General features: G+C 36.1%; 3 protein-coding genes across 3 annotated transcripts; all 3 read right to left on the bottom strand.

The window, feature by feature from the left end:
• Positions 1–21,303: 21,303 nt before the first annotated feature.
• Positions 21,304–83,053, bottom strand: LOC144371214 (uncharacterized). Its single transcript, XM_078033638.1, has 6 exons — positions 82,826–83,053; positions 46,529–46,655; positions 41,372–41,450; positions 22,621–22,755; positions 22,172–22,267; positions 21,304–21,456 (listed from the first exon to the last, which is right to left on the bottom strand). Exons 1-6 carry the CDS (start codon positions 83,051–83,053, stop codon positions 21,327–21,329), a joined length of 795 nt encoding a protein of 264 aa, XP_077889764.1. The 3' UTR covers positions 21,304–21,326.
• Positions 29,934–40,296, bottom strand: LOC144371394 (uncharacterized). Its single transcript, XM_078033726.1, is given in 3 exon segments — positions 29,934–36,414; positions 36,501–38,422; positions 40,223–40,296. Coding segments are annotated over 3 exon segments (2,523 nt in total). The 3' UTR covers positions 29,934–35,887.
• A 33,608-nt stretch (positions 83,054–116,661) lies between the features above and the next one.
• LOC144371473 (uncharacterized) lies at positions 116,662–121,268 on the bottom strand. Its single transcript, XM_078033780.1, is given in 2 exon segments — positions 116,662–119,001; positions 119,004–121,268. Coding segments are annotated over 2 exon segments (2,880 nt in total). The 5' UTR covers positions 121,146–121,268; the 3' UTR covers positions 116,662–118,263.
• Positions 121,269–140,439: the final 19,171 nt, after the last annotated feature.

Here is a 140,439-nt window from a genome sequence, read left to right as displayed (position 1 = left end):
ATCTCAAGCACTTCAAATCTGATTCTTTCATTTTTTCTGAAATATATTTATGTAAACAAGATAACACATATATGTTATTAAATTACATTCTTTTTTTGTATTAAAACTTAATTCTTTCTGTCAAACCTATTTGAATGCAGCACTTTCTTTATAAAATTTAGATTTGTTCTGTGATTTTTTTTAGGTCAACAATCCAAATAAGTGATTAAGGTTGAGGCCATATTTAAAATAGACATGCATGGCTTCACTGTGTTTTATAAAGACCATCAAAATGCCATGGAAGCAGGGTGTGCTATTGATCACCTGTAATCCCAGTGGCTGAAGAGGCTGATACAGGAGGATCTTGAGTTCATGCCAGCCTTAGCAACTGTGGGGCTCTAAGTAACTCAGTGAGACCCTGTCTCTAAATAAACACAAAATAGTTCTGGGAATATGGCTTAGAGGTCAAGTGCCCCTGAATTCAATCCCTGGTACCAAAACAAACAAACACACAACATCAAAAACATCATGGAAACTCTAAATGAAGAAGCCATAAAATGGGTATTATAACAATAATAACACACAATGAAAGCAAGAGGCTTTTATTTTTTATTTTCAAACAGATATTTTATTATTGTAATATTTGTCCTGATTAAAAAATGATTAAATATTATGGAAGTATCTTGAAATGGGTTCAACATAATTGAACATTGTTTTTCTTGTCAGCTTTTAAAAAAATAGCCCATCATTGTTGATATAAGATTTGACATCCCCACATGAAATCTTAAAATCAAGACAATCCCATAGATATACTGAAGGGCTTCTGTTAAAAAATGCAACCCTAACTCTAACCCTAATCCTTACTCCAAACCAACCCAGAAATTTGGGGAAAGAACTCAATGTTGAATAGTGGAATGAATCTAATAATTTTTTTCTTTTTATGCATATGAACATACAACACTGAATTTCATCTTCATGTATATCGATAATCCACTAAAAATGCAAATATCTATAGGATAGATCAGAAGAAGAAAGAGATAGAGAAAAAGAAAGAGAACACATGGGAAGCAGGGACGATAAAGTGGAAGTACTGGTCATTGAATTAGAGCACTTTATAGTTTTTGCTTGTTAAATTATGTCAAAATTAACCTCAATATTATGTGTATCTAAATACACTATTAAAATTTTCATCAAAAAAAGAATAATTTAAAAGTTGCCAGAAGAGTTAGTGAAAGTATTGTGGTGCAGTTTTAGAGTACATGCCTAAACCTGTGAGGCATTGGATTCAATCCTAGCACCACATAAAATAAATAATCAAAATAAAAGTATTGTGTTTATTTACAACTAAATAAAATATCTTTAAAAAAAGCAGGTGGAGGGATTCCAACATGGTGGTGGGCATGGAGAGATCAAGTCTCTGACCTCTTCAGCTGTGCAGGCATAGGGAGTCGTAAACAGCCTAAATCTGTTTGCTCAAGATCACTAGGCAATGCTGAGCTGACGTGGATCTGGGGCGAGCAGTCTAGGCCTCTCAGAACACACACTGAACCCGGATCAGCTGAATTCAAGCTCCCGATTGCCTGCTTCCCGCAGACAAACAGCTGTGACTCAGCACTAATCCATCCAGCTGAAACAACCGGTCAGCCCTTCTGATCCTACGGAGGTAAATGCCAACCGAGCCTTCATAGGTAGTGGCCACAGGTTTGAAACGGGGCTTGGGAGAGACAGTACGGACCCACCTGTTGCATTGGTCACCCGGCAAAGAGAAACAAACTGTCGCCATTTGCAAGAGATACCACCATGGCAGAGAACTGACGTCATCAGAATGCGGCTGAGGAGATAACTTCATTAAAACCTGTGGCTACAGGTGTGTAATTCCCTAGCCTTCCCTCTCCACACATCGGGGAAACCTTAAGGGCCAATTCCAGCTCTCCCGTAAGGGCCCCTCCCAGTTTTCCCATGAGCACGGTAGCCAGACCGAGGGAATTAGAGGTGGCGCGGGACCCGCGGCTCGGAACTACCACTCCCACCAGTGCTGATAGCTGAGGTCTCTTGCACCAGCTACCGGGGGTGTGGCTACCGGAGGGGCAGTAAAATTCGCTGAGGATTCTCAGCCCCAAGCTCTACAAACTTAGGGTCTGAGGGAATGGCAAACTGGAAGAGTGTGCCCAGTCATTTATGACAACAGGGCTCCCGGGAGCAACAGACCTGGCGTGTAGCCAGTATTGTGGTGAGCAGCACCGGTGAGAGGGGCCTGGCTGGAGGAAAAGTGGGGAAGTGACTACACACAAGAGGAGGCCCTACGCACCCAGGATTGGAGACTCGCCCAGTCTGGAAGGAGGAGCTGCTGCACAGTGATTGGTTCCCACGTATTGATAGGAGAAACTTGGCCTGGTGGGCATAGAGCCACCTACTGAAAGAGAAGTTAATCAAACTCTAAGACTGCATTTATTAGTTTTTTTTTTTTGTTGTTGTTGTTGTTGTTTTAATTTTGATTTGGGGTTTTCTTTCATTTTTATTTTTCTTTTTTGTTTTTTAAATTTTTTTAAATTTTTTTTCTTCCAATTTTAATTTTAATTTTTTTTTAATTATTTAAAAATTTTTTTTCTTTTTCTATTTCCTATTTTTTTTCTTCTTTTGTCTTTTCATTTCTTTTCAATTATCTTATCCCCCCTTCCTTGAATTCTACCTGCTTACTCTCATACTCTTTAGTGACTTCTTCCCTTCCCTTCTAATACCTTTCCTCCCAAGCATCAAATAAATTTATAGGAGTAAACAGTAACTCAGAAGTCAAACAGAACAGGAAGTAACATGAGCAGCTTTAAAAACCAATGAAGAAAAGGAGTACAAAGAATGCAGGACAGCCTAAATATTCAGGAAAACCTAGAGTCATCAGAAAAATGGTCATATAAAGAACTCAAGGAACACCTTAGACAGATGGAATGGAACCTTAAAGAGGATACGAGACAGCAAATTCAAGCAGCAAAAGAGAACATTGAGAATGAATTACATAAACAGATAAAAGAAGAAGTTAAGCATCTTTATCAGGAGATAGAGATTATAAAAAATAATCAAACAATAATTCTAGAAATGAATGAAATGATAAACCAAATTAAAAACTCAATTGAGAGTATCACTAACAGAGTGAAGCAAGTAGAAGCCAGAACGTAAGATAATGAAGACAAAATATATCATCTTAAAAGAGTCTAGCCAACTCAGAAAGGCTGGTAAAAAATCACGAGAAAAACATCCAAGAGTTATGGGATAACATAAAAAAAAACAAACTTATGAGTCATCGGGATAGAAGAAGGTACAGAAATTCAAACCAAGGGAATGAGTAACCTGCTGAATGAAATAATTACAGAAAACATTCCAGAAATATAAAAGGAAACAGATATACAAATTGAAGATGCATACAGGACACCGAGCACACAAAATCACAGTAGACCAACGCCAAGACACATTGTTATGAAGATATCCAATATACAGAACAAAGAGAAAATATTAAAAGCTAAAAGAGAAAGGAGACAGATTACATTCAGGGGTAAACCAATAAGGTTAACAACGGATTTTTCATCACAGACACTGAAAGCAAGAAGGTCATGGAACAATGTATTTCAAACACTGAAAGACAATGGATGCCAACCAAGAATTCTGTATCCAGCAAAATTAAGCTTCAGGTATGACAACAAAATAAAAATCTTTCATGATAAACAAAAGTTAAAAGAATTTGCAGCCAGAAAACCAGCATTGCAAAGCATTTTGAGCAAAACACTACACGAGGAAGAAATGAAAAACAATAACCAAAACCATCAGAGGGAAGTGCCTCGGTAAAGACAGAGAGTGAGGGGAAAGATAATCATGGAGAAACAAACTAAATTTTTTAAAGAAATAATAAATAATCAAACATGCATGGAAGTACAAACCATATATCAATAGTAACTCTGAATGTTAATGGCTTAAACTCTCCAATAAAGTGACATAGGCTGGTATCATGGATTAAAAAAACAAATCCAACAATATGTTGCCTCCAGGAGACACATCTGATTGGAAAAGACATACACAGGCTGAAGGTTAAAAGATGGGAAAAAATATACCACGCACATGGTCGTCGTAAGCAAGCAGGGGTGGCCATCCTCATATCGAATAAAATTGACTTCAAGAATAAGTTAATCAAAAGGGATAAAAAAGGACATTATATACTGTTAAAAGAAACCATTCACCAACAAGACATAACAATTATCAATATTTATTCACCAAATAATGGCGCTGCGACATTCATAAAACAAATTCCCCTCAAGCTCAAGAATCAAATAGACCACAACACAATAATTATGGGTTACTTCAACACACCTCTCTCACCATTGGACATATCCTCCAAACAAAAGTTGAATAAAGAAACTATAGAACTCAATACCACAATCAATAACCTAGACTTAACTGACATATATAGAATATATCAACCATCATCAAATGAATATACTTTTTCCTCAGCAGCACATGGATCCTTCTCAAAAATAGACCATATATTATGCCATAGGGCAACCCTCAGTAAATATAAATGGGTGGAGATAATACCATGCATTTTATCTGATCATAATGGAATGAAACTGGAAATCAATGATAAAAAAAGGAAGGAAAAATCCTACATCACATGTAAAATGAACAATATGTTACTTAATGATCAATGGGTTACAGAAGACATAAAAAAGAAAATAAAAAATTCTTAGAGACAAATGAAAATACAGACACAACATATCGGAATCTATGGGATACAATGAAAGCAGTTTTAAAAGAAAAATTCATTGCCTGGTGGTCATTCCTCAATAAAAGAAAAAACCAACAAATAAATGAGCTCACACTTAATCTCAAAGCCCTAGAAAAGGAAGAGCAAAACAACAGCAAATGTAGCAGAAGGCAAGAAATAATTAAAATCAGAGCGGAAATCAATGAAATTGAAACAAAAGAAACTATTGAAAAAATTAACAAAACTAAAAGTTGGTTCTTCGAAAAAATAAATATGATCAACAGACCTTTAGCCATGCTAACGAAGAGAAGAAGAGAGAGAACTCAAATTACTAACATACGGGATGAAAAAGGCAATATCACAACAGATGCTACAGAAATACAGAAGACAATTAGAAATTATTTTGAAAACCTATATTCCAATTAAATAGAAGATAGTGAAGACATCGATAAATTTCTTAAGTCATATGATTTGCCCAGACTGAGTCAGGAGGATACACACAATTTGAACAGACCAATATCAATGGATAAAATTGAAGAAGCCATCAAAAACTACCAACCAAGAAAAGCCCAGGACCAGGTGGGTATACAGCGGAGTTTTACAAAACCTTTAAAGAAGAATTAATACCAATACTTTTTAAGTTATTTCAGGAAATAGAAAAAGAGGGAGCTCTTCCAAATTCATTCTATGAGGCCAACATCACCCTGATTCCGAAACCAGACAAAGACACCTCAAAGAAAGAAAAGTACAGACCAATATCTCTAATGAACCTAGATGCAAAAATTCTCAATAATCTTCTGGCGAATCAAATAAAAAAACCTATCAAAAAAATTGTGCACCATGATCAAGTAGGATTCATCCCTGGGATGCAAGGATGGTTCAATATACGGAAATCAATAAATGTTATTAACTACATCAATAGACTTAAAGATAAGAACCATATGATTATCTCAATAGACACAGAGAAAGCATTCGACAAAGTACAGCATCCCTTAATGTTCAAAACACTTGAAAAACTTGGGATAATAGGAAGTACCTTGACATTGTAAAAGGTTTTTATGCTAAGCCTCAGGCTAGCATCATTCTGAATGGACAAAAGTTGAAGGGATTCCCTCTAAAATCTGGAACAAGACAGGGATGCCCTCTATCACAACTTCTATTCAATATAGTTCTCGAAACACTGGCCAGAGCAATTAGACAGACGAAAGAAATTAAAGGCATAAAAATAGGAAAAGAAGAACTTAAATTATCACTATTTGCAGATGACATGATTCTATACCTAGCAGACCCAAAAGGGTCTACAAAAAAACTACTAGAACTAATAAATGAATTCAGCAAAGTGGCAGGATATAAAATCAACACGCATAAATCAAAGGCATTTCTGTATATCAGCGACAAATCTTCTGAAACGGAAATGAGGAAAAACACTCCATTCACAATATCCTCCAAAAAAATAAAATACTTGGGAATCAACCTAACAAAAGAGGTGAAAGATTTATACAATGAAAACTAAAGAACCCTAAAGAGAGAAGTAGAAGAAGATCTTAGAAGATGGAAAAATATACCCTGTTCATGGATAGGCAGAACTAACTTTATCAAAATGGCGATATTACCAAAAGTTCTCTATAGGTTTAATGCAATGCCAATCAAAATCCCAATGGCATTTCTTGTAGAAATAGATAAAGCAACCATGAAATTCATATGGAAAAATAAAAGACCCAGAATAGCAAAAGCAATTCTAAGCAGGAAGTGTGAATCAGGTGGTATAGCGATACCAGATTTCAAACTATATTACAGAGCAATAGTGACAAAAACAGCATGGTTCTGGTACCAAAACAGGCGGGTGGACCAATGGTATAGAATAGAGGACATAGAGACTAATCCACAAAGTTACAACTATCTTATATTTGATAAAGGGGCTAAAAGCATGCAATGGAGGAAGGATAGCATCTTCAACAAATGGTGTTGGGAAAACTGGAAATCCATATGCAACAAAATGAAACTGAATCCCTTCCTCTCGCCATGCACAAAAGTTAACTCTAAATGGATCAAGGAACTTGATATCAAATCAGAGACTCTGCGTCTGATAGAAGAAAAAGTTGGCTCTGATCTATACATTGTAGGGTCGGGCTCCAAATTCCTTAATAGGACACCCATAGCGCAAGAGTTAATAACAAGAATCAACAAATGGGATTTACTTAAACTAAAAAGGTTTTTCTCAGCAAGAGAAACAATAAGAGAGGTAAATAGGGAGCCTACATCCTGGGAACAAATTTTTACTCCTCACACTTCAGATAGAGCCCTAATATTCAGAGTATACAAAGAACACAAAAAATTAGACAATAAGATAACAAATAACCCAATCAACAAATGGCCCAAGGACCTGAACAGACACTTCTCAGAGGAGGATATACAATCAATCAACAAGTACATGAAAAAATGCTCACCATCTCTAGCAGTCAGAGAAATGCAAATCAAAACCACCCTAAGATACCATCTCACTCCAGTAAGATTGGCAGCCACTATGAAGTCAAACAACAACAAGTGCTGGCGAGGATGTGGAGAAAAGGGTACTCTTGTACATTGCTGGTTGGACTGCAAATTGGTGCGGCCAATTTGGAAAGCAGTTTGGAGATTCCTGGGAAAGCTAGGAATGGAACCACCATTTAACCCTGCTATTGCCCTTCTCAGACTATTCCCTGAAGACCTTAAAAGAGCATGCTACAGAGATGCTGCCATATCGATGTTTATAGCAGAACAATTCACAATAGCTAGACTATGGAACCAACCCAGATGCCCTTCAATAAATGAATGGATAAAAAAAATGTGGCATCTATACACAATGGAGTACTATGCAGCAATAAAAAATGACAAAATAATAGAATTTGCAGGGAAATGGATGGCACTAGAGCAGATTATGCTTAGTGAAGCCAGTCAATCCCTAAAAAACAAATACCAAATGTCTTCTTTGATATAATGAGAGCAACTATGAACAGAGCAGGGAGGAAGAGCAGGAAGAAAAGACTAACATTAAACAGAGACATGAGATGGGAGGGAAAGGGAGAGAAAAGGGAAATTGCATGGAAATGAAGGGAGACCCTCATTGCTAAACAAAATTACATATAAGAGGTTGTGAGGGGAATGGGAAAATAAACAAGGAGAGTAATGAATTACAGTAGATGGGGTAGAGAGAGAAGATGGGAGGGGAGGGGAGGGGGGATAGTAGGGGATAGGAAAGGTAGTAGAATACAACAATTACTAATTGGGCATTATGTAAAATTGTGGATGTGTAACCGACGTGATTCTGCAATCTGCATTTGGGGTAAAATTGGGAGTTCATAACCCACTTCAATCTAATGTATGAAATATGATATATCAAGAGCTTTGTAATGTTGTGAACAACCAATAAAAAAATAAGAATAAATTAAAAAAAAGAGCAGGTGGAAATTCTAAGTAGACACTGAGATTACAGTAAGGTTACACACAATATAAAGAGTGAGAGAAGAGGTAATGCATGCAATTATATGTTTTTACTTACTCAAAAGAATTGTACATAATTCTAGGAAGGCTTCAAACTTGTAAGTAAAGCAATGTAGGTGGATGAGAGACAGCAATCAGAGATGTATGATTTTGCAAGTAACAATACTGCCTCCTTGAAAGACTCTCTTTGGAAGATTCTTGAGGATGCCATTAGAAATAATGGTATTTTAAAGATAAATAGAGCAGATGATCTATACCATAGTTTATTTGAATACCAAAGCCATTTTAATATGTTGAAAGTGTATTAAATTATCATGGTTTTCTTAAAAATATGCAACCAGAAAATTTTAGTAAAGCTAGAAACTTCATATTTAGAGAAACAGTTCAAGGACTTAAAGATGTTTTTAAGCATTTACTACTGCCATATGTACATTCTACCCATTACCTAGATAAATTAAGCATTTGGCACTGAGCCAATTCAGAGCAACAATCACTGGTGCAGAACAAGATAGTTGGGTTGGTGATCAAGATAGATTAAAGCTGCTGCCAAGAAAGTAGGCTCAGGAATTTGTTACCAGGGGTTTAAGAGACTCCTGCCTATTTATTCTGTAATTTACAAGACCCAAAACTGACTATGAGAATATTTTTAACCACTTTTTAATTTATATTTCCCTTTATCCTGTGATTATCTTTCCCTTTTTCACCAGTATGACAATGTAGAGAGGAAAAAACTATATAGAATATTTTGTTTCTAGGTATCATCTAAGGATAATATCAAAGATTAAAATAAAAGCAGTAAATCGATCAGGTGTCAGAATTTGCACAGAGTGTAGTTATAGCCACACTGGAAACTAAGGGTTTATGTTATAATCATTTTAAAATCATTAAACTTGTTCATGTTTCCATGTAATGGAATAATTAAAAAAATTTTGGTCAAAATATAACCATCTGAATTAGAAAACTTCAAAAAGTAGACCAGATTTCACATAGGAGAAAACTAAGGAAAAAAGGTTGATAGTTCACTTAAAAATGTAAAATGCAAAGTGGGGTGAGAGATAAACTTTCTACACAAATATTTCAAAAATACACTCATTTCCTAACATTGCTTCAACAAATTATATGGTCTAGTTAGCTTTTGTATGCTATTGATCTCAGGAACCTGTCTCAAAGTTATGCACTAGAGACAAATTAATGAGATTAGGTTGCTATCTTTTATTCTAGGTTTTGAGATACTTATAAAATTTGGATTTTTCTATACAAATGTGCCTATATTCTTTCAGTTGTATTTCTTAGAATTTTCCTTCAGATTCCAGATTGCTAATTCTGATGTGCATCTAACTTTTTATTGAAGCAAAATTAGTCTTTCTTAACTACTCTGTAACTTCTGCAGCTGCTGCTTGTGTCTATAGAAAATAAAAATAATATATTTTAAAATCAATTAGAATCCAAATAATTATTATGTGTTTGTTTCATTTAGTTCTGAGTCAAAAATTCAGACAGCAATTTTAAATGTGAAGAAAAAAACATGCTAGACTTTAAACTTCTGTCATCAGTATCAATTACACTAAATCTGAACTAATAATAATTGAGTTCTTCCTCTCCTCCTTTTCTTCTTTAACCCCTGCCCCCCTCCTCCTCCCCATCCTCCCTCCCCCTCTTGTCTTCTCCACCTCCCTTCTATTGTGAATGGAACCCAAGGCCTGGCAGAGGCTAGGCTAGGTATCTACCATGAAGTGTGCTCTCAGTCATGAATCATTCTCATGTAAGTACTGAGATCATCTGACAATTTAAAAAATAATAGAATTATTTCAAAATATAAAAGTTGAAAAATTTAATCTAACAATTTAAAAGTATATTATATTTCTATATCACATTTTTTCTTTTCTCATCATAGTCTTATTTATGCCCACTATTATCTAATATCACATGATTATTTTAAGAAAATCATTACTCAGTTAAAATTAGCTATAAGAATAATGTAAACTGAGATATTAGAAGGGGGCATCAAATGTATTCTTCCTTTTAGAAATCTACAAAACATCTTTCCTCAAGAGGTATAGAGTATATATATATAATGTATATATCCAAAATACAATTTAAAGTGAAATGAATTAAAGCACACATTACAGATAAATAAGATAGCCTGTAAAACCGGAAGTACTCATTTTGGCTTCTCCTCTAAATTCCACCTCACTTGTTTTAAAAATCACATATGCATGGTACTCTGACATCATTCTACTATTCTGCTCCCTTTGTGCCTTGGGAAGTTTCCGACATTTTCTTTCAACTTGTTTTGATTTCTGTCTATCTTTTTCAAACATATGTTGTATATTTTAAAAAATTCAAAATCAGAAATATATGATTTTTTTTCTACATGAGGTGGGGTCTGTGGCCTGTAGGTGCCTTAGTTTTTTCCTCTTCCTGAGTTTTCTTATTCTTTTGGGGAGATCATGGTATTGTATATTGAATCCAGATTACCTTTACCACTTAGCTACACTCCTGGTACTTTTTGATTTTTTTTTTTATCTTGAGACTATTGATGAGTGTGATATTGAATTTGTGCCCCAGTCTCCTGAGTTTCTGGTGCTATAGGTTTGTGTCACAATGCTTGCATACTCTTGAATGTTCTAAATTGATGAGAAGCAAAATTTCAAATCTAGAACACTGTCTTCCAGACTAAATATTGTGTGTGTGTGTTTGTGTGTGTGTGTGTGTGTGTGTGTGTGTGTGTGTGTGTGTATGCGTGTGCCCACATTCCCAATGACAACTTCACATTTTCCTGGTATTATCAATTACTTTTTACATATTAAATACAAAATGAGCCCAGTATTTTTATTTGTTTTTACTAAAAGCTGCATGAAATGTTTTATTTTATTTTTTTTAAGAGAGAGTGAGAGACAGAGGGGGACAGAGAGAGAGAGAGAGAGAATTTTAACATTTATTCATTTTTTTTCTTAGTTCTTGGCGGACACAACATCTTTGTTGGTATGTGGTGCTGCTGAGGATTGAACCCGGGCCGCACGCATGCTAGGCGAGCGCGCTACCGCTTGAGCCACATCCCCAGCCCCTGCATGAAATGTTTTAAAAAAATATATGGCTACTTTTGTATTAAAGTCCTCCCAGTCAAAAGCAGTAATTGTGAATTCTTTATCATAGGAATACTAAGGAACACATCTCTTGAATTTTGTACTTTCAAAATAGCCATCATTACATGGCATTGCCATTAACAAGTTTTATGGATTAAGTACCATGAAATAAATATCTAAAACAATGTTATATTTAGATCTCAGATCCTGCCCAAATTAGTATCCATCATTTTTTTTATTATTAATATCATTTATTTTTTAAAAGAAAAAAATTTTGATATTGTTTTCTGTTATAAATTGTAAACATTACATAATAGCATAAATGACATTTGAATGCTTGCTTGAGACAATATTCTAAAAAATGGATGCATATGTTTTCTAAAACATTCAGCAAAAATATTTGTAGCTCAACTCAAATACAAAACATTTATTTTCACAGAGATGATCAAATTAACTACATCTACAGAGGAGATATTTTCTTGTTTGCAGCTAAAATACATGTTCTGGTTGTCAAATCATTTCTAAATAAAGGTACTTAATTTGGTGAATATATGCCCACATAGACACAGACTCAAAGAAATTTAAAATAATGTATAGACTTATTAGGAAATAAAAATAATAACTTCCAATTACTTGCTTACTTCACAAAAAATAACTGAGACAAAGCTTTATATTGATAACCTATCATCATAATTATTATATAGAGGTAGAACTGTAGGAGTAATTGTGACTTTTCTGATCTCGTGCTACATTTAAGAATCAATGCCAAAAACCATAACTGATTTGCCAAAGATTATACTACCCAGAGGAAATAGAGCTAAGGCATGAACCCTGGTGTGGTGTCTGAGCCCAGGCTCTGCACCACCAGACTGTACTGACCACAGATTCCTTTTCACTCCACTGCTCTTTGGGGCAATGAGACAGCATATCACATTTCTAAGAAATACTTAGAAGCCTCTACATTTTGAAAGAGTACTAATATGCTAAACATGGTATGTACAGCATCAAACAAAAAATTAAGCAGTAGCTGTGCTATCACCACAATGAGTATCCATGGTCTCAAAGTTCTTAATACACTGCCTGTCAAGGAACAGCTATAAAGAATTTCTAAAGGAGTTTCCTTATGGAAACCATCCAGACTTTGGTAATGAAACATTTTCCTTATTTTTTTGTAGTTTTAGATGGACAGAATGCCTTTATTTTATTGCTTATTCATGTATTTGGTGCTAAGGATCAAACCCAGTGCCCCACACATATTAGGCAAGCTATTTTGCCACTAAGCCACTGACCAAACCTGGAAATAAAACCTTGCATAATACTGATAGCAGGTTTAATATTTCTCTTCCCATTCCCTGTGTCTAAGCTCTTGACATAATGACAGATTCACAGGTTTTTTAAGAAATAATAATTCACAGATGATGCATCCCCTTTACCAAATTTCCTGAAATGCGAACATCCTGAAAAATAATAACCAGACACCTGACCAGAATGCTGCTGTGAAACAGTCAATGCAGAGTATTTCCATGGCCATAAGGCTCCATTGGGCTCTTCTTCTCTAGTCCACTAACCTTTGGCTCTCCCCTACCTCACTAACCCCCAACAGCCTGTCATCTTCTAATTTTAATAATGTTATATAAGTGGAATTTATAGTAAGTTCTACTGTAGGGATAATGGTACATTACTGAGAATAATACTTTGGAAATAAATTCAGTTTTATTCACAAAATATTTCAGCCTTGCTTAGCATTGAACTTTCTATAGTTCCTTGGAAATATAGAAACTTTGACAGTAGTAAATAAAAGACAAATACAATAGGGCAAGTTATATAACCCAAGAAACAGTGAACAAGAAGTGTGGCCAACCACCTTGACATTCCCAGGGACTAAAAAAATATTAACCACTGAAACAGGGACAATGTAGGGCAAAATAAATTGATCCGGTTACCCTACACTCACATGTACAACTTCTAGACATATGGTCTAAATGGTCTCTCTCTCTTCAAGATATCCTTTGTGGTAATATAACAATGCTCAATATCAGCAGAAACTTCTAAGAGAACAGCTTCAAAGAAAGTAGAGCAACAAACCGTGAGACCAAAGAAATATATTCTGAACCTAAATCCTACTTCCATGAACGTTTTTAGTTAAAAATGTTAATAGGATGATCGGTATGTATGAAACAAGATTCTGCTTTTATTCTTCAACTGAAACTACCACACTTGGAAAAAAAACATGTATGTTCACTTTTCTGATGTGAGATATTTTATTTTAATTACAAATCTTTCTCTAGCTGGGGATATAGCTCAGTTGGTAGAGTGCTTGCCTTGCATGCAAAAGGCCTTGTGTTCAATCCCCAGCACCAAAATAATAATAATAATAATAAAAATCTTAGTCTAAAAATTAATATAATGATTTTACTTGAAACATGGACAAGAATCAAAGCTTTTTACCCTGTAATAAGTTAAATATATGGAAATGAAATAATCTGATTATTTAATCATCAAATTGAAATTATCAAGTCTAATTATCAAAGTTCAGAATGAAATAAAATGGATATACTGGCTGTCTGATACACATATGCACATCTGTGCAAACACACACACACACTTGAAGATACATTACATAGTTTTACCATGTAAAATGAGATGCATTTGGAGGATGCAGAGGGCAAAATATCTGTCATTGTTACTGTGCACCTCCTTCTCTGACCTAGACTGTGAGGGCGGGACCCTCCCTTCAGCAGGCATTTTAAGCAACATTTTTTTTTCCTCAGAATAACAAGAAATAAGGTCTGGATCACCAGCACCTTCTCTGTCTGCTAAAACAGGGTCTTGAATGATGGACAGCACCTTTGAAGGGTTGTCCACAGAATGGGTTTTACTTTCAGGGTTAATGTGTAAGGTGAGAAAAGGAAGCAAAGAGAAGATGTGCTTTTCACTTCCAGTTTCATACGAAGAATCAAGCCAAGAATTTTCTGTAACCAAGAACAATGTCGTTTGAAAAGCACTGTGAGAAATTTGGATAGTAACTTTAAAACCTGCATAACTAGTGAGCAGGGAGGTATGCACCGCCTGGTAGAATCCCAGCTGCAGCCACACATCTCTCTACAGCCCAAGTAGCTTAGCATCCATGCCAGGGTACCCAGTCGCTCACTGCCAGCTCCTCTCTCTGCCACTCCTCTGGGCCCAGACCATGCGCTCCTTTGGGCGCCTCTGGAACAGCTCGCTCCCTGCTTCCCAGGGGCATGGACTGTTTGACAGACACAAAGGCCCTTGGGCTGGGATGGCGGGCCGGAAAGGCCGGGGAGGCTCTGCTCCTGGCACTCCTGCTGACCCTGATGGTGCCCCATGCAGGCAGAGGGGGCGCTGCAGGAACCACCTCACTGCAGCACGCTGGAGGCGGAGCTGGAGCACCTCTGGGAGAGCCTGCTGGTGCGCTTGTTGGTTGCCTCACAGCACATAGAGGCTGCCATCCAGAGTGGCACCAGCAATTACCTGCTAGGCATCAAGCGGCTACATCAGCTATACTACAACGTGGGAATTGGCTTCCACATACAGGTGCTCCCAGACGGTCCCATAGGTGGCTTGCATGCAAACACCAGCAACAATCTGCTGGAGCTCTCCACAGTGAATCAGGGCATTATGAGCATCTTCAGAGTGGCCAGCAGATTATTCCTCAATGGGAAGGATCAATATTTCATCACTATACTCAGAATAGCACATATTTAAAACTCATGAATTCTTTATTTCTGGAATTTTCCATGCAACAACTTAGACCTGCAGCTGACCTAGTAACTAAAATTATGGAAAGGAAACTGAATAAGAGGGACCTCCTGTGATAAGAAAAAAAAAGAAAAAGAAAGAAAGAAAGAAAAGTTATGATGGTCTTTTCTATGACCTACTTAAGGCCCAAAGATTTACATATTTCTACACATTTTTCAACAGGTATCCTACAGCAATCCTGACACAGGCATTATTATTATGCCATCTTTACAGAAAAGGAAAGAAAAATCCTGAGATGTTGAGTAGTGTGCCCAGGCTACGTGGCTGTGCCATGGCAGAGCCAGAATTTGAGCCCAGGCAGTCAGTCAGATTTCTAAGTTCACATTCTTACCTAACATTTTGCATTACCTCTTTTCAATTTGTAACTATTATATATTCCTAAAGACGTTAATAGTAACAACACAAAATTGTATTAAATAAAGGATGTTTTCAATGAAGAATTCAGAATTCTTTTATATTTTAATTACTAAATGCTTTTCAAAATTACCTGACAGCGAATATTCTTTATTTCATCACAAAATCAGATAAATTATTAATTTGTATCCATGGCATTTACAATTTTTCAAATTCATAAACAGTCTGGTAGCTGAAGGCCAAGCTCTAAATAACTAGATAGTCCACTCACAAACAAGGATCAGAGATCAGCCAAAGGCAGGTTGCCAATATCTTTTTTCACTTCAAATTGAATTGACACAAGTACATTTCAAATTCATTTCTACAAAATTCTTAAATTTAGCTATAATTTCACTAAGTAACTTTAGTCCAAATATGGCAGCTTCTATCCAGACTGAAATTAAGAAAAAAAATGTTAATAAATGTATCAGGAGTGAATTACTTTTCCAAAGTTCTTGGAATGATGTAGATTTCAAAATTTGCAAAATTCTAAAAAGCACTGGTAAATGATAATTTAGAGTACTAAATTAGGCAATAATGGGATGTCAATGATTTTTATAGAATCAAAAAACCAAAACCAACACTGTGACTCCAAGATAAGAGCTTGCCTAATGCAATGGGAGTCTCTGAGCTGGACCTATTGCCTCACATGTTTTAAAGGTTTGTAAAAAAACTTTAAATTTTATTAACATGCCAAAATTAACCTAGATACCTTTGCTTACTTTGGATTCAATACATACAACTCTCTAAACATTCACTAAGAAATATATATTTCAAATTTCAAATGTCCAAAATAAACTGCATACACAACCATCAATACACACACACACACACACACACACACACACACACACACACAACTTGCATCTCAAAATAATTAAACAAACAAACAAGCAAACAAATAAATAAATAAATATAAAAAGGGTCTCATCATTTCAGAAAAAGATCTATCCTATCAGTTGATCAGGCCAGAAATCCTAAGTGTTATCCATGGCTGCTTGCCAATACCATATCAAAAAATATTATTGATTATAGTTTTGAATTACAGAAATAACTGACACTGCTAAACAAAGTGAGGTTAGTCTAAATAAAACCTACATAACAAGCATAAAATTGTTTTATTTTGCACAATGAACTTTTGGTCAAATGTTTCAGAGTTTTTAAAAAAAATATCTAGTGGTGCAGAACACAGCTGAAGCCATCTGATTTTTGCCTGCAAACCATTTGGGCAACAGTAAAAGTAAAATGCCTTTCCATCTTTAGCCAAAAGTGAAATTTTTTTTTTCAAATTGAAAGCCAATCTTCTACACAAAAGAAGAAAAAGAAAAACAATATGAGAAAAAATTATCAAGAGCATGAAAAAAGTTCAGCGAGAAAATTGTAAAGAAGAATTAGGCTGATGCAGAAGAGAGCATGGTGTGTAGACCTGGGTTGGAATCCTAGCTCATCCTTTGTGCTCTTGGGTAAGTTATCAGCTCTAATCTGCAGTTGTGAGGATTCTAAGTGAAACTAATTATACTTGCCTCAGAATCCAATTGGAGGAAGTAAAAAAGATGTTTCAAGAGGTCCTCAATATATAATAGCCACTAAAACTATTAGTAGGCTATATAAGTAATTTTTCAAGTTGGAAAATAAGACTTATGGTTTCTCTTTAAACTGAAAAAAAATTACATGTAAGCATACAAGCTCAACATGAGATAACATTAACAAGTAGTAGGAGTGGAGAAGAGGTTCCTCTTTCTCGATAAAAATCTCTCACTCTTGTTGTGTCTGCAAACTGAGGAAATTTAAAGCTGATGCAATCTTTTAATGTGTAGGATGCTTCCAGACAAATATTCCTATTGCCATGCAATGGAGCTGGTGACGTATGCTGTGTTCACAACTCTGACTATTTCAAAAAGTAAGAAAATGGTAAAAGAAGCACATAAGACAAAAAAAGGTACCATTATACACTTTGGGATGGCTCTTCAACCTTTAGTTTCCATGGAAAGAGAAAGAGCCACTTGAAATTTTTATTCTTTTATAGGGGACACACAAGGGGAAGTTCCATGGAGCATTTTATCCCAAAAAGTGCAAAGGGATAGGATTCCTAAGGAACAGGAGTGTGTAACTCAACCTCACTGAGTGATTTCCAAAATTGGAACCACACCTTATTATTGGAGTGAGGGTAAAAATCAAATATATTGTGGGGTGCAATAATCATTCAGTACCCCTTACTCAGAACTTAAATGTGTGTACTGTCCAGAGAGGTTCCCAACATCTTTCAGGCTAAAAAGCACCTCTGCTGGTACAGAACACATCTGATGACATATGATTTTTCCTGTCAACAATATGGGCAGGAGCAATGCAGGACTGTCTTTCCATCTTCAACTAAAAGTAGAATTTCATTAGAAACAAAAAACTATACATCTTTGAGTAACACATAAACTTGTAAAAAATGTCTTGCATATGCTGATTTATAATATCTTACACAGCTAGCCATGTGGAGCATGCCTTTAATCCCAGTGGCTCAGGAGGCTTAGATAGGAGGATCACAATTTCAATGTCACCCTCAGGAATTACAAGGCACTGAGCTACTCAGTGAGACCCTATTTCTATATAAAATATAAAAATGGGGTTGGTTGTAACTCAGTGATTAAGTGCCCCTGAGATCAATCTTCAGTAACTCTGAGTGATATTTGCTAGAATATTTCTATAAAACTCTGCACTGCCATTTGCTCAGCCTAACAATTTTCTAAGGCAATGAGATATTGAGTCTTCCTTCCTTCCTTCCTTCCTTCCTTCCTTCCTTCCTTCCTTCCTTCCTTCCTTCCTTCCTTCCTTCCTTTCTTTCTTCTTTCTTTCTTTCTTTCTTTCTTTCTTCTTTCTTTCTTTCTTCTTTCTTTCTTTCTTTTTTTCTTCTTTCTTTCTTTCTTTCTTTCTTTCTTTCTTTCTTTCTTTCTTCTTTCTTTCTTTCTTTCTTTCTTTCTTCTTTCTTCCTTCCTTTCTTTCTTTCTTCCTTCCTTTCTTTCTTTCTTTCTTTCTTTCTTTCTTTCTTTCTTTCTTTCTTTCTTTCTTTCTTTCTTTCTTTCTTTCTTTCTTTCTTTCTTTCTTTCTTTCTTTCTTTCTTTCTTTCTTTCTTTCTTTCTTTCTTTCTTTCTTTCTTTCTTTCTTTCTTCCTTCCTTCCTTTCTTTCTTTCTTTCTTTCTTTCTTTCTTTCTTTCTTTCTTTCTTTCTTTCTTTCTTTCTTTCTTTCTTCCTTCCTTCCTTCCTTCCTTCCTTCCTTGCTTCCTTTCTTCTTTCTTTCTTTCTTTCTTTCTTTCTTTCTTTCTTTCTTTCTTCCTTCCTTCCTTCCTTCCTTCCTTCCTTCCTTGCTTCCTTTCTTCTTTCTTTCTTTCTTTCTTTCTTTCTTTCTTTCTTTCTTTCTTTCTTTCTTTCTTTCTTTCTTTTTTGTTTCACCCAAACAAAAAAGGCATCTCTTATGATTGAATTTGATATAAAGTTTATATCTAAATTACTTTTCATAAAAAATAAAAATGATAGCAGTTACCACATTTTCTAAGGTAATTAATACTTTTAGAATTTTTAAATATGACTTTTACATATATTTCAGGATTGTTTTCCTGTTTCAATAACCAAAATGGAAATATTTGCTAAATAAGCTTAAAAATACTATAGATTCAAACAGTCTTTGGAGGCAAAGGTGGACAAATGACCAAACTGGGCTTAAAGAGAAGATTTCATTGGTGATTCATTATGGGAGAATAAAAGTTTATACCACAGTTACTTTTATAATTTTAATAAAATCTATTCAGAAATTTGTCTTAGGAATATCTGCTTTCAACAATAAAGCACAACAAAATCTTTTTACACTTACATAAAATTTCTTCATTTAAGTGAAGCCACTTGGCTGCATAAATATATTTTAATCCAAGCTTTCATGATTCTTTTGAAAATTATTATATTTTAAAACCTTTATAGTCAGAATATTGTCTTTAGATTAAAAATACAATCTTTTAAAATGTATACCAAATATTGTTGTTAACAACTTAAATCTCAAAATAAAAAAAAACCTGTCTGGCATTATAAAAATATCTTGAATTAGAGATAGGAAAGAAAACCTTGAAATAATGCTTAACCAATCACAAAGAGACTATTCTGTAATAGATTGCCTTTAATTAGACAAAAGTAAATAAAATTGATAAGATAAAATTGATAAGATTGATAAGATAGAGGAAGTGATATCAAATGCAGCTCAATAAAAAAAAAAAAACAAGGGAAAGTCCACAGCTGTACAAGTAAACAATAGGCCTGGCCAAATTAATACTAGAAGCTGGACACAATTCAGGGGTAAGAGTGACACCTAAACATCTATTGAAGAACAGAACTATGAGCTGCAAAGAATAATGTTACATGGGCACTGGCTGAAAAATAACAAAGCTATTCTCAAAATAGCTGTTCAATAAAGACTGAGTTACGACTCTTAAATGAGGATATTCTTTTCAAATTATTGGTAATTTATTTGGTTCACTTAATATGCAAATGGTGCCAGGAGGTATGATCAATTGTATTTGAAGCTTTAATGTTTAGAGCAACCTACTTTCTAAGGACACAGAGAAGCCCAGAAAAATGTCTTGCAAACATGGAGACAGAAGATGGCAATCTACATCTCAAAAAGTTGGTCTCAAAGGAAATCATTCCAGCAAGTATCTTGATATAAAAATTCAAGAATTAGGACAAATAAATATTTGTGTAACTCAATCTATTCATTGTCTAATGAGATCCCTGTGACACTGATGCAGCCCATTAGGATACACATATACTGTCCCTGCCCCCTTGGTTGAATGAATGTACAATTGGATCAAATCACATTCCAACAGCATTGAAAGGCTGACCTGCTGCAAAAATAAATAAATAAATAAATTTCTTACTAGAATATTCTAAAGGCATTCAAGGACATAGCTTCTTACCGGATGGGGCTATAGAGACTTGTTTTCTGGTATGGCACATCCATAAAACAATATAGACTACATTTACCTCCTTTGTTTGTGTAACTCCCACTTCTCTTTGTGTCAAAACTTTCCTAGTAAGGATGTTCATATATAAGTTTCATAAAGGATTAGAAGGTGAGTGGAGTTGACTGGTACATGGGCTACCTGGGGCAGGTAGTTAAAACAAAAACAGTAGCAACAGAAAAGAAATATAAGTGCCCAATAAACACTGACAACAAAGTGAAAATGATTTCTCTGTTATTTCTCCACGTATATAATCTGAAGATTTACATGTATTATGTTGTAAGGGAGAATAATACAATCTAGAATTCTTTTGAAATGGGCATGTAGACTATTCAAGTGGAAAAATTCTTAGAGTTTAGGAGATTCCTCATCATGGGTATTTGTTCTGCATATTCTGGCCATCTCCAGTTTTTTTTTTTTCTCTTGAAGAGAAAATTCTCCAGAAGGCTTAGCTAACCTTGCAACACAGATATCACTGTGAGTTTTCTGGTGCACTTCCTCTTTCCTCAGGAGACAGAATTAACAAGTAGCTTCATTATGGTCTACAAGGAGCTTGGCAAAAATTTTGTTCTACATGTAGGACAATAATTAATACTGGCTGTTTCCAAAGATGACATTCCTACCGAAAAATTTTTTAGACAGATTATAAATAGATGAATATATGCATAGACCTCCACACATTGGATTACAGAATAAGGTCTTTGAATAGTAATTTCAGTAAAAAAAAAAAAAAAACTAGGACCCAATATTTATATATCCACCTTATCACCCATGTCCTGATATAACCTAATTCTTCCCTCAATTACTCCCCCCCCACACACAAGGGGAATGTCAAAAAACTTACCAGCTGTGATCCCAGATGAGGACTTATCTGGATTGGTCTTCTCTGAACTTCTCTCTTTTACCCATAAATGCCTTCTGATAAATAGTCATAGGTCCTGCTGTGACGGCTGAGCCAACGTGCAAATGTGGTTTGGACATATTTCTGCCTAGAACCCTGAAAGGTTTGAATACATCATGAAAACATCTCTTTATCTTGTTCATCTCCCTTTACATGAGATAAATAATGCACCCTCTATGGAATGTGTGTGCCTGGTTACCAGAGTTCTAAGTTCTATTTGGTTCTAATGCTAAAAAATTGAGGTTGATTTGAAAGCTTCATTACCTGGGCCACTTCCTATAATAAGACTATCACAAAGCATTCTTTGGAGTGCTGACGTTTCATCTTTTATATATTTAAACATATGTAAATGAATATGGCCTTTCATTTTGTTGGAAAGTTGTCAGTACATCTTGTAAAATTACTGGAAGGCCAGTAGAATTGACTGATACATGGGCTACCAGGGGCAGGTAGCTAAAACAAAAACAGTAGAAACAGAAAAGAAATATTCAGTGCCAAATAAACACATTGCCTTTTGCCCACATTGGTGAGTGCTTCCAGCAGCCTTTACAGGTGCCGTGTAGTAGACTTGGATGTGGATGTCAGAATTAGAGCCTGGTTTTTCTCTAAGTGGTTTATTCTGGAGGCAGAATAAGAAGATTAGCGAAGAAGAGACATCGGAAAGCACAGACGTGTAAAATCCAGCTGTCCCTGGGCTCCCTTGGTCACTGGTGAGACATTTTTTGAAAGAAATACCTATGGTGGCCACATGATGGCAGCTTTCCACAGAACAAGGCAAACCTGGGCAATCTTTCTGCCTCCCACCACTCACCTTGATTCTGGGACCTGGGTGCTCACCTGCCTTCTTACAACAGTCAAAAAAGCCCTGCCAAGGGGTGCATCCTTAATTGCATCTGGACACTCTGTACTTTACAAAGAAAAAAAAAAAACAGCATTACTTACTTCTCACCTCTGCCTGCTTGTTTTGATAAGATTCAAAAAAGAGATCTGTATCTTTCTCCCCAAACATCAGGGGTGCAAAAAGTCATATAATACAGACGAGACTTAGTGTTAAAAGAGGGTCAAGGATCTCTTTTTTCAAGGAAAAAACATTTGGCTTTCATTTGTAAATCCAGGAAAACTAATTTCAGATTTTTATAATTCTATATATATCTCCATGTATGTGCCATTAAATAAACATATAATCAAGCACCTTGCTCCTCTCTGCCCTAGTTAAACATGGGGGACCTTGAGATTATCTTCTCATTTGGATGCCTTCACCTGTATATCAATGCAGCAGGGGTGCAGTCCCTTCTTCTTCTCTTTGCAGCATCCTGAACTTCTACCTTTCTTTCAGTCCTGAATACCTTTGGCAGACTCCACATAGGGAGAGATTCAGAAAATTCTGAAATGAACCTAAAGACATTTAATCATCAGACTTTTATTCTATCAATTTTGTTTCATGTTCCTATTTCCTAGTTTTAAATTTATTTTAGTTGTTATTCATAAGTTTACATGGCACAGAATCCATTTTGATAAAATTATACAAGCATAGAAACTCTCATTTATAATTCATAATTTTTTCGACCTGGGAATATAGTACATTGGTAAAGTGCTTGCCTCACAGTAAAGATCTGGTTCAATCCTCAGCACCATAAAAATAAATAATGATATCTTGTCCAGTTAAAAAAATACTTCATAATTATTTTAATTATTCATTTTAATGTCTTTCCTATTTCTATCTGTTCTATCTTTCTTGAAGGTTTCTTTGGATAATTTACTGAACTTCTCCCATTTTCCTCTCTCATTTATTGTGGTTTAGCCTCCAATTATCAGCAAAAACATTCCACCTATGTTTTTTTTTTCTTCTTTTGCTCACAATGAGTCTCCATATCCATTTAATTACTGGGATATGTAATAGAGTCATTCTTCTTTATGGGTGAGTGATATTTTATTGTTTATATATACAACAATGTTTCTATCCATTTATTAGTTGATGAGCATCTAGCTTTGTCCCATAGCTCAACTCTTGTTAATTGTTTTGCTATAAATATTGATGTGACTTTGTAACACTGTATTATGCTGATACCAAGTCATATATATATATATATATATATATATATATATATATATATATATATATATATATATATATATAAATGTGATATTTGGCTCAAAGTCGGGGGGTTAAATACTAGATATTTGTTTTTTTGAATCTCCACAATGCATTCCAGAGAGTTTACACAAATTTGCAGTCTCACCACAATGTTTGAGTGTTTCCTTTTGTTTTCCATATCCTCACCAAAATCTGCTTTTACTTATATTCCTGATAATTGGCATTATAATTGGAATGAGATGGTAGCTCAGTGTAGTTTTAATTTGCATTTCTCTAAATGCTAGAGGTGCTGCCTTCTCAGTGTTTTTGACTTTTGTTTCTTGGTAGCAGCATCTATGGCATTTTGGGAACCAGTTTTGCTTTATTTATGAAGTGTGAACAAGATTTCACTTGAAGGAATGACTCTGAAGCTTAATACACATGACCATGAGTCCATGGATGACTTTTACACTGTTGTCATGACCATGATTATGAAAAAAATGAATATAGGGTGAGAAGAGGGAAAAAAGTAGGGAGCAAGAAAGAGTTTAAACATATTGGGGACAAAGAAATATATCTTCCTCAATTAAGTGTAAGTGAATCCAAACCAGGCCTGGTCCTCAGATGTATAGGAGAGGGATGGGCCATTTCTCCAAAGACCAGTTGCTTAGCTAAGCCAACCTGAGATTGGTAGCAATGTTCCCAAGATGCTCCCAGCTATGGTGTGCCATGTATCTCTGGAAGTTACAACTTGAGGTAACTATCCTCTTGAATTTTCAAGGTTTAATTAATGCAGACACCCCTTTTGGGCACACTGGTCCAAGAGCTGAGATTAATGCTGGCACAGACTCTTGGTAATGGCAGACATGACCCACACTCCCCTTGTATTTTCTGACCAGTAGAGGTAGTAGCCCCAACAAGGAAGCTCTAGTTTCATCCCAGTGTTAACAAGAAACATGCCAAATATGGCTTTACATAGTGCTGATGAAGAAACTTCCTGTGGGATCCTGTTGAAAAAAATGGGCAGCAAGAAGAGACAGAGAAACAGACATGGAGAACTGTGGTCATTGTACTTGACAGGTACTAGTGACCTTGAGTTCTCTTACAATACTGGAGAATGAGCAAGACCTGTGAATAGTCATTTTGAATTGTAAACCCCCTGAGTTAAGGGTCAGGGCTCAACCCCCAAGCAACACTGACACAAACATTCTCATAGGAATGTCCATTCCAAGCCTTAAATTAAAAAAAAAATTCCTCAATACCACATGCACTCTGCAAAATACAGTGTCATGCTTCTTTGTGTGGCACCTCCTATGAAGCAGGACAGGTTTGGTACCTGGATGAGCTTCCTAGCATAAATTCTAAGGGACAGCTGTACAGGGCATGCAGGCCAGAGTTGGGTATCCCAGGTCACTCTGAGGCACTGAGTGGAAACAGGGATTATACTTCAGTCATGTATTTCTATATTTGTATGCACTAGCACGAAGTTCACTAGGACCACTATAGTTGTATATGGGTTGAAATAATTTGCTCAAGAAATGCAGCGTCAACTAGCACAGTAGTAATCTCATCACACACACAATTAACTATTTGTTTTTACATATGAACATTATCTGAAATAAATCATCCATACTTTTAAACCATCATTCTTAGGTCTGCATAAGAGCTTGTAGAATAGTTGCACCATAGATACCCAGCCATATTACTATTTGGGTGATTGGGTTTCTTATAGTTTTTAGCCATTCTAAAAATAATCATAATAAACATCTTATGCCAAATAATAAAACAAGAAGTGAGTGTAGAGAAAATATTCTTGGTTATGGAATTATTTCTTTCCTCTCCCTTCCCTTTTTAACAAGACCAGACTTTCTTGGAAGTCTAGGCTTTTGGGATAATATCTGTCCTTAAATTGTTTGGACCTCTATTCCTTAGACTCTTTGTGTCTCTTACCCATACTCATCTTTCTTTCTGGTTTAGTTGTACTGATTTTGAGCAGATGGGATGTATTGACCTCCTAAGGATGACCCTTACCAGCACTGAGAGAGTAGCCAGACTGAAACCCAGTTGTGAAACATGGCTGAGCAGAAGGGAGCTGAGTGGCCAACTGTGAGAGAAAAGAGTTCAAGCTACAATGACTTCATATTGCTTTCTGAGACAGAGGAAATGTACTTTATGTGCAGCCTTCTGGTTTATGCAATCACATGAAGCCTTCTCCATACACAGGATAAAATGTCTTGGAGTCTTCAGGATGAGGGCAAGGTGTGGTGGGGCTCTCTATATCCTTTTGTTTTTCCAAGTTTTTTTTTTAATTTCTATTTCTATAGGATCATTAGCTTCTAGGAGGTCACATGGTTCATCTCCTAAGTGAGAGAAAGTCATTATGACTACATGGCTGTTCCACAGAGACTAGTCAATTTTAAAATGAGAAGTTTGCACACTCTGTTCTCAGAGAAAGGAGATCAATGTCATTCATGATAGAAATAATGTCAGTTGAATAAAAGAAATCCTTGTGCAAGGAATCAGGGGATATTGATCAAATACAGCTCTGTCCTAGTGGTTTGTGCAAGATTGTTAGACCAGGTCCCTGAGGACTGACTTTTTTTCTCTTCACATTGACTGGTATTTGTTCTTACTCTCAAAGGCTCTTCTTTATTCTGAGGTAGGTAGCCTCTCTGTCTTCTCCTGAAAATTCGTCTAAGACAGACATTTGTGCAACAGATAGGCAGAAAAAAAGTGGAAAAAGATGTGCAAGGCCTAGCACGGCCTGGCTTCCTGGATACACAATGCAATCCTGTTGACATCTTCCAAGGGCACTTAAGCAATAATCACACTAAAGGTAAAATGGGAGTTACAACATGATAGTATTCACAGAAAATAATGCTGGAAGAAACCAAGGCCCCTGAATAAAATTATTAACCTATAAACTATGTGTTGAGAAACTAGGGAGTGCAGTGGTCAGGATCTAGTGCCTGAGGAAATGTGTGGAGACTTGGCCACATTTGGAGTAGGGTAACCTGGAATCTTGGTTTAGAGGACCTGGTCCTTCCTTAGACTTGCTCTTAAGAGTGCAGAGGATAATACAGGAATGGAAAACTGCATGTGGAGGAGAAGCATAGTGGTCATTTGTGTTCTGGTGTGACCTGGTAGCTCTAATTATTCAAATTGATTCAGAAGACCCTACCTCAGTTGTGGGATGATATTAAAAGGTGAACAGATGGCTAGCCTTTTATTTAATTCTTTCATGGAATTTTAATGTAATTTTTATTTGAGGCAAGCATTACTCATTTTGATTTAAAACTGCCACAAACACTTAAGGTTTTGAGGACATTTCTGTAAGTATACCAGACAAGTTGACTTAAGAAAAATAAGTGAACAAAAAAACAATATGAATGCCAAAATTGGAAAGGTGATGTGGAAATATATATGTTTATCAACCACTACAAGATATTAGTAGGCAGAAAACCTCCCAAACTCAAGAACAAACTTACCAGTACAGGGTCTATGTGAAGTTCTATCAGGGGATCTTTATCTTTCCTGCCTCCCCTCTTCCTCCTCTATGTCAATGATAATCATCTTGTACTTGATGGAGAGTACAGCCTTGAGCAGGGATTTCAACACTGATTCAAAACAGTCTGGATTTGTCTTCATATTCAGGTCTACAACTTTCAAGGCCAGTGGCATTTGACAGAAAGTTTAAACTCCCTGTGAGCTCTAGTCTCCTCATCTATAAAATAGAGATGTTCTGAGCCCTGAGTGCTTAAACAGTGTCATGAACTAAAATAGATTCTCAGCTTTACAGTATAGACAATGGCTTTCCTGGAGATCATAAGGGAGTCTGATTTGTTATTTATCACCAGTGACTCTTTTCTCTTCTTCCAGAAGTTGCTTGTGTTTTTTTTCTGGGAATCCCCATTCTGCTGTCCACTCCATGTGGGGTGAGTCAGACAGGTTACTCATACCAGGAAGTCATAGCATGAAGCCCCCTGAACAAGATGCTCTTAACCTGCAAAGTGGGTTTGAGCTGGACTGAACATACTCATCCAGAGGGCCACAAATAAAAATAGAAAGTGAGCATGGAAAGCTTATTGCCAACTATGACTACAGGGCCAGAAAATAAAATGGGAAGTGAGAGATGAAAAGACACAGATTCCTGATGTCAGCTGTGCCTCAGTCAGAACTACCCACAGATATTTTACGTGTAAAAGAAAACAAATTTGTGGCCAGGTGCAGTAGCACATGCCTGTAATCCGAGTGGCTCTGGAGGCTGAGGAAGGAGCATCCTGAGTTCAAGGCCAGCCTCAGCAATAACAAGGTATTAAGCAACTCTGTCTCTAAATAAAATACAAAATAGGGTTGGGGATGTTGCTCAGTGAATAAACTAACTCTGAAAGTGTTGTTTTTTTATTTTACTGTATATATATATACATACATACATTCATAACCAATAATTTGTTTCTAGTTTCAGGTACATTATTTTTTTTACTAGTTCTGCAATGCATATTAAAACCATATCAACTGAGATACATTTCTTGAGTGAGTAGAACAGGTAGAGCCATGTTATGGATTCCAGTTTCTTGAGTGTCCCTTGAGCAGGGATAACTTCTGATTGGCTACATGTACTAGTGGTTTGAATAGGCTGAGAAGAATTTGTGGGTGGAGATCAGACTATTGCTTATTTCTAAACTAAGAGTGGTTTATTGAGCCAAGCATTTACCAGAGCCCTTTATGCTGGAGATACAGGATGGAACTGATCCTCTGATGAAATTCTTCTGGTTCCCCAGTGCACAGGCTTACCATTTGTTTTGGTGAGTTTCTAGCATAAAACACCTCACGTGCAAATCTTTATTTGAAAGTAATGAAAATGCACATGTATCTTGTGAAAACATCTCATATCTGGCCTCACATACTGTGAATGATGACCATTCTAACCTCATTGGTAATTTGGATGCAGAAGTGGGAAACAAAGGTCTTTGTTGCACAGGAACTGGGCTCAACCTTATCTCCTGGTGGTCCTAACCACTAGAGTGTGAGGAAAAAGACAGTCACACCATTTAAAAATGGTAAAAGAAAGAGCTGGAGACTACAACTTTGTAAATCTTGAAAATGTAGCTGGAGCAAGCTTAATGTATATCATGAGAACTTTGTAAATGTTTAATTATACAAGGTTCGTGACTTCAAATAAACTGAGAGAGTAAGAAGGCCCCCTTTCAAACTCTAATTCTTGTAACTAAGTCAGAAAGATTTCAGACATTTCACTCAGAATAACAGGCATGCGTTTATTAAATAGATAAACAAGGAAAGGGAACACTGTCATAGTAGATCATGGGTCCTCTGAGAGGGGAGAGAGACAGTGTGCCTTTCATGCAATCCAATTTTGTTGGGTATCCCAGAGAAGTTTCCAAAGAGTCCCACACAGGCCTACTACTTAACTTTGAACTGACTGCTGGATGGCATCTCACTGTCAAGTCCCCACTGCTAAGATAACGTTAAGTCACCTTGGCCAATGCAAGTGATTCGAATTGGATTCTTAACTATAAATTCTTGTAGATTTTAGAGCTAGAAAAAATATTTTTATCTCTCTGAGTTTCAGAAGCTGGTATGTGGAAAGAATCAGAAAAGTTTCCTTCTTAAAGGTAACATGGCTTCCTATTATGGACATTTATTTTATACCTGTCTTTCTCCTGCAGATAACAGACAGTTTACTGATAAATGTGATATACCCTGTCCACTTAAGGCAGGCAGGGTAGCAGGTTAATTTCTTCATGAAAAGAAAAGCATGGGGGGGGGGTGAGCACAGTGACCCCCACTTTATAGAATTATTCTCTGAACCTCATGCTCTCACCACTAACATCTGTCCCCTATCATTTGGCAAGAAGTAGTTTTGCCTAACTCATACTGTTGTTGATCCTACATCACAAAGATTGGGCCCCAGACAAACATCAGTTTTATCAGAGTACTGGATAGAAATGTGGGTTCTCAGGTTGCAGCTCAGCTTTATTATATGAGACTCACAGTGGCTCACAAATCTTAATTTTTATGATCTATTCAGTTGCCTGGTTGGGGCTTACAATCTATGCCCTGATTTGGTCTCTCTTCCAAGAACAATTTTTTTTTCTCCACTTTACAAAAAAAAGTTATTCTGACCTCACTAACTTATACCTTAATGACATGAATCCAAAATTGTATAGTTTCAGCCCTGGTGGAGCGACCCTGAGATGCAAGGGCCTGGGTGCATGGATCTCTACTGCTGAGATGTTCACAGAATACTGTTGCAATAACCTTATTAAGACCTTCAACCACAACACCCAGAGCTAAGAGTCATTCCCTGTAAACATTTTAACCTTTAATTCTCTTCCAGAGATTAAAGTGATACCTAATCTCGTGTTTAAAAACTAAAGGGGGCTGGACTCAGTGGAAGAGTGTTCTCATAGCATGCATGAGGCACTAGATTTGATCCCCAGCACCACATAAAATAAAATTAAAAAAAAATACATCCACCTCAAACTAAAAACAATTTTTTAATTGGTTGTTCAAAACATTACAAAGCTCTTGACATATCATATTTCATACATTAGATTCAAGTGGGTTATGAACTCCCCTTTTTACCCCATATACAGATTGCAGAATCACTTCAGTTACACATCCACATTTTTGCATAATGCCATATTAGTAACTGCTGTATTCTTCTACCTTTCCTATCCTCTACTATCCCCCCTCCCCTTGCCTCCCATCTTCTCTCTCTACCCCATCTACTGTAATTCATTTCTCTCCTTGTTTTTTCCCATTCCCCTCACAACCTCTTATATGTAATTTTGTATAACAATGAGGGTCTCCTTTCATTTCCTTGAAATTTCCCTTTTTTCTCCCTTTCCCTCCCATCTCATGTCTCTGTTTAATGTTAATTTTTTCCTCCTGCTCTTCCTCCCTGCTCTGTTCTTAGTTGCTCTCATTATATCAAAGAAGACATTTGGCATTTGTTTTTTAGAAATTGGCTAGCTTCACTTAGCATTGTCTGCTCTAATGCCATCCATTTCCCTTCACATTCCATGACTTTGTCATTTTTTAGTGCTGTGTAATACTCCATTGTGTATAAATGCCACACTTTTTATCCATTCATCTATTGAAGGGCAGCTGGGTTGGTTCCACAGTATAGCTATTGTGAATTGTGCTGCTATGAACATCAATGTGGCAGTATCCCTGTAGTAAACTCTTTAAGGTCTTCAGGAAATAGTCAGAGTAGGGCAATAGCTGGGTCAAATGGTGGTTCCATTCCCAGCTTTTTCAGGAATCTCCATACTGCTTTCAAAATTGGCCGCACCAATTTATAGTCCCACCAACAATGTACAAGAGTACCCTTTTCCCCACATCCTCACCAACACTTGTTGTTGTTTGACTTTATAATGCCTGCCAATCTTACTGGAGTGAGATGGTATCTTAGGGTGGTTTTGATTTGCATTTTTCTGACTGCTAGAGATGGTGAGCATTTTTTCATGTACTTGTTGACTGATTGTATGTCCTCCTCTGAGAAGTGTCTGTTCAGGTCCTTGACCCATTTGTTGATTGAGTTATTTGTTATCTTATTGTTTAATTTTTTGAGTTCTTTGTATACTCTGGATATTAGGGCTCTATCTGAAGTGTGAGGAGTAAAAATTTGTTCCCAGGATGTAGGCTCCCTATCTACCTCTCTTATTGTTTCTCTTGCTGAGAGAAAACTTTTTAGTTTAAGTAAGTCCCGTTTGTTGATTCTTGTTATTGACTCTTGTGCTATGGGTGTTCTATTAAAAAATTTGGAGCCCGACCCCACAATATGTAGATCTGAGCTTTAGGTATGACAAGAAAATAAAAATCTTTCATGATAAAAAAAGTTAAAAGAAATTTCAGCCAGAAAACCAGCATTGCAAAGCATCTTGAACAAAACACTACATGAGGAAGAATTGAAAAACAACAACCAAAACCAACAGTGGGAAATACCTCAATAAAGACAGAGGGTGGGGAGAAAGATAATCATGGAGAAGCAAATTAAATTAAAAAAAAAGATAAATAATCAAACATGGCTGGAAGTACAAACCATATATCAATAGAAACTCTAAACGTTAATGGCTTAAACTCTCCAATAAAGTGACATAGGCTGGTCACATGGATTAAAGACACAAATCCAATAATATGCTGCCTCCAGGAGACACATCTGATTGGAAAAGAGATACACAGGCTGAAGGTAAAAGATTGGGAAAAAAATATACCACAAACACGCTCCTTGTAAACAAGCAGGGGTGGCCATCCTCATATCAAATAAAATCGACTTCAAGACTAAGTTAATCAAAAAGAATAAAGAAGGACATTATATACTGTTAAAAGGAACCATTCACCAACAAGACAGAACAATTATCATTATTTATGCACCAAATAATGGTGCTGCGACATTCATAAAACAAACTCTCCTCAAGTTCAAGAATCAAATAGACCACAACACAATAATTATGGGTTACTTCAACACACCTCTCTTACGATTGGACAGATCTTCCAAACAAAAGTTGAATAAAGAAACTATAGAACTCAATAAAACAATCAATAACCTAGACTTAACTGACATATATAGAATATATCAACCATCATCAAGTGGATACATGTTTTGCTCAGTAGCACATGGATCCTTCTAAAAAATAGACCATATATTATGCCACAGGGCAACCCTCAGTAAATATAAAGGGGTTAAGCTGATACAATGCATTTTATCTAATCATAATGGAATGAAACTGGAAATCAACGATAAAAGAAAGAAGGAAAAATCATACATCTCATGGAAAATGAACAATATGTTACTGAATGATCAAAGGGTTACAGAAGACATAAAGGAGGAAATCAAAAAATTCTTAGAGATAAATGAAAATACAGACACAACATATCAGAATCTATGGGACACAATGAAAGCAGTTTTAAGAGGGAAATTTATTGCCTGGAGGTCATTTCTCACAAAAAGAAAAAACCAAAAAATAAATGACCTCATACTTCATCTCAAAGCCCTAGAAAAGGAAGAGCAAAACAAAAGCAAATATCAGAAAGCAAGAAATAATTAAGATCAGAGCAGAAATTAATGAAATTGAAACAAAATAAACTATTGAAAAAAATGACAAAACTAAAAGTTGGTTCTTCGAAAAAATAAATAAGATCGACAGACCCTTAGCCATGCTAATGAAGAGAAGAGAGAGAACTCAAATTACTAACATACAGGATGAAAGAGCCAATATCACAACAGATACTACAGAAATACAGAAGATAATTAGGAATTATTTTGAAAACCTATATTCCAATAAAATATAAGATAGTGAAGACATTGATAAATTTTTTAAGTAATATGATTTGCCCAGACTGAGTCAGGAGGATACACACAATTTGAACTGACCAATGTCAATGGATGAAATAGAAGAAGCAATCAAAAGACTGCAAACCAAGAAAAGCCCAGGACTGGATGGTATACAGTGGAGTTTTACAAAGCCTTTAAAGAAGAATTAATACCAATACTTTTCAAATTATTTCAGGAAATAGAAAAAGAGGGAGCGCTTTCAAATTCATTGTATGAGGCTAACATCACCCTGATTCTGAAACCAGACAAAGATACCTCAAAGAAAGAAAACTACAGACAAATGTCTCTAATGAACACAAGAATGCAGGTGAAGTCCTCAATGACTCACTATTCATTCTTGGAAAAGAAGACGTGGAAAGACTGCTTATTGAATGGGGTTTCTGCTAAGGAGAATCTTGCCTGTTGTTCAAGTAGGGGCATCTGGCTTGATACTGACAACTGACGCAAGACTGGTAAGTTTTAGAAGGTTGGTAGAACTCTTTGACAGAGTTAGTAGCAACACAATCAGGCCCAAATTAATAATTCTCCTGCCTGCAGGCTTTATGTTTCTTCTTATAATATGCTGTGTGTTTCCTTCTGCTCCTTCCTTTGTTTCTTTCTTCCCTTTCTCACTACTGGGAGACAATCATTGTGCTTAAAGCACTGGGAGAAAAAATAAATTAGAGAAATATCAGTTCTTTTTTCAGCATGTATGATATACCCTGAGCCTCAGCATGGTAATACTTAGAGACCAAAGCTTGTTTTTGGTAAGGGGCTTGCCCATCATGATGATGTTTAGTAATCCTATTCCCTACTTGAAAATAAAAAATGCCTCTAGAATGCCCAATATCCACTTGGTGTAACCATTGCCATGGCTGAGAACTACTTAGCAGTGAGGCACAAAAACTAAGTTCACACCTGCAGTGGAGTTTGCATGGGTGTCTTTGTGCCTTCTTGGAGTCTGCTTTATTTAGCTTCATAAGTTTCTAAGCTTTGCCACATCATTGATATTTGAATGGTTTCTTCCCAGTTTGAGTTTTCTGGTGTTGAGTAAGGCATAATATTTTCTTAAAAGCTTTCCCACCTTCTTTACATTTGTATGGGTTTTTTTCCAGTATGAATTCTCTGGTATTGAGTAAGGCATGATTTTTGAGTCTAAATTACTGAAACTTTCAGGGATTTAGTGCACACCTGTTGTGAGAGAGTAATTGAACAGATGAATCGCTCCATCAACAGAGGTACCATATTAATATTTGGGATTATCATGGAGGTATTTCTTTGACAGTAAAAGTTAGTGGAGGTATCTCTGCTTTATAGTACTATGGTGATCACTAAGTAACTATAGTTAGTACATTTTTTTTTAAAAAAGTTTTTAAATAATGCAATTGTTCAGACTTATGTACAGCAAAAACTGAGTCTGATGACCACAAGACCTGAGCATCTTTGTCTTTTTTATTTTTTTTTTGTACTTGGGATCAAACCAAAGTGCTCTCTACCTCTAAGCCACATCCCAAAATCTTTTTATTTAGGGTTAGGATCTTCCTAAGTTGCTTAGATTCATGTGAAATTGCTGAGGCTGGTTTTGAAACTGTGATTCTCCTTCCTTGAACTCCCCTGCTGCTTGGATGAAAAGTGTGCCCAGCCTTCCAGAATCCTGAGAGGACCTGAAGTACTTCAGTGGAAGAGATTTTCTCATACTTTATTAACTGTTAAAAACATCATTTACTTGGAAGAAGCAATTTGAAGAGCCAAGGATGGGTCCAGGAAAAGATGTAACTTTCTGAGCTTTCACTGTGTGGCTTGGGACAGACTTTTTTCTGAGTGACAGAGCTGTATCCTTGTAAGTATTACTGGAAGGATGGACTCACTAGTTCAAATTCTTTTCATTGACACCATTTTTAACCATTATTATTATTTTTCAACTGTAACAAAATTATTGATTTAAAAAATTTGCAGGGCTGTGGTTTTCTATTAAGAGAAAAAAGGGCAACTATGTTTTATCAGGTACTGTCTCAGTGTTCTCTAAAACAGATGTCATATATATGCAAGCAGAGCCACACTTTGCTACAAAGACACACAGTGCTTTCCCTGGTCTGTCTAGTAAAAGCTATAGTATGTCTAGAGGTGGGAAAATGTAGTGTGCTTCTTTCTCATTTTTGCAGACTCTCTGGAGGCTCAGGATCCTCAGGGGTCATGGACAGGCCTCTTGATGTCTATTTAGTGTGAGCATTCATACCCACTACATGTGTGGATTTAACCACAACATATGTTGCATTTTACTGTTCAATATCTTTGTTTCTCAGCCACCTGGTTTCAAATTTGTGATCTCTGCATTTGATGTAGAAAGCTAAGATGTTTCATGCAGGACATTTCAAAAGCCAGAATCTGATGCCTGAAGTGTGACAAAACCATCTTTTTATGGACATAAAATCCTGAGTAAAATTTTTTAACTAACTACAAAGCAAAAGACATTGATTTCTGGGTGCAGGGATGCATGCCTTGTATCCAAGCAGTGAATGAGCCTGAAGCAGGATAATCACAAGTTTAAACCCAATCTTAGTAGTAAAAGTGAGACCCTAAGAAACTCAGTGAAATTGTGTCTCTAAATAAATACAAAATAGGGCTGGGATGTGGCTTAGGGGTTGAATGCCCCTGAATTCAATCCTCGGTATACAACCAAAACAAAATTAAATAAATAAAATAAGACATCGACATAGGACCATGCTGTCCAGCTGAGATTATGGGGAATAAATTGATGTGACCATTGACTTCAGGCATAAGATAATTTTATTAATGTGTTGGTTTGGTACAAATAGGCCTGTAAGTACAGATATAGCTTTTGAAAAAAAAATGATTTGATTTCAATCAATACAGAGAAACTGAGGAAAGGACAATTGAACCTGGAGAGGTCCACAGAAGGAAAGAAGGTGAAGCATCCAATCATGCTTCCTGCCCACTTCCATGGGCTAATGAGTAATGGCCATTTGGGCAAGGGTTGCAATTTTATGGAGTCAATGCTACAGAGCTATTTCTGGGCAATTGTAATTGTTCTTCCCAGTATGAAGTTTCTGGTGATCAATGAGGTTTGATATTACAGGAAATGACTTTTAAGTCTATGGCTTTTCTCGAGTATAAAGTCTCTGGTGTTCAGTCAGGTGTGATTTTCGATTAAAAGTTTTTTCACATGCTTTACATTTATATGGCTTTTCTCCAGTATGAATTTTCTGGTGTCTAGTAAGTTGTGATTTTTGATTAAAGGCTTTGCCACATTCTTCACATTTGTATGGCATTTCTCCAGTATGAAGTCTCTGGTGTTGAGTAAGTTTTGATATTTGATTAAAAGTGTTGCCACATTCTTTACATTTTTATGGCTTTTCTCCTGTATGAAGTCTCTGGTGTTGAGTAAGGGATGATTTTGTATTAAAAGCTTTGCCACATTCATTGCATTTGTATGGCATTTCTCCAGTATGAAGACTCTGGTGTTGAGTAAGTTTTGATTTTTGATTAAAAGTGTTGCCACATTCTTTACATTTGTATGGCTTTTCTCCAGTATGAAGTCTCTGATGTTCAATAAGGTGTGATTTTTTCTTAAAAGCTTTGCCACATTCTTTACATTTGTATGGCTTTTCTCCAGTATGAAGTCTCTGGTGTTCTGTCAGGTATGATTTTCGATAAAAAGCTTTTTTAACATGCTTTACATTTATATGGCTTTTCTCCAGGATGAATTTTTCTGGTGTCTAGTAAGTTGTGATTTTTGATTAAAAGCTTTGCCACATTCTTCACATTTGTATGGCATTTCTCCAGTATGAAGTCTCTGGTGTTGAGTAAGTTTTGATTTTTGATTAAAAGTGTTGCCACATTCTTTACATTTGTATGGCTTTTCTCCAGTATGAAGTCTCTGGTGTTCAGTAAGGTGTGATTTTTTCTTAAAAGCTTTGCCACATTCTTTACATTTGTATGGCTTTTCTCCAGTATGAAGTCTCTGGTGTTCAGTCAGGTGTGATTTTCGATTAAAAGCTTTTTCACATGCTTTACATTTATATGGCTTTTCTCCAGTATGAATTTTCTGGTGTCTAGTAAGTTGTAATTTTTGATTAAAGGCTTTGCCACATTCTTCACATTTGTATGGCATTTCTCCAGTATGAAGTCTCTGGTGTTGAGTAAGTTTTGATTTTTGATTAAAAGTGTTGCCACATTCTTTACATTTGTATGGCTTTTCTCCAGTATGAAGTCTCTGATGTTCAGTAAGGTGTGATTTTTTATTAAAAGCTTTGCCACATGATTTACATTTGTATGGCTTTTCTCCAGTATGAAGTCTCTGGTGTTCAGTCAGGTGTGATTTTCGATTAAAAGCTTTTTCACATGCTTTACATTTATATGGCTTTTCTCCAGGATGAATTTTCTGGTGTCTAGTAAGTTGTGATTTTTGGTTAAAAGCTTTGCCACATGCTTTACATTTATATGGCTTTTCTCCAGGATGAATTTTCTGGTGTCTAGTAAGTTGTGATTTTTGGTTAAAAGCTTTGCCACATTCTTCACATTTGTATGGCTTTTCTCCAGTATGAAGTCTCTGGTGTTCAGTCAGGTGTGATTTTCGATTAAAAGCTTTTTCACATGATTTACATTTGTATGGCTTTTCTCCAGTATGAATTTTCTGGTGTCGAATAAGGTTTGATTTTGTATTAAAAGATTTGCCACATTCTTTGCATTTGTATGGCTTTTCTCCAGTATGAATTTTCTGGTGTCCAGTAAGGTGTGATTTTTTATTAAAAGCTTTGCCACATTCTTTACATTTGTATGGCATTTCTCCAGTATGAAGTCTCTGGTGTTGAGTAAGTTTTGATTTTTTATTAAAAGTGTTGCTACATTCTTTACATTTGTATGGCTTTTCTCCAGTATGAATTTTCTGGTGTTGAGTAAGGCAATATTTTTGATTAAAAGCTTTGCCACATTCTTTACATCTGTCTGGCTTTTTTCCGATATGAAGTCGTTGGTGTTCAGTAAGGTGTGATTTTCGATTAAAAGCTCTGCCACATTCTTTATATTTGTTTGGCTTTTCTCCAGTATGAAGTCTCTGGTGTCCAGTAAGGTGTGAACTTTGATAAAAAGCTTTGCCACATTCTTCACATTTGTATAGCTTTTCTCCTGTATGAAGTTTCTGGTGTTCAGTAAGGTGTGATTTTTGATTAAAAGCATTGACACTTTTTTTACATTTCCAGATTTTCTCTCCAGTATGATTACTATAGTGTTTAAAGAGGTTTGACCAACACTTAAAGACATTTTCACATTTCTTTAATTTGTAAGGTTTATCTCCTTTGTAAAACCTATTGTTTTTAGTAACAAATAGAATTTGATTAAAATATTTTTTACATTCTTTACTTATGGAGGATTTATCACTGCTCTGATAAAGAATTGAGGAATTTTTAAATGATTTTACATATTTTTTTAACTTGTAGAGCTTCCCACCAATATTAATTTTCTGGAGTTCAGGAATTCTTCTAGTTTTATTAAAAATGCTTTCACATACCTTATATCCGTAATTTGTCTCTTGATTATAAAAGCTTGAATAAATAAATTTTGGGTATGGATTAAAAAAATTTACACTTTTCTCATTGTAAAGCTCTTTTAAACCATGATATGGGTGATTTCTAGAATTAAAAAAAAAGAAAATTTTAATTACTTTCACAGAATTTACATTGTTTTACACCAAATCTATTATATTGCTAATTACCTAGGGTAGAGACTGTCTATAGGTCCTAAAAGATTTATCGTAAATATAGGTCTTTCTGAGTATCTACGTCCACTTTTAAATTAAGCAATATTAGGTAAGTACAAATACTCTCACATTCATTATAATTTCATGCATTGCCACAAGGAGAAACTGTTCATTTCATCATTTTTGTAAAGTAACAGTCAGACAAACTAATAAAACTCAGAATTTTTTTTTCTTCTTCTTCTCCTTCTTTTTCTTCTATCCTGTCTAAAGAAATATTTGTGGATATTTACTCAATAGTGCATTTTTAATTATTCCAGTGACTAAAAAGCATGAAATAGACTCCATAGGAAATGTTTCATTTTCTAGAGGAAGGGTATAATTACAAAATGCTGTGCAAATATATTTAAAAGCACACACAGGTCCTCAAATTGTACTGCCATATGTGTTGTTGTCTCTCTCCAGCTTAGCCAATGCCCCACATCCCTAGAGTTCCACCTTGCCTCCAACACACTATTGTCTAGTTTTAATTTGCTGGGAATCCTGCAGGCACTGGGACATAATCATGGCCCTGATGTGCCAGAGCATTCTTCATTAAGCCAAAGAGCAAACTCCATGTGAGCTGAGCTGCTCAACTTTCCAACAAAAATATCTATCACTGAGGGTGTTTTTAAAATTCTTTCTATGTAACTAGCTTACTGAAATTAATTAGAGAATACTTTTGATTTGTTGAAAACATATTCCTTGAGATGCACAGATAAGTAGTGCTTGGCCTCAGAAAAATCTAATGGCAACAGGATTTAGTTCATTAGGGACATGTATAGGATCCAGAAAGTCTCTGTTTCTCACACTTGGAATGTTTTTTCCATTCCACCCAAAACCACAAAGTCCAAAGATCTTTTGGAATATTCACTTGGAGTCTTGTCAAAATCCCTGTTAATATAAAAGATGAAGCAGTGCATGTCAGATGGAGCTGCTGAAAGATATCTATAAACTGCATGAAATTTTTTTAAAAAGCATGGAAGCCTTTAGGGAAAAAAATCTGGTATCTGAGAACTCACAGTTGAAATCCAGCTGGTTTAAGACTATCCAGTATATGTTATGTACTACCTAGTTTTGTCTAAATTCAGCATGGCATTGGAAATGGTATCATCCATTGGAGCCACATAGCATCACAGAGATGGTGAGACATGTCAGAATGCGAATCAACCTGTCTCAAGAAATACTCTTCCTTTTGAAATCTTATTCCTACTTTGATGCACACTTCCTTAAATAAAGAACCGGAAAAATTATCTAGAAATTATTTTTCAGAACTTATGTGGTCTAGGGAATCTATAAGATGTTTTACCTCTTTTAACATAAGTTCTTGCCTGGTCTTATATTCCTTTACTAATTATTTCAGATATATATTTTTTCAGATGGCTCATAACCTTCTAAAAAAGAAATTTCTCAGGTGGGATGCTTGATGTCCCATGACATGGAGTTATTATGCTAACTTATGAGCCATAAATATATTGGTAACTACACAAAGACTGCTTCAAGTTGAATTAAAATTATAAATAATTATTTACAAGCACCTTTGACTCAAATCAAGTTTCATGGAGAAGGGTCTACAAAAGTGGGCTTCTGCAATGATAGACAGAATCATGAAATGACAAAGAAATTATAGATCTTTTTTTTTCTTACAGAGATTAAGTTTCATAGTAAGCCATTTCTCATTCAAAGGTGGTCTTACCTCACCACTGTGGCTGCTTTACTTTTCTCAAAGAGTTTTACAATTATTAGCTTATGCCCTTCATTGTTCTTCATTTGCCCCACACCGGCCCTAGTACTTCTGTCCCAGGCATGTTTTCTACCTCTTAGCACGAGCCCAGAAAAGTGTCAGAAGTCTTCCACAATTCTCACAAGACCCTCATCTCTGCTTTTGGGGTGTGATGCATTCCTGCAAGCCATTTGGGCTGTGGGTTTTCTGGGAGACTGTGCTAGAAGTTCCTGAGACTTTCCTGTGTTTCGATTGTCATACATGATAGATGAGCTGTATGCTTATTTGATGTGTTTTAGAAAGATTAAACTGTTTATCTTCTTCTTCTCTTTTGCTTAATTATTATTGCATTTAAACACAATACCTACCAAACTTTCCCTGTAAGCACATTTAATTACTGAATTGTTCTTTTCAACAGAAATGTCTTAGTAAGACTTGTTTCAGCATTTCCTTAATCAGCATGCATTTCTTTTAAGTAGAAATACTATGCATGTGTTTAAATTAGACAATGTGTCTATACTGTGTAGAAAATCTTTTTATTACTTTATAAGAAAGACAGATTAGAATGCTGCAACTTTAAAATAATGATCTGTACACTTTTCTCTATCCTGCGCTTATGTCGAGATTATTAAAAGTTTTTAAAACATAACTGACTATAAGCATTTTATAACTTTTTGAGTTTTTTTAATTAAAATGCCTATTTCTATTCTAATCTTATTTCTAAAGCTGAGCAAACTGGTTGTCTTTATTTTTCTAAAGGTATTTTTAAGATACAGCTTCATAATGCCCTGTAAACATTGTGTAAATGTAATTTGATACATGTTTTTGCAATTTAAAATATTGTGTATTGCAAGTGGTTTTACAAAAAATACTGAGTAGTAAAAATTTTACAATTACAATAATGTAATTTAAAGTTTTAACCAAAGAAAACTGAATGGCACTAGTTGAGCAGTCAGTCTTCTGAGATGTTTGTAATAATATAACCTGATGAACTTGTAATTTTCTGAATAAATAATTTTCATGTATTTTTTCCATTCATTAAGACAAATTTTATGAACTTCCCTCTCTTTCAATTTCAATTTCTTGTTTAAAAGCAAGTATTAACTGTCCTGCTTTCCATACCTTTGCTTTTTCAAGTTTTGCAAAAAATATTGTATTTCTTGCTCTCCTGAAAATTCTTGGTTTTGATTAGAAGACATACCTAAAAAATAACAGGAAGTTATTTCACTTACTATGGTGAATAACTCTGCAATTATATAAAACTTTATCAAAGTGAGGCGAAATAGCCACAGAACAGTATGATTCAAGGATATTATTACTCAAGAAACATATAGAATTTACTACAACATGATGACAAAAGCCTTGAGAACTTTGAAAATTATCTTAAGAAATTATAGCACCACAGATGAGGACAAAATGCAAACTGACTAATATTACTACAACAATGTCAAATCATAGCCCTTCACTTCAACATATTCAGACTCCACCTGTGACTCAAATATTTCAGGAAATGAATATCTCTTATTTTTTTATTTATATTTTATCTTTGGGGGGATTATTTCATAAGAGAACACAGGGGTATTCTATCACCAAACTAGATCCACAGGCATTTCTATGTTTCTATATCTATTTCTATATTTCTATATCTATATACTTTTTTAAAGACAGTTTATCAAAAAGATGCTAAAAATTATTTTAAACTGGCATTCCACTGTCTCAGCTTTCCAGTTATATGGAATTAAATTTATATATCATTGCACATCACCTTTTTTGTTTACTTTGTAACTTCCAAATATTTTCCAAAATGACTATAATGATCTAGTTGAACAGATTTTAAATAGAAAAATCCCAATGAAAATAATAGCTCACACAATAAAAAGTATAATCAACTCAAGCAAACAAACAATGTAATACTAGTAATTGAGATTTCAAAAATTGATGTTGTTAATTATCTAACTAATGCCAGAAATCCACCTGAAATGTATTTAATAAACTATCAATGTAGAAAATTTAAAAAAATAGAAAAAATAGCAACATAAAAGTTAGAAATTATATACTAAAATATATTTTAAAAACAATGTCTCAGGCTGGGGACACAGCTCACATGTTTGAATTCTTGCCCCACATGCAAAAGAATAGGCTTAGTCCCCAGCAGCGCACGCTGTAACTTCAATCATATTTTTTTATATATATAAAGAAATCACAGGAAAAAATTCAACAGCATAAAAAGAAACACAGTAATAGTAGGATACATCAATCTCCAGTTGATGCAAATTAAAAAAATATATATCACTTCATTAGTACCCAGAAAATAGAAAATCTTCAAAAAGCATTAAAAAATAATTAGGTTTAAAGAGACAATCTTCTTTATAGTGTATGGAATATTGTTCCAAAGAGATCGGGTTAAAAATACAAAACAAATGTTAAATATATTAAAATATTGAAGTTGCTTTATAACATAAAATAATAAGTTGGAAAGCAAAAGTGAAAGTGATATTCAAAATTTATGAATAGGAGTTTAAAGCCAAATTCAGCAATTAAGCAAGGCCCTAAGCAACTTACCTAGGCACTGTCACAAAATAAAATATAAAAACAGCTGCCAGCTGGGCACAGTAATATACAACTGTAATTCAAGCAGCTTGGGAGACTGAAACAGCAGGATTGTGTTCAAAGCCAGCCTCATAAACAGCAATGTGCTAAGCAAATGAAGGAGACCATGATTCTATTTAAAATTTAAAAATTGGGCTTGAGATGTAGCTCAATGGACAAGTGCCCCTGAGGTCAATTCCCAGTACCCTTCCCCAAAAAGAGCTATTGATGTGGCTCAGTGGTTAAGCACCTATTTTAAAAAGAAGTGCAAGTAGCACCCAAAAAAATCTAAGAAGACTATGTAATACCAAACAATCAATATTATTTTGTGTAATCCAAATAAGTTATTTGAACAATTCTTTGGAATATTCTTGGTACATCAATAACTACACATAATAAAAAAATTAAAAGTACTTCCTGATATAAAATAATAAAAGCTACAATATTCAATGGAATGAAGTTAAGTGAGAAAGCAATGAGTAATAAAATTGAAAGTATATCAATTAGCCCTCAACTTGATGGTCAAAATATATTTACAGACCTATTCTCATTAAACAACATTCAAAAGAGAAAAATGTGGCAACTTAATCAAATATCATTTCAAATGACTATATGAAGGCAATTTGGAATGAAAAAGTTAGAAATCTTTTCAAATATAATAAATTATATAATATCTACAATGATCAACATTTAGGAGAGTATGTTAAGTAAAATAATAATTCACCTCCCCCCCCAAAAAAAATAAAATAAAAAATAAAATAAAACAAATACCAGGTAATTCTACTTCTGAGAGATATCTGCTGTAGCCAAATATACAGACCAAAAGGAATGGCATTAGGGATGAAAAAGTAAGACAAAGGAGCACTTGTTTGAAGAAAAAATGTGATACAAATTTTCTAGAAAAAAAAAGTTACAAAAAAATTGAATGAACAGAACTGACCAGTAAATTTAAAATATATGAGACAATAAGTTCAGAAAAGATATACAGTTTTGACCACAATTACAAATTTGACAAATATATAAAAAATAAAATAATTGTAAAATCTTCATGGTACCTTTAAAAAGCTCAAGTCTTACTCCTAGACAAAAGAACAGATGCATATATGGAGAGATGATGAATATACCATTAAATCTAGCTACTTGGAAGGCTGAAACATGGAAATATAATTCCAACTTTAGCCACTTAGCAAGAGTCTATTTTAAACTAAAAGTCAAAAGGGGTGATGATGTAGCTCAATATTATAAGAACCTCTGAGTTCAATCTGCTGTTGTGTGTGTGTGTGTGTGTGTGTGTGTGTGTGTGTGTGTGTATATATATAAACAAAATTTAGATACATTACATGATTAAGCACAAAAGCAGAGTAAATAATCAAAGCACTATATACAATTATATATAAAACAGAGGAAATATTTATACATGTAAGTAAAAGCATAGAAAACTTGATTGAGAATTAGCAGATGGGTCACGTGCAGTTTAATTTTACCTAATGTTGTCCTAAAGTGACAAGTCATAATAATTTCTATTTAATTATTACATATAGATATAAAAACAAAAACAGTATCACTAATGTGATAAAACATAATGAACACTAAAGCTCTCTAAAGAGTGAGATTCAAGAAAGATACAAGAATTAGAGAAATGTTGCCTACAATAATATGAATAATTGTATTATAATAGAAATCTTTCCTTTAATTTTTTTGTAGCTATAGATGGATAGAATGCATTTATTTTATTCATTTATTTTTAGGTAGTGCTAAAGATGTGTGAGGCAAGCCTTCTGCCACTAAACTACAGCCCTAGCCCTGAAAATTCTTCTTTGAACCACATTGATCAGCTATACTTACATAACCACTAGGAGCAGGTATTGTGAAATACTGCTATTCATTACATGGCAGAAAAACTTCACAGAATATTCAATATAAGCATTCATATAAAGTTCTGATGAGAAAAATTTGAATAAATAAATATTTAAATTATATTAAAGACACTCTCCTGTAATATTAATATCTTACAATGGTTTAACCTAGAGATATTTGGAAATGAGCAGATTTTCTAGGGACCCCCCAAATGCAAATAAATGCCAGGTTATGCATATCCTCACAGTCATTGTGGAATAATTTGTAGGGATTCTGACTGTGGAAATATGCAGAGAAGCATTCCTCTGGTGAGAAAACTCCCAAGGGTAACAGTACTTTGTTTCCCTGCCTTAGAATTCCCTGCAATTTTCCCTAGGAACTAGTCAAGTAATTAAATACATGTGCAATGTCAAGCTGCTATGGCAGTGCCATGCTTGAAAAGGTTCTGCACTAGAATGTTATCAGCCTCAAACATAATCTCTGGCACACAACTTCTTGGAATAAAGAAACTCTGTTTTTTACAAGCACAATGTTTCACTGAGCCTAAACCTGTCCACAAAACAGTAAGTTTATAAAATGGACTTTCTTGAGAGCTACACAAAACTCCTAACACTGCACTTTGCAACTTAGTATATAACTGAGAAATAAGCTGCATAATGTTGCTAAGTTTGTAACTTGCCTAGTAATAAAATAAACAGTATGTACTAGTGATGCCAATGACCTAAATTAACCTGTTGATATAAATAAAGCTTGGCAGTTTGGCCTCTCTGTACTATGTCACATTTCCTGTCTCTTGTCTGTGTCTTCTTTTGATTTTCTTTTTTTTTAAAGAGAGACAGGGAGAGGGAGAGAGGGAGAGGGAGAGAAAGGGAGAGATGGAGAGAGGGAGAGAGGGAGAGAGGTAGAGAGGGAGAGAGGGGAGGAGAGGGAGAGGGAGAAGGAGAGGGAGAGGGAGAGGGAGAATTTTAATATTTTTTTTCCGGCAGACACAACATCTTTGTTGTATGTGGTGCTGAGGATCGAACCCAGGCTGCAGGAAATCATGCTACCACTTAAGCCACATCCCCAGCCCCTCTTCTTTTGATTTTCCTACAATATGTTAATTTAAATGTAGGGAGATCACTGAAGAACAAGAAGGAGCAAAGGAGCTTAAATAATTGATATGCATGGTAAATGGAGAGAATGAAATGCTCTTTAATGATTGCAACTGAAACAAACCTAGGCTTGAAAAAATATTTTCTGTCAGATTTTAGCTTATCAATTAACATTTTTAAATGTGAATTCCTCTTTAATTTTGGACCTTTTATCTGTAATCTTTGCTTCATTGATTTCTACCCAATTTGATATGTCTACTGTCACTTTTCTCTTCAAATCCCAAGGTTATTTCATTGGAGATCAAATGGTGACCAAAGATTACATAGAGACATCAATATTTTTTGATTTAATATGTCACGTTTTGTTATTTTCTTGGAAACTAAAGAAGTCTTTTTAATGTTACCCTTATTAGGAATAAAAAGAAAGAGAAAATATCCTATAAGAGTCTACAAAATTATTTTCTTAAACATTTTTTTTCTAGACAAAAACTCTAAAATACTTTGAAACCATTTTCATTCTCTACATTGTGAGCACTACTTAGAAAAGATAAGTTAAACATAAAAAGAAAAAAAAATCTTTAATATTTCCTTTTCTACATAAACAAATTCCCAATCTTTGTACTAAAAACAAGAAACAAACTTTTTAATGCAGAATAAAATCTATCATAAGATACTGTATAAAGTTAGAAAAATAAATATTGGTTTTGAATTAAAAATTCTGAATGAAATTTAGGCTTACCAATAAAGAGTAGGTTTTTATAGATCTCTAACATCACATCTCCATATAAAGTCTGCTGAGAAGAGTCCAGGAATTTCCATTCCTCTTCAGAAAATTCAATGACCACATCCCTTAATGTCAATGGTTCCTGAAATAAAAATGAAGAAATACATAATACATAAATCATAAGATTAATGACATAGTATTTAATTTCATACAAATTTTAATGAGAGTTAAAAGAGGTGGGTTTCACAAATGGTAGTGATATCAACCATTCAATAAGATACGTTTTTTGTGGTGCCTGGGATTGATCCCAAGGTCTTTTGCATGAAAGGCAAGCACTCTACCAACTGAGCTATATCCTCAGCCTCAATAATTTAATTTAAGAATTAAAATTGGTGGATAATTTTGTTATAATAAAACCCAGGGAGCAGCACATGTAAAGAAAATCAATGAAGCAAAAAAAGTGGAAAAAATCCAACAAAATTCCAAAGGATAAATAATAGTTGCAATTAGTTATTGAATATTCAAAAGAAGCACAATGAAACAAATCAATGATACTTGAAATATGCATAGCAAAATTGTAAGTAATAACTATACTCATATGACAGTGGTCACCTTAGTGTATAGAAGACATAAGAGATCACTAAAGACACACCAAAACTTTCAACAGTCCACATAATTATTTGAATGTTTATCACCAAAGTTGTCTATCTTCTCATTATTTAAATATAACATAAATCTATACTGTATTTAAAAGAATTACTTTTACAAAATCACAACTCACTTCTAATACAAAAGAATAAAATTTTTAACTATCAAACTATTACAAAACACTTAGGTACTTGGGTGAACTTGAATCACATGGCACAAAGTTATAACAAAATATAAAAATAAAAAAGCAAATTAAGTGAATAGACTGTTACTCTCTCAGTTCATAAGGAAACAGACATATCAGGTTTACCATTCCCAGATTTGTAAAACCACTCTCACTGTGAAACTCTATCCTCACTTGGCTCATTTCAAAGTAGAAAGTGAGAGAATAATAAGCAGTTAAAAAAAAATTCTGAACGGTTCTTGTACCCTAAATGCCTCTCTGACAGCTTGGAAATACTCCTTTTACCAGGGTCTCAATTATCACTAGTGAACAAACACATACATGAAGTTAGTTTAACATTCTGATCTGTGATGTCTTTTTTCTGAAACAGCATGTTTTTTTTTTTTTTTTTTAATTTAGAGATTTAATCCAGGGGCACTCTACCCCTGAAATGCATTTCAAGAAGTTTTGTTTTTTTTATTGTGATAAATGGGCTTACAATGTTGCTTAGGGTCTCTGAATTACTGAGTCTTGAATTATATTTACTTTCTTACTACCTTATCTTTCCACATCACTATAATTACAGGTTTGTGCCACCGTTCCTGACTCTGCAACTACTTTTGATACCAAATGTGTAAATTTGCTCAACAACCAATATTTCAACAACTAGTAGTCCAATAATTCAGTTCTGATACCATCTAGTACAGATCCCAAAAGTTTGGTGTTCGCTCCTATCAAATTTTACTAAATGAAGTGCCAGTTTCAAGCCCCAGAATAGAACAATATTCATATTTATAATCAATTTCCTATAAATTAGGGGACTCTACATTTACTCACTCAAGTAATTTATTCTGATAAAAAAATAACACAGTTATGTATACCAGCTTGAGATAAATTATATAAATATGGAAGTTGACAATTGAAACCTTGCATAGAATATAAAAAAAGTCAGAGAAAAATGGGACACTATATAGGCCATTTTAAGAAATAAGTGGTTGAAGATATTACCTCCAATTTTTATGTAGTGCCATAGAAGAGCCCTTTCCCAATGTGATTTAGAAGATCCTAACTATTTTAAATATGCTGATTCAGATACTCATTCTGAATATTCCCATTGTTTTACATAAAATAATATTTAATTGAACACTTTTACATTCAGTGGTAAGAACAAAATATTTGTTTAAAAAAAACAGGTTGGTATTCTTTAGATAATTTCCTTTATATGAAACCCTTAGAATACTGAGCCATCTCATGGCAGCCCAAAGCAACATACACAGAATTTTCTTAAAACTCCTAAGTATTCATTGGCTTCAGGGAAAAGGATACTTCATTTGGAATTTTGATTTTTTTTGGTACAGGGGTGTTCTACAACTAAGATATATTCTAGGCCTTTTATTTTTATTTTTTGAGATAGTCTCTCACTAAGTTGCTACACTAAGCTTCAGCTTTGATCTTTCTTCTTCAACCTCCAGGTTGTTGTGATTTCTGGCATGTTACAATATGCCCAGAAAAATATGAATGCTCTAACTTTCTTTGGTCCATTTTCATTTCACCTTATTTATTTGCTATTTCTTCTAAAAAGAAAAACTTGACAGCCTAAGATTTTGGATGCATCCATATCTTATATTTGATGAATTTGAAGTATTGCAAAGTAGATTTAAAAAAACAAAAGCTACTTATTACCTATCTCTTAATTTTTTTCCAATCTGACATTCTAGAAATAGCTCCACAGCAAAGAAAATTATAGCCACAGATACAACTAAGATCTTACTTAACCTTCAATGATGTTCTTTTTCAGGCTCAAAAAATTATCTTAGTTTGAGTATAATTTTATTTGAAATTTGCCTGTATATTTTCTCTTTGGCAACTTTTCTTAATCTTTCAAATATTAGTGATAAATTGCATTTTATAGGTAATAAAAATATTAGACTAAGTGAGACATACTAAATCCACCATCCTATTTATTTAAATATTTAGTTACCACCCCAAACTTGAGGTATTACATTATGTCTTCCAATTAGCATATACTGAGTTTTTCCTTGAAGACGTGTGCACAAAAACACTAGGATGTTGTTTTTTCTAAATTCTTGCTACAGCTTATTATCATTTCAAATTCTGGCCCCTTATACTCAATCTTCCCTGCATGAGAAAGAAAAAGGAGGATAAAAATCAAATTTCCCTTTCTTTTCAGTTACAGAATCAATAGATCTGAGCAGTAATGTGTTTCTGGGGAGCTGAACCTAACATTTGGGGAAAATAATATTAATATTCCAATATCTGAAGTATTTAGATGAAACCTATAAAGGATATTCCTGTAATCTCTAGAGTATCTAGAGTATCCAGCTAGTCCAACAAGGTGTTCCATTCTCTGACCAAAAGCTGCTCTGTAGGAAGAGAGGATTACACACAGGTTAGCATTCTCTAGGAAATTCAACAAACATGGAACCTGATGAGACCTTGAGTCAGCTTCATGTAATTTTTACCCCAGAGCAACTCAAAGACAAGGCAGATACTGAAGAGACATCATATTCTAAACTTTCTTAAGGGAGACCTAAACTTGCTGTCTATGCTTACGAAAGACAAATAAACAAAAGTTTAAAGATTTTTTTATTTTAATATCAAGGATTAAATTCAGCAGTGCCTACACACTGAGAAACATTCACCTCTCCTTTATATTTTTTATTCTCAATATATTAATTCTCTCACTTCAGCCTATTAAAATGCTGAGATTATGAACTTGCATCTTCACACCTGACATTAGGTACAAATACTTTTTAAAGAGTTTCAAGTTATAATCACACGTTCCTCTCATGTAAAAGTACAACCACACAAATGCACACACACACACACACACACACACACACACACACACACTCACTTTTTAAAATTCCATACAAAGCTAAGAGAAAAGATGAATTAAAACTCTGTGTAATTTGAAATGTTCCAGGGAACAATACTTCATAATATACAGCAGAGAAAATATGGCATTTAGGAAAATCATGCTTGCCTACATTGGAAGATGCATTTAAAAAAGTGGGTGCCCCCTGATAAAAAAAGAGAAAATGAAAACTCCTTGGACCACAACTCCTCTCAAATATGAATTATTTATATGAGTCAAAATTCTCATGTCCTGATCCTGTATTTAACAACCACTCTGAAGGGGTGTAGGTAAGAAAGTACAGAGCTGGTTTCAGGCCAGACAGAGGTCACCATACAGAGGACAAAAAGTAGAATCCTGACTGTCAACCCCATGGGACAGACATGGCAGTATATTGAGCTCTATCAAATTTAGACTAGGGTTAAAATATTACAAAGGTGACCTCAGGAAAGTGCAGTTCTCACAATTAGTTTTGAATACTTTTACTCAGCCCATTTGTTTTTATTTTATAATGCCCAGCCCTGAAGACTTCTTATTTTTAAATACTCTAGACCCTGAAAGTCAGAAGGAAAGGGTCCATTACAGAGCCATTCATGCATCCAAAAAACTGGAGGTGTATCAAGAGATTTGCCTGAGACAGAGATAAATTGTTTCCCAGATTTTGAAGCCTTACCTCTATTCTTTGTTTTTCCCTCTGATTCAATAATTATCACCTCAATAATTTTTATTTTATAATTTTTACCTGAATAGAAAAAAATACTATGCTTGGACCCCTATGCCTCTGAGTGCAAGGTGAATAATTTCAATTCAGGCTGTAGGACCCAAAAATAACAAGATGTTAATTATACTCCTTCTCAGACAGAGCTTTCTATGTGCAAGAATACCTGGCCATAAAAGGGGACATAAGTATTTAATGTTGAATATAATTTTATATCAATTATCAATGACAGTAATACCAATGACTGATTCACAAATGCAAATAATAGAGCGAGAATTACTTTACATTTTTGGATTTCATAACCTTTATACTCTGGCTAAATAAGGCTTTTTGTTTGTTTGTTTTTGTTCCAGAGATAGACCCCAGGGATGCATTACTGAGGAACATCTCCAGTTGTTTTCAAAATTTATTTATTTATTTATTTTTTTGCCAGAATCTCACTAAGTGTTTGAGGCTGTCCTTAAGCTTATGATTAACTTTCTTTAGTATCCTGATGCACCAGCATTACAGGTATTCAACAACATGCCCAGCTCATGTTCAGAAATTTTGAAGCAACTAGATTTTATAAAAAGTAGACAATCTTCTACAGCATCATAGTTGGAAGAAATAAAATGATAAATATACGTGTAACTGAACTTTTAGGGTTTGTAAGAAAAACAAAAAAAATAAATAATTATAAGAATGTATAAATAAATTCCTATAAATTCTTAGAACCTATAGGTTATTACAAATAATTGGTACTTTATAATAATTTAAGTTATAAAATAATTAAACATTACATTATATAATAAAATCATGATTATAATTTCCAAGTAATTTTTTTATATTTTAACCCAAATATTCATAATTTTATCATTCCAATATAGAAACAATGAAAATTGTTTGCTAACTTCATGTATTTTTCATTAATTTTTTCAAATCTCACACTTCTTTCCACTTCTAATACTTCTCAATGAAGATCAACCACATTCCAAGAACTCATTAGCCACATGTGTCAAATGGCTGTCACATCACAAGTGTATATCTGATATGCTGTGATTCCCTGGACTGCAGATAATTGAATGACTAAAACCCTTCTTTCTTATCAGAGGTGAGGAAATGTGTCTTCTTTAACAATATTTCTCCTTTAAACCAAATGAGAAAGAAATGGTATTTTTAGACCCAGGAGTGTGCTATAAGGTGAGAGTTGCCTGAGGCAGGCCATTCTTCCAAACTGAAAACTGTTAAGGTCAGTAGCCTTTTCATATATTAGACAGAAAACAAAGGATGATAAAAATCCAGGGAAAAGTATTCTCATGTCTTGATATCTGTCAAAACCTTGAAACTGAAATTTAGTTGTGAACAAAAAGATCAATTTTTTTTTGTTTGTTTTCTCATTGGGCCTTCATCCTAGTAATCCAGCTATGGTTGTCTGGTTTATATTTGTTGCAGAGTATGCTGTGAGTTAATGTACTAATAACATTTTCATGTCTACATGAATTTTGGCATTACTCAATATAATTTTATAGGACTTTCAACATTAAATCAAGAAAAATAAATTCAGTGCTTCTTCCAAGCCTAAATCTATGCAGTTAACTTGAAATTAGCATGTGTAAATTCTGGCTTTCTGTTTCTATTAAATGTATTTAAGCTATTAAGTATTACAAAGCTGTTAAGTATCACAAACTACCAGCCAACTAATTCATGATTCAAATGAGCAGTTAATGAGCAAGCCAAATTTGGACTGGGTTTATCTGGGCTATTCTGATTTCAGCAGACACTTTACAAGTGTAAGCTCAGCTACTTGACATGGTTACCCTGTTTCTGGAAGAGAGATGGCTGTCCACTCTGGTCTTTTCATTCTCATCCACATAACCTCTTCTCTTTCATAAGCTTAATATGAGCTTCTTCTTCTTAAGATGATGAAGTTTACAAAGACAAAAACAGGAAGAATTCAAGACACTTTAGATCTAAGCACAATACCAGTACATTTGCATATTCTCTCTCTTCTACTTGGTGTAATATAATAGCTATTTTTAAATTCACATATTGGCAAAGAGATACTGCCTCTTCATAAGGACAGTTATAAAAGAATACTGACAATTGCTGGGATACAGGAAAGGATATGGAACTGGAGATATTTTTGCATTTTATGCTTTTTTTCTTTTTTTCAGAGAATAAGTTTTATGTTTATTCTAAATTAATAAAACTTTACAATGCCACAGGTACTAAAAGGTTATTCAAGTTTTAAACTTAGAATCACAACAGCCTGCCTCAAGAATTCAGATTTTCCCCAGGTCACAATAATCATGAAACTTTTCTAGGGCTCTTGATATAGTTCAATTGAATGCAAAAGACCCTGGGTGTAATTCCCAGCACAAAAAAAATCATAAAAAATTGTTCTAAGAATTAAGAAACTGAAGAATTACACCTATGTTATAGAAGCACAATTTTTTAAGCCTCATATCCTTTACTATTTTTTCCTATTCAAACACTTTTTAGAACATTCAAGTTTGTGTGCATGTGGGTGTGTGTGTGTGTGTGTGTGTGTGTTTAGTAGGGAATAATTTGGGTAAATCTATTTGGACTATGTTTTGAAATTAAAGCTAAATGATTCATTTTTACTTTTCATCATGAAATAATAGTAAAAATGTGCATAACACATAATGTATCTTCAACTTAGTTTATTCTTTTTTTGGTGTTCATAGTCTACTTATAATTTTTAACCTAGAATAACCCTAGATATTATTTTTAATTAAAGAGTTTCTTACCATGAAAGCAAGAGAACAAGATAGGTATACTGAAAAAAATATTTCCTCCACAACTAGTTTGACTAAACAACTGAAGATATATATATATAAAATTCTTTGATTTTTTTTCAACATGGCAAATCTATTCTCTATATACCTTCACATGCAAGGCTGAAGTGGGCAACTCTACACAACACACAAGAAAACCACACAGAGCTAATGTGATTTCAACTATAAACCAATGGTTCCTAGTTCTGGCTAAAATGTACAGTCACCTAAAGGGCTCCTTAATTTCCAAAAATAAAAATAAATAAATATTGCATTAAAACAATGTAATCCATATCCCTGGAGAGAAACCCAGGCATATGTGTCTTTGAAAGATATAAAATAAATTATCATGTGTAGTAAAAACAAAAAACTACTACTTTAAATTAACATTTTTTGATGAATGAGTTGCAAAGACATATAAGATATGTGCTCATTACTTTGGCCACCCAATTTCTCAGTATTTTTTGTTTTTGTGTTTTTTTTTTTTTTAGCTATGAAATATACTTGTGATAATCAACTAACAAATAAAAAATCTTATTTTTAAATCAAAGTTCTGGAGATTATGGTTGATAAATGCTTGGTGTTATTCCTTTATGTTTGAGGTGAGTGAGCACATTATGACAGAAGCCCATGGCAAACAGAAGCACCAGGTATCAACAATTCTTTTCAAGTACATACTGTACAATGAACTAAACAATTTCAAATATGATTTATTTTTGCAAAGTTTCCACTAAATAAAACACCCTTGAAAATAAACCGTAAATATATGGACTATTATTGGGCAATTATTCAAACCAGAGTGCCTGTATTATATTATTGATATCCTTTGCATACACGGATCATTGATATTCATTTTGCCAATTCAACTCAGTTAAAAATTACTGGAAATACACCAGGCACAGTTTTAAGTGCCTTGATTATGAACCACATCATTTTATCAAATAATTTAATTGGAGAAAATTATTTTAAAAATGTGTTAAGCCATGTGTTGTGCTACATGCCAATAATCCTAGCAATAAATGTAACTTATGCTTTTGGATTGCAAGTTCAATGACAGAATTCATAACATAGTATGGTGTCATTTCAAAGGAAAAAAAGTATATTCACAAAGTGAATATTTTACCAGTGAATAAATGAAAATATATATATATATATCTCCACTGGTGTGTGTGTGTGTGTGTGTGTGTGTGTGTGTGTGTGTGTGTGTGTGTGTGTGTGTGTCTGGTGATACTTACTTCCATCCTGTGTACTGTGGGAAAAAGTGAATAAAAAATAATGTTTACCAAATGGTTGCTGAATTAAATAAATAAATAAAGTTACATCCAAGTGTTAGAACATGAATAAATGCTTGAGAATGATAAAATATTAAATAGAAAGAAAACCAATTTGAGATTTATACTAAATCATAAATTGTTACTAGTATTCTGAGAAACATAATTATTTCAGAAACATAACTTTTAAAATTTTCATTAAAGTATGATGCACATATAAAACCACATAAAGCATTTATGAAAAGATTCAGAAGTTACTCAAAAGTAAACACATTTTGTATCAGCCTTGCTCAGTAAAGTCTAAATAAGTTTTTTAATCTACTATCCCAAAGAGAAAAAAGTTTCTTAATAACTAGCATGGGAATGTCTTATTACATAAATGTAAAATGCATCTTAAAAAAGTAAATATTTTACCAGTTACCCAGATTTAATACCTGTGTATTGTATGCCATTTTTATTTTTTTATGCTTCTACCCATTTCACAACATAGGCCAGCCATCCTCCTTGTATATTTATTTTTCAGTGAGGTCATATGTACAAATCTTGAATGTCATAGAAATACATTATACAGTTTTAACAAATTAGAATGTTAAAAACCTTCACTGCTTTTAAGCACAAAGTATTTACATCATTGCTCCCCCCCAAAAAAAATTTCTTTTACATGCAACTTTGTTTTCCCCAGAATGATGTTACTGTAATGTATTATAAAAACTATAATTTTATTTTGCCTGTCATAATGCAATGTAATTTAAATACAGCTGCTGTAAGAGTCAATAATCATGTGTGCATTAGTAAAGTGTTCCTTTTTATTGGTGACTGCTTTTGTATTTTATAGATGCACAACAAATTGTTCATTTCAACATTCAAGAATATTTGAGTTATTTCTTATTTTGGACAATTAGGATGTGTGGGGCCATCAATAATTTTAAACAAATAATTATTCCACTCAGCTTATTCTTTCCTAGTATTTCAATGACACTATATTTTATTTTTACTGGTTGCTAAGAAAATTATAACTCCCTTCTTATCATTTCAATTTACTTAGAGCCAATATTATATGAGTTTACTAAATACAAAATAAAAACCTTACCACAGACTATTTATTTTCTCGTACACTTTGTGCAAGTACTATAAATGTTTATGTACACATTATACATCCCAAAATACATTGCATAATTTTTGTCCAAAATAACCATAGGTTATTATAAAACAAAGAGAAACAAGTGTCAATCTTAATGTTGCTAATATATGTTAGCCATGGTGGTACACACCTATACTTCCAGTGACTTGGGTGGATGATGCAGTATGATCATAAGGACAAATAGTGCCTCTGCTACTTAGCAAGGCTCTAAGTCACTCAGCAAAACACTGTCTCTAATAAAAATATAAAAAGGGCATGGGAGCACAGGATTCGTCTCAGTGCTTAAGTGTACCTAGGTTCAATCAATGGTACCAAAAAAAAAAAAAAAGAGAGAAGATTTCTAATATATTACAAAATTTAGGCAGTGTGGTAAAACTTTGACAATAATGCACCACATACAGAATTTAATAGATAATACTGAGAAATTATAAAATGTTATTAGTGACATTTTGGCTGCAATATTAATAGGTATGTAGTTTTGGTAAATTTTCTTTGCTATGTGCACATATTTCTAAGTATAGATTTTTAATATCACTATTTATAGGTTGAGATACCATTTAAACAACAGAACTTTTATAATGATTGTTTTATGTTTTACAAGATACTTTTTCTCAGCATTTTAAAGTTTTCAGGAAAGTGAATTCATAAACGATTTCAAAGTCACTAAACACTACCCAATAAGGAGTATAGAGATTCTTTAATACCCCTGGTAAAAACTCTAACACACATTAGAGATGAAAAACACTTCTATGTGACCATTCTGAATTTAAGTCTTCACTCTCATATTTTTATGTACACAATGACAGCACACTTTAGATAACATTCAGCGAGAAATCTACCACATTAGTCAGAAGCCCAAGTGCATATGTTTTGTTGACTTTTCCATTTTGTCTAATTTTTTTTTCTATTTTTACACACTTCATTTATGGTGACCTTGAAAATATCTACTTTTTTAGCTCTGTTGTAACTCATTTTGGGAAAAAACAAAATTAAATAGCAAGAGACAGAAGTAAGCTACTTGGTATATACCTTACTTTTACCATATTAAAAACGTTGGTTCGAATCTCAAAAATCTACAATTCAGAAACAAAACAAAACAAAACAAAACAAACAAACAAAAAAAAAAACAAGACCACCAAAGAGAAACAAATACATCCACTCAGTGGAAGAAGTGAAAGAAACATGAACCTGTAAATTTTCTGTTCTCAATTAAGTAGATGAGAGAAGCAATAAAGAATTCCTCCAATTTTTAAAAATAAAAACATTTTCAGAAAGTTTGTCACAATCAGCCCTACACTTTTGAAAACTGCAAAAATAAAATATATTAAAAAGTATTTTTGAACAAAATATTTTATAAAGAATAAGTAATGAGAAGTTATATAAAAGATAGAGTAACATCTGCAGTAAACAGCAACTAAGATTTTAAATAAATAAATAAATAAAATACTGAAGAATTTGCCTTACCAAGCTCATTCTGTTTCTGAAAATATGCTAGGCAGCTTTCAATTAAACTTGCAAATATATATAAACAACCTGGAAAACCAGTATTTATATTTGATACCTACCACTTTAGGAGGATTCAGTTTGGTTACATTGTCAATTAAACTTGCAAAAAATTCCTAGATTCCTATTGCTACTAAAGGAAATAATCACAAATATAACAGCTTAAAATAATAGAAACTCATTCTTTTATAGTTATGGATGTTTTTATTATCAGGATAGAGGATTAATAACAAATTTTAGCAAAGACACACTCCTTCAGAAACTCTGGAAGAAAATCATTACTGCTTTTAATGGCTATTAGTATTTTTTCTGTGGTTACAAATGTTTCCCTTCTTATAGTACTAATACAGCCTTCAAAAGAATAAAGAGAGACTATACACACACACACACACACACACACAGAGAGAGAGAGAGAGAGAGAGAGAGAGAGAGAGAGAGAGGGAGAGAGAGAGAGAGAGAGCGAGAGAGCGAGCGCAAGAGGGAATGGTGCTGTCATAACAAGTTACAACATTCAAGCCTCATAGAATCTGAGAATTATAGCAACGTAGATGTTAGATCCTCCATTGAGCTTATTTTTATTCTTGCACAGAGTATTTGACAGAATCACAAAAAATAAAATTTCATGCACAGTGGATGAAGGAAGAGAGGGGACATTTATCCATGAGAACTAGCAAGACAGGTTAATTATGCACAAAATTGACTATGATAGATTAAATTATGACATAATACATTGTCTCCAGATGCAGAGCAGAGGACAGAGCTGTGTACAGAGTGGAAGTCTTATTTTTTTCTTGAAACCCTGTAAACCCTTTCAATTACATGGAGCTTTGGATTATTCCAACTAATACTCTATTTATACTTTCTGCCTGTCCTTGGTCATCCTCTTACAATGAATGTGCATGGTACTTATTTGAATACTGTGAAAAGAGAAACTATATAAGTGACCTATATTACTCAATTTTTAAGACCCTTTCCTGTTTATTTTCATGGATTTATGTATGTGAAGGCCAATTTTTAATACTGTAGATGAGGAACACTCAGGTATCCAAGCTAAAATATAAAGTGAGAGAAAATACTTACAAAGTACATATGTAGCAAAAAGTTGATGACAGAATGAAAGTGGTTTATATTTGTGAGGAAAAGAAGGCATACCAAAAGAGTATGTTTCAGTCAAAATATTTCTAAATTCACTTAATTAAAGAGGAAATATTAAACCATTATGTAAATTTACAAAAAGGAGTATAAATCATGACTATTTAGACAAGTTTACAAAAAAAGCAAATTTACTATTGCATATCAATCAGGAAGGAGAACATGAAATAGAATGGCAAAAAAAAAATGACTGAAATTACAAGCCTTGTGGAAAATTGATTTTATACTGCCTACATAGGTATACCTCAATGAGTCATCAGTTCTACTCTTGGACAATAAAATATTCTGAATTTTCCAACAGGTTACTGTCACTGCTGTTTTCATCATGAAAATACAGTGCTTCTGCCACCATCTTCCACTGACTAAATGAATGAATCTAAGGAGGATGAAGAAACTGCTAACTGTGTATTAGATGAGAAAAGAGTTTGATCCCATGGGGAAAAAGACAGGGAATATTTTGGCAGCCAGATACTTACCCCAGTGGCCTCATATTTGGACATTCCTAAAAACCATAATGCTGTAATCAATCAAGTATTCCGCACACCTGGCTTCCTGCTCTTAGAGCTTTACCAGAAATGTCACTCTCATTTTCTTTCAAGACTTCGAATTTATCCCTCTCCAGGCACTGCTCATCCAACTTAAAACTGCTGGTCCTCTACTTCTGAACCTGTTCTGTCTGAGCTCCCTCAGATTGTCTTCAGTAACTCATACCTAATCTTTTTTTTTTCTTTTTCTTCAAACCATCCCACCAATCCTTAAACTCAGGTAACCTCTCATAATTGAACACTTAATGCTCCATCCCTGACATTTTGAGCTACCCCTCTTTTTTATGACTCCTGAATCACCCTCATATTTGCTCCACCAAAAAAGCTTCAGGCATAATTGGTGTAAGATTTTGTTTCCTACACAAATAGATACATATTTTACTCATTTCTTGTACAATTAATAAAATAAATAAATGGTCCCACTTGTTTTTTGTTTGTTTGTTTGTTTGTTTAAAGAATAATACTTTAAAATAACTAGTTGAAACAAAAAAGTTGAAGTTACCACTAGGGTGACTGGAGTGTATAGTGAAAGCAAGAGGACATGAAGCTGTTCTCTGTAGCATCATTAATGTTCTATTTCTTAATAGAAATAGTAGTCATATAGTATGTTCCTCTTGTAATAATTCATTAATCGGTAGAGTGTGATGCTGATCAAGTATTTGCATTTTTAAATATAATCAAATTAATTTCATAAAAGTTGGTGGGGAAGAGCATAAGGGAGACTAAAAAATTAGGCTACTAGAAATTACACTATTAAATGACTAATTCAGAATTAAAGTAAGAATTCATTCACTAAATATCAGTCTCAATATTTTGAGAAAGGGAATTTTTATAGGTAGAGAGTATAGGGAAAATACTAACAAAGGAGTAATACTTGAACATATTAACAGTGAATATAGCATAGAAATTATCAGTAATTCCAAATGTTGCATTGAGAACACAAGTAAAATTAAAAGAGCTCTGGTAAATTTTATAAGTAAAATTTTTATATTATTTATATATTATATACTTGTAAAATGTATGGTATGTATAATGATGCCTCATTTAATTATGTGGATACATTATAGGAAACACACCATAAGGGGATTCTGTTATTTTACTAATGATGCAGGGTACTAACATAATTCTACATGCTATATACCACTACAAAACTAGGTTATAATTTAGCCATTAGAGTACATAAATTCCATCATTAATGAAAACATTGTGCTACATATGACTATTGGATTTAACATTATAGCAATCAATATAGATATCATGATGAGGTGAGTTATTAGCCCTGTGGAACTAAAGACAGAATACTTAAGAAGACTCTGGCCACTTAGACAATGATATAACACAGAAACAGAACTACCATGAAGGAGAAAAAAAAATAAACTTTCCAAAAAATCTGCTTAAACAATGGAGTATCTACATAACAAAAGATGCCATTGTATCACTTCCTGTTATTACTTAATAAATAATTCACTTGTAAAATACACCTTAATATAAAAGAAAAATATAAAATATGCCAAAGTTTTTACAAGAAAGAAATTTATACAGTGTACTTAATGGTTGGTGACTGTAATACCAGCTACTTGGAAGAAAAAGAAAGAAATATTGCAAAATTAAGATCAGCTTAATCATCTTAGTGAGATCCTTACTCAAAATAAACTTTAGAAATAGCTGTGAATGTGTCTGAGTAGTATGACACACCTTTTTTTAATCATGAAGAATGAAAATAATAATAACATTAAGAGACAGAAATATGGTTGTTTATTTTCAAAGTTAAATGATACCTTCATTTATTTATTTATTTTTGAGAGAGAGAGAGAGAGAGAGAGAGAATTTTTTAATATTTATTTTTCAGTTTTCAGAGGACACAACATCTTTATTTTATTTTTTTGATGTGGTGCTGAGGATCAAACCCAGCACCCCACAGATGCCAGGTGAGTGCACTATGGCTTGAGCCACATCCCCATCCCCTAAATGATATTTTTATAACAAACCAGGAAAATACTTAAATGAAAATCATATTTATAATATGATACCATTAAAGGGTACAATCTGAAGTAACAAATTGGGGAAAAAACTAATTGCCTCACATATAAAAAAGGAGTAACAGAAGCTAGGACAAGAGTATCCCAAGCCATAGCAACACATCCAAGCCCATAAGCAAATTAGAGACCCTTTCTAAAACTTAAAAAAATAAAATAAAAATATTAGGGGATGTTGCACAGTAGTTAAGAATCCCTGATTTTAAAACTGGGCACTAAAATAGTAAATAAAAACACAGAGACTCCAAAATAGAGAAAGTAAGAGCTATGATTGGTGGCATATTTTTATATTCCCAGCAGCTCAGGATACAAAGGAAAGAGAATTGTGAGTCCAAACACAGTCTCAGAAGTTTAGTAAGGGCCTAAGCAATCAAGTGAGACCATGTATCAAAAGAAAATATTTTTAAAAATCTAGCATGTTGTTCAGAGGTTAAGTGCCTCTGAATTCAATTCTCCGTGCCAATAAAAGGAAGGGAAAAGACTTCAATAGCCACCTTTTAAAAGGAAACATAGTGTTCAATAAATATAAAATAGCTCAATAGCTTTAGAAATTTGAAAATGACAATTAAAATCATATCTGTGGCACAAAAATTAAATAGTATATATAAAAACATGGAGCAAGAAAATTTTCAGAACTAAAGAGAGAGTAAAAATTGTTATTTCTTTTAAGAAATGGCTATTGAAATACATGTCTATTCCACAGCAGAAGCATATGCTTATTAAAATTACTGCATATCTGAACCATGACAACATATAAGGATATAGCTGTATTGGCCCAAACAGCTGAAATCCAGGACATGGAGAAAAAGCAATGTACACTGAGAAAGATTTAACAAGAATAAGGTTAGAAAGGCAAAGGGAATGCAGTGAGAAAAATGATTTTCAAAACCCATTTTCATCATAACATATCCAGTTTGACAAATATGTGAGTCATCACATAATTTTATGTCGTACATGTGTTATTTTGCATTCATGCGTGTATAAAAATATGTAGTTTGAGAAAATAAAAATATACAAAAGAAGATAAAAGACTTTATCATACACATCATTGTGTACATGATAAAACTTATCATTACCAAGATGTAAAATTTCCCCTAAATCTACAATATCACTTAATTAAAATATTAGCATATTTTACTTTTAATGAGAGAAGCGACCAGAGAAAAACTTCTAAAATTCATCTGGAATGTTATATGTTATATATGAAACCAGCAACCCCCAAATTCTGAATTTAAAGAAGAACTTATTTTAAAATAATAAAAAACAAAATCCATAGATGAATGTATATGTATGTAAAACTTTATGTATACTTAATAGAAATTGAAAGGTCAACATAAATCTAAACACCTCAAGAACAACATCACATGTGAATGGTTGACATGGCCAATCTGAAGAAAGATCGACTTGGGAGAAGAATTCACTGGAATAGTTTGTGTACAATCTGCAAAACACAGGATTACAATAATAGCCCAATAATAAAAGGCATACATTAAGTGAGGGCAATGTTGGGAATATAAATAAGTAGTAGCTCCTGACTCACTTTCCATTAATGAGTACATTAAATGGAAATATTATATTTTATGTTCCTCTTAGGCAAAGTAAAAAATGAGTTGAAAGATTTATATAAACTCTACAACTTGGAAAATGTCTACACTTTGATGATTTAAAAAAGCTAGGGTAGGCTGGGATTTTAGTCCAGGCTTAGGCAATGTGCTATGTAAAAGGAACAGAATTACCAACAGCTAGTGAAACCCCAAGAAGAGGAAGATTGGGACCATATATATAACACCCTACCTCTAAACTGTTTTCTGTGCTTTAGATCTTAATTTTGCTTGTGCTGAAGAAGGATGCTCACATTAAAACTACTAAGAATACAGAAAAAAAATGATAGTTCTTGCAAGGGCATCCATGGGCTTAAGACCCTGGGATTGGGACAGAGAAGTTAAATCACAAATAACTTGGTTTATGCATTTATGGGTGTTCAGCACACAAAGAGCTCCAGTCTTCAGCTTGCCCCTCTAAAAATTCCATGACAGCCAATTTTTCCCAGCAGAAAAAATTTTTTGTACTGACTGATGTATCTCAACATCTTCCATTCAATGGAAGAAACTAGTTTCCTCACATATAAGAAAACACTCTAGAGAAAGAAAAGTAGGAGGCTTAGGCAGAGGACCCGAAATAAAAAGCCATTCCATATGTTCAAGTTCTGGGAATAAAGCTTACTGATAATATGCAAATCTCCCCTAGATCACAAAATATTTTTTTTTATTATTGATTTGCAAGCATCTAAATGGGCTTCTAAAATCCCAAGCAGTAGTTCAGATAAGGTGTATAAAGCACATATATTTGTTAATTCCCAGAAAAGGTTTCCACACACTCTCTCTGTGGATACTTGACAAATTGGACTCCACAATCTTCCCTGACATATTTGATAAACAAGTCAAATAATGGACACTTGTATACTGAACACAGGTGGTAGAGTAGCTTTTGTCACCAGCCACAGTTGCACATGCCTTGTAATCCCTGCAGCTTGGAAAGTTGAGGAAGGAGGGCCTCAAGTTCAATGCCCAGACTCAGAAAAAATGAGGCACTAAGCAACTCAGTTAAATTCTGTCTCTAAATAAAATACAAAATAGGGTTGGGGATGTGCCTCTGAGTTAAATCCCGAGTTCCTACCCCCCAAAAAGAAGAATAGTTTTGTCAATAATCTAATACCAAACAAAGAGACAAGAAACTATGGATATGGAAAAAAAGAAAACCCTTGCACTCTGTTGGTGAAAATGTAAGTTTAAAAAAGTCATTTGTGAAAATAATGTAAACTTGAATTATTTAAAACAGAAATAACCTATAACATGGTTAAATTAATTCTGGATATAAATTCAAGGAGTTAAAATGAGTAAGTAAAAGAAATGACTGCATGCCCATTATCATGTAGCAGTATTACCAATAGTCAAAGAAAAAAAAAGACTTAAGCGAAGGTTGTTTCAGGAGATTTATTTCAGGTGCAGGGCATCCAACTACTCTCCAGATAATCTCCACACAATATTTCAGAGTGCTTCTCCCTTTACAGTGTATAGATACAGTCTCAATACACTGCACAGTAACTATTGCCTGGCTTTCAGGGTGACTTGCATTTTCCCAATAGATTTTTTTATTATCTAGGTGGAAGCAGAACCTCAGTCTCCTGATCACTGTGAAAAAAGCCTAGAAATTAATCTGAAAGAATGACAAGCTCCAGAAATTAAAACTCGATCAGATAGTGTAAGTCATAGCTTTTGTACTTATCATATGTTGGATTAAACAATTATCATCCAAGAGCACCCGATTGGAAACTGCTGCTCTCCTAGTCTGAATCCACTGAGCCTACTATCTAATAACAGTAGATGGCATCAACTCCAGGAATGAAGGAAGCTAGAATGAGTCAAGAAATGCATGTTCTTGTGTGCATTTACTTCATTTTTTAAAGGTGATTATAATTGTGTACAGACAGCAGCTTTTTTTAAAAGGAGAGTTTATCCAAAAGTTATGGAATCTATCCTGGCAATAGGATATTTACATTAAGCCTTTTATATAGGATAATATCAATGTATGAATTAAATGCATAGATACTGTTAATTACTGAAAACTATATAATGAGCAATAATTTTTTTTTTAAATTAAAGTCTCTTGATCTAAGACAGTTAGAGCTCTGAACTGGGAAGCACTCCCCTAATCTCCAACTACAAATAATATGTTAGGCACAGGTGTAGATTTAACTATTTTAGTATATAAAATAAAATAGACATAGTTGAAATTTATTTTAATCACAAAACTGAATATATCTAGAGTATTCTTATTATGAGACAAATATAAAATTACTAATAAAGAATATATATGTATTTAGAACTTCATCCTCACAACTCCCTCAATTTTAATGCTCTAGCACAAATTAATTCATAATGATCACATTCCATTTTGAGAATATGGCTTCCCTGTCCTTGGGGAGTCAAAGGGTGTGGACCCCTGCATTCCATACAAGAGATATGAGAATACACTTTATAATAAATGCTTTTTCACAAAACCAAACATCAGTAGTGACACTGCCCTCAGAAAGAGAAGGAAGACCAAAAGACAAAGTATATAAGATAATGATTTCTTTTTCTATTTGATGCTGGACACAGATTCATTCTCATTTCAGATGTCAGATAGCAAAACAGAGAGTTCCAAGAGTTGGATGTCTCATTTTGGTATATCTTTTCACAGCCTTGACTCTAAAACTTAAATATATTAAAGACAAATACCTTATTTTGTAACTTAGCCTTTGACCTAATGCCTACCTAGGCTGATATTTTTTCCTCAGTTTGTATGAGGTATTGTGACAGTTTTTGCATCAATCTGATGTATACATGTCTGCATAAGCTAAAAGCACCTCAATAATGGTCCAGACTTTACTTAGGGGAAATAGAAAACACTACCAATAGGCAACTGCTGTTTTCCACAGAATTTTCTCCAAGTATGTGACAGAATCTTGGTTTCCAATTATAAATGGTGAATGATTTATAATTGACTCTTGAGCTTATTAGATTATGATTGGGCTGCTTTATTAATTCAAGCTGGGCTTATCTGGGTTTTTCTGGTAGAAAAAGTTAGCTGATGGCTGGTGAACTTCAGAGGGTTAGCTATCATCCTCAAAAGAAGCACCTTGATTCTCTGGTTTGATAATTCCTCCACTAATGTATTCTTGTTATTTTGGACACAATAGGATTTGAAAAGTAAAATCAAAAGAAATCAAGATCTTCTGAGTGTAGGTACTATACTATTCACTTTCATCTTTACTGGTTCCTATGAGCCACAATAAATTTTAAAAAAAATGCAAATAACAGTGGTGCCTGAACTTAATACAAGTGTCTCAATACAAGTGTTAATACTGTGGCTGGAGAATTCTTAAAAACATTTAAACTGAGCCTCAGCAATATTGAGAAACTAAGAAACTCAGGGAGACCCTGTCTATAATAAAATACAAAATAGGGCTGGTGATGTGGCTCAGTACCCAAGTGCCACTGACATCAATTCCTGGTACTCCACCCCCACTCCAATTAAAAAAAAGAAATAAATATTAGACAGACTTAGGAATTTAGATTCTGCATTTTAACAGGTGAAGATGAAAAACACAATACGTACTTTATAAAGGCAGAAAATAAGGAAGAAATGCTGATGTCAAGCACTCTATATCATTCAACCCTATTTTATACATGAAGCTTATATAATGGTTTGAAGGAAAAAATGTGTTTGTATATCCATAGCTATTAAGCTTACCAGGTAGAATTCAGAATCAACTATGCATGACTCCAAACCCAAAGATTTTCACTAAACCACATACTACATGCAAATTTGCTTACTCTCTTAGGGTTCGGACAGAGACATACCAAAAAGAGCAGGATCTGTATCCATATTGTGTACATCACTAGTGGGGATAATATACTCAAGAGTGTACTTCTGAGCCTTCTAAAAAGAACTTGGAATAATTTTGAGTAATGACTGATGTCTCAATTAAAAAAAAAATCATTTATCAACAATATATTCTTAATTTCTTACCATGTGAGAAATATGAAAATGCTACAATGCATCCCACAGGCATGGCATTAAAATATTCTATGGAAATTTTAGAAAAAGAATACATCATCTGTGTCCCAAAATTGCTAAAAATGAAAATTTAAAAACCCATGAAAGAGTGTAGAAGAACACAGCACTTTAAAACAAGATACCATGGAATACACTAGAACCCCTGATGAGATTATTATCTGTGCCTTTCTATATGAGAACATAAAGCTACATGGAACTTGTGTCAATACAAAAGGATTTCAAATAGACATAATTGGGAAATGCATTCCATGATTATGATATATATGCATTGATAGAGCACTATTTTAAATTTAATTGCAAAAATTATTTTAAATATAACAAGAGAAATCCATATATGAGTTAGAGTAAAAAAAATATAAATGAATAGAAACCCAAAAATAATTTAAATAAAATTCAATTCTAAGAGAAACCTGAGGTACGTAAACCCCCCTCTGTCACAAGAGTAATCCCTGGTATACAGATAAAAATTCAGTTCCAGCTATTAACTAAAGAGGCCACATTTATCCTAAAGTTTTCTGATTATTAACACTTCTGTGAGAATGATTTTCAATAATGAAAGTTAACAATATTTCATCTTTATAAAATACAAAAACTAACAAAACATGATGGCACATATCTAAAATCCCAGTGGCTCAAGAGGTAGAGGTAGAAAAATAATAAATTCAAAGTTAGCATCAGCAATTTAGTGAGGCTCTAAGCAACTTTGAGGGGTTCTGTCTCTAAATAAATATGAAAAGGTATGGAGATGTGGATTAGTGGTGAAGTGCCTCTGACTCAATCCAAGGTAAAAAAAAAAAAAAAGTGTTGTTTATTTTTTCTAAAAATGTTGTGCTTCATTTTTTTCTACTAGTTGTTCTTGTTAATGATACATAAAATTAAGTAAAAATGTTCTGTCATTACATATTATATCTTACTAACATTGACATATCCTATTACCTTAATCATTATAATTATTTGAATATTCAGGGAGTATATATACAAATAAGATTGAACAACACAACAATGGAAGAAAACTAGAAGTCTATAAGTAAACTCCATACCTCTGGTCAATTAAATTTTGACAATTGTGTCAGAAAAATTAAATGGAGAATAAGTAGTCTCTTCTTTAATGTAAATTGAAATAAATGCATGTTTATGATTTAAGTAATGTTATTAGATTTTACATGAAATTATGTACAATATTTAACAAAAATGTGTTTTAATTCTAGAATATAAGAATTAAAACTAAAAAATTAAGAAAAAAAACAATTACATATTTATAAATCAGATTCAGCTGTGGAGTCTTCATTATGCTTCCAAAGTAAAAATAAAAAATAAGAAATTGGACTTGAAAAAACTTCTGTACAAAAAATAACCTCACCATGAAAGTGAAGACATAATTATAAAGTTTTCCTTTTTGTTTGCTAAGAACTATCTTTTCCAAGTTTTTAGCCTTGGCTAGAGGGCAGTCATTCCTCCTTATTGAGAGGATGATTGAGCCCAGAGCCCAAATAATTACCTTTTAGACTCTCATACTCCAGTGCCAAAATGCACCCTTCATAATTACCCAACAATAAGGGACTAAACCATTGAAAAAAAATGTTATACATCCCAGAGACCCCCAAATTTTTAAGCTGTTAAGTCAATAAAAATTCCTAAAATCTAGATGACTTCATAGTACATAGTATATAGTACAGAGTACATAGAACTGCTACCACAGTTCTAATATGTCTTTGTTATACCTTTGAGTGAACAACTATGTGTTTATTTTTGACATTATTCTTTTGTTCCTTTTGCCTATCTAAAGCAACTGTTTTATATTATGTAAAAAAAAAATTATAAATATTTGCAAAAATACCCTAAAACAAAAAACAATATGGAAAAGAAAAAAATGTAAATATGCAGAATATTGAAAATTCCATGCCTCTCTGATACAAAAGTAAAATTACATTGATGGTTTCTTGGTAAAATAAAGAAGTACTAGATGAAGAAGCATTTATTTCTGAAATATACCAAAAGTAACTGGAAATTATTGAGACTGTCATTCATATAGGAATATTTATAACTGAACTATTCATAAGAACCAATATGTAAAATCAATTCAAGGTAAATAGATAGATGGAAACATGTAAATCCTCACAGTAGACTGTTACTCAGGAATATTATACTCGAGTTGCTAGAAATTGAACTCTGGGCCTCACACAGGCTAGGAAAGCACTCTACCTCTGAGTTATTATCCCAGCCATATTGAGCAAATATGATTCATGAGAGCACTAAATGTTACAATGACTGTGTACATGGAAACCTTTAGGTAATTGAAAGTAAACAGAGAAACTGTAATGTGATTTACAATTAATATTATATTTAATTTTTTGCACAAGTAAATTCATGAATCCAAAACACATATAAGTCATTACCTAGAGCTATGTGAAAAATACAAAAAGGAAAAACTCCTAGTGGGCACTACTTTCTTTTCATCTAAAATAGTTTCTGAAACTAAATTCTGGGGATGGTAAACGTGTGAATATACTAAATGATAAAGAATTACACCCTGAAAATATCTATAAAGTTAATTTTAAGTTCACATGTGCTTTCTAGGAATGAAAAGATAAATAATTTATGGAATTCATAAAGCAGCCAAAATTAAAGCCTGTAAAATGGGGAAATAAAATTGTAACTTATTACTGTTAAAAAAAACCACTGAGTTTTCATTATGAGATCCACTTACATTTATGTGAATATACTGTGACTTTTAAAATTTTCATTTTTACTTTATAATTTGTAATAAGTATATAAGAAAACTATGTCTATACATCAACCACTATTGTAAAGTCGTCAGTTTTTAATATTCTTATATGAATTAATATTCATTTTTGTGAGTGTGTGTGTGCATGCACCAATGGAGATCAAACCCAAGATTTTGCACAAGCATGGCAGGTGTTTGACTGTTTTGCCACAACCCATGTAAAATATATATTTTTAATCTTGGTTGTCTCTGTCTCTGTCTGTCTGTCTCTCTCTCTCTCTCCCCCTTTCTTTCTGTCTTTATTTGTCTCTCTCTTAGCCCGTCACTCTCTATCTTTCTCTCATTCTCTCTGTTTTGTATATTTGGTCACAGATGGCACCCTGGGGTCATTTACCACTGAACTACATCCATAGTCCTTTTGATTTTTTTGGCAGAGAGTTTTTCTAAGTGTATTAGGCTGGCCTCTAATTTATAATCCTCCTGCCTCAGCCCTCAGTCCTGGGATTACAGGCGTGTCTCGCTATATCTATTTTCACTTATTGAAAAGATATCTAATGCCAATTTTCAACTGTATTATATATATTTCTTATTGCAAAAGTAAACATTTATTATGTTCTAATTAACATTCTGCTAATACTATGTTGATTGTTGTTGCTGTTTTATGAGAGAGTAAAAATTTCACATGATTAACTAGTATCTTCTAATACTTCACATATATGCTTTCTTGTATTGCCTATTTATTTTATGTTGAATATAAACTTGATCTCCCTGCTGATTAGTGTGCTCAGTCTCACACAATCCTCAGTTCTCTGGGCTCCTCAGCCTCCTCACTCATGCTTTTGCTCTAGTTCAGTGTTGGCAGTCTCTCTTATCTATGCTCTTGCATATGTCATGTGTCTTACTCTAACATAGCAAGGAACAAGTCTGCATTAAAACAAACAAAAATCATCCATAATTCATAGCCATGTTTTCAGACAGAAGAAACTATGCATAGGGACAGTCAGATTTATGAAAAAGGAGTCACAAGGCATTTACTAAAAGACAAAATGAAACCTGAGAAATAAGATCCTGAGCATAAAGTTTCCTGACATGTTATTTACACATAAGTTATATGAGTAATTCACAAAGATGCAAATTACACAATTTATCATACATTGGTAAAACTGGCAATTTTGGAGGCTGAGGTCAGAGTATTACAAATACAAAGCAAACTAAGCAAGGTCATTCTATTTCCAATTGTCCTCTCTTAAAATCTAATAACTTTAGGGGGCAGTGGAACACTACGGTAATCACAGAAATGTTGAAGGTTGAGTCAGGAGGATTGCAAGTTGGAGTCCAACTTCAACAACTTAGTGAGATCCTATGCAACACAGAGAGACCATATCTTAAAATTGAAAATTCTCAGGCTGTGACTCATTGGTAAAGTGTCAATGGGGTCAATCACCAAAACCCTTAAAATGACTAATATCTGAAATATACTAAAAATTAATTATCTAATAGTTCTTTAAATTACAAAATTAGCACTTAGGTGAAACAAATATGGCCTAAAAGTTTTTTAGCCTCTACTTTAATTTGTATTTGAAGGAGATAACTAACAGTTGCAAATCAAAGGAACATGATATATATTGTAAATAACTGATGAACTGTAATCTCCTGAGACCAGGACATATACATTACTTTTAGTTCATTATTCAGTTTCATAAAGCTTAATTATAATAGTATGGGTTTAATAACCAGTTTTATTAACAAATATTAATTTAGTAATAAAATAAAAAATAAATGTGAAGTAAGTATCTTGTTGTAGATGGACTTTTAATTTTTATTTACTTATGTATATGTGATGCTTAGAATTGAACCCAGTACCTCAAACTTGCTCAGCAAGCACCAGGCATGACAGTGTACATCTATAATTTAATAAGTTGTGATGGTGAGGCCAACCAAATAAGTACAAGATTCCTCGTTACGATGGTGAACTTCTGTAATACCAGTAGCTCAGAAGGAAAAAGCAGGTAATTCTCAAGGTTAAAAGCAACCTCAGACATTTAACCAAAAAAAAGTTTTTGAAGTAACTCAGTGGTTAAGTTCCTCTGGGTTTAATTCCTGATACTAATGAAAGTACAAACCTAACTGGGCAACGTAGGCAGAGATGATTTTGCTCAATTATAAAGCACTGCTAGATTTTATCCCTAGTACAAAGAAGAACAAAAATAAGAAGAATAAAATAAAGAGCCACACATTTACTTAAGTCAATTCCACAGTAAAATTAAAAAATAAATAATTAATTAATCAGTGCCTTTTGAGGACTGATTTCCATTGGTGAATAACTAATGTGGCACTAAGTACATGCTAGACTAGAAGATACACATCCTGAAATATTTGGTTGCACTCTGAAAAAAAAGTTCAAATTAGTAGAATTAAACAAGGATTTTTGTACCAAGCCAAATGTATGTGTATGGGTGATGAAAAAAAATGTTAAACACTTCAGTCTGAAGGCACTCTCTATTTTTTTACATGTTTTTTTTTAGAAACCTCAAAATATGTGTCAAACAATATAAAGAAGAATACTAAGAATGCTTACCACATAGTGAAAGTTTTTTTGTTTTTGTTTTAGTTTTGAGTGTAGGGTTTTTGAGGAACTAGGGACATATATTCTAAATATGCAGTTTTATATGTTGCTTTTAATATCCATTAAGAAATTAGAAGATGTTTATTTCTATTGCCTTTTATACTTTTGTTTGTACCTTTACTTGTCTATTTTCTTGAGCTACTTTTCTGGACCAGCAATTATAAATAGTTGGATTTTTTTTTTTCTGTTCACTAGTTCTGCTGGGCTAACTTTTCATGAATATCTTCATGCTGTCATGCTAAAGGTCTCCCAAAATATCATATTTTAATGAATGTACACTGAGTAAATTATGAGCTGTTTTTAATGGACATATTGTGGTAACATATTAATTACTAAAACAACTCACAATCACCTATGAAGTAGTCACACTACTATTTTCTTTATAGGCTTATCAGATGTGATGATAACCTGAATAAATACAATTAAATACTGATTTTTTGAATGAAACTAAATTTTGTCACTGGCATACTCATCATAAAATGAAAAGTTTGAGTACAAACAGTAAAAAGTATGTCTGAAACTAGCTACATTATGGTCATGTAAGATTGAAGAAATATGAGCTTATTCATTTTTAGTTACTACATAACTACAAAAATAGTAAATGTTGTAAAACACTGCCAATAACATGACATTAATATGATATATATATTTAATTTAGTAAGTACAACAGAATAATTAGAGAGAAACATTACTCCCCCCAAAAAAATTGCTACCACAATAATAGTTGCATAATGAATGGAAATATATTTCTGTAAGTGCAACATAGTTGTATTTGCAAGTTTAAAATGACATCAAATTAAAACGTGCAGGATCTAGCTGGGTAAGGTGGCTTAAGCCTAGAATCCCAGTAGCTCTGGAGACTGAGGATGGAGGATTTCAACTTCAAAGCTATCCTCAGCAGCAAGGCACTAAGCAAATCTGTGAAGCCCTGCCACTGTATCAAATACAAAAAAGGTCTGGGTATGAGGCTCAGTACTCCAGTAGCCCTGAGTTTAGTTTCTAATTATCCCCACCACTAATCAGAGACTTTGATGGGAAACTTTGAAGAAACCAATATCAATGAGGTAGAAAAGTAGAGAATGGGACCATAAAATTGATCAAACTACATTCACTTGATGAAACAAATGATAGTAAACTAGCCAACAAATTGACCAAGTTTAAATTGAGTAAGTTAAAAAGCTGAAAATAAAACAGCCAATCACCAAAATATAAAACTAGAATGATCAGAATATATATATATATATATATATATATATATATATATATATATATATATATAACAGTAGAAAACCTCCTTTTGTGAAAATCATTTTTTAGTTCCAAATAATAAAATGTATCCCTATAAGATTCATAAGAAAATAAAAGTTAAGGCAGAAGTTATCAGAAGTAACTAAAATCAAAGAGAACATGTGAGTATCTAACACAAAGAGAATGGTTTAGCAAAGAATACCAATAAGTTACATCACAAAGAAACAGGTCTTCTCTCCCCTCTGTGTGTGTGTGTGTGTGTGTGTGTGTGTGTGTGTGTGTGTGTGTGCGCGCGCGTGCACGCGCGCGCACTAGGGATTGAACCCAGGGCCTTATGCATGCAAGGCAAGCACTCTACCTACTGAGCTATATCCTCAGCACTGGAAACTAGTACTGAAAAATGAATCACAAATAAACTTACATACTATTCAGAAATTTAATGTTGCTTTATCAACCTGCTTCTTACACTCAGAAAAGGCAGGGAAGTTTCAATCATATTTTATAGCAACTTTGTTCAATGTTCTCTTAATTCCTACTTAATTCTGATCATATTATCATGATGAAAATTTGAATACATAGATTTGATTTTCAGTAATTTCTGATTTTTAATATGGCTAAGAAAATTAAGTCACTTACTGGAATGAAATAACCAGAAATTATTACTTACAATTATGGATTATTTAAATACAAGACTTTCACAGTGTTAATGACTGTGAGTATATAAATTTTTATCAAATTGATGAAATAGCCATACTTCCTATAAAAGTCTAAGAGAAAATTATTCCTTGCATTTTCTCAAATCTTATAGCTTCTAGTGTTCTTTAGCTTGTGACCACAAATACTTCTCTTCTGAGTTGGTGGAATACAAGAGATAGATAAGCCTTCTTTTTTTAAAAGAGAGAGTGAGAGAGGAGAGAGATAGAGAGAATTTTTAATATTTTTTTTTTTTTAGTTCTCGGCGGACACAACATCTTTGTTGTTATGTGGTGCTGAGGATTGAACCCTGGCCGCACGCAGGCCAGATGAGCGTGCTACCGCCTGAGCCACATTCCCAGCCCCTAGATAAGCCTTCTCACAGGGAAGATGATAGGAAAACAGCAGGGGAACTACCTTCAACTCCCACAGGGTCTGAGAACCATATTATACCATATGGAAGACCCTCCTATAGACTGACTATTCCAAACATTGTTTGCAAAGATAGAAAAAAGTCAGTTCATTGAACAAAGTGAGTGAAGTGGGTTTGTGCCTCTGCAGATGAGAATAAGTTGTAAAAAAGCAACAAAAGTGAGTTCAGGACTGGGCATTACAAGACTTAGCTGACAAAATCCTGAAAACAAAAGAAAACAAAAATTCAGAAAGCACTTTACCCACCTAAGCTTATTTGAGAGAATCAAATACAGATGAAGAGCAGAGGAAAGAGGCATATTCAAAGTGATATAACAGTATCTATTTTTATTAAATTTTTATTATTATTCCCCATAATTATAGAGTTCTGTATCACCTAAATTACTACTTTCTTCATCTTTCAGGTGTTATCATTACCTTGTTTATACAACTCATGCTGTTATCATTACCTTGTACATACAACTCATGTACACTGAATTTACGCTTGCATTTATGAGTCCATCATAGGAAATTCACAGAGAACACCAGAGGTGGCGCTGTATTGGTATCTAAGTCATCCAACGCACATTTCAGAAAACAAGAGCTAAAAGCAACCAATGATACTGCCACTTCAGAAAACCAGAGAAAGAAGAGCAAGGTAAACCTAAATTAACCACAGGTAGGTAAGAGAAAAAATGTGGAAGAAACCACAATCAGGAAATCCACAGTCTGCAAAATCAAGTTCTTCATGAACATCAGCATCACTGATTAACTGTCAAAAGGCTAAGAATACAGAGGACAGAGACTGGGGCTGTGGCTTGCCTAGTGCTTGGGAGAAACTGGGTTCAACCCTCACTGCCACGTAAAAAGAAAAAAAGAAAAAAGTGTAAAATATATAATAATATTAAAGAAAAAAACAAGGACTGAAAACCTACTAACAGATTTAAAAGTGTCATCATCAACAATGCATTGGGAATTCAAGATTATTTTAAATGTGCTTGACACAAATTAGACAACTTGCAGAAACTGGACAATTTCTTTGAGAGAGACAATCTCCTACAACTTACACACAGGGGAAATACACGAAATAGATAAGCCCATGGCAGCTGAAAGAAACAGACTCAGTAACTAATTACTTCCCCAAAAGGCAAGGCAAGGCTCTTTCACCAATTTTCTACTTTTTTTCCAGAACATAGAAGCTGAGTTAACACCTCCTAGGTCTTTCTGAGGCATAAGTTATCATATTATCCAAACTAAATAAATAAAGTATTAAAAAGAAGACTATGAATGATGCTCATAATCATAAATGCAAAATTTAATCATAAATGCAAAAAAATGTACAATTAAGTAATCACACTCCAGGTGTCTATGCAAATGATGTGAAAATTATGGGCACAGAAACCTTCACTGCAGTGACTACAGCAGCCAAATCCAGAACTTCCCAAAACTAGATGCAAGGAAGATGCACCTTTCAATACTGAGTGGACAAGCTGAAGTTTAACCACACCAAAGTGCATCACCCAGAAAATGAGCTCTGCAGCCTGGAAAGATACAACACCCTTAAAGGCAGACTGGTAAGTGAGAGAAGCCAGTTTGAAATGGCCAAGTGCAGTAAGATTCCAAGTCAAGAACATTCTGGAAAAGACAATATTATAGATGCACTAGCAGAACTGATGGGTGACAGGGACTTAGGGAGCAGAGAGGGAGGAAGGAATGAGGAGGAGTGATGAACCGGTGGAACACTGGATTCCCAGAGCAGTGAAACTCTTCTGTATGACATTATCTAGTATAAGACGTGAAACACACAATCACATCACACAGACGAGGAGCCCTAAGGTAAAGGATGAACTTTGGCTTATCCTAACATGTTGCTTCATCCATTCTCTTTATCAAATGTTCAACACTGGTTTAATAACTAACAAACACCCTACACCAATGCAATATGTTTAAAACAGTGGCGACTATCAGCTGGAGAGAAGGGGTATTTGATACTATGTGTAATGGCACATTTAATTGTCATCTTGATTGGATTAAAACATGCCGATGATTAATGAGCTTGAGGGTATGTCTACAAATGATTGACATATGGGATAGTGAGCCAAACTGGAGGACCTCCTTAAGCTAGGCAGCACCATCCAATAGAACGGTGTCTTGGGTGGGACAAAATTCTTCACTCTCCCAAAGTGGACTCTGCCAGTGATTCTCTAGTGAGTTTCCAGAATCATTGGTCTGGACTAAGGCAGCACCATTGATCCCTCTTGTTCTGAGGCTTCAGCCTCTGGGACTCTGCAGCTACTACTTCTCAAGATCTCCAGCCTGCAGATGGCCACTGTGGACATCCACCTTCGGGTCAAGTAGGCCAATCTAATGAATCCCGTTTGATAATCATACTTTCTCTTGATACTTTTCCTCTAGAGAACACTGACTAATGAACTATGTAAGCCTAAAATTTCTCATAAAAACAAAGTTTATCTAATAAAGAAGTAAATAAACTACCAAGCCATGAAGTTTTAAAAATGTATATATAAGAAACAATATTATATGCTAAATACCTTTTTCATAATAATGCCAAAAATAAAGCAAAGAGGAAGAGTCATAGTTACAAATTTCAAAAGTATGAACAAAAGCAAAAAAACTGATTTTCAAGACTATTTTCATCTGGAAAAAAATTGGATGATAAGTCTTCACAACTCATTCCAACTGCTATTGTAGTGGTGTGCACCTGTAATTTTAGCCACTAGGGAGGTCAAGGCAGGGAAATGGCAAAAGTTTGAAGCCTGTCTCAGCAACATAGCAAGACACTCAGAAATTTGGTGAGATTGGTCTTCATCAAAAATAAAAAGGGGGCTTGGGACTATAGCTGACTGGCAGAACACTTGCTGACATGTGTGAGGCCCTGGGTATGATCCTCAGCACAGAAAAATAAATAAAGTAAAGGTATTCTATACATCTACAACTATAAAAAATATTGAAAAGAAGAAAAAGAATAAATAAATAAGAAGAGCTGAGGATGTGCTCAGTGGTCAAGTGCCAGTAGGTTTATTCCACAGTAAAACACTTGCCCACCTCCAGAAAGTTGCTCACAAATTGAAATTTATTTCTGGAAGATAACTAAGCATGAGCATGTCCATGGCATAAATTCCCAGCACTCAATAAGTAAGCAAATAAATAAACAACAGTCTACAATACTAATTCTCTTGGGCTGGAGAGTAGCTTGGTAAAATACATGTAATGAAAAATAAAAATGATTATGATACAAAAGGTACATAATTAGAGGAATAAAAACACAACAAATCAGTGGAAAGACACTACACTTTCTCACAAAGAAGACTGAATGTTTCCATGATCTAAACTCTCACTGAGCTTTTCAGTAAATTCTGTAAAATTTAGGGCATGGTTTACTCTATTTTGGAGGTGAACTTTAAGAAAAACTATATCTAAAATTGGAAATACTAGGGTTGGGATTCTGGCTCAGTAGTAGAGTGCTTGCCTAGCACATGAGAGGCCCTAGGTTTGATCCTCAGCACCACATAAAAATAAATAAATAGGTATTGTGTCCAACTACAGCAACAAGAAAAAATACTTTTCAAAAAACTGGAAATAGTAAACTGTATCTAAGACCAGCCAAAATGTTGTACAGGATAGAGAGAATAGAGAGAGCATTTATGTTATCCCAACTTTCATAAGCTAAAAGGCTAGCTCCCAAAGGGGTGGCCCTATGAGGAGGCAGTTGGGAGGAAACAGGAATTAGGTGACATGGTGAGGGGATCAACACCCTAATTTAGACACATGAGTCTCTCCTTTGCAGAAAACAGGTGTCATTTACTCCTTCACTGATATTCAGTGATTAAATGATTACAGTTGGGTATTCAAGGTATTGCCAAAATTGTCCTTAAAATTTACAATGAAGACTGGTGTGATGGTGCACACCTGTAACCCCAGCAGTTCAGGAGTCTGGGGCCCTAGGCTATATAGCAAGACTCTGTCTCAAAACAAAGAATCAAAAAGGGGCTGGTGGTTAAGCACCTCTGGGTTCCATTCCTGATAACAAAAAAACCACACAGTTAACCTGAACCTGCCAAGTCCAGACAACAACAGTGAAAAACTGTCATCCTTTGTCAAAATCATCACCTTGTGAAGGACAGATACTAGTTTTCATGAAATCACATTCATAAATTTATCCACCACTATTTTTGGTAGAATTGGACTCAAATTCTGAAGCAATAATGCAAGACAGAGTTTCTCTGTATCTTACGTGGTATTTTGGAATCTAGGGTGGGATTTCAATTTGAAACCACTGAAAAGACAAATCTGAATCTTACAAACTTTCTATACATACTCAGGGGTAGCAAAAGGTAATTAGGTAATTAGATGTTTTCTTTTTCTTTTTTTCTTTTTTCTTTGATGCCCCCAAGATTAAACCCAGAGATATTTTACTACTGAGCCACATCCCCAGTCATTTTTATATTTTATTTTGAGATGCAGTCTCACCAGGTTGCATAAGGCCTTGCTAATTTGCTAAGGCTGTCCTCAAATTTGCAACACTCCTTTCTCAGCCTCTGGAGCAGGAAGGATCACAGGTGTGCACCACTGTATCTGGCTGGATGTAAGTTGGAATTTTTAACAACAACAAAAAAAAGGTGGACTTTAATCCACCTCTCTCTTGCCTCTTTAATAATAGTCCATCCCATTTGGCTCTGAATAAATAAACCTGGGCCTCAGATAAGTGAGCACATCATTTCAAAGTGATACACAGAAAGCTTTGGTGCTGAGGGAACACAGATGTGTCAGGCTCAAGGGGCAGGGAAGGTCCCTGACTGCAGGACCTGCTTCCTCCTGGTCTTCCTCATGGAAAGCATCCAGGATCACACTCCCAGGCACCTGGACCATGACTCCAGTCTATAAGGCTTTTCAGGTTTGCACAGCTCTGCACTGGGGTGGGTGGTCCTTATGCTGTGGGAGAGGTTTTGCCCCTTCACATTGTGAGAGACTAAAAGGGCAGGAGTCACTGCTCACCTGGCCCCTCAGCACCGGCATCCACAGGCTGACTGTCCACCTGTCTCCAGGGAATGGTGACAGAGCTTGGGAAAAACAAGGTCCCAAGGAAGTAGCTGTTTAGATGAGGCCTTTTCCAGAAGATTCCTCAGCCCAGGGCCCCCAGCAGCTTCCCTGAGAGGCTGCACCCCACACCTCAGGCTGCCCTCTAGAAGGAGCTAACCCAGGGCCTGAAATTTTGTTCACCCTGCAAGGCTCAGGGCAGCTGTGGGCACTCTGTGGCAGCTCCAGAAGAGGATAGTGGCTGAGGAAATGGGACTCTGGGAGATGTCCAAAGGGAACCTCTGCCCAAGAAATCTGACATGGTGTCTACACCTAAGGAACATAAAAGGAGAAGCACAAGACTTTTACAGCTGTGAACTCAAGTTCTCTATACTGTTGCATCTACATCAAAGAACCTTCAGAGTACTTGACTTTGGCTAACTAGACCACCATGAGGGTGGAAAGGCAGGGTTCTGCATGGAGATCAAACATTATCTTGGGCTATTTTAAGCCTTTTAATAGCCAATCATCTTAATTTCTGTATCAGACCACAATCTCAAAACTTCTCAGAATATATCACTGACCTTACCAGACGTCTCCAAAATCTACCAAAGCTCAGAGTGCAGTAACAGACATACTGAAGAAATTTTTTTTAATTTTTTTTGTACCCCACTAATCTAATGTTCCTACCAATGCAATTGGTTAATGCACTGATACACAGTTTCTTTTATAAAAGTTCATGGAGGCCAGGCACAGTGGCACACAACTGTAATCCCAGCAGCTTGAGAGGCTAAGATAGGAGGACTGCTAAATTCAAAGTCAGACTCAGCAACTTAGTGAGACCATCATGAACGTAGTGACATCATGTCTGAAAATACAATATAAATAGAGCTGGAAATGTGGCTCAGGGTTTAAGTTCTCCTGGGTTGAATCCCTGGTATATTAAAAAGAAAAAAAAAGAATAAAAGAAAGAAAGAAAATAAAGAAGAAAGAAAGAAAGAAAGAAAGAAAGAAAGGAGAAAGAAAGAAAGAAAGAAAGAAAGAAAGGAGAAAGAAAGAAAGAAAGAAAGAAAGAAAAAAGAAAGAAAGAAAAAAAGAAAGAAAGAAAGAAAGAAAGAAAGAAAGAAAAAGAAAAGATGGATGGATGGATGTAATCTCTTCCAAGCAGGGTCACACACATCATTCATGGTAACTAAAATCCATGTTCCTTAGTATGATAATTAATATCTGGGTTAAAATGAACTATTTTCTGTAGCTAGGGTTGTTGATGCCTTTAATCCCAACAGATTGGGAAGCTGAGGCAGGAGGATCACAACTTTCAGCCTAGGCACCATAGCCAGATCCCTTCTGAAAATCATACTGAAAAGAGCTGGGGAGGAAGGACAGTAAAGGAATCAGACATTATTATAGTGGCAATACCTTTTTTTCACAGAAAATTTTAAATGGGTTTCTCCAGAAAACTTCACCATGGTTAATTTTAGGACTGTCAAAAAAAGAGTGTCCACAAAAAACTGAAGATAAACTTCCTATTTTTGTGTTGCCTGGGCTTCACAGACAAGTCACCAACTGGGCTCCATGGTAACAGCTGGTGGGGGAGAAAAGAAAGAGGAGAAGAAGCTCTCCCCTCCTCAGGTGCTGTCCTTGAAGGGTTAACTTGGCCAGAACAGAGAAAGAAAAACCTGTTTTTATGTGTGTGATGTGACAACTTGACTGGTGACTCCGCTTTGTGAACTCAGCCATGACACTCAAAAAGCTCATGACTGAGGCCGTTTGTATTCTTTTGTTCATGAAAATTCCCCCAGGAACACAGAATGATCTATGGGACCAACTGGAGACTAACTGAGCACTACTTTCAGGATTGCTTACATTGCCTGAACCCCCAATCTTCCCTTTTGTGGTTTTTGTGCTTAAATATGGAGCCAATTGAAGGCAGGGGCACCACCTGACCATCTCATTCTTTCGAGAGCAGAGTGTCTGCCACTGGCCAGCAATAAAGGCTTAACTGGAATAAGACTGTGTGGTCTGAGAGTTCTTTGGGGGGTCCCGGTATTACAATGTGAACTTCTGAACCCCTCCCCTTACATATTGGGTATAAAATTCTGAAACCACTTGAACTCAGGGTTCAGGAGATAGATAGATTGAATACAGCAAAAGCATTACCCTCTGATACTGGCTGCAGCTCTCTTCAGTGCCATGTCTCCTTTGTCCCTACATCATTATTACCCTGTGTGCTTACCTAACTATAGGACTGGTGTGAATCTACATCATGGACTATCAGAAAAGGGAGCAGTTATACTCTAGTGATGTAGCCCAGAATTCTATATCCCTGGGATCTATAAACAACCTCCTTTCCTTATTCCCTTTAAAGCAGTTATTTTGACCAAACACAAGGAAATGTTAAGTGAGCATTCTTTCCCCTCAAGGATAATATTCACAAATAGAAAACAAATGCTTTCAAAAGTGTTCTTCTTGCCAGGGAAATTGGCACAGGGCTGTAATCCCAGATACGCGGGAGGCTGAAGCAGGAGGGTCACAAGTTGGAGGCCAGCCTAGATTCCAAAACACGGGGAAGGGAGGAAGGGACGAAGGGAGGGAGGAAGGGAGGGAGGAAGAGAGGGAGGAAGGGAGAGAGGGAGGGAGGGAGGAAGGGAGAGAGGGAGGGAGGGAGGAAGGGAGGAGGGAAGGGAAGGGAAAGGGAGAGGGGAAGGGAGATTGATTGATTCTTTCCAATATTTCACTAAGCGATAATGACAATTACCAGAAGGTGTCCATTTGAAACGAGTGGGAAGAAGAATGTCTGACCCAGCTGTGAGGTGGAGGGAAGGTGGCATTTTAGAAGGCAAGAGGCGCCTGCAATTTGGAGGACCTCCACTGGGTGGCGCTCCACTGGGAGAAGGAAGGTGCATTTGTGGCCCTGCTTCCTACACGTTGGGAAAAGTAAGTGCTGGCCACCGGTAGGGAGCAAAGGGGACACCTGGGACCTGAGCCACTCTTCAAAACCCAGGGAACCAGGGGACGGAGCCAAGGGCCACCCGACAGCGGGAACGCCGGGGCACTCGGCAACTCACCCGCGGCCGCCCTGAGGCAGTTGCTGACCGCCTACCTTCAGCGAACTCACCATTTTTGGCTTCTCTGGTGACCTGTGGGCACCCAAGATCTCCGGGAACACGGGCAGCGCAGAGTCACCTGGGTCGCAGGAGTAGCACACTCGGTGAGGAAGAAAAGCCGGGAGGTTGCAGAAGCCCGCCCTTCCCCTGCCTCTGCGCACTGATGGGACAGTTCCCCCCCAACAACTCGGATGTATGGCCTCCAAGCCCGCCTCTGGATCGTGATTGACAGCTAACATCATCCAATCACTGGCTGAAATTGGGTAGAGTGACAGATTCTTGGCCCCAGCCCCTTTCAGGAGGAGCTTCCGGGCTGTGCTGAGAAGGAATCCAGGTGGGAAGCTTTGGCTTAGGCTCTGGGACAGAGGTGACACCTGCTGCTGAGCTAGGCTTCAGTCATAGAGTGCTTTCTGAGCATGGCAAGGCCCCGGGTTTAACCTCAACACAAAAACAAAGCACAGCTTCTCCAGGAGGATGAGGCTGAAGGAGCCTAAGGTCAGGTCAGCATCTGCAAACAGTGAGACCCAGTCTTAAAATAAAATGAAAAGGTGGGGATGGAGCTCAGAGGACGGGGTCAAGCTCCATTGGGTTCATTACCCAGTACCTTAAAAAAAAAAGAACGATATTTTATTATATATTATATATATAATATATATATTTAATATATATGTTGTATATATAAAATATATATTATATATATTTTTTATAAAATATATAGTACATATTATATATTTTATATATAAAATATGTATTTTATATAATATTCTATATATAAAACAGGTATTTTGTATAATATATTTATATTTTTATATATATAAAATATATATTTTATATATAATATATATTATATATATAATATATCTATAAAATATATATATATATATTTTCCCCCAGCTGATGCGCAACCTCAAGCGACTTAGAAAGACACGGGTCTCAAAAATTTAAAACACTATTTAAAGATACCATATATATGACCCATATATAATATCTAAAAATGAAAACTATTTAGTAATTCTTCTCACCTCCTGGCCTCTGTTGCTTTGAGGAGGCTCCTGATCTATGAAAGGAAGCAATTGGGGTTTGCTCTGATGCTCAAGATTCCATTTCCAGCAGAAAAGGTGGGGGAGGAAGTAGGGCGATCCTCTAGGGCAGCAATGTGCCATGGAAATAAAATGGGTGCTTTGGGCTTAGTGTAGATGTTCTACTTCGACTGTTAGGAAGCCTTCTGCAGAGATGTGACTCTGATGACCCCACAGGTCTGGTCAGGTGTTCACCCAAAACCAAACAGAAAAGGTTATAATGCAAAGCAGGAAAGAAACCCTGTCCTTACCCTGTCTTCAGATGCTGAGAAGGAATTTGAGATTTTATAGAAAGGGTAATCATAGGCATGCATGGATAGAGGAACTTGTATCTAGGATTCAGTATTATCTGTAGGATTTAAGCTTCAGGCATCTGTGGTCTTATAACTTGTCTGTGAGCTCACACTCACTTGCCCCCTTGACACATGTCACTCTATTGCAAAGACTGACCTCACTTTGTCAGGAAAAAGACCCCCTCCAGTGTATTCTTTCCATGTCAATGTCTTCAAGAAAAGCCACAAGCCCTAGAAAGCAACATACCCCCAGGAGCTGACCCAGCACTCTCAGCATCCTGGGTTTAAACTGATAGTCAAATCAGAAAGAAACCAAAACCCTTCTCAGCTGGGCCCATTAACCCTGCATATAAACCATAAAAAATTGCCACTTGAGGCCAATACTACCTTTCATGTCTATCCGCCTCTTGGAAATTAAGTACAACTTTATTCTCTACTCTTAAGTTGGGCTTTGTGAAGTCTATCACATCCTGCTCACTGGCCCAAGTTCATTCTACCTAACAATATTGCCCAAGGCCAAGGGGGGGGCTATTGTGTAAAATGTCATATTCCCACAGGTGTGGAAAAGTGGACACATAGCTGCCCAGGGCTGAGAATTGAATTCCAGGTGCCTTTATTGTCCCCCATGGTAGAGATTGAATCGAGGGCAGGGGGACTGTGCCACTGAGCATCCCTTTTATTTTGGTTCAAAGAAGGTGGATGTGAGCATAACTGTAATGGGCCTGAGAGAATAACTTCAGATGGTGACTCCAACCTACTATCAATCCAATGAAGAAGTTGACAAATCAGAGGGTGAGGCCAAGCATGGTTGTTCATGTTTGTAATCCCAGAGGCTCAGGAGGCTGAGACAGGAGGATTGCTAGTTTGAATCTAGCCATCAGCAAAAATGAGGTGCTAAGCAACTCAATGAGAGCCTGAGTCTAAATCAAATACCAAACATGGCTGAGTATGAGAATATAGTATTTTGCTTTAAATGTACAATTGAGACATAAGAAAGGCAGCCTGAGGGCAAGTAGAGCAAAATGGAGAGTCACGTGTACAGCCCCAGACTGTCCATGTGGCAGATCCCGAGTCCATGCACCTGAACCACCCTGGACCCACACAGGAGGTAGGGGAGGGATCACCCTGACCAAGAGAGAAAGAAACAGTGTTGATTTACGTAAAGTCAAAAGTGACTAGGTCCAACATGCACTCAATCCAAGAAGACTTTCCTGGCACAAAAGGACAAAGAGAGTTGGAGACAACTAAGGGTGTATTGCTTTATATGAAAATATGTGGGGGTTTTTATACCAGGGATTTAACTGAGCGCTCCCTAACCACTGAGCCAAACTTCCAGATCTTTTTGACTTTGACAAAGGGTCTGGCTAAGTGGCTTAGGGCCTCCCTAAGCTGCAGAGGCTGGCTTCCAACTTGCAGTTTTCCTGCATTAACCTCCCAATCCACTGGGATTTCAGGCATGGGCCACTCTGCCCTGCAGCATGCTTCTTTAAACAGCCCAGTGGGACACAGGGAAACCCAGGTGAAGATCTGGAAGTTGGTGCACCCCATAGTACTCTGCCAAAGAGGAACTGGGGTGGGAAGTGGAGACCCTTGTGAACTAGAGGATAGAATGCTGACTGCAACTTGCCTACTCGCCCAGATGTTCTATCCTGTCACACTGTCAGCAAAAGCTGTGCTTTTTCTGTACCTGTGTCTCTTAGTCTTTTAGGGGACACAGGCAAGAATGGTGGGAACAGATGGTTAACAGAATAATCCTGTAAAATGGGCTCGCTGTGCTGATCTGCAAATGCATGATTTCCAAAAAGCAATTTACCTGCAACTCTGCCTGGCCCAAGTGGACAGGAGATGTCACATTCCTCAGTCAACTGCCTGTGATCTGCATGAGAAATGCAGGCAGGAAACCCTCGTAAGAGGAACCCAAGTGACCATGCGGGGACAGACTTTGTGACTCTTTCCACAGACCAGATTTTGGAAGAAAGGATAATTCTTTGGATAAGAATCTAATTAGAATGGCTCAGCATGGGCCAAGGTGACATAGAGTTGCCATGACCCTCGAGACTTGAAAGTATGATGTCACCCTGCTGTCAAAAGTCCAAAAGTGCACCTGGGCAGGACTCTCTGGAAACTTCTCATGGACTCCAATAAAACTAGAGTGCAGAAGAGGCACAGGGTCTCTCTGCTCTCTGAGAGGACCCTCTCTCGCCCTTGAGAATGTTCCCTTTCTCTTCAAGAAGTTCATGCCTGTTACAGGGCAACATGTCTGAAAACTTTCTGATGTGATTGCAAAAATCAAGGGTTCAAGGGGGTCTTGTCACTGCCTCAGTTTCTCAGGAGGTCCCAGCTCTATAATGAGTTCATTCTCTCTAAAATAAAAAAAAAAAATCAGACACCTTCATTAACAAATAGCAAAACAAAACAAACAACAACAACAAAAATAGATCAGTAACCAGCTAGACCAGCCTCTGCAATTTAGCTTCACTCTGTCTTAAAATAAAACTTGCAATAGAGATGAAGTTCAGGGCATGTAGTTCAGAGGGCCGGGCATGGTGGCACACACTTCAAGTCACAGCAGCTTGTGAGGCTGAGGCAGGAGGACCATGAGTTTAAAGCCAGCCTCAGCCATGGTAAGGTCCTAAGCAATTTGGTGAGACCCTTTCTCTAAATAAAATACAAAATAGGGCTGGGGATTGGGCTCAGTAGTTGAGTGCCCCTGCATGCAATCCCCAGTACCCACCCTTCCTCCAAAAAGACATAAGAAAATAGAATGTAAAAGGGCAGATATAAAACTAACGACATTAACAGTGACATTATATGAGAATTGACTGAGTGATCCTATCCAAAGGTAGAGGTCATCAGAAAAAAAAATAAATAAAAACAATGTCCAACTCTACGCACCTGAGACCCAGTTCAGGAAATGTAATGAGCAAACTAGTCCCATCTTTGCCCCAGATCTCCCTCCTGGCTTCCTGATACCTTTTCCTTTGGGTTCTATGATGTCTCCTCTGACCTTAAGGGTTCACAGAGAGAACAAGAAAGAATGAGAGAGATAGTTTCAGGGATTGATGTAGTAATCGGTCAGAGCCTCTTGCTTCAGGACTGGAAACCGGGGGCGTCATTCAGAGTGGCTCCCCACATATTTCCTCTTCCTTAATATTTGAAGGCGATTGGGAAACTGTATCTTTCAGTCACTGGATTCTTGTTCCGAGGTCATCATGATCTACTATTGAAACACAGAAGGCATTAGTAGAAAACATACTATCTCTAGGACATAACCAACTTGGAAGATCCAGGTTGTTGTTGTTGTTGTTGTTGTTGTTATTATTATTCTGCCAAACACTCACCAGAAGATTCTTCATTTTTTCTCGATTTTATTGGGAAGCCTTGCACTTGGCAATGGTAACATAGACATTGTCATTTGGCATGACGCTTCAGCCTCTCCACAAACCACGGAGAGTCAGACCCCATCATTCTTCCTCCAATTAAAAAAATTCTGCAGGAGAAGGGTGGAGTGTGTGGGAAGGGCGCCCCCTGCCGGGCTCTTGCAGGAACACGCAGCTGCAGAGTTCTTAGGGTCCCTTTTAGCCTCAGATTGTGTCACCTGAGCAGCAAGTGGAGACACACTCTAAGATCCCCCAGATTTCAGAGATGGGGGTATTTGCACAGGACATATCAATAACCTTTGGAAAACATTCATTAGTAAAATCATGTTATATTGATGTATGCATAGATTTTGGAGTGCTTCAGTCTAGAGACTGTTTACACATTCTTTATGGTGTTTGAAGAGAAAATTCTTATCAATTTGATGAGGTACTCTTTATCAAATTTTCTGTTCTTGCTGGTGTAGTGGTTCATGCCTGTCATCCCAGCAGCTCAGGAGGCTGGCACAGGAGGACGGCGAGTTTCAAACCAGCCTTGGCAACTTAGTGAGGCCTGAAGCAACTCAGTGAGATCTTGTCTCTAAATAAAATATAAAGAAGGGCATGTGGATCAGTGGTTAAGTGCCCATAGGTTCAATCCTCCATACCGAGAAAATAAAATAAAAAATAAAAAATTTTTAAAAGTGGTTTCTGATTGAATCTTCAGTATGATTCTAAGACATCTTTCCTCTCTCAAGATCCCCAAAATTCCCTCTTGTTTTTTTGTCCTGATAATTTGAGTAATTTTAGTATTTGCATTTCTCTGTGTTCAATGACACTAGAGTATATTTGGACACATTATACATACATAAAGTGTAACTTATTCTGATTAGGATCCTAGTCTTTTAGTTGTACATGATGTGGAGTTACCCTGGTCTATAGTTATATATGAACATAAAAATGTGTTCCATTCAGTTTACTCTCTTTCCTATATTATTCCCCTCCCTTCCCATAATTTCCCTTTATCTAATCCAATAGGCTTTTATTTTTTCCCTCCTCAATCTCCGTGTGTGTGTATGTGTGTGGGAGACAACTAGGCTGAGTGCATAGTTTAGCTATTGTGAATTGAGTTGCTAGAAATATTTTTGTGGCTGAGTCACTGTAGTGTGCTGATCTTAAATCCTTTGAATATAAATCGAGAAGTGGCATAGCTGGGTCAAATGGTGCTTCCATTTCAAGTTTTCTAAGGAATCTCCATACTGCTTTCCAGAGTGGTTGTACCAATCTGCAGTCCCACCAACAATGGGTGAGTCCCGGGTTTCTGTTCTCGTGACTAAAAGGCTCAGGGGTCACTTTAGTTAAACTGGGCTAACTGGGCTGCATGAAATAACCACACAAGAGACACAGATACCTTTTTCTTTGGGGTTGCTGTGACAGCTCCTCTGACCTTAAAAGACCACAGAAAAAGAGAGAGAGAGAGCATGCGCTGACCCCTTTTATTGAGGAGAAGCTATTCAAATGAGGCAAGGGGTCAGGTTTCAGGGGGCTGAGTCTATCTTCATGATGTCCACTGTCAGCAGATTGACTGACACCTGGGTAGGCCACACCCAAGGGCACAGTAAGAGGAGGGGACACACACAAGGCACTTCCATGGAAGATTCTATCCTAAACAGGGCAAGGGGTTATATTACAAATGAACAGGTGAGCATAGCTTCACCCATGGGGCTGTAGCAAGACACACCCATTTCTGTGACTGAGCGCCTCAGCACCCAGCTGGGGAGTGTAACTCAGTCACCCATAAGGTTGGCCTCCCACATATTCCCCCTTTCTTAATATAAAAAAAAGGAATGTAACTGGGAAATTTTCTTTCAGTCACTTGGCTCTTGGTCCAAGGTCATCACAATCTGCTATTAAAACACAAAAATAATTAGTAGAAAACATATTATCTTCATAACAGTAAACATAATAATCTGGATTATTATTACCTTTCCAACCACTCATTAGAAAATTTTTAATCTTTTCCCAATTTTATTGGGACACATTGTTTTTGGCCATAATAACACACATTATCATTGCCATGGCATTTAGGCCTCTCCATAAACCATAGGGCAAAGGACTCACTCTCATTATTCATTACATTGTCTTTTAGAACATCATTACTTAGTTCTCATCCTTCCATTAGCACTTATCTGACCATGAAAGAAGTTGGATGCAATTTAAGTCAAACATTAAGAAAATCCATACATTGTAAGTTTTAAGACATAGCCACAAAGGCCAAAATTGAATAAGCAAAAAATAATATTTAAAGTAGTTACTTTAGGGATTATGAGACCAGCAGTTTGGCTAGGTCTGGTTAATAAACATACACCTGTTTCAAAGCCTGAATATTAACTTCAGCATATTATACTTCTGAAATATTAGCTGGCAATAATTAATGAGGCAGTAAGTTGTATTCTTATAGGCTACAGGATATTTATTATTTTTTCTCTTCACTCTCATATATAAGGAGTTAATTAGGTCTGTCAGTAATAAAATACCCTTGGAAAATTTTATTTTAATAATCTTTCCAACAATTGTCCATAAAGGTAAATGTAGTCTTGGTCACTAAAGTCCAGCAAAATTGGCTGGCTTGAGTTTTTTATCTGCCGTCACTGGTGTGCTCAATTTGTTGCTCTGCTATTTGGCTACCTCAGTCCCAAGAACTGGTGATAACTGGCTGGTGACAAACCTCAAGTCAAAGTCCAGTAGCTCAGTTTCTTTTTGCAATGTACACAACTATTATAAGGTTTGAGTGGGGCGTGCCTGTCAATCTACATAAGCAAGATGATATCCATAAGCCAATCATCTTCTGTCTAGTGTAACCAAACTGAGAAAACTCTATGTGCTCATAGCTGTTAGTTGCAACTGAAGGCTATTCTAACATTTTCCCCTCTTCTATTAAATTTATTGTCAAAGGAGAACCCTGACGAGAAAAGAAAGGAAAAGAAAAGGCATAGAAAAAAAATGAGCACCAAGAAAGAGAAAAGCATCCAGACATGACCTATTACTGTAGCTGCATTTGTCTCCTGCTGTGGTGAGCAGGCAGTCACTGTTGACTAGGTCTCTGTCATTAGGGTTCTGATCTGAGCTGGATGTGGGGAGCAAAGCAACCATGGGGCAGGAGACCTCTCTCAGAAGGGGAGAAGAATTAGGCCTTTGCATCTCGGGGGGTGAGGTTCTTTGCCTCACCTTTGTTGGCCCCCAAATTTTCTTCTGATGGCCCCTCTGCGACTGTGCCTGTCTTTGGTTGTCTCTCCCTTGAGAAATTTTACCTGTCATTGGCTAACCAGCCATTCTCTGGGGCCAAACAGGGTGATGTGGAGTGTGCATGGCATCGTCCCCAAGAGGGCTCTCTGTCTTCTTGATAGGTAATGCCCCCCGTGGCCTCCATGCCAGCATTTACCCTAGGATCAGCAAACTCAGGTTACTTCTCCATGGAGGGCCCGGCTCACAGCACCGGGATGGTGGGGATAAATTCAGGAACGAAGGACACAGGCCATAGAAAGACAAACAATAATATAGTCACAAAGCTGAGAGAGACAGATGAAGAGTAGATCCCTCATACAGAACTGGCCCTTAATTGGTGTTACTCACATCTGGTCCATAGCTGTTATCCACACAGATGCAGAACAATCCGTTATTTCAACACTCTCTTTTTCTCAAAAGATACTTCCAGACAGTCTGTTTACCATAGAATCAGTATATAGGTATAACTGACCATTAGAGTCAGGACAATTAATTTAGTTTCATGGGTGGACTTTCCAGTCCACACTGCAAGACACTTTAAAGGTGAACCTGGAAAATAGGTCCATACAAGTCTTTTCATCATTTTTATTTACCTGACAAGCCCTTGAAGCTGCATGGCTATAAACTTTGTAGCTGGAAATTGACCTTCCTGGGCCAGGTTTCTCACTTATGATAATGATAACTGGTTTAAACTCTCCTTTGATATCTGATTAAATTTACTGAATCATGTTCAGTAACACTAAGACTCTCAATAATATAATTTAAGAAAAAACTTTTAAAGTATTTTGTAAAATCTAGTGTCTCTCTGGGATCCTGTATCCCCCCTTTTCTTTATTTAATAAAATTGAGTAAAGGCTTGGCATAAGTCATAGTATTATTAGTTTAAGTTATAGATAATAGTACAAGTATTTAAATGACTAAGAATAGATTTACCTTTTATTGATTATTAAAATTTTTAATATAGACTAGTCGATCCATCCTAACAATTTAGAAAGAATCCTCAATCTTTTTGAGAGAAGGTTTCAAAATCTCTATATTTTAGAATATTATCCTTTAAATAGGTATCTCTTAATTGCCTTTAAAAAATATGATGAAGGTTATTTTCTGTGTAGGAAGCAGTATATAAATCTTACTGTATTTTTTATGGACAAAAGATCTAGTTAGATAACTTATATAATATCAATGAATTTTTTTAAGTTTGTAACCTTTATTGTTTAAAATTAATATATAACTTTAATATGGAGAACATTAGTCTTAATAAAACTTTTTTTTAATTTTATAATTATCTAACAAACAAAATATGTAAAAATTAGTATCTCAGTGTCTTAGAATAAATCAATTTTAGTCTCTAAGGACAATTGTTAAAATCGGGATTTAAGTTAGTAGTTCAATATACTTAGTGTTTAATCAACAATGTGAATTTATTTACCAAAACTAATTTTTGTCTTAAACAGTAAGAATTATTAGGCAATAAGGATCTTACTTTAAAGAAATAAACTTACATTTTAATAGGTAGTTTATTATGTCAAAATATGGACAAAATCTTAGCTCATATTAGTATAGTTAAATTAGAAAAATAACCTTAAATACCCTTAAATTAATTATAGTCAGTTTAGTATATATAGATCTCTTTTTAAATTGTTCTAACTTTTTACATCATCTGTTTAGATAACAATATAAAAATCTTTTTTACTTAGGAAAATGAATATAAAGATCTTGTTTTACCCAAAGATAATTTCTTTCTTCTTTTTAGGATCCATGTGTGCTTTTTCTTTGTTAAAGCATCTTTTTCTTTTAGAATTTTTTTTTTTTTGGCTATACTTTGGAACAATTTCTGAAAACCTTAGGATCTATAAACAAATTATTATACTTTGATAAGAAATATCAATGAAAATATAATTAAAATCCTTAGATATTTTGTAGACATAATTATAATTATTTATCATCTTATGAGTTTGAACAGTAACTTTGAGAATTAGAAACCACTTGAAGATTGTATTTTCACTTAAAAACAAATTTATAGTAAACACATTTATCTCAAATATCTGTAACTGAAAAGGGAGAGTATCTGATAAATGTAAATATAAAGCATAAATTATAAGTTTTCTGTTGAAGAAAAACAGTTAGGCAAATATATATTAACTAATCAATTAGGCATGTGCTAATTATTTTATAGATTAACTGCCGCAGTCTGGCTGGGCACAATTCAGGAGCCACTTGTCAAAAAAAACTAACTTTATTTTTAGAACTACAAACGCCAAATAAAACCGCTTCTCAGGAAAAAACCCTCAGAGCCCAACTGCCACCATTGGCTTCCCACAAGCCTCTTACCCCCACACCAGCCTCTCCACCTCCCACAATTTTCTTGCTCTTGAGGTCGATTGGCTGGGTTGTGTGGGCGGAGCCAAAGAAGTCCCCCAATGAGCAGCTCCGTGGAGGAGCCAATCAGCTAGATGTTGCTGGGGCCACTGTGAGCCAATCATCAGCTGGCAGTCTGAAGGGCAGGAAAACAGCCCAATGAACATCACCGCAGAGGAGCCAATCAGCTAGATGCTGCTGGGGCCGCTTTGAGCCAATCATCAGCTGGCAGCTGGAAGTTTGCTGGGGCCCCTTTGGCTGTGGCTCTCAACAATTAACAAATATAGGTTATCTAAATATCTAAAAAAATATATATTAAGAATAAGAACATAACTTATAATTATATTAACTTTATGTAACCACGTGGTCTTAAAATATTTGGATCCATTTTAATTTATTCTTAACTAGGAGTGCACTCTTCTATGTGACGTCACTTGATGTAACTGTAATAAATCCTTGAGTATACATATTTATTTTTATAGTTAGGAATGACAATAAAAATTTTTTGGTCATCACAGGAACTTTGCTGGCTTTATTTCTGTTTCGAGCAAATGCATTCTCATAACCTCCAAAATTAAAATTAAAATATAAAGAAGCATGTTTGATATCTCTCATCAATAGAACATTATTTAGTATCACAACTATAGAGAAATGTCAGGTTATTTAACTCAGAACTAACTTAAATTTAGGGCTGCAATATAGAAACCTGTGGAATTAAATTTTCTTTGAAAAAGATATCTTTTGTTAACATTTACAGGTAGGCATTCTTAAAAATAGACTCTGAACAGCTCGGTAGAAATCTGAAACACAGTAATACAGGTTAGTCATTGGAAGGCGAAACTAGAAGTCCTGTCTGAGTGACTGTGGAAGAACCAATCGGAAGCCCGCAAAAGTATGGGAGGTGGGACCAGGAAGCCCGCACTTCCGGCCAGGCACCCCCTGGTTACCATGGTGATGAAAAAAACATGGAGTCCACTGCCCATTGTTGGAGCAAAAGTTCCCCATGTTTTCCTAGCTGATTGCATTTTGTTTGATTTTGTCTGCATTTCCCCCCACCTGGCCAAGATCTTACTGCAGTAGCAGCTTGTTCTGTCTCTGCCACCTGCAGTTGCAGCTCCTGTACATTCTGCACTTTTTTCTGTGGCATGTGGGTGCTCCAAAGGTTTTTTATGCTAGCATTACCATCAGATCTTAAGTTAGTCTGTGTTTGGCATTTAGGTCAAGTAATTCAAGGGTTAAAAGCACTGCTGGCTGCAGGGGCTAGGACCCCATAGCAAGCAGGGAGCAGCAACAGCAAAAGTTTCTTGTCCCCAGCAGCTGAGTTACAGCTATTCTGATTCATAGAACAATCAAGTAGTAAAAAGGTCCATTCATATATTCTGAGTATTGACAAAAACAATAGAAAATTGAAACTTATTTCTCTCCAGGTAAACATCACATTTTCTCTCCCTTTATCTCACTCTTCTAGCGCAAACTTCTAGAACATAAAGGCCAAAAAAATCTCTTTTTTTTTTATGCAATGCTGAGGATAGAACTCAGGTTCCACCCATGCTAAGCAAGCACTCTACTGCTGAGCAACAATTCTATCCCCCCAAAAATCTTTTATACAGATTTATAAAAACAATTTTAAATATGTCAAGAGATTTGTAATGTTTTGAAAAACCAATAAACAAAAATTTTAAAAAACATTTTAAAAAATCCACAAAAGCATGCTTTCCATGGAGAGAACTCAACTCAACAACATACCCCATCAATCATCTTAATAACTATATTTATTTAGAGTCTCTACAATTATACCCCAATATTGAAAATTTTAACGTCACAGATTTACTTTTTCTCTAATTCGCTTACTTTCTACAATTCTACCCACAATACTCTGCAATCCTAAGCATGCTTAACTTCTGGAGACAACTTTCAACTTCACTTTCTTTAATATTTAAATTGGAGTCCGCTTAGGAGCCAGCATTTGTCCCTTTTGTCCCAGGGGCTTAAAGACACAGACCTTTCGCCCACGTTGGGCACCAATTGCCAGGTTTCTGTTCTCGCGACTAAAAGGCTCAGGGGTCACTCTAGTTAAACTGGGCTAACTGGGCTGCATGAAATAACCACACAAGAAACACAAATACTTTTTTGGGAGGGTTGCTGTGACAGCTCCTCTGACCTTAAGGATCCGCAGAAAAAGAGAGAGAGAGAGCACACGGTGACCCCTTATATTGAGGAGAAGCTATTCAAATGAGACAAGGGGTCAGGTTTCAGGGGCTGAGTCTATCTTCATGATGTCCACTGTCAGCAGGTTGTCTGACACCTGGGTAGGCCACACCCAAGAGCACAGTAAGAGGAGGAAACACACACAAGGCACTTACATGGAAGATTCTATCCTAAACAGGGCAAGGGGTTATATTACAAACGAATAGGTGAACATAGCTTCACCCGTAAGGCTATAGCAAGACACACCCATTTCTGTGACTGAGCGCCTCAGCACCCAGCTGGGGAGTGTAACTCAGTCACCTGTAAGGTTGGCCTTACACAAGGGCTGACATCTCTGGATCAATCTTCAGTCAATTGAACCTTGGTTCTGGGTCCTCCATGTCTGATAGCACATTCAGGTACCCAATAGAATGAGAGGCACTTTCTGGGAAAACACAAGCATGACTTTTACCCCACATTATCACTGAATCTTATTCTTTCTGTTGTTATGTTTGTAAATTCTTCCACCAAACATGGCTCAAGGGACCTGCTGCAGTGGAAAAAATGTGTTTTTCAGCTGCAGTGTGACTTTCAGAGTCACAATAAAAAAATTTTAAAAAAACATGATTAAAGTTATTTTGTGGGGTCTTATCCCCCACTTTTTTAATAATTGTAGCTTAATAGATAAATGAGCTCATTCTACAATAGCTTGACCTTGATGCTTCTATAGAATATCTGTTTTATGATCAATACAAAATTGATGGCAAAACTGCTGAAAAGAAAAATTGGTATAAGCTAGTGTATTATCAATTTCAATCTTTAAAAGACATTCTAATGCTACAAAAGTAGCTACACAGTGAGAAATAACATGCTGAGTATTTTCTTTTACACAGGCAGTGGCAAAATAAATCTAGAGTAAGTATCAACAATAACATGAACTTAACACTGTTTGCCAAATTGAGGGATGTGAGTTACATTCATTTGCCATAACTGATTTAATAATAAACCATGGGATTAACCCCAGTTGGTAAAGATAAATTGTTTAAAACATTGTGAGATTTCATGAACAATTTGACAAGTTATTTCTCAGGAATATTAAGTTTTTTTATGTAAAGAAGAAGCATTCTGATGATGTAAAGAATGTGAGGCTTGTGCACAATCATATAAAGATATTTATTCACAAACAGCAACAAGTTAATCAATCTTATCATTACCTGATGCTAAAGGACTTGGAAGATTAGAATGTGCCCTACTTATATGGCTAATGAAACATGGATAGTGACACATTTGAATTGTCTTTTGTAAGGTCTGAAATAAATTAAATAACTCTTGCAATGATGTGTTCCCAGTAGTTGATGTTTCAATATTTTTTTGTAACACAAACTGCATGCAAAATATCTGAATAAACATTGATTGATTGGCTCATTTGCAAAATAAATTAAAGCACAAATGAGAGCTTTAAGTTTTTCTCATTTTGCAGAAGTATAAGACGTCTGTATTATCTCTGTATGATCATGGCTATAGAAACGTACATTTCCTGAACTTGATCCATCAGAAAATATTATTAGTGCTCCAACTATTGGTTAAACACATACAATTTTGGGGAAAATAAATGTAGTCACAAGAGCAAACTAAATAATTTTATCATGAAGGTAATGGCTTTCCATTTGACCAGGGAAATTAGCAAAAGCTATCTGCCAATTATTAGAAGACTGCCAAAGCCAATCATGCTCTTGAGTATAAAAAGAGACACAATAATATTAGGCTATGATCCAATTATCTGCAAAACTCATGTCATTCCTTTAATAACTGCGTAATAAAGCCATGAAAATGAGTTGATGACTTCTGAGGAGAATGAGGTAGGCAAGGCCACTCAATAATTCCCAATTATTGCCATATTGCTCCTGTAGGAGTATGAACATTAGGAAATGTTAGACAATATACAGGCTCTTGTGGATTAATTCTAGTAAGCTGTGCAGTCTCCATGGCAGACTCAACCTTTGGTATAGCAATCCTTTTTTCTGCCATAAGTTGATGAGAAAGTACAGAAGGATCTCCCTGGGCAATCTGAAACAGAGGACTGAAATCTGCAGTGGCTAATTTTAAACTAGGTCACACCCAATGAATATCACCTAGAAACTTTTATATGCCACGTGCCTTAGGCAATCTATGGTGCTTGGGGGTGATGCTGATATTTCCCAAGGTAAAACCTAAATCTCCATGGCCCCATAATGAGACAAGACCCCAAGTAATTAACGGATGACTCCCTGAAACTTATTTGGGCCCTACCTCAAAATAAAATATAAAAATGCCTGGGGACAAGTCTCAGTTGTAAAGTGTTCCTGGGTAAAACCACAAGTACAAGAAAAAAACAAGCTAACAAATAAAAACAAACAAAAAAAAACAGCTGGAGGGCTCTGCACATGTGAGACAAAATCATCTGTAACAGAAATTGTTAGATAGAGGCAAGAATATGATATATACTTGTAATTACATAGATTAACTTATATATTAAATATATGCATATTTGTGATAAAAATTAAGATATATAATATATATCAATAAAGTGGGCAATCTCACAAACTAAGTTAAAAATGTACACATGTCTAAAAACAGTGTTCCAAAATATGTGAAGTGAAAACTATCAGGATTAAAGGGAAAAAAATCTACAAAAAGTGGTGGGTAATTTGTGATATCCCATTTTCAAGAAAGAATAAAATGACTAGCAAAAATCCATGTAAAACAAACTGACTTGAACAACAATATAACTACACTAGGTCTACAAGACTATACAAAATATTCTGCCCCAAAGAGTAGAATACATATTCTTCCTCCATTGTGTAGAAAACATTGTACAGGACTTGCCATTTTAAAGCCAAAAAAAATCAATAAATTTAAAAGCACTGAAATCAGGACAATGATCTTTCGTAACTACAATGAAATTAAGTTAAAAAACACAAAATTTAAAAATTTGCAAACATGTAGAAATTAGACAGTGTACTCTTTAGAAAGAAAAAAAAATAGAAAATAGTTTAGGTGGAAAAAAATGAAAGCAAACATGCCTGAATTTATGAGGTGCAACTAACGTAGCCCTAAGGAGAAAATTCATAACCACAAAAGCCTACATTATAAAAGAAAAACCGCCCAAACCAAAACCTAACTTTATGCAGCAACTAGACAAAGAAAAGTAAACTGTAATCAAATTGCACTGGTAATGAATTTTGATAAAGAATAGAGCAAGAATAAAAGAAATATACAAAAGAAAAAATTAAGAAAACATCTTCATTGTTCAAAAGATTTACAAAATTGATTTTTCAATTAACCAAGAAAATAGAGAGAGAGAGAGAGAGAGAGAGAGAGAGAGAGAGAGAGAGAACTCAAGTTCATAAATATGAAAAGTAAAAGTGAGGCCATCAAAGCAAACTGCACAAAAAATTTAGAGAATTTTAAGGGCATATTATGAACAACTAAATGTGAACAAATTCCTATAAAACTTCCATCAAAACTGACTTAGACATAGAAAGTCTAAAAAGACTTAATAAGAGATTGAATCAGTAAAAAACACAATAAAAACATCCGTATCAGAGATGAGCATTGTTGGCGCATGCCTGTATCCCAGTGACTTAAAAGGCTGAGGCAGAAGGATCATGAGTTCAAAGCCAGCCTCAGCAAAAGCAAGGCACTGAGCAACTCAGGGAGATCCTGTCTCTAAATAAAACACAAAATAGGGCTGGGGATCTTGCTCTGTGGTCAAGGGCCCCTGAGTTCAATATGGTACCAAACAACCACAACAAAAATCCTATTAGAAATGTGAAGTGAAACAATCAAACTATATCTAACTCTAAAAGCAGATATATGGCTTTATGTGAATTAAATTCTAATGTCTCTACCAAAGAACTATTTAAATAAAAAATTTCAGCCTTTATGCAGCATATAGCACCAATCAATCAATATAATTTTTGAAGCTGAACAATAAATATTCAAAGCAAAATTATTTAAATTTCCATTTATGGTAGTATCAAACATTAAATTCATAGCAAAAAAAATTACAAATATGTCTTGTAAGCAAAAAATACTATACAAAATGTTTAAAAGACTAAGTAGGCATCCGTTATTTATTCATAAGATTTAATGTTGCTGAAGTAGTGAAATGCAAGTTGATTTACATACCAATGTAAACCTTACCAAAATTCCCACATGTCATTTTTGAAAAAGATGGAATGGTAAGCCTAAAGTGAACATAGAAGTTCAGTCAACCTCAAATATAAACTATAAGTTTTCTTCAAGAAAAATATAAAGAACAAAATTGAAAGACTCCCCAATTTTAAAGCTCAGTATAAAGTTTCAGTTCTAAAGAAAGAGGATCCTGATTCCTCACCCTGTTCAAAATTAATTCAAAAGGGGTAAAAGACCTGACTGTAAAACTACAAAATAAACAAGAGAAAGCAACTTAAGTTCTGGTAAAAACAACAAATGTTTTGGAAATAATTTCAAAATCAAAAAATGAATAAATAAAATAAAAATGGCATTAAACTAAAAACCTGATTTATAGCAAAGAAAAAAAGTGGAAACTCTATAAAATGGGAGAAACTCTTTGCCCAGTATGCATTTGATACAAGCTTAATATTTAGAATACATAAAGAACACAAAAATAATAAAACTAAACAAGCAATCAAAAACTAAGTAATGCCTTTTAAAAGTAGGCAAATAAAGTAGACAGTTTTCAAAAGAAGAAACAAAAAGTTCCAGTAAACATATAGAAAAAAGCTCAGTATAATAAGCCTTCAGAAAAATGCAAATCAAAAATACAATGTGGAAGACTGGGGAAATAGCTCAGTTGGTAGAGTGCTTACCTTGCATGCACAAGCCCTGGATTCAGTCCCAGCACCACAAGAAAAAAAAATACATGAGGTATCATCTCATCCCAGTCAAAATGGATAACTGAGAAATGTGACAACCACTGATGTTGATGTGGAGAAAAATCAACACTTATGCATGGGTGTGTGCAAGTAAATTGGGTAGCTGATATAAAAAACTATGCATATTACTCAAAAAAACTAAGAATAGCTGGGATCTTGGCACACAACTAATCCCATATATTTAAGAAGCTAAAGGAGAGGATTACAAGTTTAACGCCAACTTGTGCAAGTTCAATGTCAAAGAGGGCAAAACTCTGTCTCCAATAAAAAGAAATATGCTGGAAGCCAGAAATGGTGATAAATGCCTGTAAAGTAGGCAACTTGGGAGACTACAGTAAGAGGATCCTGAATGTGCTGTGAGGTTAAAGAAACTTAATGTAATGCTCTCTCAAAATAAATTAATAATAATAATAATAATAATAATAATAATAATAATAATAATAATAAATAAGGCACTGTCATGTAGTCTAATGGTCAAATGTTTGCCAAGCACATGAGGCTTTGGTTAAGTCTTCAGTATCTCAACTAAATAATACTAAAATAGAATTACCTTGTGATTCAGGTATCCCACTTGGGGGTATGTAATGAAAACAATAAAACACTCATCTGATAACTGGATGCCCATCTTTATTGAGGCACTTCCCAGTTAAAATGGTATGGAATCACCTAGGAATTCTGGGACAGATGGATAAAGAAAATATGGCATATATCTAGGCATACATCCATAAAAATCAAATCCTGCGACCTGCAACAATTAGGTGAAATTGGAGGATAGTGTGGTAAAATGAAATAAAACCAGACACAGAAATACAAACACTGCATGCTGTCCTGCATGTGGGGGAGGCTAAACCTGAACTTAGGTTGGTGATTTTTAAAGGTTAAAGAGTGGAAGTGGGAAATGAGAAAGGGATTTCATCAGTGGATGTGGCATATGTGTTAAAATAGTAAGCAGAGATCCTTTATTATGTATATATAGTACATCTTCACAAAGCTATTTTTAAAATGTTACTGTAATCAGTACTGAGTCACGCTTACAAAATGATTAAATGGAATAATATTGCCAGGCATGGTTGTGGATGCCTATAGTACCAGCAACTCAGGGGACTGAGGAAGGATAATTGACAATTTTAGGTCACCGTTGAGAACATAGCAAGATATTGTCTCAAAACCAAAAAAAAAAAAATGAACTGGGCATATATCTCAGTGGTAGAGTGTTCCTAGATTCAAATTCATTACTGCAAAAAGAAATAAGAATACAATTTAGAAATAGATCCTTATATTTATGGTCGATTATTTTTCAAGGAGAATGCCAAGACATTACAGGAAAAATATTTTCAAATCATCTGGAACAATGATCCATATAAAACTTGGAACACAATCTCAAACACTATTTCACACTTTTCACAATTAATTTTAAATGAAAGAAAAGTGTAAATATGAGAATTTAAACTACAAGATTCTTAGCAGAAAACATGTAAAAATCTCAGGATCCTGCATTGAACAATAGATTCTTAGTAAAGACAAATTTTTTTTGTTTCTTTTTGGTAAAAGGGATTTGAAAGGTTATTAAAATAGGTACTTGTCACTCCATTTTTCTATATGCTTAACAAAACATTGTTGAAATCTTAAGAACTGTTTGCTAATCTTGTTTCAGAATGTGCTGTCCCCAACTGTGAACTGTTTGTTAATCTTGTTCCCAGAATGAGCTGTCCCCAACTGCCAAACTACAAAATGTAACTTCCCTCCCTGCTCTCTCCAAGAAAAGTATATAAACTCTGCTTAAGCTGTTCTCAGAGCTCTATCTCTCTTTGCTATAGAGAGAGCCCTAGCATGCTGCTCTCCAAATAAACCCTTCCTTCTGCTGTTGCATAAGACAGTCTCTTGTGGTCTCTTCCTCCAACATTTCGCCGGACCCTTACAGATTGAACCCAGGGGAGCTTAACTACTGAGAAAGATTCCCAGCCCTTTTAAAAATTTTACTTAGAGCCCAATTGCTAAGTCTGGCTTTGAACATGTGATCCTCCTGCCTCAGCCTCCCAAACTGCTGGGATTAGAGGCAGGTGCCAAAAGATACTGCTTATAATGCCACATATTTAGAAAGTATCTACAGAATTTTAGATATGAGCTTTATGATGTGGCATAATAAATTTTGTGAAGGGTAAAGAAAAATATATTTATAATTTAGCCAATATGTTTTCTTAAACTATAGACTTCATCTAGCCTTCCGTATATACTATTTGAAATTTCACTGTTCCCAATGGGGAATTCTATCTGAAAAAGTCCAAACACATTTACCTTGTAGAAGTCAAATCTGGACATACATTTTTCTTAATCTATAGACTTAACTAAAATTGAAATTTCTCAAGAGTAAAGATTATTCCTCTAGAGCCAAATGATCCATAGCATTGTGTGGAATCATATTAGCTGAAGGGCTATAAAAGAAATAATATTAACTAATTACCTTCTGACCCCAAATAACATCTGTATACTTGTAGCTTCTTCATGTAGTCATGAATGTATTGTTGAGTCAACAAAAAGAGAAATCTTATAATTTTGTGGGCATATTTTTAACAAATTATGAATTATCATAAAAAAGGTTCTCATTTTCACCGAACTCACAGAAGTGCAAAAAGAGTCAAGATTAAGCCTATTACATTGAGAAATGTCTTTGTTCCTTTATTAATTATTTGTTGGTACTGGAAATTGAACTCTGGGGTGCTTTACCCCTGAGCTACATTTTTAAATTTTATTTTTTATTTTTGAATTTCAGTTACAAATAACATTAATGTTTATTTTGACATGAATCATACCACTTTTAAACGAGGATTATTCTATATGAGTGGCGTGAATAAAATAAATACAAATATTATATAGCAAAAACCACACCCAAAGTTATGAAAATTTCCTCAACTGTTTTTATGACTTTTATGCTTCTAGCTATTACACAAAGAACTTTGATCCTTTTTTAATTTTACTTTTGTACATGATGTGAGGTACGTATCCAAATACATTTTTTCTTTTTGTGGGTATCTAGTAATCTCACGGGCATTTTTGCTTCAGCTTTTACTCTTAAAAAATATAAGCTGTGTGTGTGTGTGTGTGTGTGTGTGTGTGTGTGTGTCTGTGTGTGTGTGTGTGTGTGTGTGTGCGTGTGTGTCTGTGTAATCCCTCTGAACACTAGTTACAAATTGCTGCCCATGCAGGTCAGGCAAATTGTTGCCCACGCAGTTATAAATTGCCACCCCGGACCTGCAAAGTCAGCTGAATTTAAGGGCACTCATGTGAATTTCCAGGAACACCAAATAACATAGTCACACTTTACCTATACACAAGCTTCAGGACTTCTTCTCTGCTCTTGGCCTCAGGCTCCCCAAAAGGAAGGGCAAGAGAAAGTCATGAGAGGCTGGTGAGAAAGTGACCACATTCAGAAGAGAGCTTTCATTGGAGGACTCTTGTTCTTAGAAAGTTTTATTCAAAAAAGGCCAGAGGGGCAGGGTTACAAGGACCATGAGGGTAAATAAATCCTCATGAATAATGCCTACATCTGAAGACCCCCCTCTCTATCTGAGCTTTGACAATGCCCAAGTCATCACAAATGTAGTGACTGGTCAGAGCCTCCTGCTTCAGGACTGGAAGGCATGGGTCACTCAGAAGAGCTTACCACATATCTGTTTTTCTTTCTTTGAAAAAGCAGTTGATGGGTCATTATTTTGAGTCCCTGAATTCTTCTTCTAGGGGCACAACATCCTGCAATTACAACACAAGAGAGAATAAGTAGCAATGAGAACAATACAAAGATATACCATGCAGAGTGTTTAAGAATGTTTTCCAGGGTTAAAGCTGTTTAACTCTAAGTATTTGATCAGCTAAAAATTAGGATCTGAAAAATCAATCTTACATTTTTGTATCTTGAATGTGATGATGCAGCTCCAAAAAATCAAAGCATTCTTCTTTCAAATATCCAACAAATGGTTTTGAAGCTTCTTCCAATACCACTAAGAAACATTGCATTTGACAGCAGTAACACACACATACTTATAGCTAGCATGACATTTAAGTCTTTCCTTGAATTTCAAAGTGGAAAGTTCATTATCTATATTCATGACAGCAGTCTCTAAGGCATTTAGCTTGGTCTCAATCCTTTCATTATCATTTATTTGATTGTGAAGAGCCTTGGAAGTATTTTGAGTCAAATAATTAAGGAAATGTGCATGTTGAATATTTGAGGTAAGGCCACCAAAGCTGTCACCATGGATGCAATAAAAAAAAACTAAGGGAACAACTCTCACTATTATGAGTCCAAGAGCACACTTAGGTCTCGCTAGCTGGGTGTGTATTTGTTGTAAGACTTGAAAAGCAGCATCAGCCTACCATGGCTCTGAAATATTTCCTGGTAATAAAGGAGGGCTGTTGGAGCATCATCGTTTCTTTTTCTCTATTATTTCTGGTGATATAATTAGTTAAATTACATTTACTACATATTACAAGATATCTATCATCTTCCCTTTTAACTTTTACATTTCCTGTAATTAAAACATAAGGAGATTGAAGACAGGCCCATAAGCTGTAGCAAGAAGCTTCCTGTTACAGTTTTTGCCTACAAAGTCTGGTAAAGCTTTGTCAGTAAAATGTAAGAATTCTGAGGCAGCAATTTAGCGCCAAACATTTTTCTCAATGCCACTTTCCCTGAAGGTAAGGATGCTACTAACAAATCCTCCAGGATTCATGGCATTACCCTTGCATAACTGCCTTTTGTCAATTTTAGGAGACCAGTCAAAAATATACCCATCATTTCTACACACCTTATGCTGTACTTGAAAAGTACTAATAATATTTAAAGTTTCTAGTATTAACGATAGAAATGAAAAAGAGATGGAGGGTGCCAGATCTCTAGACTCTCAAATATAAGCAATTAAAAACAGACTTATTTGCAATTTTGCCTTTAGCATAGTGGAAGGATTATGAGGGGTACTATGAGAATATGAGCACAAATCACAGATTTTATATACATTTCAATACAGCCCATAAACAAACTCAACATTAATTTTAAAAAAAAAAATTAAATCTTCATTGTTTAGGTCAAGCCCTAGCTACCAGAGATCCAGGGATCCTGAAGGATGAGTGGCTTAGGTGAAAGAAGAGGAGACAGGACTATAGCTGCAAGTTATGAGCAGCCTTCAGAAGTACTCGCTGCGCCTAGAGGGCCTTTATTTTTAAACATTTTTTACAAGTGTTTTTTCATGTAGTTAATGGATAGCTTCAAAGCTCAAAATTTCTTTGACTTACATAATTTTTAAGAGTTAAATATTTTCAGATATATATTAATTAATATACATATATTTTGGAAGCACTTCAGAAAAGTGCAATATTTTCATATATATATTAATTACCTAAGATATGGAGTACATTGTTTAAAATATTTTCTTGTAACCTTTGCCAATCACGATTAAGCTTTTACATTTTCACCTCAATCAATAAGTGCTAGACTACACAACTCGACTACATGTACCTTGACCTATTATTAGCTTTTAATTTTAAAGCATACAGATAATTATATCATTAACCTTTAACTTTAAAGCATACCTATGATTATTGGTAAGATTTCTTACTTCTAAAGTCCCAATAAAACACTTAAATTAGTTAAAGCCTATTACTTAAAAGCACTTTTCTGAAGTGCTTCCAAAATTTATGTATATTAATTTTATATTATTCTATTTTTAATTTAAAAGGTAATTTTTTTCATATGACCTATTTAACTGCTTTCTTTTAAGACTTTCTTTGATACTTTTTCAAAATACAACTATTTGTATGTTTTTGTAATCTTTAACAAAAGAGCAGGCTCTTCAACACAACCCATTTACCATTAATATTAACAATGTGTTTCCCATTTTTATGAATTCCTGTGTAAGGCAAAGGAGGGCCTGTTAGTACGGGGAAATTTATGTTGCACAGATTATAGATTTAGAATGTGGGGCTTAGTGCAAATTGTTTAGTTTTTCTCAAGAACCTTGAGATTTGTAAGCTTTTCTTCATAAATTTTTGAGGAATAACACTATTGTTTCAATCCTGAGAGATTTTAAAACACATCTCCAGGCATGTCTTAATTGTATCTTTAGTCTCATTTTGAAAATTTTCCTGCCATTTCCGTCAACATGTACTTTTATTATTGATTGATGTATACCCTATTTTCCATATTATGAGTATCATAAAAAATACATTTAACCCTCCACATGGTTTCAGTTTCGAAATGGTGTAGCTCTGCCACGGCATCTCCCATGCTGTGACCCTATCAGACAGAGGGTGCAGGAACAATTTAACCACATTATCTATAAGACACCAGCTATTTTCAATATGACTTCTGTAAAACTTGTGATTGAATCTTGAGTTCCAGCCTATAATGGGTCAATTTATTGTCACTGGAAAACAAGTCATTCTAGAACTTATTGGCTCACTAAACCCTTGAGCCAAATCACCAGCAATATTTTGTATTTTATTTAAAGAAAGAGGTTTCACTGATTTGCTTAGCACTTCTCCCTTGCTGAAGTTGGCATGGAACTCATGATTCTTCTGCTTCAGCCTTCCAAGACCCTGGGATTACAGGAGTGCACCACTGCACTCAGCTCTGTTCACAATTTTAATGCCAGCATTTCTTCTTTGCCTTATCAACTATTTTTATGCTATATTTCAAATGGATGCAGTATTTCTAATTTTTCCTCCAAGAACTAGATGACAGGTTATAGATTTTGCTTTCTCTTTGTAAGCATTTCACATGAGGAAAAAAGCAGACACAATGATGTGATGAGAAGAAAGAAAAAGGTGACACTTTAAAAAGACAGAATGTGTCCTCTCTGTAAAGAGAAGAGTATGGCTCTCTTTTTCTCCAATTTCATTAGAGATCTAAAAAAAGATTCTAAAGCATCCTGCAAAGGTACACTTCTTGACTTTAGACTGACAGCAGGATAATATCAAACTCTCAAGTATCCAGTTCCATGAAAACTTTAGGTTAATTAGCCTCATGTTCATGATTTATAATTGAATTCTTAATCATAAACTCTTGCAGATTTTATGCTTAGTAGGAATTATCTTTATTTCCCTGAGTTCCACAATCTGGTCTTAAACAAGATCACGAAAGTCTCCCCTTTAGTGTAACTTGTGTTCCACTTGCAAACATTATTTTGAAACTGCATTTCTTCTGCAGATAATAATTTGTTAAAGAATGTAACACATTCTGTCCAGTTAATCCAGAAAGGGTGCAAGTAAATTGCTTCTTGAAAAATATAGCATAGGGTCAATGTGTTGAGCCTATTTATTTATTTATTATGCTGTGTGTTGAAATCAGAGCTAGTCAACCACTGAGCTACATCACCAGCTCCTTTTTTATATTTTGTTTACAGACAAGATCTCATTGATTTGCTGAGACTGGCTCTAAATTCATGATTCTCCTGTCTCACCCTCCCACGCTGCTGGGAATACAGGTATGTGGCACCATGCCCAACCTACCATTTACCTTAAAGGTACTTCAGGTCTTTTACCAGGTTCTGTAAAAAATACTACAATGAAAATATAGTCTTTTCCATGATCTAATGACTCCAATTTTTTTTAGATACATACCCAGAATTACTACTACTGAATCATATGACATTTTTATTTTAACTTATTGAAGAACCTTAATACCATTTTCAAAAATAGCTTTACTCAATTTATATTCTCACCAGCATTTCTACAAGTGAATCTTTACATCCATGCTCATATGCTCTGGATTACCTACTAACTTTCAGATTTTTGTTTTTTACTTCTAAATATTTTACTTATTTATTTACTAGTCATATAGACAAATAACTTTTATTTATTTGTTTTTATGTGGTTCTGATGCTTGAACACAGTGCCTCCCATGTGCTAGGGAAGCACTCTATAACTGAGCCAGAACTCCAGCCCCTACCTTTCAGATTTTTATCATACGCATTCTGACAAGACTTCTTATTGTGAAGGAAAGTTTTCATTTGATTGATGCATTAAATTTCTGAGGCAAGTGTGTTATATTCCAGGCTGTCAAGTAGCTAGGAGAAGAGTGTACTGTATTTTCTGTGGTGAAACAGAAATCTGTGATTTCTAATACAATTTTAACACTACTCCTGCAAATTTTAGTTTTTGGAAGTAGTTACAAACAATGCAAATCCAACTATTTGTAATGTATGAATATTTGCACATGCTCAGTCTCTGTTGATTATAGAAATTGGATGTTTAGGATATACTCTCTGGAACAGAAGTCACTAATTTTAGATGCTCAGTACATGGAAAAACTACTTCTGAAAAAAACTGGAAGGCCTGGAATTATTACTGGGATGAACAATGGTAGGACAGAGCTCAGAAAGTGCTGAAATATTCTTGAGTCTATCGGTTGTTTGTTTAATTTTCCCCTTTGATACTTATAAATAAGTTAAGAGAGAAGCAATTCTTCCACCAACAGAAGTTAGCAAAACCACTGGAACTTAGGCCTAGTGCAGATGACTAGAAACTTTCTCTAGAAACTTCCAGATGACTGGGAGCAAAAAGTAACAATTAGCATTTTGAAGATCATTCTCAAAAAACACCATAAAGAGTAGCAGAAATATCTGAGGGGTTCAGAACTCGGAATTCATTTTTTAATTTGTTGATCATTTTATTATGGAGTCACTAGAGTTCATTTTATACTCTGAATACTATGAAATAATTAAATATGTAATGTAAAATATTCTCTACTGCTCAGCAACTTGTTGTTTTAAAAAATATTTTCACATGTATGACCTCCTCAGCAGCCACATGAATGTTTATAGCAGCTCAACTTGCAATAGCTAGACTATGGACCAACCTAGGTGGTTCTCGAAAGATGAATGTTTAAAGAAAATGTGGTATATATAATCAATGGAGTATTAGTCAGGTTGAAAGTAGGCTAAAATTATGGCATTTTCTAGTAAATGGTTGGAGTTGGAGAATATCATGCTAAGTGAAATAAGCCAGTCTCGCAAAATCAAAGACAAATGTTTTCTCTATTATGCTGATGCTAATTCAGGAGGGAGGGGGCATTGGGGCAGAATCACTTTATCTTACATTAGGTTGAGGAAAGTGATGGGAGAGAGGAAAGAGGAATGTGGGAATAGGAAAGATAGTAGTAGATTGAAACAGACATCATTACTGGATGAATATATATTTGACTACATGACTAATATGATTCTGCAACATGTACAAGTATGATATACCAAAGTGTATATATATATATATATGCATTCTACTGTCATGGGGATGAAAGAGGGTCTGGGGATGTGGCTTAGTGGTTAAGAACCCCTTTTACTAAAAGGAGTGAGAGAGAAAATAGGAAGACAAATCAGAAGGCAGGATGGATCCACACAATTCCAACAAGTTTCCCATAACTCCTGCCCTTATTACCAAGTACTTAGGGTCTGTTGATATTGATACATCGGTGAAAATATGAAAAAAATATTTTTTCTTATGATCTGGAGACATAAAAAATGACTTGCAAATTTCTACCAGGCCTGGTAGAATGGATTGGAAACAGTAGTCCCATCCCATAGAATTCCAAAGTTATTACTTATTTTTTTTAATTTTCTTTTTTTTCCCTTTTTTTATTAATTTTTCAAAACATTACAGAGCTCATAATATATCATCTTTCATACATTTGACTCAGTTAGGTTTTGAACTCCCATTTTTACCCCAAATACAGATTGCAGAATCACAATTGTTACATACTCACATTTTTACATAATGGCATATTAGTGACTGTTGTATTCTGCTACCTTTCCTATCCCCTACTATCCCCCCTCCCCTCCCCTCCCATCTTCCCTGTCTACCTCCTCTGCTGTTGTTCAATTCTCTCCCTTTTTTCCCTCCCCCTTGCCCCTCATAACCTCTTATAATTTTGTGTATCATTGAAGGTCTCCTACTATTTCCATATGTTTTCCCTTCTCTCTTCCTTTCTCTCCCCCCATTCGTCTTTGTTTACTGTTAGTCTTTTCCTCTTGCTCTTCCCTCCTGTTCTGCTCCTAGTTGCTCTTTTTATATCAAAGAAGACATTTGGCATTTGTTTTTTAGGGCTTGGCTAGTTTCACTTAGCATAATTTGCTCTAATGCCATCCATTTCCCTGCAAATTATATGATTTTCTCATTTCTTAGTGCTGCGTAATACTCCATTGTGTATAGATGCCACATTTTTTTTTCATTCATTCATCTACTTAAGGGCATCTAGGTTGGTTCCACAGTCTAGCTATTGTGAATTATGCCACTATAGTTATTGATGTGGCCGTATCCCTATAGTGCGCTCTTTTAAGGTACTCAGGGGATAGTCCAAGAAGGTCGATAGCTGGGTCAAATGGTGGATCCATGCCCAGCTTTAACAGGAATCTCCATACAGCTTTCCAAATTGGCCTCACCATTTTGAAGTCCCACCAGCAGTGTACTCTTTTCTCCACATCCTTGCCAACACTTATTGGTGTTTTACTTCATAATGGCTGCCAATCTTACTGGAATGAGATGGTATCTTAGGGTGGTTTTGATTTGCATTTTTCTGATTGCTAGATATGGTGAGCATTTTTTCATGTACTTGTTGATTGATTGTATGTCCTCCTCTGAGAAGTGTCTGTTCAGGTCCTTGGCCCATTTGTTGATTGGGTTATTTGTTATCTTATTGTCTAATTTTTTGAGTTCTTTATATACTCTGGATATTAGGGCTCTATCTGAAGTGTGAGGAGTAAAGATTTGTTCCCATGATGTAGGCTCCCTATTTACCGCTCTTATTGTTTCTTTTGGTGAGAAAAAACTTTTTAGTTTGAGTAAGTCCCATTTGTTGATTCTAGATGTTAACTCTTGTGCTATGGGTGCCCTATTGAGAAATTTGGAGCCTGAGCCCACAGTATGTAGGTCATAGCCAACTTTTTCTTCTATCAGATGCCATGTCTTTGATTTGATATCAAGCTCCTTGATCCATTTTGAGTTAACTTTTGTGCATGGCGAGAGAAAGGGATTTAGTTTTATTTTGTTGCATATGGATTTCCAGTTTTCCCAGCACCATTTGTTGAAGATGCTATCCTTTCTCCATTGCATGCTTATAGCCCCTTTATCAAATATAAGGCGGAACTGTGACCACTGGCAGATCAGGTGCAGTGGCCTGCTGAGGGGCAGAGCCGCCCCCTTCCCACGCACCAGCAGGGCAGTCGGACCTGGGACCCACTGGGCAGGTCAAGCCAAGCAACTTGCTGAGTGGCAGAGCTTCCCCACGCTCCTGCAGGGTAGGTGGACGTGCAACCCACCAGCAGAACAGGTCCATCGGCCTGCTGAGGGGCAAGCCCCCCCCTCCCCCCCTGCCTGCAATGTAGATCAGGCCCAGCGGCCTGCAGAGGGGCGGAGCCGCCCCCTCCCCACCAAAGTTATTACTTTAATTGAACCACTTCAGCTGAGTTCCCAGCAAATGTGACTGCCATTGGGGTAAAGGTTCAGAGACCACATTACTTCATTTTTAGATGAGTGTGAGGTCATCCTGGGCAACGGAGTCCACCACTGTCTCAAGAAAGAGAAAAGAGGGGGAGCCTTGGTGAGGGTGTAGCTCAGTGGTAAAGCAGCCTTGAGTTCAATCCCCTGTGGAGACCAGTGACAGTGATTGGGAGACAAGTGTCTTAGATGGAGGTCTCTAATGACTTAATGGCAGTGGCATGCTTGGTGACTGGAAAAGTTTCTATGCAAAAGTATAGGATGCTTGGTTGCTATGGAAATGCTCTCCATTAGGGAGACTCTGTTGTGGGAGACTTTTCAGCTTTGACCTTATTCTCAGGCACAAAGTTTCTTGCTAAGTCAAACACATGGTTCACCAGTTCCACTGTTTTAAAAGAAGCTTTAAAATAACTTTAAAGGATGGATTTTCTTGAGAGCTGCAGGGTGCTCTTAACATTACACATTCCAACTATAGAATGTAACTGAGAAAATAGCTGCATACTGTTGCTAACTTTGTAACTTTCATAAATACAAAGAATAATGCTTACATAGTCTTTAATATGATCAATGAAAGATACACAATAAAGATTGCTGGTGTAATTCTTTTTTTTTTAGAGAGATAATTTTTAATATATGTTTATTTATATTTTTAATATTTGGTGGACACATTTTGTATTTTAATTATATGTAGTGCTGAGGATCAAACCTAGTGCCGAACACACGCCAAGTGAGCATGCTACAACTTGAGCCACATCTCCAGCCCTCCTGGTATAATTCTTTAGACCTGCTGCTCCATCATAGAGCAGTGCTCCACCCGATCCCAGATGTTGCATCTTCTGTGTGTGTGACTCTTTATTTCTTCCAATGTCCTATCAAACCCTGAAAGAACATGCTAGTTTGGCACACTTGTCACAGCAATCCCCAGTAGCAAAAATAAATAAATAAATACCATCAATCTCTAATTAAATCACTTCATATGTTTTTTGATATGTTAAAACAAGGTACATGGAAACTAAAAATTCTTATAAAATGTAATGTGCTTCTCATAATATTTAATAGTCTAACATTTTCTAATTCATTAAATATGAAAAAATCAGAGTTCTCTCTGGGCATCCTGAAATGTTTAAACATAGTCACTGATAATCCCAGAGGAAAAAAAAATAAAATACCAACTACAGAAATACAGATATTCTGTATCTCAACATTATCCTTGGGTAGATCATTGCTACTTTGATGATCTGGTCCCGTCTGTAAGTATCCATACCCAATTCCAAATATAATGAAAGTTACTAATCCTATCTTATCAACAACTGGTATATATTTTGGTCTCAGAATTGGCTAATATTTGTTTTCTTTATTTTAATAGCATTCTAATGCAAATTGTCCTTATCACTAACAGGACCAAATAAATTCTCAAACTACTCATCAGCTTTTCACAAATGACCTGAGCAGAGACTCACAGCATAACGTTTTTTGCAGGAGAACATTGTAAATTGCTGACATCCTCCTCCAAGGTTGCTTGACATTCCTTAAAGACAGGAAAATCTGACACCTTTTAGACTGCACTGGACCAGGTGATAATTTGTTCTTTATTTATCAGTTTCATTTGAGCTCCTCGATGACATCATCTATAAATCAGAGACCTCCATATGGAATTCCTCCAACAAAAGCTCTGAAAAGACAGGCACGTTTAGCACCTTCAGAGACTCCTGAAAAATAGAAGCTTTCACAAACTCTTTATGATAAGGACATTATGGCCACTTGTGATGATTACCAATTACAGAGGGTTCCCAGAGCAGAAAGCTGCTCCTCATGGACCTTGCAATATCATTACTTTTTAAAAATCATACACTTGATTTTAATTGAATTGGTGAATTTTACAGAGTTACTGAATTAATAAACCATGCCTGAGAATCCAAAGAAGAAAACAATATAATGGACAAGCCCATCCACCCATCATATGGTTTATTAAAACTTGGTTTCTAATTCATTTTTCTTGGTTATACTGCGAACTGAACTCAGTGACTCTCAACCACTCAGCCACCTCCTAGTCTTGTTTTCATTTATTATTTGAGTTACTTGTTAGACACAGGGTTTCACTGAGTTCTTTACTCCTTGTTATCCAGGGGGGCCAGCTTTCAAATCACAACCCTTGGGCTAAGGTTGTGGCTCAGTGGTTGACAATGTGCCTAGCATGTGGGAGAAACTAAGTTTGATTCTTAGAGAAAAAAATGTATATATATATATATATATATATATATATATATATATATATATATATATATATATATAAAATAAAGATGGTGTGTCCACTGAACACTAAAAAATAAATATTAAAAAATTCTTTCTCCTTAAAAAAAGTGAAAAAAAGTCATAATCCTCCTGCCTCAGAATCTTGAGCCACTGGTACTTCAGGTGTATGCCAAAGCACCTGAAGATTCTCAAGAATTTGAGAATTTCAGTCTTTCATAAAATTTGAACAATATTGGAATCTAAGCCTGCTGCAAGTCTTTAAAACTTCTAGTACACTGCACCACTAAATAAACCTCTCCATTTTATCTCAGTTTGTTCCACATAAGCATCACACTACAAAAGTTTGTGAGAAAATGCATACATGAAGGAAAAATATGTGGTTCAAGGTCAAAGAGGTTACTTGTTATTATGATTGGCCCCCAAATTATGTCTTTGATATGACAAAGAATATTTTAATTCTCATTTAATCATTGTACATTCTCACTATTTGCTTAGCTACAAACCCAAATCCATCAGAAGGTAGCTACCTACCTGCCAGCTCACATGACAACACTACTGTCCAAAAGCGACAGGCAGGTTCTGTCAGGAGATTCTGTAGCCTTCCTATAAGTCTGATTCCTACACTGATGTACTCACCAAGACTGAACTCCTACAAACAATGCCCACACCCCAGGACAGCTGCATTCACTCCAGTCCCTCACACTGCCAAGGAGCAAGCCTGCAACTACTGCCTTTGGCAAATGGATTTATTACATAGAAGTCCAGACTGCGTCAAGTGCTCACACACCTCTATTCAATATTTCTTCTAAATCAAAGTTGAAAAACTAGGAAATTGCCACACCGACTCATTGGCTGCAAAGAAAGTTTTTGGAAATTTTGGGAAGCGTTCAAAACTACCTTTTAAAGATGAAGTTTTACTGGATGGCTTATGCTGTATTTATCAAAAACAGAAGGGCCACAGCACACTCTATTTGCCTTCCTTTCCAAATGAGCACTAAGACACAGCAAAAGGCTGGAACAGAGATAGCAGTGACAATCAACCCATCTTTGGCATGTTGGCAAACTTCAACATTTGGACACAAGTATGTAAGGAACTCTTACCAATAATCACACATGATCCATGACACCTGAATAGGTTGTGGGTGAGGTTTTGCTCAGGAGGCTTTGAATCATTGGGACAAGTAACTGAATCCTTTAGCCTGAGCAGAAACAGCCCACTCCACAGCAAGTACTGCACAATATAACCTGATTGGAGGCTGTAGCTTTATTAGTGATGTAGGGAACATGAGGCTAGACACCCAAGGAATGTTCCAGGAGCACATTGATTAGGTTCTGAGGGGTATCACTTAAATTTTTTTGGTTCACTGCTTGGAATTTCATTGATCTTTATTTAAATCTAGTGGGACACGGATGGAGGTTTATATTTTATGTATTGGTATACATAAAGGTTTTGTTGTTGTTGTTGTTTTGATTAGTTCACAGAAAGTGCTTTGTGTACCACTTGTAAGATTAGTCAGAGGTCTTACAAGCTTTGCCACAAAAGCAGAAGTCTATGTTATAACCCACATTGAGATCTTTGCAAAATCATTTTCTGACATTCTGTTGAAAGAAAATTATGGTGAAGGTCTCCTAAGAAGCTTATTTAAGATTATTTGGTGGAGAAGGGAGAGCCGCTATATTAGGACACCAGAATGGGATGCTCCTTACCAAGCCTTTGGTCATGTAGTGTGTGTTAAGAAAACCATCACACAATTTTTTCCAGGGCTACTGAGGTACTCTAATACACAGAGAAAAATCAAGCCTGGGTTTTCTGGCATATTCCACCTAAGTATTATTCATGGGGAGAAAACCTAAATTGGATGTAGTTTTTTAAAAAAAATTCACTGGTATAAAAGACCTTTAAAAAGGAAGAGATCAGCTGCAATTGTGGAAGAAACACCTGCAGAGCTACATCTGCTGATGTGGTTATTGGTGGGGTCCACACTCGCAGCTGCAGCAAATTCACCACCTGAGCTACGAAGCGTTCAGTGCTAGAATGCCTGACTAGCATGCAAAAGGCAGGATTTGGTCCCCAGGACTGGGAAAAGAAAAGAGAAAGCAACTCAAGTATAGGGCAAAATATATTTTGAGAAAGCGCCTCTCTAAACAATATACACAAATGACATTGTTTTATAATTCTCTTTAATGTGCCTACATACAGCACAATACATGAGCCTTATAACAAGCACAAGTGACAAGAGTGATGGTCCCAGAGTCATCAATAGATCAATAAGCAATCAAGCAAAAGGAAGATGCCAGCTGCAGGGTACACAGACACATCCCTATGGTCCCAGCTGCCAGCCTCACCCCATCTCAAAAACTAACAATTAAAAGGACTGTGGAGAAACTCAGTGCTAGAGCACTCCTGGGTAAAATCTGAACTAAGAAAGAGAGGAAAGAAGTTCAGAAGAGCCATTTCACCAATCTGTACCAAAGGCTGGAGTAGAGAGGCCTAAACTAATATATACAATATGTAATGAAACATTAGACACAAAAGACTTAAAATACGGAAAAATGGAATCTAACAATAAGAGAGATTTAACCCAGAGAAACATGTTGCTTTCAAATCTTCATGCTGATGCAATACTCCCCTGGCACAAGTGACAAGAGTGATGGTCCCAGAGTCATCAATAGATCAATAAGCAATCAAGCAAAAGGAAGATGCCAGCTGCAGGGTACACAGACACATCCCTATGGTCCCAGCTGCCAGCCTCACCCCATCTCAAAAAATAACAATTAAAAGGACTGTGGAGAAACTCAGTGCTAGAGCACTCCTGGGTAAAATCTGAACTAAGAAAGAGAGGAAAGAAGTTCAGAAGAGCCATTTCACCAATCTGTACCAAAGGCTGGAGTAGAGAGGCCTAAACTAATATATACAATATGTAATGAAACATTAGACACAAAAGACTTAAAATACGGAAAAATGGAATCTAACAATAAGAGAGATTTAACCCAGAGAAACATGTTGCTTTCAAATCTTCATGCTGATGCAATACTCCCCTGGGTTGGAGGGGAGTATTTTAAAGTACTCTCTGAGTACTTTAAAAAAAAAAAGAAAGAAAAAAAGAAATGAAGGCACACACCATTATCACACAGCTACAGTGGTTATCTCAAAATAAATAAATAAAATGAAATAAAATAAAATTTTCCTCATGTCTGAAAAAATTCAAATAGATCTGAAACAAGCAAAGTTCTCACCACATTTCTACATAAAGGGCTTTTTCCCAGTGTGATTTCTTAAATGCTGTTCAAAGGGACCTGGACAGTTAAAAGTGTTACTGCAATTTTTAAAGATAGAAAGGGGATTTTAACATGTGAATTCTTTTGTGCCTTTGAAGAAAACTCTCAAAGCTGAATACATCCCCATATGGCTTATCCTCAGCATTTTCTACACTATGAGTCTTTTCATACAACTGAAAAAAACTAGAACAGCTGAACCCTTTATATTTCTTACTTGCATAAGATTTATTCTTTTTATTCCAAAACAATATTCCCAGTCCTTAGGAAAAAAAGTGAGAAAACTAGAAGATTTCCTACATTTCTCACATTCACAGGGCTTCTCTGCATGAATGTTTTCATATATAAGAAAGGAAATGAAGCTGACAGAATGTAGCAAATCCCCCAAATTCAGAGGGATTTTTTTTCAATGTGAGTGAAATGGCTTTGAAGGCAACAGGGACAATGGAAAGATTTGTGATATTTTTCACATTTAAAGAGTTACTCAGTTGGAAGTTTGGTGTATGCTTTAATTCCTCAGACTCGAGAGGCTGATTCTGAAGAATCAATGTTGGAGGCTAGCCTCAGCTTCTTAGGAAGACCCTAAGAAACTCAGCAACTCCCTGTCTCAAAATAAAAAGTAAAAAGGAACTGGAATGTAGCTCAATGGTAGAGCACCACCAGGCTAAATCCTCAGTGGATCGATTGATCCTTTGCTCTCTCTCTCTCTCTCACACACACACACACACACACACACACACACACACACACATTCATACACACACACAAACACACACACACACACACACACAAACACACACACACATTTTCAGCTGTGTGAGTCTCTCTTGTATTTGAGGATGATATGAAATGTGATTTACCATATTTCACATTCAAAGGATTTTTCTCCAGTAAACTTCCTACATGTATATGAGTGAAACAGTAATAACAGAAGAGTTTACCAATTGTTTTCATGCATATGACTTCTATGAAGTATATGTTCTTTCACATGTGTGAAGCAGACAAGATGTTGGCAAAGGCTTCTCCACATTGTTGACATTCATTGGGCTTTTCTCCATTATACATTTTTCCGTGTCTGTGAAAGTCACTGGATCTAGCAAAGGCTTTGTCACACTGCTTACATTCTTAGGGCTTCTCTCCAGTATGAGTTTGTTGATGTGAGTGAAGGTAAGAGGACTGAGTGAAGGCTTTGCCAGACTGTTTACATTCATAGGGCTTCTCTCCAGTATGAGTGTGTTTATGCATCTGAAGGTAAGAGGCAGTAGTGTAGGCTTTTCCACATTCTTTACATTCAGAGGGCTTCCCTCCAGTGTGTGTTCTTTCATGGCTCTTAAGCTTATAGAATGTAGCAAAGGCTTTCCACATTGTTTGCATTCATAGGGCTTCTCTTCAGTATGTGTTTTTCCATGTTTATGAAGCTGACAGGATGTAGTAAAGGCTTTGCCACACTGCTTACATACATAGAAATTCTCTCCACTATGAATTCTTTTATGTATGTGAAGGTCACCAGATCTAGCAAAGGCTTTGCCACACTGCTTACATTCATAGGGCTTCTCTCCAGTATGCACTCTTCCATGTATTTTAAGTTCACTGGATCTAGCAAAGGCTTTGCCATACTGCTTACATTCATAGGGCTTCTCTCCAGTATGAATTTGTTTATGTGAGTGAAGGTGAGAGGACTCAGTGAAGGCTTTCCCACACCACACTGCTTACATTCATAGAGCTTCTCTCCAGTATGAGTTCGTTCATGTATCTGAAGGTAAGAGGCAGCAGTAAAAGCTTTTCCACATTGTATACATTCATAGGGCTTTTCTCCGGTATGCATTATTCCACGTATTCGAAAATGACGGGATGAAGCAAATGTTTTTCCACATTGTTGACATGCAAAGGGTTTCTTTCTAGTATGTGTTCTTCCATGAATCTGAAGACAACTAGATGTAGCAGATGCTTTTCCACACTGCTTACATTCATAGGGCTTCTCTCCATTGTGTGTTTTTCCATGAATCTGAAGGTGACTAGATCTAGAAAAGGCGTTTCCACACTGTTTACATTCATAGGGCTTCTCTCCAGTGTGTGTTCTTCCATGAATCTGAAAATGACTAGATCTAGCAAAGGCTTTTCAACACTGCTTACATACATAAGGCTTCTCTCTAGTATGTGTTCTTCCATGTTCATGAACTTGACAGGATGTAGCAAAGGCTTTGCCACACTGCTTACATACATAGGGCTTCTCTCCACTATGAGTTCTTTCATGTCTGTGAAGGTCACCAGATCTAGCAAAGGCTTTGCCAAACTGCTTACATTAATAAGGCTTCTCTCCAGTATGCACTCTTCCATGTATTTGAAGTTCACTGGATCTAGTAAAGGCTTTGCCACACTGCTTACATTCGTAGAGCTTCTCTCCAGTATGCACTATTCTATGTATTTGAAGTTTACTAGATGTAGCAAAGGCTTTGCCACACTGCTTACAATCATAGGGCTTCTCTCCAGTATAAGTTCGTTCATGTATCTGAAGGTAAGAGGAAGCAGTAAAGGCTTTTCCACATTTTTCACATTCATAAGGCTTTTCTTCGGTATGCATTCTTCCATGTATGTGAAGATGACGCGATGAAGCAAATGTTTTTCCAGATTGTTGACATCCAAAGGGTTTCTTTCTAGTATGTGTTCTTCCATGATTCTGAAGGTAACTAGATCTAGTAAAGGCTTTTCCACACTCCTTACATTTATAGGGCTTCTCTCCAGTGTGTGTTTTTCCATGTCTGTTAAGGTGATAGGACATAGCAAATGCTTTTCCACATTGATTGCATTCATAAGGCTTCTCTCCAGTATGTGTTCTTCCATGTGCACGAAGCTTAGAGGATGTAGCAAAGGCTTTTCCACATTGTTTGCATTCATAAGGCTTCTCTCCAGTATGTGTCCTTCTATGTGCATGAAGCTGATGGAATGTAGGAAAGGCTTTTCCACACTGCTTACATACATAGGGCTTTTCTCCTGTATGAGTTCTTCCATGTCTGTGAAGGTCACCAGATCTAGCAAAGGCTTTGCCACATTGTTGACATTCATAGGGCTTCTCTCCAGTGTGTGTTCTTTCATGGCTCTTAAGTTTATAGGATATAGCAAAGGCTTTTCCACATTGTTTACATTCATAGGGCTTCTCTCCAGTATGTGTTCTTCCATGTCTATGAAGCTGACGGGATGTAGCAAAGGCTTTGCCACACTGCTTACATTCGTAGGGCTTCTCTCCAGTGTGAGTTCTTTCATGTATGTGAAGGTCACCAGATCTAGCAAAGGCTTTGCCACACTGCTTACATTCATAGGGCTTCTCTCCAGTGTGAGTTCTTTCATGTATGTGAAGGTCACAAGATCTAGCAAAGGCTTTGCCACACTGCTTACATTCATAGGGCTTCTCTCCAGTATGTGTTTTCTGATGTATTCTAAGTAATCTGGGATAAGCAAAGTCTTTCCCACATACCTTACATTTAAAATGTGCATTCCCTCTGTGTGTGACATTGTGCTTTTGAAGACTTGTCTGTGAAATAAAGATTCGACCATCTTGTTTACATTCATAAAATTTCTCTCCAGAATCAGTTCTTTCATATCTTCTAAATAAAGAGGAGAAATGAAAGCCTTTCCCACATACCTCACATTGAAAAGGTTTATCTCCACTGTGTATTATCATGTGTCTTTGAACACCTGGGAGAGAAGAAGAGGCTTCACCACATTGTTGACATTCATAGGGTTGCCACCCAGTATGAGTTTCTTCATGTCTTTGAATGTCATTGGAACAACTGATGACTTTCCCACATACTGTACTTTCATATGGTCTATCTCCAGTTTGTAACAACATTTGTGTGTCAACACTTTCGAGAGAAACCAGAGATTTCCTATATTGTTTAAATTCACATGGCTTCTCTTCACATTCCTCGTGCTTATAGTATTTGTGTCCAGAGTGAGATGTGATGTGCCTATGAAGGAAAGAAGGACATATGAAATCATTTGCACACAAAATGAAGTCACATGGATTTACTCTATTAAAATTTTTCTTTGTTTGATTAAGAATTGGAATCGATTGGAAGGTTTCCCCACACTATTCTGTGGGGAAAGTTTGAAGTTTACCATAGGACTTCTTTGAAGAAGAAGTGACCAGCACATAATTGATACCTAACTCATTCACAGTTTTCTATTTATTTATAAGTCTTTAAATTTCTACCAACATCACATAAAGGCTAGATTTTCTGACTTGTTAAAGTTGCCTGAAAATAAAGAGATTAAAAGGAAACAATCCTTTGCAACACAGCTTCTCTATGGCTATTATCCACATAGTCATATTTATATATGCGATTTCATACTCCTTTTTGCATGTCAAATACTTTGAAAAGACTGAATACCTGTTACAGATAAGTATGTATTTCTGATAAAAAATATTATAAGAATAAATACATTTCAAATTATGCATACTTCTTCGGTTGGTTTGCTTTAAAAATTATATGACAGTTCTCAGATTCCCTCACAAATTCCTCTTGTGAGTACAGTTACCTTAGGTTTCTTCCACAGTTTTCAATCTGATCTTCAGTGGTCTTGTCTTCCCACTTGTTTCCTAAAATGAGACAACATAATAATCATTATGAATATTTAGGATCTAGAAATGCTTGGCCAAATTGTAGGTGCCATTTATGCTTCAATAATTCATCAACTGACTTCCTTTTCACCTTCTACATAAATGAGCAAAATAAACATGAGTTCTCGATTTGATTAATTTTAAAACCATCATTATTACCTATAAAAGCCAGGTTTCTGAGGACTTCCAGCATCACATCTCTGTAAAGGATCTTCTGGGAAGCATCCAGAAAAGCCCACTCCTCCTTGGTGATGTTCACAGCCACATCCTCAAAGGTCACTGAGATCTGAAATATCCCACAAATGTATAGACAACTCCAAGACACATAATTATGAAGATATCCAACACACAGAACAAGGAGAGAATATTAAAAACTATGAGAGAAAGAAGGCAGATTACATTCAGGGGTAAACCAATTAGGTTAATGGCTTATTTTTTATCACAGACGTTGAAAGCAACAGGATCCTGAAACAACGTATTTCAAATGCTGAAAAATAATGGATTCCAACTAAAAATACTGTATCCAGCAAAATTAAGCTTCAGATTTCACAATGAAATTAACATATTCCATGATAAACAAAAGATAAAAGAATTTGCAGCCAGAAAACCAGCACTGCAAGGCATTCTGAGCAAAACACTACAAGAAGAGGAATTGAAAAACAGCACCCAAAACTAACATTGGGAGGTAACCCAGTATAAAAAAGAACAAAAAATATAACCAAAAAGGAATAACGAGCCATATTAAAATAAATACATAAATAAGCATGTCTGGAAGAACAAACAATAGATCAATAGTAACCTTAAACGTTAATGGCTTAAATTCACCAATAAAGAGACAAAGGCTAGTAACCTTGAATAAAAAAACGAATCCAACAATATGCTGCCTTTAGGAGACTCATATGACAGGAAAATACATACACAGGTTGAAAGTGAAAGGCTGGGAAAAATCATACAACTCACATGGTCCTCTGAAGCAAGCAGGAGTTGCCATACTCATATTGAATAAAATCAACTTCAAACCTAATTTAATCAAAAGGGATAAAGAAGGCCACTATATACTGTTAAAAGGAACCATCCACCAACAAGACATAAAAATTATCAATATGTATGCACCAAACAATGGTCCTGCAACGTTCTTAAAACAAACTCTCCTCAAGTTCAAGAGTCAAATGGACCACAACACAATAATTACCAGTGACTTCAACACACCGCTCTCTCCTATGGACAGATCCACAAGACAAAAGCTGAATAAAGAAACTGTAGAACTCAATAACACAATTAATAACCTAGACTTAACCAAAATATATAAAATATATCAACCATCATCAAGTGGATACACATTCTTCTCAGCTAATGTGGATACACATGGATCCTTCTCAAAGATAGACCATATATTATGCCATAGGGCAACTCTTAGTAAATATAAATGGGTGGAGATAATATAATGGACCTTATCTGATCATTTAGAATGAAACTGGAAATCAATGATAAAAGAAGGAAGGAAAAATCCTGCATCTCCTGGGAAATGAACAATATGTTACTGAATGATCAATGGGTTACAGAAGACATAAAGGAAGAAATCAAAAAATTCTTACAAATAAATGAAAATACAGACACAACATATCAGAATCTATGGGACACAATGAAAGCAGTTTTAAAAGGGAAATTCATTGCCTGGAGTTCATTCCTCAAAAAAAGAAAAAACCAACAAATAAATGAACTCACATTTCATCTCAAAACCCTAGAAAAAGAACAGCAAAACAACAGCAAATGTAGCAGAAGGCAAGAAATAATTAAAATCAGAATGGAAATCAATAAAATTGAAACATAAAAAAACATTGAAAAATTGATAAAACTAAAAGTTGGTTCTTTGAAAAAATTAATAAGATAGATAGACCGTTAGCCATGCTAACAAAGAGAAGAGAGAGAACTCAAAATCCCAACATATGGAATGAAAAGGGCAATATCACAACAGATACTTCAGAAATACAGAAGATAATTAGTAATTATTTTGAAACCCTATATTCCAATAAAATAGAAGATAGTGAAGATATCGATAAATTTCTTAAGTCATATGACTTGCCCAGATGGAGTCAGGAAGATACACACAATTTAAACAGACCAATGACAAAGGAGAAAATAGAAGAAGCCATTAAAAGACTACCAACCAAGAAAAGCCCTGGAACAGATGGATATACAGCGGACTTTTACAAAACCTTCAAGAAAGAATTAATACCAATATTTTCAAGTTATTTCAAGTAACAGAAAAAGAAGGAGATCTTCCAAATTCATTGTATGAGACCAACATCACCCTGATACTGAAACCAGACAAAGATACTTCAAAGAAATAAAACTACAGACCAATATCTCTAATGAACATAGATGCAAAAATCCTCAATAAAATCCTGGCGAATCGACTACAAAAGCATATCAAAAAAATTGTGCACCATGATCAAGTAGGATTCATCCCTGGGATGCAAGGCTGGGTAAATATACAGAAATCAATAAATGTTATTCACCACATCAATAGACTTAAAAAACCACATGATCATCTCCATAGATGCAGAAAAAGCATTCGATAAAGTACAACACCCCCTTATGTTCAAAATACTAGAAAAACAAGGGATAACAGAATCTTACCTCAACATCGTAAAAGGTATATATGCAAAACCTCAGGCTAGCACTATTCTGAATGGAGGAAAAACTGAAGGCATTCCCTTTAAAATCTAGAACAAGACAGGGATGCCCTCTATCACCACTTCTATTCAATATAGTTCTCAAAACACTGGCCAAAGCAATTAGACAGACGAAAGAAATTAAAGACATAAAAATAGGAAAAGAGGAACTTAAATTATCACTATTTGTGGATGATATGATAATATATCTAACAGACCCAACAGGGTCTACAAAGAAACTACTAGAGTTAATAAATGAATTCAGCAAATATAAAATCAACTCGCATAAATCAAAGGCATTCCTGTATATCAGCACCAAATCTTATGAAATAGAAATGAGGACAACCACCACATTCACAATATCCTCAAAAAAAATAAAATACTTGGGAATCAACCTAACAAAAGAGGTGAAAGATTTATACAATAAAAACTACAGAACCCTAAAGAGAGAAATAGAAGACCTTAGAAGATGAAAAAATATACCCTGTTCATGGATATGAAGAACTAACATCATCAAAATGGAAATATTACTCAAAGTTCTCTATAGTTTCAATGCAATGCCAATCAAAATCCCAAGGGCATTTCTTGTAGAAAGAGACAAAGCAATTATGAAATTCATATGGAAAAACAAAAGACCCAGAATAGCAAAAGCAATTCTAAGCAGGAAGTGTGAGTCAGGCGGTATAGTGATACCAGAGTTCAAACTATACTACAGAGCAATAGTCACAACAACAGCATGGTACTGGTACCAAAACAGGCGGGTGGATGAATGGTACAGAATAGAGGACACAGAGACCAATCCACAAAATTACAACTATCCTATATTTGATAAAGGGGCTAAAAGCATGCAATGGAGGAAGGATAGCATACTCAACAAATGGTGCTGGGAAACTCAAAAAAATTAACAATAAGAAAACAAATAAGGGCTAGGGATGTGGCTCAAGTTGTAGCGCACTCGCCTGGCGTGCATGCGGTCTAGGTTCGATCCATCACCTACAAAACAAAAATGTTGTGTCCGCCAAGAACTAAAATAAATAAATGTTAAAACTCTTTTCTCTTGGGCTGGGGATTGGCTCAAGCGGTAGCGCGCTCGCCTGGCATGCGTGCGGCCCAGGTTCGATCCTCAGCACCACATACAAACAAAGATGTTGTGTCCCCCAAAAACTAAAAAAATAAAATATTTAAAAAATCTCTCTCTCACTCTCTCTTTCTCTCTCTCTAAAAACTCTTCTCTCTCTTTCTCTCTCTCTCTCTCTCTCTCTCTCTCTCTCTCTCTCTCTCTCTCTCTCTCCCTATCTCTCTCTCTCATAAAAAAAACAAAAAAAAACCCCAATAACCCAATGAACAAATGGACCAAAGACTTGAACAGACACTTCTCAGAGGAGGACATACAATCAATCAACAAGTACATGAAAAAATGCTCACCATCTCTAGCAGTCAGAGAAATGCAAATCAAAACCACCCTAAGATACCATCTCACTCCAGTAAGATTGGCAGCTATTATGAAGTCAAAAAACAACAAGTGCTGGCGAGGATGTGGGGAAAGGGGTACTCTTATACATTGCTGGTGGGACTGCAAATTGGTGCGGCCAATTTGGAAAGCTGTATGGAGATTCCTGGGAAAGCTGGAAATGGAACCACCATTTGACCTAGCTATTGCCCTTCTCGGACTATTCCCTGAAGACCTTAAAAGTGCATACTACAGGGATACTGCCACATCAATGTTCATAGCAGCACAATTCACAATATCTAGACTTTGGAACCAACACAGATGCCCTTCAATAGATGAATGGATAAAAAAAAATGTGGCATTTATACACAATGGAGTATTACGCAGAACTAAAAAATGACAAAATCATGGAATTTGCAGGGAAATGGATGGCATTTGAGCAGATTGTGCTAAGTGAAGCTACCCAATCCCTAAAAAACAAATGCCAAATGTCTTCTTTGATATAAAGAGATATAAAGAGAGCAACTAAGAACAGAGCGGGGAGGAAGAGCAGGAGAAAAAGACTAACATTAAACAGAGAAATGAGGTGGGAAGAAAATGGAGAGAAAAGGGAAATTGCATGGAAATGGAAAGAGACCCTCATTGTTATACAAAATTACATATAAGAGGTTGTGAGGGGAATGGGAAAAAAAACAAGGAGAGAAATGAATTGTAGTAGTTGAGGTAGAGAGAGAAGACGGGAGGGGATGAAAGGGGGGATAGTAGAGGATAGGAAAGGTAGCAGAATACAGCAGTCACTAATATGGCATCATGTAAAAACGTGGATATGTAACCGATGTGATTCTGCAATCTGTAATTGGGATAAAAATGGGAGTTCATAACCCACTTGAATCTAATGTATAAAATACGATATGTTAAGAGCTTTGTAATGTTTTACACAACCAATAAAAAAATGAAAAAAAAAAAGAAAGAAAGAACTCAATGATCTAAAAATGTCACCATGGGCTGGAGATGTGGCTCAAGTGGTAGCGCGCTCGCCTGGCATGCATGCGACCCGAGTTCGATCCTCAGCACCACGTACAAACAAAGATGTTTTGTCCGCCAAAAAACTAAATAAAATATTATAAAAAATTTTCTTCTCTCTCTTTAAAAAAAAAAAAATTGTCACCTTGTCCAAAAAACAGCCTTACAAAGTTTTATAACTCTCAAAACAATCTTCTTAATAAACAGCAGGCGCTACTTTTCTAAGTCTCACAGCAAAATGAATATCCAATGATTGTCAAACTCTTCTTAACAGCAGCCAGTTCACTACCATAATATACATTTATGAGACACATACCAATGTTCTGCTCAAGGACATTTTGATCAAGGGTGGGCCACATTTGCAATGATTGTCTGTTGTGAAAGAGATTCATTGTGCCTGTAGCAATGGTGGTGCAAACAAACCTAAGGCAGAAGCTCTTCCAGAGTGTGGTAAAGCAACAAGTTTGTAGCCCAGAATTCTGAACTATCCCACACAGTCTGCATGTGAAAGAGGCCACCACTTACATCTGTAAGCATGCTATGATGTCTGCACAGTGATGGAACAGACAAAGAAAATGTTCCTGCCACTTACACAGAAGCAAACTCAAGGACTGAAACCATACAGAACCACCCCAAACCATGAAGAACCCACAATTACCCTTTGAGACATCAGCCCAACTCTGTCAGGACAATGATGCAGACAGGAGGGCTTCATGGACCTTCAACCAAACGGGAAGCACACTGAGGTTTCAGGGTCACAGCAACACTCCACAGGACATAAACCACACCCCTAAAAGTGGACCACCAGTGAAATCCCATGTATGCTCAAAGAATATGAGAGCTAAAGCAGAAATCAGATCACAAGAAGCTGAAAAGCCTCCAGGGAAAAAGACATTAAACACAGGGCTCTGAACAGACACAGGACAAAGAGGTGACTCAAGAAAAAAGGTGACCATTTTGAAAGAAAAAAATGTAAAAGTCCATCATAGGAATTTCATAGAGGACACCAGAGGTGGCGCTGTATTGGTATCTAAGTCATCCAACGCACATTTCAGAAAACAAGAGCTAAAAGCAACCAATGAAACTGCCACTTCAGAAAACCAGAGAAAGAAGAGCACGGTAAACCTAAATTGACCACAGGTAGGTAACAGAGAAGGTGTTGGTGAAACCACAATCAGGAAATCCGCAGTCTGCAAATAAAGTTCTTCATGAACATCTGCATCACTGATTAACCGACAAAAGGCTAAGAATACAGAGGACAGGGACTGGGGTTTTGGCTCAGTGGAAGACTGCTTTCCTAGTGCTTGGAAGAAACTGGGTTCAATCCTCACTGCCACATAAAAAGAAAAAAATAAAAAGTGTAAAATATACAATAATATTAAAGAAAAAAGCATCGAGGACTGAAAACCTACTAACAGATTTAAAAGTGTCATCGTCAACAGTGCATTGGGACTACAAGATTATCATAAATGTGCTTGACACAAATTAGACAACTGCAGAAACTGGACCACTTCTTTGAGAGATACAATCTCCTACAACTCACACAAAAGGGGAAATACACAAAATAGATGCATCCATGGCTGCTGAGAAAACCAGACTCAGAAACTAATTACTTCCTACAAAGGCAAGGCAAGGCTCTGACATCTCAAACAGGCTTCCATGAGACACATAAGAACTGCCACCAGTTTTCTACTTTGTTTCCAGAACATAACAGCTGAGTTAACACCTCCTAAGTCTCCCTGAGGCATAAGTTACCATATTATCCAAATTAAATAGATGAAGAAAAGTATGAAATAGAAGACTATGAATGATGCTCATAAACATAAATGCAAATTTTAATCATAAATGCAAAAAACTGTACAATTAAGTCATCACACTCCAGGTGTCTATGCAAATGATGTGAAAATTATGGGCACAGGAACTCTCACTGCAGTGACTACAGCAGCCATATCCACAACGGCCCAAAGCTAGATGCAAGGAAGACGCACCATTCAATACTGAATGGAAAAGCTGAAGTTTAACCACACCAAAGAGCATCACCCAGAAAATGAGCTCTGCAGCCTGGAAAAATACAGCACCCTTAAAGGCAGACTGGAAAGTGAGAGAAGCCAGTTTGAAATGGCCAAGTGCAGTAAGATTCCAAGTCAAGAACATTCTGGAAAAGAAAACATTATAGATGCACTAGCAAAACTGATGGGTGCCAGAGATATAGGAAGCAGAGAGGGAGGAAGAAATGAGGAGGAGTGATGAACAAGTGGAACACAGGATTCCCAGAGAAGAAGATTCTCTTCTGTAAGACATTATCTTGTATACGACGTGACACACACAATCACATCACAAGGAAGAGGAACCCTAAAATAAAGGATGAACTTTGGCTTATCCAAAATGTTTCTTCATCCATTCTCTTTATCCAATGTTCAACACCCTACACCAATTCAATATTTTGAAAACAGTGGAGACTATCAGCTGGAGAGAAGGGGTATTTGATACTATATGTAATGGCACATTTAAATGTCACCTTGATTGGATTAAAGGATGCTGATGATTAATGAGCTTCTGGGTGTGTCTATGAGGGTATGTCTACAAATGACTGGCATAAGGGATAGTGAGCCAAACTGGAGAACCTCCTTAAGCTAGGCAGCACCATCGAATAGGATGGTGTCTTGGGTGGAACAAAATTCTTCACTCTCCCAAAGTGGACTCTGTCAGTGATTCTCTAGTGAGTTTCTAGAATCTTTGCTCTGGACTGAGGCAGCACCATTGATCCCTATTGTTCTGTGGCTTCAGCCTCTGGGACTCTGCAGCTACTACTTCTCAAGCTCTCCAGCCTGCCGATGGCCACTGTGGACATCCACCTTCAGGTCAAGTACGCCAATCTAATGACTCCCCTTTGATAATCATACTTCCTCTTGATACTGTTACTCTAGAGAACACTGACTAATAAACTATGTAAGCCTAAAATTGCTCATAAAAACAAAGTTTATCTAATAAAGAAGTAAATAAACTATCAAGCCATGAAGTTTTAAAAATGTATACATAAGAAACAATATTAATATGCTAAATACATTTTTTATAATAATGCAAAAATAAAGCAAAGAGGAAGAGTCATAGTTACAAATTTCAAAAGTATGAACAAAAGCAAGAAAACTGATTTTCAATACTATTTCATCTGGAAAGAAATTGGATGATAACTCTTCAAAACTCACTCTAACTTCTGGTGTAGTGGTGTGCACCTGTAATTTCAGCCACTAGGGAGGTCAAGGCAGGGAAATGGCAAAAGTTTGAGGCCCGTCTCAGCAACAGAGCAAGACACTCAGGAATTTAGTGAGACTGGTCTTCATCAAAAATAAAAAGGGGGTCTGGGACTGTAGCTGAGTGGCAGACCACTTGCTAACATGTGTGAGGCACTGGGTATGATCCTCAGCATCACAGAAAAATAAATAAAATAAAGGTATTCTATCCATCTACAACTATACAATATTTTAAAAAAGGAAAAAGAAAAAATAAATAAATAAGAAGGGCTGAGGATGTGCTCAGTGGTCAAGTGCCTGTAGGTTTATTCCCCAGTAAAACGCCTGCACAACTACAGAACATTCCTCACAAATTGAAATTTATTTCTGGAAGATAACTAAGCATGAGCAAGTCCATGGCATCAATTCCCAGCACTCAATAAGGAAGCAAATAAATAAACAACAGACTACAATACTAATTCTCTTGGGCTGAAGAGTAGCTTGAAAAAATACATGTAATTAGATAAACATGATTATGATACAAAAGGTACACAATTAGAGGCATAAAAACACAAAAAAATCAGTAGAAAGACACCACACTTTCTCACAAAGTTTGAATGTTCCCATGTTATAAACTCTCTAAAAAACACTGAGCTTTCAACCAACTTCTGTGAAATTTAGGGCATGGTTTACTGTATTTTGGAGGTAAACTTAAGAAAAAGTATATCTAAAAATGGAAATAGGAGGGTTGGGATTCTGACTCAGAAGCAGAGTGTTTCCCTAGCACATGAGACACCCTAGTTTTGATCATCAGCTCCACATAAAAATAAATAAACAGCTATTGTGTCCAACTACAGCAACAACAAAAAATACTCTTCAAAAAAATTGAAAACAGTAAACTGTATCTAAGACCAAGCAACAGGACAGAGAGAATAGAAAGAGCATTTATGTTGTACAGGACAGAGAGAATAGAAAGAGCATTTATGTTACTCCCAAGTTTCATAAGCTAAAAGGCTAGCTCCCAAAAGTTTGGCCCCACGAGGAAGCAGTTGGGAGGGAACAGGAATTAGGTGACATGGTGAGGGGATCAGCACCATTATTTAAACACATGGATCTCTTCTTTGCAGAAAACAGGTGTCATTTACTCTTTCACTGATATTCAGTGATAAAATGATTACGGTTAGGTATTCAAGGCATTGCCAAAGTTGTCCTTAAAAATTACAATGAAGACAGGTGTGCTGGTGCAAACCTGTAACCCCAGCAGCCCTAGATGATGTAGCAAGACTCTGTCTCAAAACAAAGAATCTAAAAGAGGCTGATGGTTAAGCATCTCTGGGTACCATTCCTGATACCAAAAATCCACACAGTTCACTTGAACCTGCCAAGTTAGGACAACAATGGTGAAAACTGTCGTCCTTTGTAAAATTCATCACCTTGTGAAGGACAGATACTAGTTTTCATGAAATCACATTCATAAATTAGTAGAATTGGACTCAAATTTTGCAGCAATAATGCAAGACAGAGTTTCTCTGTATCTTACGTGGTATTTTGGAATCTAGGGTTGGATTTCAATTTGAAACCACTGAAAAGACAAATCTGAATCTTACCAACTTTCTACACATATTCAGGGGTAGCAAAAGGTAAAATAGGTAATTAGATGTTTTTTTTTCTTTTTTTCTTTTTTCTTTTTTGTTTGATGCCCTCGAGATTAAACCCAGAGATATTTTACTACTGAGCCACATCCACAGTCATTTTTATATTTTATTTTGAGATGCAGTCTCACCAGGTCGCATAAGGCCTTGCTAATTTGCTAAGGCTGTCCTCAAATTTGCAACACTCCTGTCTTAGCCTCTGGAGCAGGAAGGATCACAGGTGTGCACCACTGTACCTGGCTGTAAGCTGGGATTTATAACAACAACAACCAAAAAAATGGTGGATTTTAATCCACCTCTCTCTTGCCTCTTTAATAATAGTCCATCCCATTTGACTCTGAATAAATAAACCTGGGCCTCACATAAGTGAGCAAATCATTTCAAAGTGATACACAAAAAGCTTTGGTGCTGAGGGAGCACAGATGTGTCAGGCTCAAGGGGCAGGGAAGGTCCCTGACAGCTGGGACATGCTTTCTCCTGGTCTTGCTCATGGAAAGCATCCAGGATCACCCTCCCAGGCACCTGGACCATGATTCCAGTCTATGAGGCTTTACAGGTTTGCACAGCTCTGCACTGGGGTGGGTGGTCCTTATGCTCCAGGAGAGGTTTTGCTCCTTCACACCATGAGAGACTAAAAGGGTAGGAGTCACTGCTCACCTGGCCCCTCAGCACCAGCATCAACAGGCTGAGTGTTCACCTGTCTCCAAGGAATGGGAACAGAGCTTGGGGAAAACAAGGTCTCAAGGAAGTAGCTGTTTAGATGAGGCCTTTTCCAGAAGATTCCTCAGCCCAGGGCCCCCAACAGCTTCCCTGAGAGGCTGCACCCCACACCTTAGGCTGTCCTCTGGGAGCAGCTGACCCAGAGCCTGAAATTCTGTTCACCTTGCAAGGCACAGGGAAGCTATGGGCACTCTGTGGCAGCTCCAGGAGAGGATAGTGGCTGAGGACATGGGATTCTGGGAGGTGCCCAAAGGGAACCTCTGCCCAAGAAATCTGACATGGTGCCTACACCTAAGGAAGATAAAAGAAAAAGCACAAGATTTTTACAGCTGTGAACTCAAGTTCTTTATACAGTTGCATCTACATCAAAGAACCTTCAGAGTACTTGACTTTGGCTAACTAGACCACCATGAGGGTGGAAAGGCAGGGTTCTGTATGGAGAGCAAATATTATCTTGGGCTATTATAAGCCCTTAAATAGCACATCATCTTAATTTCTATATCAGACCACAATCTCAAAACTTCTCAGAATATATCACTGACCTTACGAGACATCTCCAAAATCTACCAAAGCTCAGAGTGCAGTAACAGACATACAGAAGAAATTTTCTTTGTTTTCTTCTGTACCCCACCAATCTGATGTTCCTACCAATGCAATTGGTTAATGCAGTGATACACAGTTTCTTTTATAAAAGTTCATGGAGGCCAGGCAAAGTGGCACACAACTATAATCCCAACAGCTTGAGAGGCTAAGATAGGAGGATTGCTAAATTCAAAGCCAGACTCAGCAACTTAGTGAGACCATCAGGAACTTAGTGATATTATGTCTGAAAATACAATACAAAAAAAACTTGGAATGTGGCTCAGTGTTTAAGTGCCCCTGGGTTTAATCCCTGGTATATTAAAAAAGGAAAAAGTAGAAGGAAAAAAAATGAAAGAAAGAAAGAAAATAAAGAAGAAAGCAAGAAAAAAAGAAGTGATGTAATCTTTTCCAGGGAGGGTCACACACATCATTCAGGGTAACTTTAATCCATGTTCCTTAGTATGATAATTAATATTTGGGTTAAAATAATGTATTTTCTGTAGCTGGGGTTGTCGATGACTTTAATCCCAACAGATTGGGAAGCTGAGGCAGGAGGATCACAACTTTCAGCCAGAGCTGAGCACCATAGCCACATCCTTTCTGAAAATCTTACTGAAAAGAGCTGGGGATAAAGGACAGTAAAGGAATCAGACATTATTGTAGTGGCAACCAATTTTTTCACAAAAAAAAAATTAACTGGGTTTTCCAGAAATCTGCACCATGGCTAATTTTAGGACTATCAATAAAAGAGTATCCACAAAAAAGTTCAGTGTAGATAAACTTCCTATTTTTGTGTTGCCCTACTTTACTGGGCAGCTAGTCTGGAAGAAATCAGCACTCCTGGGCTGGGGATGTGGCTCAAGCGGTAGTGCGCTCACCTGCCATGCGTGAGGCCCAGGTTCGATCCTCAGCACCACATACAAACAAATATGTTGTGTCTGCCGAGAATCAAAAAATAAATATTAAAAAAAAATTCTCTCTCTCTCTAAAACAAAAAAAAAAAAAAAAAAAGAAAAGAAATCAGCACTCCAGGTGTTGGACTCCCCATTACTAGTTTTTTACACACTTGTATCCAGAATAATAGTTTGTAGTAATGTTCAAACAAGGCCTCTGGCCTCAAGCTGGGCTTCACAAATAAGTCACCAACTGGGCTCCATGGTAACAGCTGGTGGGGGAGGAAATAAAGGAGAGAAGAAGCTCTCCCCTCCTCAGGTGCTGTCCGTGAAGGGTTAACTTGGCCAGAATAGAGAAAGAAAAACCTGCTTTTATGTGTGTGATGTGACAACTTGACTATGGTGACTCCACTTTGTGAACTCAGCCATGACACTCAAAAAGCTCATGACTGGGGCAGTTTGTATTCTTTTGTTCATGAAAATTCCCCAAGAACACAGAATGATCTATGGGGCCTACTGGAGACTAACTGACCACAACTTTCAGGCTTACTTACATTGACTGAACCCCCAAACTTTACTTTTGTGGTTTCTGTGCTTAAATATGGAGCCAACTGAAGGCAGGGGCACCACACCGACCATCTCATTCTTTCGAGAGCAGAGTGTCTGCAACTGGCCAGCAATAAAGGCTTAACTGGAATGAGACTCTGTGGTCTGAGAGTTATTTGGGGGTCCCTGTATTTCAATGTGAACGTCTGACCCCCTCTCCTTACATACTGGGTATAAAATTTTGAAACCACCTGAACTCAATTTTCAAGGGATGGATGGATTGATTACAGCAAAAGCATTGCCCTCTGAGACTTGCTGCAGCCAGATAAACCTGTTTACAACTATCTTCAGTGCCTTGTCTCCTTTGTCCCTACATCATTATTACCCTGTGTGCTTACCTAACTACAGGACTGGTGTGACTCTACATCATGGACTCTCAGAAAAGGGAGCAGTTATACTGTATTGATGTAGCCCAGAATTCCATATCCCTGGGATCTATAAACAACCCCCTTATTCCCTTTAAAGCAGTTATTTTGACCAAACACGAGGAAGTGTTGAGTGATCATTCTTTCTCCTCAAGGATAATATTCACAAAGAGAAAACAAATGCTTTCAAAAGTGTTCTTCTTGCCAGGGACATTGGCACAAGCCTGTAACCCCAGTTAAGCGGGAGGCTGAAGCAGGAGGATCACAAATTGGAGGCCAGCCCAGATTCCAACACAAAGGGAAGGGAGAAAGAGAGGGGGGAATGGAGGGGGGAAGGGAGGGGGTAAGGAAGATTGATTCTTTCCACTATTTCACTAAGCGATAATGACAATTAGCAGACGGTGTCTATTTGAAACCAGTGGGAAGAAGGAATGTCTGGCTGAGCTGTGAGGTGGAGAGAAGGTGGCCTTTTAGAGGGCAGGTGGCGCCTGCAATTTGGAGGACGTCCACTAGGTGGAGCTCCACAGAGAGAAGGAAGCTGCATTTTTGGTCCTGCTTCCTACACGTTGGGAAAAGTGAGTGCGGGTCACAGGTAGGGAGCAAAGGAGACACCTGGGACCTGAGCCTCCCTTCCAAACCCAGGGAACCAGGGGACAGGACCCAGGGCCACCCGACAGCGGCGACTCAGGGCGCCACTCAGCAGCTTGCCCGCCCGCCGGGCCCAAAGGCAGGTGCTTACTGCCTACATTCAGCGAACTCACCATTTTTGGCTTCTCTGGTGACCTGGCGTCCTCTGGAGGAACCTGCGGGCACCCGAGATCCCCGAGAACACGGCAGCCCAGTCACTGGGGTCCCTGGAGCAGAGAACACGGGGCCTGGAGCAGGAGTAGCCCATTTGGTGAGGAAGAAAAGCCCGGAGCTTGGGGCAGCCCGCCCTTTCCCTCCCTTTGCGCACTGATTGGACAGTTACACCAAGCGACCCGGATGGATGGCCTCCAGGCCCGCCTCTGGATCGTGACTAAAAACTAACAGCATCCAATCACTGGCTGAAATTGGGTAGAGTGACAGATTCTTGGCCCCAGCCCTTTTCAGGAGGAGCTTCCTGGCTGTGCTGAGAAGGAATCCAGGTGGGAAACCTTGGCTTAGCCTCTGGGACAGAGGTGACACGTGGCGCTGAGCTAGGCTTCAGCCATAGAGGGCTTTCTGAGCATGGCGAGTCCCTGGGTTTAACCTCAACACAAAAACAAAGCAGAGCTTCTCCAGGAGGCTGAGGCTGGAGGAGCCCAAGGTCACGTCTGCATCTGCAAACAGTGAGACCCTGTCTACAAATAAAATGAAAAGGTGGGGATGGAGCTCAGAGGACGGGGTCAAGCCCCACTGGGTTTGTTTCCCAGAACCTTAAAAAAGAAAGAACGATATATTATTTTATATTATATATAATCTATATTTTATATATTTTTGTATATATAAAATATATATAATATATTTTTTATAAAATATATAGAATATATTATATATTTTATACATAAAATATGTATTTTATATAATATAGTCTCTATATATTATATGTATTTTATATATAAAATATGTATTTTATATAATATATTCTATATATACAATGGATATTTTCTATAATATATCTTATATATTATATATATATATATATATTTCTCACACTAAATACATCTAATCAGAATATTTTCTATAATATATATATATATTATGAAAAATAATGTATATATATATATATTAATATATATATATATATTTTCCCCAGCTGATGCGACCTCAAGTGACTTAGAAAGACACTGTCTCCAAATTTTTGAAACACTTTTTAAAGATATCATTTATATGACCCATATATAATATAAAAAAATGAAAACAATTTGAAAACTATTTAGTAATTCTCCTGACCTCCTGCCCTCTGTTGCTTTGAGGAGGCTCCTGATCTACAAAAGGAAGCAACTGGGGTTGGCTCTGATGCCCAAGGCTCCCTCCCCAGCAGAAAGGGTGGGGGAGGAAGGAGGGCGATCCTCTAGGGCAGCAATATGCTGTGGAAATCAAATGGGTGCTTTGTGCTTAGTGTAGATGTTCTACTTTGAATGTTAGGAAGTCTTCTGCAGAAATGTGACTCTGGAGACCCCACAGGTCTGTTCAGATGTTCACCCAAAACCAAACAGAAACGATTATGATGCAAAGCAGGAAAGAAACTTTGACCAGTGCACCTACACCAGGAAGACAAAAAAACCCTGTCCTTACCCTGTCTTCAGATGCTGACAAGGACTTTGAGATTTTATAGAAAGGGTAATCATAGAAATGTATGGATAGGGGAAATTGTATGTAGGATTTAGTATTATCTGTAGAATTTAAGCTTCAGGCATCTGTGGTCTTATAACTTCTCTGTGAGCTCACACTCACTTGCCCCCAGGATGCATGTCACTGTATTGCAAAGACTGACCTCACTTTGTCAGGAGGAAGTCCCCCTCCAGTCTATTCTTTCCATGTCAAGGTTTTCAACAAAAGCCACAAGCCATAGGAAGCAACATACCCCCAGGAGCTGACCCAGCACTCTCAGCATTCTGGGTTTGAACCGATAGTCCAACCAGAAAGAAATGAAAACCCTTCTCAGCTGGGTCCCTTAACCCTGCATATAAACCATAAAAAATTGCCACTTGGGGCCAACACTGTCTGTCATGTCTATCCCCCTCTTGGAAATTAAGTACAATTTTTTTTCTCTACTCTTAAGTTGGGATTTGTGAAGTCTATCACATCCTGCTTACTGGCCCAAGTTCATTCTACCGAACAATATTGCCCATGGCCAACAGAGGGCTATTGTGTAAAAAGTCGTATTCCCACAATGTGTGGAAAAGTGGTCATATAGCTGCCAGGGCTGAGAATTGAATTCCAGGTGCCTTTATTGTCCCCCATGGTAGAGATTGAATTGAGGGCAGGGGCACTTTGCCACTGAGCATCCCTTTTATTGTGGTTCAAAGAAGGTGGGTGTGAGCATAACTGTAATGGGCCTGAGAGAATAACTTCAGATGGTGACTCCAAGCTACTATCAATCCAATGAAGAGGTTGACAAATCAGAGGGTGAGACCCAGCATGGTTGTTCATTCCTGTGATCATAGAGGTTCAGGAGGCTAAGACAGGAGGATTTCTAGTTCAAATCTAGCATCAGCAAAAATGAGGTGCTAAGCAACTCAATGAGAGCCTGACTCTAAATAAAATAGCAAACATGGCTGGTTATGAAAATATAGTATTTTGCCTTAAATGTACAATCGAGATATAAGAAAGGCAACCTGAGGGCAATTAGAGCAAAATGGAGAGTCACATGTACAGCCTCAGACTGTGGATGTGGAAGATCTCGAGTCCGTGCACCTGAACCATCCTGGTCCCACAGGAGGTCGGGGAGGGGTCACCCTGACCAAGAGAGAAAGAAGCAGTGTTGATTTAGGTAAAGTCAAAAGTGTCTAGGTCCAAAATGCACTCAATTCAAGAAGACTTTCCTGGCACAAAAGGACAAAGGGAGTTGGGGACAACTAAGGGTGTATAGCTTTATATGAAAATATGTGGGGGTTTTGATACCAGGGATTTGACTGAGACCTGCCAAGCCACTGAGCCAAACTTCCAGCTCTTTTTTTTACTTTTACACAGGGTCTGGCTAAGAGGCTTAGTGCCTCACTAAGCTGCAGAGGCTGCTTCCAACTTGCAGTTTTTCTGCATTAACCTCCCAAACCACTGGGATTTCAGGAATGTGCTACTCTTCCCCGCAGCATGCTTCTTTAAGCAGCCCAGTGGGACACAGGGAAATGCAGGTGAAGATCTAGAAGTTGGTGCACCCCATAGTACTTTGGCAAAGAGAAACTGGGGTGGGAAGCGGGGACCCTTGTGAACCAGAGGATAGAATGCTGACTGCATCTTGCCTGCTCGCCCAGATGTTCCATCCTGTAACACTGTCAGTAAAAGCTATGCTTTTTCTATACCTGTGTCTCTTAGTCTTCTAGGGGACACACGCAAGAATGGTGGGAACAGATGATTAAGAGAATAATCCTGTAAAATGGGCCCACTGTGCTGACCTGCACATGCATGATTTCCAAAAATCAATTTACCTGCAGCTCTGCCTGGCCTAAGTGGACATGAGATGTCCCATTCAGCAAACTACCTGTGATCTGCATGAGAAATGCAGGCAGGAAACTCCCTAAGAGGAACCCAAGTGACTATGTGGGGACAGACTTTGTGACTCTTTCCACAGACCAAATTTTGGAAGAAAGGATAATTCTTTGGATAAGAATATAATTAGAATGGCTCAGCGTGGGCCAAGGTGACATAGAGTTGCCATGACCATCGAGACTTGAAAGTATGATGTCACCCTGCTGTCAAAAGTCAAAAAGTGCACCTGGGCAGGAGTCTCTGGAAACTTCCCAGGGACTCCAATAAAACTAGGGTGCAGAAGAGGCACAGAGTCCCTCTGCTTTCTGAGAGGACCCACTGTCGCCCTTGAGAATGTCCCCTTCCCCTTCAAGAAGTTCATGCCTGTTACAGGGTGACATGTCTGAAAACTTTCTGATGTGATTGCAAAAATCAAGGGTTGGAGAAGGTCTTTTTACTGCCTCAGTTTCTCAGGAGGTCCCAGCTCTATAATGAGTTCATTCTCTCGCTAAAAAAAAAAAAAAAACCAGAAACCTTCAAAAAAAAAAATAACAAGCAGCAAAACAAAACAAACAACAACAAAAAACTAAATCAGTAACCTGCTAGAGCAGCCTCCACGATTTAGCTTCACTCTGTCTCTAAATAAAGCTTGCAATAGAGATGTAGTTCAGGGCATGTAGTTCAGAGGGCCGGGCATGGTGGCACACACTTCAAGTCACAGCAAATTGTGAGGCTGAGGTAGGAGGACCATGAGTTCAAAGCCAGCCTCAGCCATGGTGAGGTCCTAAGCAATTTGGTGAGACCCTTTCTCTAAATAAAATACAAAATAGGGCTGGGGATGGGGCTCAGTGATTGAGTGCCCCTGCGTTCAATCCCCAGTCCCCACCCCCTCAAAAAAAAACATAATAGAATGTAAAAGGACAGATATAAATCTAACGACATCAACAGTGACATTATATGGGCAATCTTATCCAAAGGTAGAGGTCATCAGAAAAAAAATAAAATAAAAACAACGTCCAATTCTACGCACCTGAGACCCAGATCAGGAAATATAATGAGCCAACTAGTCCCAACTTTGCCCCAGATCTCCCTCCTCGCTGCCTGTGTGAATGCAGGTTGGGGCTCTGGCTTCCATCAAGACTCTGATCAGGAAGGGGAGACCCACAGAGGTATGG

Source organism: Ictidomys tridecemlineatus, chromosome 16 (assembly GCF_052094955.1).
Source record: "Ictidomys tridecemlineatus isolate mIctTri1 chromosome 16, mIctTri1.hap1, whole genome shotgun sequence".
Taxonomy (NCBI): domain Eukaryota; kingdom Metazoa; phylum Chordata; class Mammalia; order Rodentia; family Sciuridae; genus Ictidomys; species Ictidomys tridecemlineatus.
The sequence above is the reverse complement of the archived record's forward strand: the minus strand, read 5'-3'. Positions and strand labels throughout refer to the sequence as shown.

Excerpts from the sequence above, each read along its gene's own strand:
- LOC144371214 (XM_078033638.1), bottom strand. The coding sequence starts at position 83,053 with ATGTTAGCTGTCAATCACGATCCAGAGGCGGGCTTGGAGGCCATACAT. Across the intron at positions 22,268-22,620 it reads CCTGCTGCATTGATATACAG|TACAGAGTGTCCAGATGCAA; the intron begins GTGAAGGCATCC and ends TTCTTTGTAAAG. Across the intron at positions 21,457-22,171 it reads ACCCAGGTCCCAGAATCAAG|GGTTCTAGGCAGAAATATGT; the intron begins GTGAGTGGTGGG and ends CAAACCTTTCAG.